Consider the following 138,785-nt stretch of genomic DNA (forward strand, 5'->3'; position numbering starts at 1 on the left):
AGTCGACACATTTCCGAAGGGATTAGGCGAATCCTCCTTCATACCTTCGCGATCCTCGGACACCGATATGTCCCCCGAACATTAAGGGACGCCTCGCTCTCTGACGAGTTGATGAGAGTAACCCGAACGAGTCGAATGAACGCCGGCTGAATGCTCCACACGCAATATCTACATTTCATGTCGACAACGGAATATCTGATCAACTCAAGGACGGCTCGGGGAGGTCAAGAGGCATGTTGGGAGAAAACAACCGCTCTTTGTGGGCTCCAATTTCTCTTCGGAATATGCATCCCCAGCGGCAATTATTCGGATCTCATCTCGATCGGAATGAGCATTCTCATAGACATGGCACCCGCTGGAGCTATGCCTTGACCGCACCATTTCTGTGAGCTCCTCTGCCTTCAACCCGCCCCTACTGTGAATTCCGTACGCCATGCAAGATATGAATCACGCGACAAGTAATGTAGGCTAGAATCATCAAATCCTCCGAGCTACTCAAACACTCCTCAGATCGTTTATTTGTCGGCCTGGAATCCACAATGTGTCGCGTGAACTCGCGTCCACCGCTGATCAAACATAAAATGACACTCTCACTGATGGGCCATGAAGCGACGTGTCGCCGCGACTCCAGTCTACCGTCATCCGCCGCCTATAGAGGACAAATTGTCAGTGTCTCGTGGTTAGCACCGGATCATGGCGAAATTCCCGTACAATCTCTGCCTGGGAGTATTGCTGCTATTTCTCGTCAAAGTGCAGTTCGCTCGAGGTATCCTTTTCGGAGCGGTAAGTCGAAGATTCTCAAGTCCCCATGAATTACCGGCAAGGAACTATCAGAGGAACTATTCATTGAGGAACTATCAGAGTACGCGGGCCAGAGACCCTGTCGATCGGCTCAGGAAGCTCAATATAGCGCTAGCTTTCTTTAATAATCGACCCCGGTACCAAACTCGTGGTCTCAGGGAGTGATCGATTCATCATAGAGAGTGTCTGGAATTAATGGAGGCGGAGATCCCCGCCCCGAATGAAGATAAACTGTATCAAAATGCCACTCTGAGTTTATTCATTGCATCGATTGTTGAGTATGACTTTGGCAGAATCTGTCCTCCATTTCGAAGAATTCCGTGAAATCGAAGCAATTCTGAGACTTGACTGAGGTAGAGTCAAGTTTTGGCTCATTGCACACGAAGCTCCGTTGAATTTCAAAATGGAATCGAGCGAGAAGCTCAAGTTATGACCGTCGGCTTGTCCCTCTTGAGATGGGTCTCTAGGGAGGAGATTTTCAAGGCCACATCCACCAGTGGCCTCAGAGTTTTGGCAGCGTCTTGCTTGCAACGCTCAAGCTCAGGTTCATAGGAGTCCAAGTACATACGTACCGTAGCACCAGTGCTCCCGGTCCCGGAAATGCGGAATACGATGCGCGAGCCATCCTTAAAGACAAAGCGGATGCCTTGCTTCTTGGCCACGCTCCCGTCAACTGGGTCCGAGTATTCGAAGTTATCCGTGAGGGCGATTCGATAGGATTTGCCTCCGGCTCTCCACTCGGACTTCAGCAAGGTCTCGTCGCCGATGAGGCTTTCCAGATGTTCGAAGAGTTTGTTGGCGTCTTCGCTTGAGCAGTTTTCGTAGTCGTACCTAGTGAATAAGTTCCGTCCATAAACGGCCCAGTGATCGTGGAGGAGGTCTTGTACGCTGCGCTTCGTCTTCGCGAGAATCGACAGCCACGCAAGAATCGCCCAAATTCCATCTTTCTCTCGGATGTGATCACTGCCCGTCCCGAAACTCTCTTCGCCGCAGAGCGATAAGAGACCGGCGTCCATCAAATTTCCGAAGTACTTCCAGCCGGTGGGAACTTCGTAAATGGGCTTCTGCTTTTTCTTCGCGACCAAGTCCACGGCACCCGCGGTGGGCATCGATCGAGCGAACCCTTTGATTCCAGACTTGAAGTACGGTACGCATTGCTCAGCCTTGTCGGCAATCACCGCCAGAGAATCGGACGGAGAGACAAAGAAGGCGTTCTTGCCTAATACCATGTTTCGATCGCCGTCCCCATCGAAAGCCGCTCCGAAGTCGTACGCCCCGGTGGCCATCGCGTCCACGAGCTCCTTGGCATAAACCAGATTAGGGTCCGGGTGAGCTCCACCGAAATCCTCGAGCGGAATGCAGTTCACGACGGAAGACGCCGGAGCTCCGAGCTCGTCGACGAAGATGCGGGTGGCGTACGGTCCAGTCACTCCGTTCAGACAGTTGATCAGTATTTTGAAGTCTCCACTCAGCAGCGTCTTGATCGCTCCGAAGTCGAAGATCCCTTTCATGAGGTCGAGATAAGCCGACACCGAATCGACGACCTCGACCACGAAGTCTCCGCAACCGTCGATTTTGAAAGTGGATTTACCTACGACAGCGACGTCGATCTTGAGGTCGTTCACGATTTTATATTCTGCAAGGCTTTTCGATATCTCGAAAATTTTCGTTGTGACTCCGTCCGGCGCCGGACCACCGTTGGCCGTGTTGAATTTGATTCCAAAGTCATTGTCTAGGCCACCCGGATTGTGACTGGCGGTCAGAATGATTCCTCCTAGTGCTTTCTCTTTCCGAATGATAGCCGAGACGCACGGTGTTGAGAAAATGCCGTTCTCACCGACAATCACTCTGGAAACTCCATTAGCCGCGCACATTCTGATGATATTTTCTGCAGCCTGCTTGACGAAATATCTCCCGTCACCTCCAACGACGAGCGTGGAACCTCGGAGTGCATCACCGCAAGAGAGCAGGATCGACTGCACGAAATTCTCGGTGTAATTCGGCTGCAAAAACGTCTTCGTCGGCTTCCGAAGCCCACTTGTTCCAGGTTTCTGATCGCCGAACGGCTGCGTTTTCACGCTTTGCGGAGACGGCATTTTCGCGACGACGATACACACGCGTTCGGTCGCCTGCTCGTTCGCGAGGTCAACCGGGCAGTCAACAAGCGACACGCACTACGTGACCGTAAGGGTAGATTATCAGGCGGGTGGAGAGATCACTAGAAATTTCAAGAGCCCACCCGCACCTCCGGAGAGATATCCATTGGCTTGAGGAATCATCGGCGACGCCCATCCGGAGAGACATACTCGATGAGCTCTCAATTCATGAATTAGTTTTTCCCTGTTTCTGATGCCGAGCAACTATTCGAAATAAGCAACCGAAGCTTCTATGATGGCAAGGTTAGACAGTTTCCATATCAGACCACAGAGGGCGCCCGCTGTTCAACGGCAAGGGCCCAAGGTCTTTTTTCTGACGGACCCGACGACGTTAGTGGCGGGTTGAGTGAGAGAAAATGCCTCTTCTATGATCCCCAAAGCAAACACACTGTGACGATTGTCCGTCCATTCTTTGCCCGAATCTCTTCGATTGTCCACAAGCAGGTTTGATAAGATGGGATAATTTCAAGCCGATAACCTCGCTTCAAAACATTTTGAGATCACACCGTCGCTTCGTTGCGACTCGAAGTCGAATCCGAAGAGACGTTCCCGAAGAAAAGAAGACGCCGTGATATATTCCCTGAGAGAACACTCACTATTTCTTTTGTGATTCGCCGCGGAAAACATTCGCTTCCCCGAACGCTCTCATTTGTTGTTGTCGGCGGCGGCGACGTCGCAGGCGAATCAGACGGAACGAGGAAAAGGAACCAGACTAATTTATTCACATCGGGAACTCCATCGGTAGAGTGAGATCACTTGATTAGAAGCGCGCCATCGCAGAACGACGATCCTGGCACGATTTATGAATTAAAGAAGGACACTCAGCAAGGAAACTTCCATAATTTCACCGCATATTCGGATGCTTTCGTCCAGAGACATTGCTCTGTTTCCTCGTCCCATACAGTCGTAGACCTTCCACCGGAGCTCGAGGCCAACAGTGGCGCCCAAGGATGAAAACTGATCCCGTTCGCAGCGCTGGATCGGGTTTTTCGTAGATCTGTATGTGGCAAGAAAATCAGATTCGGCTCGCACTTATTCTCTTCGTACATTTTGAGATTGCGGAGATCCCACAGGTAACAGCTTCCATCGGTGTTCCCTGTGCACAGATAATCCTCCTCGTAGCAGAGATCGAAGTGCATCCGCTGATTCGTCGTGCAGACCCTCGGAAACTCGTATAAAACTTCCTCGAACTTTCTCAAATCTCTACATTGGATGACGTTGTCCTTTCTCGCGCCAGAGTACAACAATCCACCGTCAGCGGACATACGGAGCTGGGTGATTCCGCCTTTATGACCGACAACCGGATCGTGAGATATCTTCCCAGTTCTGAGATCATAGAGTGCAACACTGTTGCAGTAGGTTCCGACAGCCATCAGACTGTCAGCGACTTCACTGGCGTCGATGGCTGAGACGATGCCGGCTTGATACTGTTTCCACGTGCTCACCTCCGTTGATCGTCCGCAGTACTCGACTTCGAAAATCCGCACAAATTTCTTGTAACCCGCGCAGACTTTCTCTCCGGACCTCAAGAACTGTACTGAGTACGCCGCGACGAGTTCATCCAGATGATTCTTCGCTACGTAACTACAGAGGAGTTTCCCCGTTGTTGCATCGTATAAATGCAAGGGCTGGGTGTTACAGGTGGTCACGAAGGAACTCCTATCGTGGGCCGGGTGCCACGCGAAGTCATTTATCGGTTGGGGTTCTCGGATCGTTGTCAAACGCTCCGTCAGAATTTTGTCCGGAACAAAATACCTGCCCAGGTCCTCCACGGTTTTCCAAGAATGGATCTGATTATCGTCAGTCACAACAGCGAAGTTCACGCCGTTGCTCGCCCACTTCACTCCTTTGGTGAAGTTTTCAAAAACGTCGGTGTACACTAGGGTTGGCGTCACGTCGAATCGCGGTGGGTTATAGGTCCCTACATCAGCTGATTGAGACGGAGGGCAGACTGCTTCGTCCGCGATGGGACACGTCTCCGGTGATTGCGAATCTCTAGCCTCGTTCATCACCTTAACTTCATCCGTCATGGACTCGTCTTCTACTCGGTCGGATTCTGGCTCCGTCTCCGGTCTAGCGTCCTCCGAGTCATCGATTTTGATCACAACCTCCGACACTGCTCGCGCTTCTAAACTTTGCTCCATACGTGAACGAATGAACAAACACAGAACGAAAATGATTCTCCTCGGACGCGCCGCGCACGCAGACTCAAGCGAAGTAGGTCAGGGACCTGTCGCGCTGCGAGGGGCTGGAGACGTCACGAGTACATCGCTCGAGGAAGCTATCCGAGGTGCTCCGAAGCTACGAGAAACGCTCCAAGTCAGAAGAAAACATTCTCCGATCATATGTTCCGCGCCGCCGTACACTGACGCACATGGGCTGTTGTTTACAGCTGAGCAGACGATTCTGACCCGCGTTCTTTCGAATACATTTCAGCGCTATCCGCCGATGACGATCTGCCTCAATGCGAACGGAACATCGACATGGCAGGTAAGTGATGCTGGGGAGAATCGAGTATCCCCGAGGGGGTTACCGCTTATGAAACAGTCATTGGTGTCTCTTCTCTTCAAGTCTGGATGCTTCACTTGCAACTACATGGCCTACCTCTCGATCGTAAGTTCCCCCAGGACGAGAAAGCTCTGCGCTCAAAGCTCACTTCCATGATGATACCCCTAGGAAATAATTACTCGACTCATACCAATCCTTTGTACAGATCAGCCGATGCTCCGCGACCGTGAGTTCCGATGATTTTCCGCGGGCTTTCAAGAATTAGTGTGTCCTGACTCTTCTGGAGTGGATAGATCTTTCGTACATCCGACCTCACAGCAATGAAGGCCCCATGAAAAAACATGCTCGGCTCACCAGATCATTCCACGTTTTCTGCCATTCCAGAGAACATTGAGAGACAACATGTCTTTGGATGAAGCCAACTGTATCCGCTCCAGTTGCATATCCAACTCAGTAAACAGTGTTTGAGTCACCTATTCCCTAATTTCCCTAATGATTGTAGTTCCCCCAGCAACCCACGACTCATTTTTCCTCATTGCCGATGATACATATATCTCCAGGGAGAGACTCGGCACTTGTTGCTGCGGAGAGAGGACTCATCGCTCCTGGTTCAGTTTCAGATCGGGAAATGATGGGTGCCGCCGCCACCGTCAGCTTCCTACGCTGAGCACGAATCATTTCGATCCTTCGGGCTGTGTACAGAGCTTGCATATAGTACGTCAATGATTTTTATAGATTCCTCTAACCCAATCGACACAGATAAAAGCTGGACGAAGAATCGTCGTGTTCCTCCAATAAAGCAATGTTCAACCTATTCTTGCTCGTGTGATGATTGACTGTTGATTCACTTCGGACGACAACACCCTGATAACCTGAACAACGCGAGAAGCACATATATAATTATCAATAATCATATGACTGCAGTAATTAGTGTGGTGGCGCCTAGCGTTCCGACAACCCCTGATTATTTTGTCACGTGTCAAATGGATGATTTCTTTACTTTCGAGCCCGACATGAAACAACTCAGTCGTGTCTCCTCTGCAACAGTTACTCGATATCCGATCCCTGAGCGCAACTGCATCTATTCATTTCAAAAATAATTCCATCGTCAGATTTTATTTCGAGCCGTTTGTCCGCGGACATCCCCCGAAATCGGAGGGTCGTTTCAATTGAGCCGGGAGTTAATCTCCACCTGTCGAAATACACTAAGATGAACACTGCTAGCCGTTATTTCAGTATCTCCGGAAGACTGGCGGTCCAGAAGGGAGAGTATTAAAAAGCGGCTTGAGATTAGCACGGCGTGGGGCGTCGCATTGCAGCCTCACAGATTTTCGTTGAAATCCGGAACGTCTCACGTATGAAATGGTCCATCCCCGCAAGCGGGCAAGCATTACACAAGCATCACAATCGCAACGATGTTCCCAGAGCTCGGGTAGCACAGTTTCACGGAGCTTGTTTTCCCACGGAAAAAACAGGGGAAAGCTTCAGAATGTCGTAGTTTTCCGGCCTCTCTTTGCCCCTAAAATTTACTCTGTATTCCATAGGTCCGCTGAAGATGATGAATCAGCTCCTTCTTCTCTTGTACGGGCAGGAAACAGCTGCGCGCCGCGTTAAAGTTCTGAGAATTTTCCACATCCGCTCGTTAGGAACAACTCCATCGCTGATATATGTATGCGTACATTCTTCCCCTGCCGGAAGACGGTTTACTTACGGCACGAACGATGTGAGCCTCGGTTAATCCCAACGACTGCAGGAACTTGTACTCGTCGTCGAGAGTGCTTCCGGTTATTGTAGTATCGTCTTTGCTGATGGAAAAGTTGGCGTTATCTTCGGCGAAATGCACGACAGCGTGTTTCGATGCCCAAGGCGGACAACCACCTGTCAAGACGGACGAAATGGGACACACTTCGAAATGCAGATTCTGCTTTCGAGCCTGGTTGTAACAGTTGCCAGACGGATCTTCGAAGACCCGATAACCATGTCCGACCCGTGTACAATGCAGAGTGTCCATCACCGCCTGAACCGAGTTCCAAGGTCCCGATTCCCCCGCGTGGGCAGTTCTATTGATGCCTTCTCTTTCCGCCAAGTGATAAACTTCAATTTCTGTCTTTGTAAAACCGGCGTGGATGGTTTCATTCTTGGCAATGTCGATCCCTCCTACAATGTCTCTGTACTTCTGGCACAACTGAACGATTTCCCTGGCCCAGTCGTCGTTTTCGAGCACGCAGGTCAAGATCTGCCTCGAGTTTACTCCGAACTGTTGTTTGCCTTCGTCCAAGCCTTTCTGAACGGCTTGAACGACATCGCTGCCCGAATACCGTGAACTCGCACTGAGCAACAGCTGTGGACCATGACGGACTTCGAAATAGGCGACTCCGTCCCGGGCCTGATCCTCACAGAGCTCGTAGGCGATACGGGTCCAGGCCTCGGGATCGTCGGCGAAGAGGGCCGAAACTGTACGGAAATCTTTCAAGAAGTCCGCTAGAGTTGTGGAGGTTGTTTTCTGGAGCCATCGACGTACGCCGTCTGCCGACTTGACACCGATATCGGCTTTCCGCTTCCTGAAAAATGTCAGCCAAGATTCGAACGTCGGAATGCCCTGCGTAACTCCCGCATAGATCGGGACGAGTCGAAGCACCAGCATACTCACGTCGCGTACTCCCATATTGTGCTGTATCGGATGGAACCATCCAGATGGAGGTGCAGCTCCACCTAGAAATTAATCGGCGGTGTTGGACTCAGCATTTTTTCCGCAGCGAGAATCCTGACGCGGCCCATTCACAGTGGTTTTCGCACTGAAGTAGGAGATGAAACCGTGTTCGAGCTCCGAAACGAGGGAGCGTGTTCCCCGACCACGAGTGAGTTTTCGAATGAGTCCTGGGCGATTCAATATCGGCGGCAAGGAACAGGAGAACACGCGTGCGTCTTCTGTTTTCCTTTCGCGTCGTAAACAACCCCGAGAGACACGCATCAGCTGATCAACGTCACTTCACAGCGGGGCATCGGGAAGTGACGATCGAACATGCAATTATAAATCCTCCGGCTGTTCCTGAATTCATGGCTTTGATCAGCTGATGGAGGGATGGTCCACCGCGTCGCGTGGGGTAGTGGGACTCTGTTCCGATGGATCAGGGATTCGACACCGGCTTTTTCTGAACGATTCGCTTACCCTTGAGAGTGGTCTCTTCGAATCGTCCGCTTCCCTGATGAAGCTCATTGTCGGTGTCTAGAACGAAATTGCACAGTTTGTAGATCGAGAAGCACGCGGCTCAAACGGCGGGCGAGAAACTCGATGTTTGGAACGCGGCGCTGTGGCCCTTGTTGTGGTGGAGATCGGGGGACAAGTCGGAAACCAAACACGACATCGACCAGCAGAGGGAGCCACGGGGCTGACTCCACGAGGCTGCTCGTACGAGAAAGCTCCTCCGGAGTTCGGCATGAGCCGGATATGCCCGGGGAAACGTAGAAAACTGAATGCTGGATGTATGAGCTGGGAAGTACAAAATCGGAATCGCCTCCTGAGAGAGCTCCAGACAGCGGAATCATTAGACGTTTAGCGCTCACAGAGGAGTTCACCAATGGAATGTCGCGACTCGCGACAGAAAATTGCATTGTGCCGCCGTTGCGGCTGTCGACTGAGATAAATAGTTTTAATTGTCGCGACTCTTTTCCCAGATGAACCTACTCATACTCAGAGACAATAGAGTGTCTGACAAACTGAGTGAGTGACAGACTTGTTCCACAAAATGAGTTGAATTCACAACAAGATTCGTTCGACTCACCATCGTATATACCAGAAAACCCACCAGTCAACGATACGGTCCGAAACTACTGATGTTCAAATTGGTTGCGCCGCAATCACCTCGACCACAATCGAGGACGGATCAAGAGTAAGCCCAATCCGCGACGGATTTCCTCCTCAATTGTTCTCTCTAGACCGCGCTCATGATTCAATATGGATCTACAGACGTCGCGCAGAACTAGATTGAAGAATGACGCGATCATCTCATGTGGGGTCCTCCATATTCTAGGCTTCCACGGAAAGAGCTCGAGCTCAGAGCAGGTGGACCGCATGATTGCAGTCGGATAAGAGACTCTACTACGGAAAAGGAATCTGGCGGTGGGAGAGGAGATTCTGAAGGAGATCCTGTTTTGATGGACGGATGTCTACTGATACGGACACGGGACGATTCACTGAATGTTATACTTACATGTCAAAGACACCGAGTGCCTGCGATATCCAGGCCTCTGTTTTGTGCCGCGGGAGCCGTCGCGGCCGCCGATGAAGCCGCTGCTATTCGTTCAGTGGGTCATTTCGGGGAGGCTTGAGCTCCCGACGAAACGGCGGGCGCGCAACGACCAGAATTTGCTCAAAACATTGTCAGAAAGGAACAGAGTTGTTGGCGCTGAAGGAAGCACCATTGAAATAGCGGCTGCCGGCGTCATCCCGCATGCGCCGGTCGTCTAGTCGAGTGAAAAGCTCCAGCCGCTGCGGCCGCAGCGGCAGCAATTAAAACATGAGCGAGCTCCGCAAGAAAGAAACCAGCCTGAGGTAAGTTGCCGGTGAGCAATTGCTGCAACGAGCGAGAAGGCAGAAAACCACCGAAAACTTAGTCTTCCAAAAAACTTCTCGCGAAGGAGCGGAGAATTTAAAAGAATATCATGGGTATCTCGCAGCGAATTCCGGAGCGAAAATTGATGATGAGCACGAAGTACTGAGTCAGATACTACAAAACGTTTTCGGAAAATAGGAGTGAAGGTGATGCCTTATTCACGATAATAATCTTCGCTCAGATGCTGGGGATTAGACTCGGCGATCGTTGGAGCGAATCCTTCCCGAAATGCTTCGAGCCTCGCAGAAGTGCTCTTTTCCGGGCTTGCGAGCGTCGTTTTCGTTGCTGCAGACTGTGATGATTTTCGTGGTGGAGGTTGGAGCTTATGCAGGTGGACTGTCTGGAAATGCGGAATCGCATCCCGGTCCGGCGGAGCGCGCAACGGTGGGGAGAGACCGCATCAAGAATCGAGGCATCGATATCTCAATCGGTACCGACGGCTCTGTCGCTCAGACGATGAGGACATTTCCAACATCCGTGTCTGCAAAAAACTGGAATCGTGCCAGGAGTCTAGGCGTGCTGCAGGGAGAGAGTTCCCTCCGTATTCTCATGTACGTGTTCTGACGGGTTGAGCCGACCACCGAAACATGAGCAGGCTTCTCCGAAATTATTTAGTCAATTTGTTCGTCGTTTTCCTGGTCGACCAGGCTCTTGTTTCTGTCACTGGATTCGGAAATTCCGCAGCACCATGATGTTTCATAGGAAATCTGATGATTCCGCAGCGAAGCTAGTGAGCTGATTTCTCCAGGCACCATATAGGGCCTCTTGTCCAAGGGCCATCCGTTCTTGATAATCAGGTTTCTCGTCTAGTGAGGTCTTCACATGTATGATTTGTAAGTTCTCCAAGGAAAGATGGGGTATCGGGATTCCGGGGGAAAATTTTTGATAGACGCTCGTTGTTAATGCCAAGAGAAGCTGCGACTGCATCCTTGATCTTTGACTCCCTTTGTGAAATTTTCTCCTTCAGAAGCCACAGCTGTCTTCAGGCGGGAAGGTGCTTCTTATTCCGTTCATTTTTCATATCTTCTTCAACATCGCGTACCCACCAGTGGAAAGAAGATTATTCATCTTGTAATAGAATATCGAAAGCTCGCGAAAGCGTGTCTATTCCCGGGCGTCCTTCCAAGCCTTCCCCCCGCAATCCCAACCTCGTTCATCGGATTTCGAGCTCTAAGCCGCGTTCACGGCTCTCACTCGTCCGTCTCTATCGGCACGGCGTGATTATCGATATCGATTTCAAAACGAGCCTCGGATGACGACAAGCCTCGAGTTGATTCTCCTTCTGCGGATGACGGGAGGAAAGTGAAGAGAAACTCGCCTTCGAATCGCCTGGAGAAGTTGCGAAATCGTCGTCGGTCGGAATGACCTCCATTGTCTTGCCGTCGAGAATGTGATATGCGTGTCTCGGTTAAACTAAGTTGATGGCACACGGTCAAAACTAGCAGTCATAAAACGTCAGCAGGGGGACTTCTTGGACATATTCGAAATACAATAGTAGCACCCGGACGGAGAATTTTTTCTTTGTTTTTACTCAAAATTCTTGTACTTACGTGATGAACGCAATCTGTCTCGGTTCATTGTTTTTCCTCATTTCGACATGTCGTTCGACGGCGAACATTCGACTGATTGTGAGTGACTCTCGTTCTGATGGCCATTAATCCCTTCAAGGGCTTTTCGGGGAGAAAAAACTTGACGACTCCTCTTAAGGACGAATACCGACGTTTGACAATCAGACGGGGTGATTCAGAAAAACAATGATAATGAATTTTACGAATAGGAGACAGTCAAGCGTCTCATCGACAGTTGTAGCTGCTGTCAAAGTCGAAGATATGTTACTACGGGGATCTCATTTTGAACAGCTGACATGCATCCTCCGTCCTGCAAGTCCTTTCAAACGAAAGAAACTCGCGGCTCCCCGATAGCAATTACGAGGCCACCCGCTTCTCACTTACCAGAAAAGAACGAGTGAGGCCTTTACGGCCGCCGCCGACACCAACGATAAATAATACAACTACAGCCGGCGAGGCATCGGATACACACGAATTATCAACTTCTGCGACAAATGTTCTCAAGTTTCCTCGGTGAATTCCTGGGAAAGCCAGGAACAAGGAACTTTATACTCGGACGGAGCGAGAAGTATCAATTCGAGAGTCACTTATTCCATCGGAATGGAGTATCGATCATTGGTCCGCTCTTTTTCCGTCGATCGTCTCCCCTTGAGGGAGCATCCCGGAGCCGTGGGGACTTCGCTTAATGATAATGCATGCGAGTTCATCGGCTCGACAACGTCTTTTTTGTCTTTGGGGACCTGAAACACAGTTTCGCTTCAATCGGTGGCTCCGTCGCGTGCATACGTCATACGCTGCGTATATGCCGTCGTAAATGGAAAATGAACGGTTGTTCCCGCCTCCAAGATCGTCGAGAAGCCCATTCGTTAGACGAAGCCGATGTTCTTCCGTCCGTGTCTCCGTTTTTTGGTCGGCCAGGCTACACTCGGTGGAGATGTCGTCTCAATTCTTGAAGCAGCTATTCCATGTCGTTCTCGCTCCAAAGTCATGATCGTTGTCGCCTCGAATACAGAGCAAGATTCGAAAATTGGGGTAATTCCGAACGATTTCGGAGAAAAAAAGCTGCGACTCCTCCGGGTTGTACGTCTCCGTTCGCTGCTGGATTGGTCGAGCTTGTCGGAATGGTAGGCGGGAATGGCTGTGTATGCATGCATGTAGGAATGCATGCATGCACGCATTGTTGAGCGGGAAGACATCACATCGAGGCTCTCGGCAGCTCGGATAGCCGGCGAACTCGGTCGCAAAATCACCCTAGTCGATACATGACGCTGGCCATTTCGAATACATGCAATTTCGAGCATTCTCGACTCGACGGTGACTCGTGCCGATTTTTCCGAGAGCCGTCGTCGCCGACCGAAGTGAAATGCCAGAATTCCGGCCATGGAGATTCCTCAACCGAAGAGTAGAGAGTTTCTTTATTGAGCTGGAAGCATGAAGCGTTCTACCTGCGTCGCGTCGTCGACGACGTGCGTCTGGGAGTCCTCTTTCCCCTTACATAATAATTGAGAAGAAAGATTTCGCGACAAAATTTGAAATTACCTCGGTTTATTTTCGCTTGCTCCTTCTCGTCTTCAAATCTGTCAATCACGTTGTGTTTCACTGTACTGTACTCTCTAATTCCCTTTACACTCTTCGCACATGTCTCGTTTGGGACGATACGGGGAACAATGTCTTTCTTTATATGTTCTCTCTCTCTTACGCAGAGGATATTTCATTTATACGCTCGACTCACAGTAGCTCTTGAGTGCGGAGCGATTCATCTCTTGTGGAATGCAGATGATCGATTCCGCTGCGGGCTCTGCGTTGCCATACCGACGCGGAATATTCTTTGTTGTTGTTGCTGTCTTCGACGTGAGACCGTCGTGGCGACGTATTACCCATATATCGTTTCCATAGTCTTGCTGCTCATTATGTCTCATCATTTTCCACATCATTATATTTTCACATCGTGTTTGACTAACTACCTAAGGCTTTCGCAGACGGTTTCGCGGTTTCGCGTCCCGTAGTCGCGGGACTACTTGGAAATAAATAACAGCGGACAAGAGCAGCATTTTTTTTCTCTTTTCCAGGCACGCGATCAATCGATCGCTGCCGACGATCGGACCGAAAGCTCGCGCAAAGGCAACTTGACGAGCAGTGATGCGAGTTACTGTATGTGTGTTTTTCTTCATTCATTGTTTGTATTTTCAAACAATTCGCGTTCCGTTAGTATTTCTATGGAAAGTTCTAGGTGAGCACCTGCTGGTTCGGGTCGCCACCCGCATGCCCATGGTACCATCCGGAGTACTGCGACATGTAGCTGTGTGGCATCATGGCTGGCGCCTTGGAGGGCATATCCCACGAATTGGGAGGAGGTGTTAACGAATTCGTGGGCGCATTGCCCAAACTGTGGTGACCCAAGGCGCCGCCGAGCGCCGATGGATGATAGGGGGTAGGCGGGGTTTGAGGCGACGGCGATGCATCACTAGGGGGGGTATCTGCACTGTTCGGCATATTCGGTGTACCTGGCGTCGTCGGACCACCGTTTGGCGTTACCGGCTGCGATAAACCGAGGGCTGCTGCCGCTGCCTGCGGGTTGTTTTGCGAAGCTTTCAACATCTTTTTACACTTGGATCTCCGATTTTGAAACCATATTTTCACCTGGAACAGAAGAACACCCGGTTAGACTTTGTCGATTCCTAGCCATTCCGATTGTGAGCTCGAGCTCCTTGACGTACGACCGTCACTACCGAGTCTGTTTCGAAATCAATCCATTTCGCCCGATGGTCCCCGATGCCCCGCTGAGGGAGTGGGGGCGTTTTTTGCGCCGGCTCTTTCGATTTTCATGCCGAATCGGATGAATCCATTCGATCGAATCCAAGCGGTGGGCGCTCAACTCCTAATAGATGTAACCAGTCGCATCCGGCCGCGCAATGTGTGCTCTTTCGCACGTGATGGGCATTGTAGTAGCCGGCAACCAGGTTTTGTTTGCTCATCGCTGTGCCCGCGATCCCCCCTCTCTCTCTCTCGCTCTGTACCCATGTGTTAGTCGGTCAGGCGGACCGGCTGCTTGAATCGTGCGTGTACGCGCTCGCCGAGTGTGTATGTGGTATAATTTCTCAATTAACATACAAAATACCGCGGGTGGTCAGCGAATTGCTATTCACCTCCCGCTCTCGTCCCCGTTCGCAACAAGAACGGGTACAGAGCTCACTGTGGAAGCTCGATTCGCATTCAAATGTATGTTGCGGTACAATTGTCGCAGTACTCAAAGTCTGGCGACCGAGCACCGAGCGTTACCGTCTCGCTAACCGAATACGCGCGGATACGGTTCGACCCAACAAGCCATCGCGAAGCCCTTGGACTCCCTCGTCCGCTCGGGAGTCGGTTATGCGTCGCGATATTCAGACGGCGGATTCACGAGCGGCCCACGGCAAAATGAACGAGGAAGATACGGAGCAGCGCAAACAGACGTTAGACTTCGCTGCAAACCGTGTTTGGGAGATCAGAATATAGCGAACTGTATCACCCAGCTGTCGCCAGCTTCCGAGCAACATACGTCGACAACGCCACCCGAATCAACAACGTTGGCGACGACGAAAAAGCGCGATGGCGGTTGAAACTGAAGCCGTCGACGCACCTGTCTCGAAGCCCGTTGACTAAGAGACTCGCTCGCTAGACGGGCAGGCGGTACGGTCGGCAAGGAACAAAATCGGGAGAAGATCTACCGATTCGCTGACCGACCGACCGACGGACAGACCTATTTCTGACAACTTGTACAAGAACTACAAGAACATGAAGAAGACGATGGCGGCGGCGGCGGAGGAGAAACCGCCTGCTCGGAGATCGCCGACTGCCACTCTGGCTGCCCTGATCATCGCCTTCATCATTATCATCACGCCCAGTCTGCTGTACCACCCCACGAACCCCAGACAACGACTTCGAGTAGGGCGAAGAGGAGGAGGAAGACGACGACGACCGTGAAGACGAAGGAGGACTGGTGAAGACGGGGAGAGAGCGACAAGAAGAGATGTTACGGAATACTTCGAAAGCAAGCTTGTTCAAGAAGTGATCATATAGATCGTTTCTCATCATCGTCATCAGCACCATCACCATCGCCGAGCTATCTCTGACGATCACCGTTCAGCACTCAGCGGTGCTTTCTCTTTCGGGTCACTACCGTTCGCGCAGCGGTCTCGAAACGCAACGCGCGAGCGTCGATCGACGGGATTCGAGGAGCGAAACTAGTTCGCGCTCGAACTCTCCACTCTGGCAGGAAAACGTGTCCTCCACTGCGGGGAAGTCCTTGTGTGATGTTCGACAGTCAGTCTGCGAATATCGAAGTGCAATCAAACTTTTGATGCCCTCGAGTCATCTGTATCTTTGAAAACTTCAACAGTTGATGTATGTCCGTCCGTCTATCTATCTATCTGTCCGTCTGTTTGTCCGTCAGTTTGTAAGTCGGTCGGTCGGTCGCTCGTTCGTTCGCTTGGTCGGCCGGTCTGTCCGTCCCTCCGTCGAGGCATCCGTCCTTCTATCAGTCCAACTTGCTGGCTTCTCGCTGACTGTTCGGTGTGTCTGTTTGGTTGACTGCCGTTGTTGCTTTTGCCGCTGCATCCCTTCCTCTTCCCAAAGCCAACGCGCGATGTCAATCCACCCCGCTGCCGCTACAGAGATCGGATCCTCCCCCTGCCACTCAAGTCTGGGAGCGATGTTGGCCGGCCGGCCGGCCGACCGCCCGTTCGAGCGGCAAGTCATCCGTCCAGCTAGCGGACCAGTCGAAGCTAGCTGGCCGGCAAGTCAGTCAGTCAGCTAGCCGGCCGGTCAATCTGCTGCCCGTAAGCTGGCGGGCTGGTATGCGAAGGTTGACAATGAGGAGGCAAGCCAATAAACAATCATCGACTATATCACGAGCAGACAATTGTTTTGGTAAGTGAAACACCTCCGCTCCTGTTTGTCTCCTCCGCTGTCAGAGTCGAATGGCCGCCCGCTGGAGGCTAAGCTTAAGATGCTTGGATGACTTTACAAAAACTGAGTGAGTCCGATAAAAGGAAGGAGTGAGCGTAAACAAACGAACGGCACACGACCAGCGAGATGGCTGGTCCCTTTGGAATCAGAGCACTCGAGAATTCGTTTCGTGATGACTACGTTCAAGCGATTCCAGTTTGAGCGGGAGCAGGGGATGGGACATCTCTCAAGTCTCCGCAGAGGAGTTCCCGAACAAGGGCCAAGAGCGATCGAAAACGTTCCGTCCGGAAGGGAGCGACTCGATGATGATAGCTTTGGATGGGATAATTGAGGACTTCCTCCTCTCTAGACCAGGCCTGGCAGAGAGCGTAGAGCCCGAGGTCCGTTCGTTCCCTCGCTGGGGAGCGGAGGCTCAACTCGGCATGAAAATGTACTCGACAACCATCGGATTTGTCCTGAGGGAACGCAGCACGGCCAATGCACCGACGGTTCCGTGGGGCTCGATCTACCGACACCAGCGTCCCCTTCGCTGGTCGCTTGACAACTCGCGCCATCGAGCAATGGTGCACCGCAAGATTCGCGGATAAAAAGACTGATTTTGAATTTTTTGACATTTCGGTTGTGTGAGACGAACACGATAGCGGAGCACGAGGCGGGAGCCTGTTCGGTTGTTTTCGTTTGCCCGGCAGTCTTCTCTGCTAGTCAACGTTGCCAAAAATGTCGACGACGGGACGTGGTCCAGGGCAGCGTCATGAGAGATCGACGAGGGAACTCTCGCTGAAGCTGTCAATACAAGAAATGGAAGAGGAGCCGAGGTAGGGACTGAACGTCGAGAAGACCGAAGGACGGACAGACTGACAGAAGTTGTCCGTCTTCGACCGGTATCTCGTGATCTTTTTGAACACTATGAGAGGGGCCTCAGACAAGAACAACAGCGCCCGCATCTTCTCACGATGGACAGCGCGAGCGACAACAGCGGCGGCGGCGGCGGCGGCATCAACAACGAATATGAGCTCTATTCTCCTTCATTATAAGGAACTTCGAGTAGGAGAATGACGAAATTGAATTCCTTCAGCTCACATCATGCCTTACTCGCGGGCGTCCGCCGCAAGGGCCTATCCTGGAGGTACGAGCGTTTCCTCTCTTCCGAAAACAAATATTTTCTGATGGATTCGATGGCTCTCTCCTATGCTGCCCGTTGTCCAATTCGCTTGCCAACGCTTCTGATCAGTTGGATTGTCTCGCCGGAGCCAAGACCGCTCACGGAAGCTGGGAGCCCAGCACGCAATTCGTCGGACTCGGTGCTGGCAAGGAATGAACTATGACCGCAGGAATATCTCATAATTCGCATGTATCGATTCTCGCGGCATCGGATCCTCTTTCGCATCGAAACTTTTCATGAGAGAAAGGTTTCCATGCGAAACGGGATCCGCGGCTCTAGTCCAAGACTTCTGACAGCGGCCATAGATAAGCGCTGTGGGCCGGAAAATTGTTTCAATGACGGGCACTCTTCGAGATCTGTCCCACGGAGCTCGTCTGGACCTCAACGTACGGTACGTTTCCGTGCATGAGCGCACGTCTCTGCCGTCGAATTTTTGCTTGTCTGCCGGTCGGTCGCCTGCCTGCCTGCTTGCTGCGTGTGTGTGTGTGTTCTTGATGTCATTGTTGTCGGTGTCTTCGACGCCCCATTGGACTTTGCGTCTGACGTGGTCCATCGCAAATTATAAAACACACGCGATTTGCTCATCATTTCTGCCCGCCGTCGCCAACGACGACAACAACAAGAACATGAAAAAGGAAAGAACACGCCGGTGACGATGAGAATAGAAACAGAACAACATTCTGGCCGATAGCAGGACAACCGGAGCAAAGAAGGGACATTGTCACCAGAAGTAGACTGATCTCTAGATACGTGCCGTTGCCGCGAAAATTCAGTCGCTCGATCGCAGTGCCCCTGTGACACCCCCTAATCACCAGCCTTTCTTTAGAGTACCGCCAAGTATGCTTCCACCTCGGAGAAATTCAATTCGGACCCTGGCATCCGCGAGGTGTTGAGAAAGTCGGTGGAGACGAGCCAAAAAAAAAGAGAAAGGAACGAGCGAAGAGAGTTGCGGGTCCACACTGCAACGCAGCAGAGACTTCGAGCCCGGAGCGGGCTTATTAAAACGAGACCATGATCGTGATGATCGATTGGCTGAAATTTCAACGAAACATGAGAAGCGCTCATCTTTTTTCCTTTTCTCGAACGAGATATTGAGAGAGAGAGAATGAAATGCGAAACTATCCAGATGGATACTTTCCCAATATGGAGCTAGGTATCCATAATCGGGTTCTCCTCAAAGGAGCTTCGCAACAAATTCCTCCGATGGTGGTATCAATCTCGTGGACACCTCGGATTCGCTCGCGTAGGATCGCTGGCGAATCCTGAGCTGCTCAAAAATCTGTCCGATAAAAACACGCGATGCAGCCTCGTGAGCTAACTCGACCGAAGTCTCGACCTTCGACGTCGATCCGAGGAACTACTTAGAGGAGAGTCCCCGCAGTCACATTAAACCCCTTGCCCGCGATCGGCATCGGTGCTACGCACTGCAGCGGGCCAGTGGAGAGTCTGATTTGCGATTTTCTGACTGACTGCATTGCAGTCGATCTCGGCTTCGAAATTCCCGCGCTGACCACAAGACGAGATCGCCTGGGTTGTGCTGCGGGACCTCAAACCCCTGAACGAAGTGGTCAGGGAAGTCCGCCGTATTCGTCATCGGCGTGCTCGGACCCGGATATGGGGTGGGGACGAAACAGGGAAAAGAGCAAAAATGAGGTGGAGATTTAAGCGTAGAGCCGTGCACTACTAAGCGCGAGTAGAGAAATGCATGATGAAGGGGCGTCCGACCAAGAGGACCACCTTCACATCCCCCTCCAGCTCAGAGGCGGCTGCTGCTACTACCTGCTCCGAAAGTACTGCGGGGTAGGAAGAGAAAGAGGAAAAAGATGAAATTTATGTCGGCCACGCACGCCATGCAATTTGAATGTCTTGCTTTACACTGGCCGTTCTGAGTTGTGGGATGGGGATAACGGTACCAGAAGGAAGGGGGAATGGGGAGAAGAGGGCTCGATGCGGGGAGCAGTCTGCGGCACTCGAATGTTGTGCGCCTGAAGCCCGGGTACTTGAGCGAAGGGCATCCTGAGCTTCATGTACGGGCACCCGCAGACTCCCGTACATCGGTAGCGAGGTGCTCGGATTCGAAGCAGGTTGAAGGAGTCCGCTAACGGTTTATTCGGCTCGCAGCAGAGTTTCAGCTGGTCGGGCTAATTTTTCGACCCGATGAGACTCTTGTGTAACGGACCCTCTGATCTGATCTACCGAGCGAGGGCCAAAAAACGCCGATTGATTCGAGCAAGAGAAGCGTTTGCTCAGGCACTTTTTGCCTTCGCTGATTCGCCTGAAGTCGAAACGCGTTCGGCGTAAAACGAGCTTCGACGCGTTTCGCCGAAGTTTTGTTTAGAGGTTTCAGCCACCGACGTCGGCGAACCGTGGTGCTAGTCTGGTCGATCGGGCAACCGTCTGATCGGCCAGTCAGTCAGCCAGGCAGGCAGCTAGGAAGTGAAGTCGAAGCGCGGGCAGCAGGTTCAACCATCAAAAGGGTTGGATCTCGTGAGACGGTTTGAGAAGTCCGCTCACGGTAGAAAAGTCTCCTGTTCCGCCAGCTCGTCGTCTCGTTTGGAGACTCTGCTGTTCGAGACTCTGTGTGCTCTTCAGGCCTGTCTGCTGCGGCCACAGCTACGGCGATCTTGTCTGAGACGTTTCCTGTTCTCCACCCACGGCGCCTTTCATTATACGAAGGTGTGAACTCTTGCGATTTCCAAGAGAGAGCTCGGGAGACCCGAGCCGAGGTTCCAGGTAAATATAATCTCTGCGAGATTCATCGAAAGCAATGGCGACAGCCAAAGCGACAACGATTAAAGAAAGCGACGGAATATCGTTCTTGGATGCTTCAGGCCATTCGAGTGATTCAAAATACGTCAGCTGGAAGACTACTCGGAACAAACACGAGCTGCACGAGAACCCGACTGATCAGCAATACTGAAGCAGAGCACGCAAGGCCGCCGGTGAAAAGACATGTCATTAAGACCGCGGTCGTCGTTCGGCTGCTCCCTTGTCGGTCTGCACGTCTTCGCTCTGTCTCTTGTCGACCACCACATGAGCAACTCCTCGCAGTCGCCAAGAGGAAGCCAATTCTAACCCGTCTGTCTGGTCGGCAGAGTTTCTGACGAGAGCAGAACCCATCATCGGGCTTCGGTGATTGGGGTCCTGAGATCGAGTCTATGTTCGAGTCTATACGAAACCATCCCGTGTTCAAGGGTCTCCCTGTTTGTACACAACTTTGTCCAAGATCCTTCTCAAGATCGACGCAGCTCAGATTTCCGTATCGTGGCGCACGAAATGACTGCACAATGAAGAACTACGCGACTTCACGCCGAAAATTGAGCTCATCTGGGCCGGGTCTACAATTTATCCCATCGGTCGGCATTCGAGAAACGTTAGAGGATCGAGAACGTGCGGAACTCCGGCGATTGAACTGTCTGACGGTCAATTTCACAAGTTCCTCGGGTCGAGGATCGGCGCTCGGAGAGGGCGACTGCGAAAATCCGAGATGCTCGCTTTCGGTGAGTACGTGATACCTCGATACCGTTGCTTCGCATGGCGGAAAGCTATGAGACCCAACGCTGTTGTTTTATTTTTTTGAAGCAGCTCGCTGTCCCCTCTGCCGCCGCATCTGGCCGTAGTGTAGCTGGCCGTCTATAAAAAAAAAGCGAAGCAGGAAAACAGTCGACGAAGTAGGCGCCTACTACGAAGAGGGTCCGTGCGCAGCCACCCGTAAACCTTTTCTCTCTTCTTTTAACATCAAGAATAATCTGCTTTTCTCTTGAGCGGAGAGCAGTGCGAGCTACTTGCGAAAACGGACCGCTTTCCTTACGAAATGAGGGAATGAAACGCGACCAGTATCCAACAAACGCCTGACCGACAGTGAATAAATGAGTGGATGTGCGAAGGAATTTTTCTGTCTTACCCGGTCGGAGATCGACACGTCGGGGACCGGTTAGAGAGGATTAGTACCCATTTAGCCGGCATGGGATCGACAGAAGAACTGCTGCTTGGCAAAAGCAAGTGTAGTAGCGCGCGGTCACATCCTCACCGGGATTGAATTCGTCGCCTGGACGTCTCACTCCCAGCAGGTGATATCGTCGCCTGACCAGTCAGGCTCCCTTATCGCGATTTTAGCAGCAAGCGAGCGCGCCGTCACGGCCGTAGAAACCCCGCTGATATTTCTACTCCACACTTGCTCGCTCGCTCTCTATCTATCGCTCACGCACGCGCGTATTCATTCATTCCTGTCTCCATTGAGCTAACGAGTCTCATCGCTCGCTCTCTCTCTCTCTCTCTCCTCGTGAGCTTGTTGTGGATGAAAAACAAAAGAACTCGATGGGGTGCTGCTTGGCTAGCAACTACCGGAGTTGACGCCTCCATAGCATCCGACGAGGTTGTCTCGACTTCACACCGATCGGAGCGATCTCCACGGTGAGCAAGCTACTTGAGAAGTCGTTTCTGTTCTGTCGACTGTTGTTTCTTGCTATCGTTTCAGTTTTAGCCCGCTCGGTGAGCCGTCGGTCGGTTGGTCGCTCGCTCGCTCGCGCGACTGGTCTGTCGCTCGGTCGATGCGAAGGACTACCTACCTTAAATTGAATCTCGGCGGTGCGAAACAGACGGACTCTATGACACGTCGTCCATCATGTCTCTTTTCTACTGCCGCCGCAGAATTGACGCTACCTCCGTCGCTCCCGCGCCATTGTTGCCGTTGTTGGCGTCGACCGCGTCCATGCGGATTCGTCATCAATTCATCCATCTACATTTCTATGCATTCATTCACTAGGTGGGACCGCGAGTTCAGCCTGTCACTCACTCAGTCACTCAGTCAGTCAGCCAGTCAAGCAGTATCAGTCATGGGTAGTGATGATAACGTTGATCATAATAAAGCAACCACGGCTCATGGAGGTGGCGGTGTCGGCGTATCCGTCGGTGACAACGACGGCAGCTTCCCAGTCGAAATGACGTCAATGACGGATAGGCTCGCACTGCATGTATGAGAGTAGTGCGAAAGATTTCGATTTGAGAAGTGTCCGGCGGGACGAAGAAGAGGAAAAAGTCAGCCAGGGCGATGTCCGTGCGTGTGTGTGTAATCACGCGCTGCTGCCGCTTCGTTAATTTATTTATTGCATTGAACGATGGGAAGATGCCGTGAAAGGTGACAGGGCGACAGCTCACCAGACGATGGACGGCTCGACGGACTCACGAGCGCGTCCGCTAGCGCAAAGGGGGAAAGTCTCTGATTTCTCTCTGGGTCCTCAGACCCACTATCTTTTATCGGACGCTGATTCCGCAGGCGTGAACGATTTCTCGATTCTTGAGCTCGGGATCGTCCGGACACGGAAGAAGAATCGAGATCAGGTTGAGGCTCGACCGGGGACGAGTGGTCCGACTCGCCACTGAGGGAGAATGAGAACCAACCAGCTCGTTTGTCACTCTCAGGTAGCTACGAGATCGCGAGGAAACTCCAGTCACTCATCCAGCGAGCGCAGCTGCCAGCGAGGCTGATAGACAGCACGCAAGTCGAGCAGCCGACCAGCGAGCGGGCGGCCGACCGACCGACCAGCTAGCCAAACCAGTCAGGATATCAGGATGGGAATTCCGAAGGAAACAGGAGCGGAGAATCTCTCTCTGTCAGACAGGACGAGCGAGAGCAACAAGTCGGTGGAATAACAGAAGAAATATGAATCATCATCCGAAGACATCCGACACTGCCGAGTGCTCAATCCGAGCCGTGAGCTAGCTAGGCAGGCAGACAGTCAGGCAGACAGGCTGCTTCTCGTTTCTCCTTTCGCCGTCTCAGGAGCGGTTCGAAGAAAAAGAAGACGGACTGAGCATATGGCTCATTAACATCGATAATTTGTCAGTCAAGAGATCGAACAAGAAATGATTTGCTTCACTTCTTGATTCGGGGGCAAAACCGACCATTCTGTGGGAAATGTTCTTCAGGTGTTTCTCTCCCTAGCTAAAATCCTCGAGTCTCCGAGGGAGACGAAACTCGGATAGAACCCCATTCGTCCGTCTCACTCCAGCGAATAGCTCGCGGCAGTATTCGGATTCTTCCCACCCTCGAACCGTTGCTGCGGGCAGGCAGGAGCTACCTGAGAGGCAAAAGGAAATCTCACTCGGAAATCCGCGCGATGAGTGGGGACCGACCGCTTCCGGTCCATTCGATTCTCTGCAGATGCTTTCCCTTCTTGACAACAGGGGACGGAATTCAAAATCTTCCTCCGCTTCAGAACGATTTCGGATGGAAAGAAGACGCTCATCTCTATATGTATATCGAGCACGTATGGCTCCGCCAGCAGCGTCCGCAAGACGACGGCGCGGAAACTCCTGACTAGAGGTCCCTACAGTCAGTGAATAAGTCAATCGATCGATACCTTGTTCAAGCTGCTGATATAATCAATGATCCTAATCTCTTAACGGCGGCGGCGACGACAACAAGAGCAGCAACAACAACAATATAATCGACGCGGACATCGCCTGGCGTCAAACTAATTTCTTTGTTCTTCTGCTTACTCCACTTGCGTTCCTATCCAATGAGGAATCCCCAATGAAGCAGCGAAAGCCCAGAAAAGCGTCGCCGTAACAGAAGAGTGGCAAGATCGCCTTACGCTGCTCCGGCGACGGATATAGATGGAACGAATGGGCCGAACAGCGTACGGAGGGCTACACGAGCGGAAGACACTCGAACAAGTGAACGAGCGGGCAGAAAACAGAATGCCAACGGATTTGATTGAGTTCCTCCGAATCGCTGATATTCGATCATTTCGCTCCAGGCCTAAAGGTCGTCCCGCGTGCGCGCGCGCGTTCCCTCGCTCGCCGCCCCACCTGCCTGCTCTTCCTACGGTCCTCGGCGAAGAGGCAGACACATGTACGGCCGTCATGATCCACGGAGTTCGGTCGTCATCCACATTCTTCTCCGACATTGACAGCGAAGATCATCGTCGACGTATTCGACGGGAGTGTTCCCGGAAAGTTGAGACGTCTCCAATTTTCAGAATATACTCTGCGAACGGTTTGCGCGACCGGATTCCGCGAGGGAATACAAATACTGGACACGAATTTTGAAACTTGGCTGGATGACGGTGACGACATCGAATGCAATAGCACGTCGGTTTGACTGGAAACATCCGTAGACCCACACACGCGCAGACCCCGAACGAGATGGGCCTTGACCTCTTCCAAGCCGATTTCTCCCCTCGTCAAATCTACATATCTTAGACGTCGCGTCGGATCAAAGTTCTTCACTTCGCGGAGAATGTCACGCTCACAATTATAGTAGACTGCATATGACTCCGGTTCGCTCGCTCGGGAGTTTGCGCTGGAGTAGTTTAAGCCCCCGATCGTCGATCGTCCACCGTCCTACGGGTCGCGGGGTCTAGATCGGCCCCTCAATGGAATCATCTCGCTACTGCACACGAGGCGGCTAGAATGTGTTGACATTGGCCGGCTCGGATCCACCGAACCGTCCCGGAATGTTCCGGGCGGTAACGCGATCCGAACAGTCTACCGCTACAGCCTCGACTAGTCCCTCCGACGAAAATCGGAGAAAGTCCTCGTGGGATCGAAAAAAAATCACAGCAGCCAGAAAATCCAATCGACCGTCAACCGGTACCGCGCTGTGAAGTAGTCGACGTCGCGATGCTGATGGTCAATCAAGAAGTGAGCCAAATCTGATAGTCAGCGGTATGTACAAGCAACCAGAGAATGACCTTTCTCTCGGTGGCGATTCTGGAGCGCGCTTCGATGCTGAACCATCGGAGATTGAGAAATCCGATGTCCCTCGCCTTCAGGTGTCGAGACGACGTTCGGGCTCCTCGACCGAAGCAGTCGAAATTTTTCCGAAAATATCGGAGACCGACACACGATCGATACATACATATGTATGCACATATCATGTACACGGCGGCTTGGACAACGTGTAGAGGGAAGAGACCGGGAGGGAAAGAAAAAAATAATTTTTCCCATACTTCCACCTGCTCGGCCGAGTACCAAGCCGAAGCATACGGACAGAAGGACCCACCGATCGGATATCAAGTTCATATTTTCGCCCTTTCTTTTTCTTGGCAGACTGTCAAACCGCCAGCAGAAAGACTTCACCCGGAGGGAATGCCACTTGTTTCTGAGGAAAGACCTGAGAACTGGCTTGAAACATTCGGGAATATGCTGATTTGAGCTGGTTGTCCGTTGTCCCCGTCGAGCTGCCTTCCCGAGCTCCAGAGTATAGCCGTGGAAAGACATTGAAGAAGGGGAGCTCGGTTACCCAGCAGATTGTCGGAACACAGGGGAAATTGCGCCATGAACCCTTCGCTGCTTCGCTCCGATCAGATGGTTGCTCTTCGCCTCCATCGTGTGACTGTTGTTCCGTTTATGGTTCCGACGGATTTCGGCGGACGACCTTGTACATAATGCATGATGAGTAATTAGGCTGTGTTGTCGCGGTTGATGACATGACTTTCGATGTCTCCAACTGTCCAATCCCGTTAATAGTCAATGTGCTACGCGTGCTCGGCCAGGCGTGAAAGACGCCTCCGATCTGTGACCGACCGACCGATCGAGCGCCAAGTCGACTATCAGACCGACGGAACGAGCAAACGACTGATTGACTCGCCGACGGAGACACTGCCGGTACCGCGTGATCCACGAATTCATTCCCAACTCCATTGTTGATTTCAGCGCAACAATCCTCGAATTCGTATCGCTGCTTTCGGAATTGGCCGCGCCGTCCGAAATTCACGAACCACTCTCGACCGACCGCTCGGTTTTTTTTTTGCGCGATCCCCGCCGATCCCAGGGGAGCCAGGAATCGTCTTGTTCCTACCTACTATCGAATACATTGAATCACGTACCTGAGTCTGGGTGAGTCCTAAAGACGCGGCAAGCTCAGCTCTCTCGGGGAGAGCTAAGTACTGAGTCCTTTGGAATCTCCGATTAAGTTGCTGTAGTTGTAGGCTGGAGTAGATTGTTCTAGGCTTTCGCATTTTCTTGCCTTTCGGGCCCGTCGTATTTCCCTGGGGAGTTTGGGCTCCGCCGGCCGAACCCCGCAGCGGGTCGTCCATCGACTTATCTGGAATGCCATCAGAAGAAAAAGATCAATCCCCACTCAGGTTCACGAAAACGAGACTATCGTATAAATCGAGGAACGAGTGTGAGCGAGCGAGCGGAAGTACGAGTAAGCTAGCGAGCAACGTCAGAGAAGAAGAGCTCCTTTCCCTCTGCTCATTATGTACTCCCACCCAAGGACCGACCCACTGTTTGCTACCAACCGAGCGAAATGGCGACCGAGCGGCCAACTGAATGACTCGACTGTTTGTCTGTTGTTCGTCTGTCCGTCTGTCTGTCCGTTCATTCATTCGAGTGTGTCGGTAAGTGTTTGCGAGTCTGTAACTGCTGAACCAACAGCAAATTGAATTTTACCTGCTTTACTGGCTTTCAATGAATCTTGCGGTCGCTTGTCTACGGCTTCTTACATGGATACCGCCATCGCTGTAGCCAGTGGTGCTCACGCACGCAATAAGAATCGCTCTGTTGGACAAGTAGCCATCTAGCAATCCATCCATTCCTCCATCAATCCATCCAAATAATCAAGCAACAGCCCGACAGCCACGCTTTCGTGCGTGATCGAACGACCAGGGTCGCAGCCAGTACGAGATTCTCGACGAAGGCTCCGTACAACCCCGTCGAGGCCGAGCGTACCGGGATTGCCGGTGAGGGAGGAATTCTGGTCGAGTCGGTAGCTGAGGAGACAACCGACTCATCCGACACCGTCATTACGTAATCAAGATCTACAGCCGAGGCTATAGAGCCCCAGAGATCATTTCTTTTGGACACCTATGATCTGGAATTTTTTCCAGAATTTCCCCTTCTCTCCACTATCTCCATCCTGAACGTTTATCCGACCGAGATGAGGACCTCTAACGACAGCTCGGGCTCGGAAGCTAGTTTGTCAGCCATCTAGTTCTCTCAAGCTGGAGAAGCATCGAAGCAAGCGAGTACGCTGCTGGGCGGGTGGCGGGCGGACGGGTGGGCAGGCATGCGAGCGAACGAAAGAACGCTTAGTGGTGAATTCTTGTGAGAGCGGAGAGTGGGGAAGGGGGGCAACGGGTACCGAGCAGCGAGCGCGTAATTGTAGCCTTCGAGTCGCTCCTCCGTCGGAAAAGAGTCGAACTAACGAACGGAAGAGAGCCACTCGGAGAGACCGCCAGCTAGCTGGCTTGCCAGCCAGCCATCCTGTTCGTCCGTCCTCCACGCAGCCAGGCAAGCACTTCGCCGCTGCCGTCGTGCCGAGTCCCCGGCTGAGGGAATCTCCAGGTGGTGTTTTAACTTTACTCTTTAGTACCACACCTTTTCTTCTTTCTCTTCGTGCTTTCGTTGCCCTCGCGTTTCGTTTCCCAATGCGGGTGTATGGCAGCTTGAATTTGTTTGTTCGTTGTACCCGAGGGAACATTTACCCGAGATTGACGCAGCGATGAGAAGAGTCCTCGGTGACTCTTTCGGAATATCCCGCCAGGCCGGGAAAAGGCAACGCATTGGAACCTGCTCGCAAATCCAGGCTCGAACTTTCGCTTTTTCCAGATGAGCCGAACGGGTACGGGCTGGACAGAGCTTCACAGCGAATGACACGCAGAGAAGGCAGCGCTCGTCGACCGTCGGACAGACGGACGGACCAGCCGATAGAGCGACCGAGGGAAGCTCACAGCCGGTAATTACAGTGAAGCGTCGTCCGTCCGTTGAAATGACGCCAGCTCGCTGGCTGGCTGCATTGTCTCCCCGGCTTCAACTTCAAGTCGTGCTCCCGGGCTGTCTGTCCGCCTGTTTGCTTGCTCGCTCGCTCGCCTAGACGAACGAACGGTTAGATAAACGAACGGAACGGGACGCGACAAGACGACAATCCTCGACCTTTGACAGCCCTCTGACGAACGGGTCCACTCGCGTCCAGCTACGATGACCGCATTAGAATGAAAGTTTCTGCAGAATTTGCCCGACTGCCAAGACCTTTACCCACCGGTCGCGGAAGAGCGACCGATCGACGGAGCGGCCGTCCGAGCGGGGTCCGAGCGGGCAAGCTCGATGTTACCTGGCGGCCTCACCACGAGCATGGGTGGTGGGTAGCCCGGTCATTCACAAAAATAAATAAGAGGAACAGGAAAATAGCAAGAGATGCACTGAATCGTTCCATGACAGTATACATTATATGAAAGAGTCCATAACAACAGCTGGCGTCAGACACAGGTCGCTGATCGCTTTGTCGTAAAGCTCACAGCACTTCGTTCCGAAACGAGGAACTGGACGCTCGGTCGAATCGCGCGCTAGGTCCGAAGTTCGGTCGCCAGCTCGCTCATTTGCTTAGTTGGTCAATTTCTAAATTTGTTCGCAGAATACATAAGGTATAAATATAATTTTATCATCTCATTTGTGGGAACGTGCGCAATCCGATAGGTTTGCGTCATATTCGGCGAATCTTGTGCAATCGGCACTATGCCGCGTTCGCGAATTTCATAATTCGGAAGTGCAGTACGAAGCTAACTTGGTCCCGTCCCGAGTCCCTGTCAGGATCGCCGAGGATGCTCTCCCTATATGACATCGATTTGCCGTGTCTGGCGTCATGATCGCTAACCAGATGCTGTGTGAATTTCTTTCTCTCCGCTTCTTGAGCAGAATTTCTCAACGTGTCGCCCGACACAACTCGTGCATTCGATAGCGCAGGCGGGCCGACGAGTAGGCAGGCATGATTTGGTTCCTTTCCACGCGAAGTGTGCATCATCGCCATAACCACGTAAGCTGATGATGAGCCGTGTCATGCTATGGGGGTAACTTCAACAAACAGCTAGCGATCCTGTGTTCACTCAGTCATTCGCTCGCTCGCTCCTCCGCTCGCTCGATGAGCCCTTACACGATACTTGAGCTCTCCCTAGGTTCAGAATTGATTCCCATTCGGGTTTGTATGCATCGAAAACCATCGACAGCCTAGAGCTCGAGGTTAGACCCCGATACTTAGATAGGATTCTACGTTTCGGATTCGAGCGATCCAGGTTCGAGGACTTAGGCGGATCTCCTAATTTTCATAGACGAAACTCACCGTTAGCTGTGTAATCACTGACGATGTGGTTGCTCATTCTGCCGAGGTGATCGTCTTTCGCTTCGCTCTTGATGGGGAATCCTAGGCCCGGCGAATCTGCGGAATGAGGGTAGCCTGAAAGGAAAAGCGAGTTGAGCCGACGCTTTCTCTAGGTTTCGATCTTCCCCGAATTCTCCGCTTCCTCGAGATGATCAGGCTCGGAAAGTGGCAGGTACATCATTTCAAAAGCTCGGATGGATTCATTTTTTTTCAGCAATAAACGTAGGTCGCCTGCATATGCTTGCCCCGCTTGGTCATTCTTCATGCGTTGCCGCATCGCGAATAGCGGAACGCTTCGATCCATACTACGATTAGGGGATACGCGCTCCTTGGGAGCTTCCTGCGAGCTCAGAGTCCATCACGCCGGAGACATTAAAATCTCTGCTGGGCCCGAAGAAGGACCTGCCTAGTTCCTCCTCGTTCACTCGAGGCCATGAGGATTGGTCATGGCGATCAGAGACCAAGCTTTCGCCTTTTCGATAAAACAAAACTGAAAGCGAGTGGGCGGATTAAAGAAGAACTTGAATAGCAAAATATCTGCTGGCATTGACGACGGCCGCGGTCTGTTTTTAGTAAAAGACGCCGGCGACGACGACAGTCGGACGTATGGACGGACAGAAAATCGTGGTGACGTTTGACGAACGTCAAAGGGGCGTCGGTCCGTCGCTCGCTTGGCCGACCGCTCGGGTCTTCTAGTATTGTGTGGTCCACCCTCAAGCTACCTAGCCAGCCAGCCAGCCAGTGAGCCAGCGAGTAAGCCGACCAACCAGTCAGAGTAGAAGGTAAAAAACGCCTCCGCGCCAAAGCAAATCCACTCACAACTTCAGCGACAGCAGCGGCGGCGATGTTTACGGCATCGCCAGCAACAGCGAGCGGCGACGGCGGCTGATAGACGGAGGCAAGTGAGCGAGGCTCCATAAAAAACCAAATCAATTCTTAACGCCTTTTTAGCTTACGTAGTGGTCGCCGTTGTCGTGGTGGTACTTGTATTATATATAGTAGCCCGCGACTGCGCCGGCTCGTGCCCGGCTATTGGGAAAGACCTGAGCGAGCGCACAGTTCGGTTAGTCAGCGGAGCGTCGAGATCGGTCGCGTCAGTTCCGGCTTCCAGAAAATTCTGCAAAAACTACGCAGTCCTCGCTTCTGGAGTCAGGAGGAAGCTGAATGCTGATTTTTGCGAAAAGAAGGAATGAGCAAAAACCACGAGGAAGAAACGAAAAATATGAAATATATAGAAGCAGACCGAGAGGTCCGGCAAGGGAACCTAGTGACTTTCGGAACGAGCGAGTCACAAAGGGGCGGGGAGCGATAGGAAAGTATGTGCGTCACCAAAGCGTGCAAATATTCCCCGGTATTCCGAGACTGGTTTTCGAGGGAACAGGAAGACGAACTTATGAATCTCACTGCGGGGCGAGTGATCGGGCGTTCCATTTCCTATTGGCAGACGCAAACTCGATTTGAAGTGAGTGAGTCTCGATTTGATGAATACATCCTTCGGGTCCATCAATCGAGCTCGGGAACGTCCTTTCGATTCGCGGTCTGAGACCGCCGATCAGTAGATGGAAGCGGCTCGAGGATGGGAGGTTTGTTCCTCGCTATCGGACGCTGCGATCTCCCGTTGGAATTTTCTCCATAAATTAAAAGAAGACCAACAGGCAGTGACCGCAGGCAGCCATCGATGAGTTTCGAATTTACATTCGGATCGCGACGACGATGACGGGGAATACTTCGAGCAGCCGCAGATACACCATCGACGACGAGCAGCAAGAAAATCTCTGTGTCTGATGTTATCTGATCGCTAAGTACAGGTTCAGTCTTCACTAGACAGCGGCTGCCGTGGCAGCAGCATCAGCAACAACGGTGACCGCTATGACCATCATAGCCGAGCTTGTTCTTTGTCTCAGTCAGCGCTCGTCTGCCGAGCTCATTCGCCGCTTCGTTTGCTATCTCAGAAAAAATGAGGATTTTCTTAACATGGTCCGGTACCACAAATTCGGCAAGCATGGAGAAGAAACCCCCTGTCCAGGCTGACGGCTGCTGCGAGAGTTCTCTTAACTATGGAAGAGCTGCTAATGCACTAGTGCTCATGAGCGAACGAACAGGCGAGCGAGCGAGCCGGCAAGTGAATGAAAGCACTGGAGCAGCCAGAAACGCGCGTACTTTATCTGACTGGGAACGGAACAAAGCATTTAGTGCGTCATGATCTGGATAAAGAAAAATAGCGCCGCTACGACAAAGACGGAACGTCGGTCGACGTAAAACAACAGGAGCCCTCCAGCCAGAACTTTCGGAGATTTCACCCTTGCTCGTCGCAATGTTTTCAGAACTCTTCCTTACCCTGAATCATTTCCAGTCTCGGTGCTCTGTCCCGAATTCCGGCTAGGACCAGGTACCAAGATTTTCGTGGAAATGCCGAACATCCAGCGAAGATGGGTACGCCGAAGATTCGGCCTCCAACTCATTCCCGATCCGTCACCTCTAGAAGAGTCGAGCAATGGAACGATCCCTTCCACTCACGCCCTGTTGCCTCCTATCTTCGTCTTGCGTCAATGTCTTCGAGCCGAGCGATCGGAGCGTTTCACAAAAACCGGAGCGGAGCGCCGCGAGCAGACCAAGAAGTAATTTCGATCGGGTAGAATTACGCTCATGATCGAGATATGGATCAGTTCATTTAGTGAACTTATGTCTTGTTCAAGCCACAGCGCACGAGTTACATAAATGGCCGTAAGACAAGACGTGAAGAACCTCCGTCCGAGGAGAAAATACAGAGTCGTCAGAGGCGTTCCTCCCGACTACCGCAACGGCCACTGGGGAATCGTCGCGACGGAGATGTTTGTTCCTCAGAGGTATTTTAACGGAGTTTCGTCCGAGTTATTTGCTGCGGCGAAATTTGTTCTGACACCTTTCAGAGGGAGGGGGGTGGCACTTGAATACGAGCTCACGCTGGAGCCATGTGGGACAGCAACACGCTCGGAGGGCGACCACGGAAAAAGGCGAAAAGCAAGAGGTTTGCGTGTTTCACTCGTTCTCGTATAGATCCGCTCCCTACAGGTGCGTGCACTCCATTGTGCTTGCTTGTTGCCGACTATCCGACCATTGATTCGTGCCGTTCCGTTCGGCTGTACTAGCTTGGAGGGATGCATGGAGTTCGTTCCCAACTGAAGCCTCTTTCGCGTTTCTCTCAATGCGGCTGTGTGTCGGTCGGTCTGCCGACCTACCTCCCTGGCTGGCTGCCTGCTCGACCGACCGACCGCCCGCCTGCCGGTCTGTCTCCTAGGGTTTACTTTTCTCCAGCGTTCCCCGCCGCTCGGAGTTTGGTTCCGCCTCCACTTCAACATCTGCCAACTTTTCACTTTCCTTCCCCATCGCATCAAAGGTGCTCCCGGCTCCTTTCCCGCGCGAGGGAAAAACGGAGCGGTGGGCAACTACAGGAGCTTCTATTAAAAACAGAGAAGAAAAATAACAACAAGACCACTGGAACGAGCCGAAAGTAGACACCGCATCTCGCTTGATGAAGTATGAGCAACCATTTGTAGAGGATCTGATTTATTTCGCGTGAGATAAGTTGCTCGCTGTTCTTGTTCCCTGAAGAGGCGCGAGCCCCTGAGTAGCTCCCCCTCCAACCGCGAGAGATTCCCTCGGCTCGGAGTACGAGGCTCGTTAGGCTCGATGCCAAGTCCGATGGTATCTCGCCGATGGGATCAAGCGGTAATAGGGGTTTCCCACTCGGGGAGACCTGTAATTTGACTTCCACGGGAAACGGACTCTCCATCCGAGCCATCGAGCCTCTATCCCTTGGAATTCGCGCTCGAGCCGACCTACATAGGTACGACTAAGATCACGGCAGCAAAGGCGCAATCTTGAATTTAAGCATTTCCACCATCGATGTGGATAGTTTTCGCGCCTATGAAAATTCTCAATCGCGCCTCATCGGCTCTCTCGGGACGACTAGATATCCCAATCCCAAAAGTCTTTATATTCGGTTCCTAGCGACCCAATCAGCTTCATGATGTCGAAGGCAAGAACCGTCGTTCGGAAGACTGAACCAATGCAGCTTGGTGAGAGAAGCCCATGGATCGGTCGAGAAACGGAATAACCGCGTCCAACACACGAATAAACGCACGGCCGCGAGCGGGATAACGCAAGACGGCGGAATTCGCATCAAGACATGTTGGCCGCTTGCTCGCTCGCTCGCTCCCTTTGTACCGCTGCCAGCCGAGAGTTTGCCAGCAAGCGAACTTGCTCGTTTGGCGGACGATTGCTTCAGCCGAGGCGGGATTACACCACGGACAGACCTCCCAGCGACGCGACGTACACGATCGCTGCTTTGCCTGCTGCAGCACTTGCACTTGCCCACACCCAGCGCTTGTAGCAACCGCTTCGTATTCATTCGCTCACATACTTCCAGCACAGGATGGCGCGTATCGTCGCTGCCCTGCACGGCGGCAGTCTATAACGAGAGACGCGCGTCTTCCCCTTCGTGGACTCTTTGCGTTGAATTAATTTCGCACGCCCTCTCAATTGATTATTTCAGATGAATAGATGAATCGCGATCGTCGCGACTCGAATGAAAGACAGTCTCAGAAGGACTTTTTTCCTTCAGTCATAGGAGGTCCCGAAAATCGGGGATCTGTACACGAATCCCCACTTGGGAGCGAATCGTCTACACTCTGTTGAAGAACGAACGCATCGCTGCCGATGGTGGTGACGATCCAAAAAACATTCACCGTTAGTGAAAATGAGGCACGGCGGAGGGAACCTGGTTGCTTCTGACGTCAGACCGTCTGAAACTGAAGCTTTTCGTGCACACAATATCTTCGCCACCATCTCTTGCTGCTCTGTTGGATGATGACACGAAACGCGATTAGAGATTACTAATGAGATTCGCGCGTGATCACCCGATTGACAGTGACACAATGCCGCTCGCTCCCGATGGGAGAAGTGCGAACGCAGGCCTACACTTTTATCCAAGGTCTCGCATCGGGACGCGCACAAGAGAGCGGAACTATTCCCATGGATTGAATTTCGATTGGGCAAAATTTGGAATAATTGAATGAGATAGCATTAAGCGATGGATCGCGAAGGAAGCGAAAACTCTGGCTGAGAAATGAGCAACGATGCGTGCGGATCATGATTATGGAAGATCTCCGCTAGAGAGACGTGTCGTCTGTAGGCCCGGATCAGAATTTCTTCGGAACTCAGGGTTCTCCTTCGATTTACATCCTGATCCACCTAAAGGTCACGGGTTATGATCGAGAACGATGGTAACGGTCAGACGACTTCCCGAATCAGGTGGATTTCCAATTGACGAGACATTGCTCAAGCCGTCTACATATATGCGAATCGAATGTTCCAAGGCCGAAGGGACCATGACGTCCAAGGGAGATTGAGCCAAGTTCTGCTAAACAAGGCTCTGGAGGGACTGAACCGGTAGAACCGAGAGTAGGGAAGAAAGGAGGTTGGGAGAGCGACCGATAGCAGAGTACGCCACTACAGGCTTCTGCGGTGATGAAGAAATGGCGGCGGCGGCGGCGGCTTGACCGAGAGCACCGGCAGAGAGAGAGGAACGCGTTCTCCTGAAAAAAGTAACGCCCCCCACGAAGGAGAAGTGTCTTCTCCTTTATCCTCGGTGCTCTCATCGTCGTCGTTGTTGTGGACGTCGTCGACGAAGAAGAAGACGACGACGACGACAACCCTCTTCTCCCTAGCCGCTCGAGGGAGGAAAGACTCAAAATTATACACCACGAACGAACAGAAAGGGAAAGCGACCATCCTCCTGCTTGGATCTCGAACGTCGACTCGCTCAGACTTTCCCTCGTTGCCTGAGCGAGTCTCAAACTCCCTTTCTCTCCCTCTGCCTGCCGAGCCGCCGTCTATCCTGAGTTCTTCCGTTCTCTTCCCGTCAGTCGGTACGTCTTCGGCTTGCTTCTCGGCTGCTCGCTATTTGAGCGGAGAATAATTTGGAACCAGGGAAAAGATCGAGCTCGGTACCGAAAATCATTCCGAACAGAGTTCGAGTGTTCCCTGAGTCGAGTACGCTTCTATCGGATTCCCGAAAGCTGTCTGCCGTTGAGTGTGTTCAAACACGAACGGGACCGATGTCAGCATCGCGCACGTGATTGAAGCACGTGGTGTTCCCGGAGAACATCCTCGGGTGAAAACCTCGCCTGGATGCGGCGAGACCTTGGGCTCAAGCCCCGGTACTCTCATTCCGCAGTGTACAGGGAGCGTGATCCGACGCAATCGAGGGGGCTCGGGGGTCGGGAGAAGGCAGTCATACGACGCTCGTTCGGGAGCGAACTCCGACTGATCTTCGTCAGCGAGATAATCTCCACAGTGGCTCCGGGACTTGACCCAAGTGCGACTCTGCGCGATCTTCGGTCATCGTCGACGAGGCGCATCGGGTCACACTGCATAATCCAGGGACGATGCGTCGTTTAACACCAAGTGAGGGTCTCGTAAGCGTGCTGTTGATCGCTCCGGCCGGCTCGGCTATCGTTCCCAGAGCGAGTGTAGAGAGGTCGGGAACGAATGCACGCACTGGCATTCGCTCTTAATTGGATAGCTGCCCAAGCAAGCAATTGACTCCAATTTAACAGATCACCAGACTGACAGCGATAGTACTATTACCTCGAAAAGACATCGCTCACAAACGACTTAGCTGGGAGGGCAGCCCGATAACATTCGACAATGGCGACGCTATTTCCCTTACGCGATCTCGGAAGGTCTCTCTCGGACCGTATCGGGGAGCGTCTTCAGAATGTAGAAGAACGGACCGATGATATAGGGCCGGAGAGCACCCTATTGTATCGAATTGACTCATGAGCTTTACCTCTCGATTCCATCGAGCAAAGCTTCCCGTGTGCGGGGGTGCACGGGACGAGAATGGATGCGGCCCAAAGACCGCTCAAGGATCTGAGGAGTCGTTTCGCGTCGAGTCCTCCCAAGTTTCCGAACGAAAATCAAAAAGTGAATCAGCCAGATCATGAAGACATCGCGCACATGAGGATGCGCATCTTGAAAGTTCCTGGATTCCATATAGCAGGAATCTCCAGGCTATGCTCATCGGAATGGCGCTGCGGGTTGAGCCAGCGCAACTTCTCTGACGTCGTCAGCCCGACGACTCATTGAGCGACGACGAGCCAGAGGCCGATGCGAGTGCAGACCGAGCATTCCGGAACAGAGAAAGCCGGTGCGGAACACGGCGTTCGGTCGGTCGATCGAGCTCGCGCGCTCGCCAAATGATCTCGAATCTCGACCCGTTCCTCAAGATTATCAGAATGTGGGGTCGATGGATCTCAGATCCTCTCATGGTGTCAGTTTCGCTTTTAGTGAGAATTCGCGCTCTGCGACGAAAAGTAGTGTGTTCGGGGTTCCACGGCGAGGTGCGAAAGCTTGCTCCCATAAAGGATGAGCGCGGGCTTCGCCGAGGAATCCCGTACCGTTCGCTCAACATTCTCGGCTCAGATAGCTCGATTTTCACCCGTGACTCGGTTAACTCCCTGCTCGCAGGAAGACCTTTTGCGTCTTTTCTTCGGAATGCCCGGGGTAGCGTTATGACGGAGCTGCTGGCAGCATCTGACACTATCGCCAAATGTGGTACAGGCATTATCGGTACTGCTAGTGTATTCAGACTTGGAGAAGAGCGAAGGATTCGCGGCTGAGATCGCGCGTTCACCGTGTTGTTGCTTTGACAAAGTCTCGGACGAGACTCACTTTCTACCTAAACTCTTGATCTAATTTGAGAACTCACCATCGTTCTGAGGAGGTTGTCGCGAGTTCGGTGGTGAATGAGCCGGGGGACAGTGTGCCGGAGGATAACCACTGAAATAGTGCGCGGCATGACCAGGTGGAGCCCCATAAGGCGACTGAAGGTGTCCGTTGCCCATGGAGAACGGGTAGCCCATCCGCTGCGAGAAATCCTGCTGCGGTTGGTACCCTCCGACCATACCTTGCCCCCTCAGATATGGATTTAGGCTAGGGTTGAGGCCCGGGATGTCCATGAAAGACTGCTTGCCCTCCTCGTGCATCGGACCTGAATCTCCGGGGGTGTGCGCCATACCGTCGTAGTCGTCGGGGGTTCGACGATGGGGGTGATGATGTTGATGGTGATGATGATGTTGATGATGATTCTGTAGATGATGGGGATGGAAGTCTCTATGATGGGGATACGACGAAGATGATGGTGATGGAGCCGTTTGGCCCTGATGATGTTGCGGATTTCGTCCGACTGTGTCCGAGGAAGGCGGGCGTTCTCTTTTACCGAGCTCTGTCTGGTTCTCCAGCTTGTCGAGAGAAGTCGGCTCTGTTTCTTCCTTTGTATTACTCTCGCCGTTGTCGAAGTAGATGCGACTTATATTGCTCGAGCGTGAACGCTTCTCAGGGCTTGGAATTCACGCGGTAAAGTCTCTCCTACTGAAGATTTGACTTGGTCGTTGCTTGTGTTCGTCTCGGAACACCTCTCGAAAACAAATATACAGCTCGCTCGACGGGTTCTGAGCGACGACGGTTCACTGCTGCTGCAAGCCACTCCATCCGTGGGGTCTGCTACGACCCTTTGCACTAGTTTCACTCCTTGCGCGGGCACAAGAACACATTTTCGAAATAATCCAAAGCAGAAAGCAGAAGCTGTTCGATGTTCATATCAATGAGCGTCTCCAATGCGATTCAAGGGTCGGTGGGTGGTTGTTCTGTTGATCGGTGGGTAGATAGGTCTCTTGGTCAGTCTGCCACTTGGGTGACAATCGGTGTCGATGTCGAACACCCTGTCGATTGATTGATCAATCACTCCATTGAGCAATTAGCTTTTCGCCAGCTGCTGAGCCAGCTAGCCAGCGATCATCGGCTGGTAGTGATCTGCTCGGAGCAAAAACTAACCAGAGATTGCGCAAGACGATCGATCGGATCTACCCAATCAGTCAATTAATGGATCAACCAACCAACGAAGCAAGCAACCAACCAACCAACCGGCGAACCAACGAACGAACAAACTATTATCCAAAAAAAACAACAGCACACGGAGGACACAGAACTACACGCTCCCACAAGTCGGCAAGACTTCACTGACGAGTCGGTCGCTTCGAACGAAGCACCACCACCGGACGAGGTCCATGAGGGAGAGGGAGCCCGAAAGAAGCCACAGAGGCGGAGTCTCTAGCTCCGCCCACATTTTCTATTGGATGGCGCCAGACGCTTTATAATCATTTTTAGAGAAATACCAATTGAATAATACGTACGCGCTGTACACAGTTAGCTGGATAGCTAGCTAGCTGGCTGCGAGCCTCGTCGTTGCTGGACGCTTGCCAGCCTGGATGACGGCGAGGCTGCCCCGCGAATGAACGAAGTCTTTCTTTCTCCGCTTGTGTTTGTCTGTTTCCCTGTTGCGGGAGAAAACTGATGCGCCGCACCGTGTGCACGAGCGACCGGAGTGAGCAGCCGATAGAGGAATTCGAATTACCTGCTCACATTGAGTTGTTCCTCGATGAAGTCGCCGAGCACTGTAGAGATACCTGCCCCCAGACAACTCCTGAGCTTATCGCACCGACGTCGAAACGCATCCCCTCAGGAGAAAATGAAGCTTCAATAGATACCTATGATGCCGGCCCCTAACCATATGAGTCTTATGACGTCATTTTTTCGACCCTCCATCAGCTGGAGAAGGTCTTCTTGATTGTGGTCCCGTAGAGCGCAACCAACTCACAACCGACGCATCGATGAAACGGCTACCAGCACCGATCCCTGGGAACGTTCTGACAGAGCGGGCCTTCAATGATTCAAAACTAGGGATTGAGGACCGATCTCGCCTTCCCTCTTAAGTCCGATTATGCCAAATCCCGATTCATGTTATGCATTATTTGCTCGATATATAGATCGTGCAGTTATCGGCTGTGAGAGGTCGCGATTTTTTATGCTCAAAGCGGGTATTCTCTCATGATCAGCACTCTGTTCGAGCGGAATACACCCTCCAGACGATCGGAGTCGGCGACCATCACCACGATCGCGACGGAGCCGCTGACGGTGATGATGGCACCAGCAATGACGACACGCATCATGATGTTAGAAAAAGCACGAGTGAAAGCGGATGCCGACCGAATGAACAAATTCAACAAGCAGACAAAATGATCATCGGTAGCTATGGGTCTGCCTACAGAAGCAACATCACTCAATGCTTGTTCTTCAGATAGTGATGGTGGTGGTGGCGGCGGCGGCGGTGGTGGTAATTATATGTTGTCCGCGGACTGCCGCTGTTGAGTGGTTGAAAATTTAATACTAGGCCATCTCCGCCGTCGCTACCGACCGACTGTGATAAGAAAGGCGTCTTGCGGTACCTAACGACGAGAAGATCGCGTTCGACGCGCGCCGACAGTGTTATTTAAGGCTTCGGGAAGTTCACGCTACAACTAAACGGTACATGGGTGGCATCCGGCTTACTCGAGAAACCAAAATCTTCTACCTGGCTGAAATTCCAGAAACAAATCGAGGTCGCTTTCGGCAGGTGAAACCCGCATCTTTCTATTGGCTTGCGACCCTTAAGCCCCCAACTCCTCAATTTCGGAAAATCGAGTCGCACCGAATTTACTCTGGAATGCGAGCTCTGTGAAGAAGCGGAATGCGGAATCTAAGAGCCGAGATCCGCAAGCACTGAGCGACGGCACCGTGCAATACCATGAGCTCCCCGGAGCTCGTGTCCGACGCACAACGCTCAATTGATCATTCGCCGAGGAATGCTGGTTTCTATGACCGACCTCGAGATGCATACGAGCGTCACTTGATCCGCATTTCGTGATCTCTCTGCGAACCGTAAAAAGAGAACCCCATCTCTGCATTCCGGGTCAGGCTCCAGTTTTCGAGTGGCTCAGCTGGTGATGTTTACCTTCCAGGATCATAACCAGATCATGGAAGCTAAAGCTCTGGTTGTCATGCATCGCCAGTAGGGACACGCCATAAGGACGCTCTTCATTCCAAGAATGGAACGCGGCTGACACGAAGATTCCAGGAACGAACAGAGCAAAATATCATGAGACCATCTCAGTCGTGGTCACGGAAAAACTGAGCGTAGAGATAAGCTGGCAGAAGCTGAAGGAAAATACTATCCTACGCCGGATATCGCGACGCTTAATTGCGAGAACCATGTCTGAAGGGGAAAGTTTTTCGGAGAGGAAATTTTTTTTTTCAAATCAAATCGTCATCAGCCGAATTTATGGCGACGTTTCTGTTTATCACAAATGTCCCTTCACTCGGAGAGCCCCTCCACATACTCGCGCACGCGGCCAGCGACTCGCATCCGGAGAAGGAGAGAATATCTGGTATCGGTTCCTTCAGAACTTTTCCCTCTCATAAGGCGATACCAGAAGGAAAAGACCGCCGGCGTTTATTTCGCGCCGCATCGAACCGGTACCAATGTGTCAGCTCTCGGGCTCCGTGTGATTCCATCCCGCATCGTCGGTCAGCAGGGTATCTACATCCACGCAGGGGCGGTGATGAATGAAATTCAATGGATGAATTTCACAGAAGGAATCATGAGCCTACTTTGTCGTGGGTGATTCCCGGGCGATTCCCTGTCTGTCTTTCGAGTTTGCTCAAGTATCAATTTGCAGGCAGGCAGGCGGGCAGGCAGGCAGGCCGGTCGTCCGTGCGGCCAGCCTACATGAAGGCAGCACCCAGCGAGACACGTGAGCTCCTCTTGAAGCAATGTTCCGAGGGTGAGGCTAGGGTGGTGCACCTCACGCACTTTCACCATATTTTGAGAAGGAAAAGTTCATATGGAACTTTGCCAACACTCGTATGCTCCTTTACTGCCCACACTACCGCTGTTTGCGTGCGGTAAGTATTTTCCGTCGAGCAGACCCCTAGCCGCCGATCGATTTTTTCTGTCCCTGACATCCCGAACTCATTCGTTCTTCCAGCAGAAAATTTATTTCTAGTCGATCTCGGTCACTTATTGTTTTTTCCCAGATTGGGCGAAAAAGCAAACTCCATTCTCCCACCATTGATACGAACGCTGGCCGACTCGGGGGCGGTGTTGGTGAAGTGATTCTGGGAGGTGACAAGCACGTTCACCCTCTCATGTGTCGTATGCACGTGCGAGGAAGGCTTGTATTTGCTCGTCCGTTTCACCGCTCCTCTGCAGCGTTACAGAGCAACGAGATTTTGAGTGATACAAATCTGTCTGCGAATAGAGTCATTTAACCCTCGTGTGAGCCCCTCTACCATATATGCCCTGCCCTCGTCCCCATATGTACCTTCGTCGCATTTCCCGCCTCGCCTTTCTCCCGCTCACACAGTCGGACCGTTAGCTGGTGGCCAGTTGGCGGGTATCTATTTGCCTGACTCCCTTCTGCTCTCTATTCCGTTTCCTCGTTGCTCACTCCTCCGCTGATTCCGAGCGCGACGGGCTGGATGGTCCCTCAGTCGGTCGGTGGCTCGGTCGGATGGATGTACCATAGCGCTCGGGGTTCCTAGTGCGGCAGATAACTTCCACTAGAGCAGTTTTCACCCTCCGCGAACATTTCACGCTCCGCCACCGTCGAGAGATTCTACAAGACCATCGCCGCGCAATTAGCTGCCTACCCGGAGAAAGTCGAGCCTCGTTTCGACGCTCGTCTCCTCAGTATCCTGACTCGGAACCTGGAAGAAGGGTGGGCGCATTTGGAGGGAGACTTTTGAGCGTGGCGCGAGTCTCGGATCTGCTCTAGAAGGCGGCGGATGCCCTCGCACCAACCCGGGCCCCGAGAGCCCTTTGGGTAGACCCTGCATAGTACGATCATGAGTAGCCCCTAGATTCCGTCGGAGCCCTATCTCGGTCGGACTTCTACCCCCAGCGGCATCTCGTTGAAGACTCAACGCACCATCAGGTTCTCCTTCGGGTTTGCGAATCCTCGTTCCCCATGAGAAGATCCCGCTCGGTGAGCAATCGCTTTTGATGAAGTCTCGCTGGAGACTGCCCACGCCTCCTGCAGAGTGATGTCAGACGCGCCGTCGCGTAATATCAGCGACCCGTCAAATCTAGAGGTCCCGTTCGTGCCCCAATGAAGGCTGTGTATCACAAATCACAATTCGCTCGTGTTCTCTCATTACTGGTGAAGATTCCGTATGATTCAGGGGACGGGAACTCTTGAACCTCCAGGATGGCATGAGAGGATTCATCCTTCTCTGAGGAACGGCATGGGAGACTTAGTGTTTGCAATGAATAACGAGCCCAACTTAGATGAACGACGGGGGAAAACTTTCCGAGGAGCCTGCGACTCTTTCGACAGGTGTCCTTGTGGGCTAGCATTGACCGAACCGGCGGGCTCCGTCATCTGGAACATCAATTCATCATCAGTGCTCTAGCCTATGTCATTGAGCGTGGATAGGATTTTTCTAAGAGCGATTCCGAATGAAGTTTTCGATTCGAAGGACTGTCGTGCTTCTGTAGTTTTTTTCTACGAGAGACTGGCCTAGGGCCTCCATCAACAGCTGGCTTCGGAAATCTGATCGTTTCGACGGGGAATCGGTTTCAGACTTCGCTAGAGTTGATGAGCCTGCTCCAAGTTCGACTCCGTACCTACATATACCAGATCGCGTGATTCCGCGAAAACTTCACCGATACTAGTAGCGATACCAGTGGCGAGGACCGCTGCTTGGTAAATCTCGCAAGAGATTTTTCTCTTACGGGATGGGTCAGTTCTCCTGCTAGCCGCTTAGAGACCTGCTTTCTCGTCCGGTGAGCTAGCTAGCTAGCTGACTGACTGGTTGGTTGGTTGGTCGCTTGGCTGCTCGTTGGTGATCGAGTCTGTCACGACATCGAATTGAAGAGAGGTAAACCTTTCCTGCTGCGGCCGCTGCCATCGGAGTCCTTCCTCTCTTCCTGCTGCCTTCGGTACTCCCTTGACCATCGGTCGCCGGTTATGCTCACAAACCAGCGGACAGATAGACGAACGGACAAACTGAAAGACACACAAATGAACAGACACACGGTCGCACGACGGCCAGAAAGGCAATCAGACCAGCCGAGAGCAAATGTTTATTTTCATCATCAGCATGAGCATCACCGACATGATTCAAAAATGCGAGCACAGTGAAACGGAATGAAGGAATTCTGTCCGCGACTGCTCTTCTGATATTTCGTCGGGGCGCATTCGCTAATTCAATGGAAACTTGCTCAATCGTTTGCTCAGCCTTGACATCGGAAACTCCCATTCGAGCTCCCGTTCGGAAATTCAGTTCGTCGTCAGCTTCTCTCGAATCCCCGAGGTCCAGAGTGTCAACGCCTCGACGAAGAATCTCGCCAGTGGCTAGTTCCTCGGCCTAACTCAAAGGGGACGAGGCTACCCGGCTCAAGTCTCTCCTTGCGTCGGTATTCGGGAAAAAGTACTTTTCTAAGTTAATCTCGGAGAATGATTCATCTCACTCGGTTGAGCTGAATCAAAGCTGCTGTGAGATTCACTGGCGAAGATTCCATAACGTCAAACGACCCGACAATGCGACCAGCCCAGAGTAGAATCCATTCCGACATCGAGCATGGTGGCCGCAGCAGGATTCGTGTGCTGAGATCATCCATTGCGGGCCATCGGCTCTGTCATCCAGGTCGTGGGAGCTGACTGGGGGTCGGCATAGCGCTCAATACCCTATTGCGGAGCTCCCGAACATCGACTGAAGTGTGCTTCATCGCTAAGCCGATTAAAAAGTTACATTAGATCCCCCTGGCACGTGTACAAAAACGTGAGAACTCATCGGATTACCGAGGGCGCGATGACGATGTCATTTAGTGTAACATCCGAAGTGATGTTAGCAGTGAGTGTGATGGGAGCTCCGAAAGAATAGCCCGACAATTGGATGTCTTACATTTCGCATCGGATGCGTCAGTATGTCCAAGCGCAGCCGGATTCCTCAGCTCTCGGTCCCCAAGACGGGGACAACGCGGATGAAATGATCACCATCGAGATTCACAGAGTATTCCGTGTTCCTCTTGGCAGCCTGCGGTCGATGTTGGTAAAAAGGGGAACGCAGAAACTGCATCCATCAACTCTCATAGTCATGGCATCAAAAAAGGAGGCGAAGAGCGCGACTTTGAGACTTGAATAAGACTTGAATCCCGACTTTCCCTCCGACTCCGAACCCCCCCCCCCTACCGATGCGGAATGCTGAGAGACTTAGACTTCGCTCGTGATTCCATGTAGCCCTTCTGTTGTCCAATGTACGGACCTTTGTTCTGAGGTGAGTTGAGACGAAGCTCCTAGACTTGCAGTTGTTACCCTCATCATGAATCATGACATGAACATGAGCGGTAGATCATGCTTCACTCAAGTCGAGCGAGCTCACGATAATTCCTTCTAAGGACTTCTCATGGGGAGGAGTTGCGCAGCCCATTCACGGCTCCGGTGACACAGTTGTTTGTGGTATGGCATCGGATGCCCAGACGGCTCGGCTGAGCAAGCGTTTGTGATCATTGCGTTCGGGAAGGAACTCGGGAACTTCCGTGTTTCCTTGCGCAGGTTCCGAGGCTCTAGCCCTTTCCCTTGCGAGCGCACTCGCGGCTCCTAGCTCCTAGCAAGCCTTCAGGAAATCGAAGTGGAGGAGCCACTTTCCTATTCAAAAACTTCCAGCAGCGACGAAATAGACGCTGGCTGGAAAACCACGGACCCAAGCGCACAGGGATTTCTAGCGGGATATATAGGAGAGGAAGTCACGATGATAAAGATTATTCCACGGCATACCAAAGGTTAGCTCGTGTGATTTTTTCTTCTCTTTTCTTCTTTTCTTCATGGGAACGAGTTTCGTTTCACCAGCACTGCTCGGTCAATATTGGTCGACCACGACGGCAGAAACCACGGACCGCTCGGATTGCCGCGGAAGATCACTTTTTGTGACATCAACAAATATTTATCTCAAGCGGATGCAAGAATTTCTATTTCTCAAGATTCTCAGGCTTTCGAGACTCAATCTGGGAGCCTTCAATATCCGGAGCACCTTGATGGTCAGAGCTCAATCAAGCATGATGTGGACGAGCCTGATTTCATCTGTAAAGGAAGCCCCAATGGTCACGGAGGAATCATGGATCGCGAATTCTGAAAATCCTGGTTCCGAGCGCTCTCCAAGACTCTCCCCTCTGCGACGAAATCCCTTCCTTACTCACGGAGCCAGCTCGAAGCGTGCCAAAGAGACGGAAGTACCTAACTCCGAACGACGTGCATGTCACGTCAACCTCGGTCTTTCCTTCCCTCATTGTTGACGATGCCTTTCCCCGGAACTTCATTACTGTAAAAGAAATTTACGGGATCGGTTGACCAGAAGGCTCTTCTCAGCCAGTTCATATCGACGTGGATCCTCATGAGAGACTGGAAAATCTAGATAATAATCGAATGACGTAATTCTTGATCGAGACCGGAGACCGTGCCGACGATCGCGGCTGGTCTGCGGCCGCTAACGGCGACGGCTCGGCGAGAATATGCTCGGTCCGTAACTGCGCGGCATAGGAGGTACATACTACACACCCTTATACATTTGGTGTTTTGTCTTCCTCTTGGTCGGTCAGTCTCTCTGTCCGACGGGCGGTCAGTCCGTCCCTTCGCTCTTCGTCTCCGTTTCGCTTACTTTCTTCGACTGGTCTGTGGATGCTGCATCCATTCGTTCGTTCCCCCGTAGGTCGGTGCGTCCTGGCGTCTTTGGTCCCTATCCTTTATCTCTCATGCTGCTGCCGCTGCTGCTGCATTTAGACGTGGCGCGTTGTTGTTGTAATAATTCGAGCGATTTTCTTTTTGGGCGAGCAAGCCAGCTAGCGAGCGAAGTATCCTTTTTCTTCTTTCGGTGCTGCTGATGCCGCCGTCGTCGTTGCTGTTGCCGCCGTCGGACTTCGTGGGTAGAAGGTTTTTCTGCTCTCGGTGCGGCCTCTCTATTGGCGATGCGGACCGGGTGAAAAATCACGTCCATTTATCTTGTATTGTGCTTATGTCCGTCCGTCCGTCCGTCTATCCGTCGGTCTGTCTGTCCATCCGTCTGTCGGTTGGTCGGTCGGTCGGTCGCTGGGTCTGCATGTTGGTCTGTTTGTCTGTTCAAGCAAACGTTCTTCGTTGCGTCTTTTCGCTCCTCGTTCCCTGGTCCGTCACTCAGATAGCCGGTACGTCAGCCAGTCTGTCGGTCGTTCGGTCCGTCACTATGACCCGCTGACGCTTTATTTGCGCGTCGCAGTGCGCACAAGCCAGTGGCCCGTCGTGAAGAGGCGAATGTCAGCTCGGTCGGCGGATAATGCGCGCAAACATGTCCAGGGCTTCCTCGAATGGGTGCTTTTGTTTTGCGTCGCGTTCGGGAGCTCACATTGCCTGCTGTGGGAGATTTTCCCCGTAAGTCTCTGTCTCAATCACCGGCAACTTCAACGACTAGGTTAAGGATCACGAATGGGATCTACAACTCACTCACATCCTGATGCCCCCTCTTCCGCACGATCCTGTTCTCCGATGCAGGATCCCGTTCTCGAACAGCATACAGTCCCATTCCCGTTCGAAGAATTATAATTTCCCCCGATTTTCATGGGCTCGCTGGGAGTTCCGATTTGCCAGGATACATTCTGGGACAGAAGAAAATGTATAAGCTTGCAATTTGGCGGAGGTATCTGATAAACTGCACTTCCATAACGGAATTATCTCGATTTCTCTCTCAACGAGGGGCGATGACTTCCGGGCTCCGGTCTGAAGTTCCTGTTTCACCTCACTCGAGACATGGATTAGTGAGTTCGAATTCGCACTCTCGCCATCCCTCTCATCTGTTTATTCCTTCGCCTCTTCGTTGATGGTGATTATTATTCTAAAGTTAACGATGGCACAGGCGATGAACAACCGCAGGGGAGCTGAGCGGCGAGAGTCGATACGGAGATAGATGATGATGCTGAAGGAGAGAAAAAGTACAGATCACGAGAGAGAAGTCCGCGTGGATGGTTGGTTGGTGGCTTGGTTGGATCGCTGGCTGGCTCGCTTGCTCATTATCGGCGAGGAAGCGCGCCAATTTAAAATACCACACCTCCTCTTCTTTCAGTTGGTGTTTTCTTCTTCGCGTTGATCCTCCTTTTTGCTTCTTATTTTTCTCTTAAGGCGCGTCAAGCATGCTGCATTCACCCAACATCGAACATTATGCTATCTGAATTTGTGGGAGAAGTTAAGCGATGCTATTTTCTATTTCGAGCCATGGTACCGATCTGTTTCCTTCGGTTATGTTCGGATCGCATCTATGAATGGGAAACTAAGCTATCATAATATCAGCGGCCATCACCATGCTCAACGTCCGCGCGGCTTTGGCGATTCGTTCTCGGCTGCGTGACATGGCAGCCTTCTCCCATATTCTCCTTATGAATCTAAATGTGTGCGAGAAATTCTGCGATCTTCAGACCGCTCTTCGGAGTGAGACAGGAGAGCTCGGCAATTGTTTTTGAGTAATCGCTCCGACATCCGCCCGAAGAGTTCTGGGAACAGAGTCTCTCTCGCTCCCTGAGACAGAATCGAGCTCCAAACCTCTGGATCGGGACACCGTTAAACTCGCAATACAAATCTTCACGATACGAGGACCGCTCAGACACGCCGCCTCCCCAAATATTGCAACGCGTCCCGCTCTTTGACTCTCTGGTATGAATTAGATTGTCGTTGGGCGGGTGAAGTATGCTGAATTCTCTCTAAGCTAGCGGGAAGTGTGCTACAGTTCCTCCACGGCATTCAATAAGGAGAGTTTGAACTTTCGTCGATGGTTTTGTGGAGCTGTCGTGCGTTTTCCCATCGTGATTCTTGAAAAACAGACCGATTAGGAGGCTCTGCATTTCTCCTCCGTATCGCGATGAAGTGAAGGATTCCTGTTGCGCCTTCTTCCTCGGCTGAGAATTCGCCGTGCTTCTCTTCTCGTTTTATTAATCGTGATGGCGATGTTGAGGTCTGCGTGAGCTCCGGTCATGGGGCTTCGATACCCAAAACTGGCCCTTCGACTTGCTCTGATTTATCGAATGTCCGTTGACTCGGCGCTGCTTCAGTACCTGAGCCTGAAATCTCGTAAAGGAAAACACCTTCGAGGGTTGAAAATTCTACAATAGAATAATGCATAGAATAATAATCATCAAACTCTCGCCTGCTGCGTTCGCTGGAAAAATTCAAGAGGCGATTTCTCTTAAGGCCGGTTTTCCCAGGCCAGAGAACTCCAATTTCGGCCTTTCACTCGAGGTGTTCTATTGGATGACGATCCATTCACTCTCCCTGGTGATACATGAGGGCGGCTTACGCAAAGTGAACTGCACAAACTTCCGGCAATTTTGGGAAGCTCATGCGGGCGCTGCCCTCTTTCTCGCTCTTCCAGAAGAACACCCACCGACACCGGAGCACCTGATTGACCATGATGGCAGTTTTCGGACCTACTCAGGATCCGATGGAGGAAAATCACCAGGGTACTCCATTAGGATTTCGGAGGGGCTGTTCGTGGGCCGAAAAGCTCCGAGAGCCTTTGACGGAACGGAACCAAGGGATCTCCCAGATTTTGGGCCGCTTCCCGTAGCGTTCCCCATCGGACCCATCGATGAGTTCAGCTTCGTCGGATGTTTGGATCCCAATTCTGTGGAGCACCTTCCAAAAGCTATTCAGCAAGCGGTGACCTGAATATGTACAATTTCTGATACAAAAACGATGATCCTGAGAGGCATGGCGAGTCCGGCGATCCCCGCGTCATGATGCTCGACATGATGACCTAGGCAGGTACTCGAATTCTCCAATCAGATGTCACGGAGCTCACGTCCCGGGACCCTTCCGATGCGTCCAATCAACTGTCCTCCAGAATCGTGCTTGGTCCTGAGGGAGAGTTTTGAGTTTCGGAATGCTGAGATGTCTCGGCAGTTCTCTCTCATCCCAGAGTCAGAGAGTTCGAAACGTGTTCTTGGGGTTTCATTGGACAAGCAAAAGCGTAAATGTTTGCCAGGGATGCTTCAACGGTCAGGTTTTTCGTAAGCTTCCTCGCTAGTTTGCGTGGGTAGCTCAGAGCAGCTTCGTGGTCGTAATCAACGTCGCGCGTTCGTAGATAGTGTCGTTCGGAAGAGCGAGCGAGTTGGTGCGCGGAGATATTTCTGCTCGACGAGGCAGACAGACACGACGACAACGATGACAAAAGTCGAAAAACCTCGGGATTCCGCGGGCAATTCGAGCAAATCAACACGGAGCGGCATTTCGCGGGAGTGTTGCGGGCGGTGTTCTAGCTTTGTCCTAGATGACTGTTCTGCCAACCTCTTCGCCTGTTGACAAGCCGCAGAGACAATCGGTCGCTCGGTCAGCTTTCAGAACGGCGGACGCACGGTCGGTCGGACGGACGGACGAACGGATCGAGCGGTCGATCGTAAGCTGCCGGACTAGTCAGCTAGCTAGCACACAAGTTCGTACTTTCGTCTGGGAGTCATTTTGAATTTCAGCGTCACACGCTTGAAGACGAACCGCAATTTGGATTTGAGGCTTTCTAAAATTGCTTCGGTCATTGCAGGTGCGAGCGAGGAGTTCTTCCAGTGCAACGTTCAGATTACGTTGACTGGCCAGCTGGTTGGTTGGTTGACTGCTTGCTTGACTGGCACGCTCGATCTGTGAGCAATCTTCGATGACGAATAAGAATGCAGCTTAATCTTTAGGGCGGCCTGGAAGTCGACTCAGTCGATTCAGTCAGGGAACGCACGGTCGGCTGGACGAATCGATGGATAGATAGATGGACAGACGGACGGAGGGACTCGCAGACGGACGGACGGACCGACTGACCGCGCGACGATGGAAAGAACGTCGCAACGGACGAGGCAGCCAGGCAAGCGACGGAAGAATGGATAGATAGAGGGCTGGCTGGCTGGCTGACTGGATAGATCGACACGCGGACACACATACTCACGCGCGGACACACCGACCGACCGATGCACACCAGATTATAGGCCGCCGCTGCCGCGTCGTCGGCTCCCAATGTCCCCTCGACGGAGGGGGCGCCAAAAATGACGCCTTACCAAAGCAGGGACACCAAGCAAGCGACCAGCGAGCGTAGTATCGCTCCGTTGCTTCCAAATTGTGGCTTTTTTTCTAAAACACAGCTCACAGCAAGGCGTCGAAAACCCACGAAGAAGTGGGAGTTCGATGGGTGACAAGTCATCAGCGTGCTAGCTACCGAGCCAGCCAGCATCTAGGCAACAAGCGAGCAGGCGGACAACAGCGAGCCACTAGTCAGCCTGCATAACCGGCCAGGGTGCCAGCTAGCTCCTCGAGGAACTAAAAACTCATAAAAAAAAACGAGACGCACCAACGTCGATCCTCCCACTCGTACAGAATGTCGTCGACGGAGCTCGATGTGCCATCGACCAAGTTCGAGCTTGCCAGACGCCGTCCGTCGTATTTCGAGAGGTAGCGATTCCATTCCTCTGCTTTATACGTCCGGATCCGATTCACGTCTTTACCGTATTCATAATCCGAAAGCATAGGAAGTGCACGTTTCGTTTTTCGTGCGACTGTGACACGGGCCAGTCCTGCCAACACTGTCTTTGCGGGCACGAGTATTTATACCTTCAAGAGCTCAACCTTTAGTAGGAAAACTCCCAATGCTTCGTGCAACTGAATCACGGGGATGACTTCCGATTCCATAGAGACCAAATATATCTCCTCGGGATGGAACAGGGGAATGCGAGGAACGAGCGCCGAGGACGAATGATCCGAGTACATGCATCACAGAACTGAAAAATGACAGAGGATCCACTCTTTCCTCGGGAACGATAGTTCGAAGTGAAAATTCAGCGGAGTCAGTTCCGCGACTTGATGAAGCACCAGTGCTAAGCGGAATGAATCACTCGTCTAGATGAAACAAAAGGACCGGCCAACAAAAATTCAACGAACGACTTGTGATCGAAAACTCGGAAGGAGTAGTTCATGAACGGTTTAGAGAGGACGTTGCAACCTCTCGGAGGGTTTAGTTTCAGTTTAGAAGTGCTCCGAACCACTTGATCATCATCAAACACCACCACATAATAACGAGCTGTTTGGCCGAAATTTGTTCGTCTTCTTCGTTTGAAGAAAAGAAAGAAACTATCGAGAGGGGTGAGTGCGACTAGCCGGCGGTCTGGCTGTTCTGACTGGTCGCTCGTTGGGAGGGTGGAGGATTTTGAAGATCCTATTTCGCGAACCCGATCCTCCTCAAACAGATTGATTCAAACGAACGATCGGACGCACCGATGGAACGACGTACCGACGGACCGGCTAGGAGCACTCCAAAGTGGACGTTCCTCGTCTTCGTCTCAACGGAACTGATCCGAACGAGAGATCTATAATTACGGAACGGCTACAGGTAACGACGGATCTTACGGAGAATCGGAAAAAGGGCTAAGGACGACCTTTGTTTGCGGCCGATAGACCACGCAATCTTCCCCGAAAACTTCACTGAGCGGGACACAAAAAGAAAGCGCGCGTCCGATTTCGGCCATCAGGGACAGGATCTGAAGCCACTTTTTGCGTCTGATGATCTATCGTCACTTTCGATGACTCGGAATTCTCGATTCCGCTCCGAAGATCTCATTCGGTATTGCGACAGATCAACACTTCGAATGAGCCTCCTTCACCGAGTTTCCGAGCGGAGAAAATTTCGAGAATCCGAGGGCCGCGCCGTAACGGACTGCCAACGATTCTCAACTAGTGATAAAGGTTGGCTCCGTCATCAGGGTCCGCAATGGCGGGCGAATAAAAACTTTCTCTGATTTTCCGCCCGACCATGAGATGATTCTGAGGCGTTATTTTTGCTCCTATCCGTTGTTGCTGCGGCGACTACCACGTCCATGCACAGTGTTCTCCGGTTGTTCGCTCGATTTACCAACCAGCCCATAACAATTTGAACGCTTCTTCAAACAAAGCCCTACGCAAAAGATAGCTCTTTGCATCGTCTACTCATTCTCGAATCTATCCTTCCGTCGGGTTTCCTCGAAGGGATACGCCCTCTCGCCGGAATTCTCTTACATGTGTTGAACCCTCCGCGGACCAGCTCCCGCAAACGAGGTCGTTTGCGAAACATCCCCGAAATCTCCGTCGGCATGCAATCCAGGACACGCTGGATGCTGGATTCATCGACATCTCGAATCTCCCGCAGACATCGAGAATCCAGTTCGAAATAGATGTACATACGGCACAAGCTCACGATCAGTGGAGCTTGACGTAAGCACGGCGATGTATCGGACAGCGAGTAATGTTGAGCAGCGTTCGATCTCGATGTTGCGTGTCATCCTTATTCAAATTCAGTTTTTCTCACTTCGCATCCATCTCGATCACCTACTCAGAAGCGCAGTCAGGTATCGGGGAGTGGAGACGCTCACTCCTAGTGCTTCGGGTTCGTACTAGGAACCTTGGTAAAGCTCCGAAAGCTTAAATCGTAAGGGGGCCGAGCCCTAGTTCTCCATAAGCAATTCAGTCGTCATGGAGCGAACACCAGAAAGAATTCTATAGCTCAGCAACAGCAGCAGATGAGACAAATCGTTTCTCGGAATTCTACGTACTCGGCTCGGTCAAGTTCCCTAGTATACTGCTGTTACGGCTAAGGGGGGGAGCGACCAGTAACGACGGCAGATGAAAAAAATCGACCTACGTACGGATACAGGAGCTCCAAGGTCAGCTAATGGACTGACGAGAATTAGTAATGAAATTATTGCAATCGCCATATCTTCCGATCTAGGGAGGTAGTGAACCGTAAATCTTTTTGGCGCGAGATTAAATTATATCAAGAATAATCTTTGGAAAATTCCGAGCCGGTGGGCATTCGAAACGAAGTGATATCCGAGGTTCGAGATGGAAGTGACGGAATACGAAACGATCAAGTCTTGTGAGCTCGGAAGCCGGGCATAAGCTAATTGATGCGATGAGCTCGGAGAAGAATTACCAAGAATCGTCGGATTCGCGATCGCTCCCTTCAAACCTCTGCCGGGGGTTCGTCGCATCCCGCCTCATGTACGTGGAGACGCAAGGGTCATCTAATCAAACTTCCTTCGGCCCGGGAGGTGATCCCTGTCAGGGAAACTTCCCTGAGGAATGGATGCAGGAATGGATCCCCACGTGGAAGATCTTTCATGAATCAGATCGAGCAAAGCCCAGCTGTTGGATATTTGAAACACCCAGGGAGCCTCGATAGGTGGGATCGATCTGCTGGGCGGTAATTCAAAGTCTCAGATCCCGACATGCTTACACCGCCCCGATAAGCGTCGGAATCTCCGAGTTCATTATGAATCCAGCGATACTGTTGGACTCTTCTCCAAGATAAATCATCAAACCGCAAGGCGCTTTCCGTAACCTCACTGATAGATGCGCGATTCGGTGCGGAACTCCAACAATTGTTCCCGAATGGTAGCCTGGGCTGAAATAATCTCCTGATCGTAACCCGGGTGATGCCAATGGGAAGCAGAAATATGAGCACGACACCCAGAAAAGGAAGCTCAGGGAAAAGCCCTGGCCGGTGTTTGCGTGGGAACTGACGAAATATGCGGAAAACTGACTTATCTCGAGTGAATTTCTCACAGTATCGCAGCAGTTCACAAGGAAGATTGCGTTCGCAACTTGTTGTGGTTATCGCAGTATACTGACAGCGGTTGAGGCTCTGTTTACGGATGTTCTAGCTCTTGATGACCGTGACGTTATATCAGGCCGATGCAAAGAAAGATGGAGGGGAGGAGGACGAAGAAAATGAACTGAAGCGAGAGTGGGCTACGGAAGAAGAGAATCGCAACCTTTCGGACCGTCGAGTTACTTCGATTAAAGTTTATGCTTCATACGTGCGTCTTGTGTTTGTCCGCGTTTGTGACTTTCCTATCCGTGTACATCGTGCAGCATTCCTAATAAATCTCTCCCAACAGCTATTTGTCTGAACAATAGCAAGAGTATTTAGCGCGGCGTTGGTTTTTGTAACGTAGGTTTGTTCGGTGCATGCTCCAGTAATTGCAGCGGCACCATAATCGTCAATAATATATCACGATTCAAATAATTTCGTCGTTTTGAATGCGGCTCTGTGCGTCTACATCTGACCACCTTCGTAGTGAACCGTCGTTGTTGACGTCTTCGCTGTCTTCATACCGCTCTTGACATCTGCGCAAGTGGAGAATCTTATGACGGCCTCCGCGAAGGTTATCGACCATCAGTTAATTCCATAGCTCGTTTGACTCGCTTCGAATGCCTGGTCACAGACTAGGTACGCATCAAAATTTATGACGAGATTCCAATCCGTGTCGTGGAGTCTTTTCTTTTAGTCGAGCGCGGCCGCGGAAGAATTAGCGGGAGATCACCGCCACCAGAATATCTTAAGCTATAATTACGAAGTAATTGCTATTATATAACGGGCGAGTGAGAGTTCTTCTTCCGGTCGACCGCTCATCAAATCCACGAGCTCCGATTTTCTATAGAGTAAGACCGAGCCGGAAACCATCGCTTTCTTGGTGACCTTTCGTCAGCCTTTCATTATTGACACGCAACCTCTGCCTTCCATTCGAACCCTGCGTATGATCTGAAGCGATCAGGAATACCGCTGTACCGGTAGCGCCACCGATGGCCAGGATCTGAAACTCGAATGATCTGGCTTCAGAAATCTACCGACGGTGATGCCAGATGGCGCCACAATCCCCTGCGAGCGAGTTCAGATGCCAGTGAAGAAAAGGATTCATTTCTATCCGGAGTCTCCAGTCCAACTTGAGTGGACACTCAATCCCTTCAGTCTGATTGAGGAAATTCAGAGGTATCCCATCTTTAAGATTTCCTTGATTCTTCCATCGGTTATGATCGGCTGCGGCATCGCGGTTCGACTTAATCAGGATCGGCAGCGTATGGGTTTGAATCGCTCCTGCCTCCCCTTGAAAGAATGAATCAGCGAAAGACGCTCCTGGAGACCTGGGCACGAGCGACAACGAACATGAGCGCCTTTCATTATTGAATGAATTATTATCAGGGTTCCTTTCCCGACGCTGTTCTCCCCCGACATCCGGATGAGAATGAATCCAAGAGCAGCATTTCGACTTTTGGGTTGCCCGAGTGTGCTCTTGCGGCGGGAAAAGCTCAGGTAGACCGATTGCCTCGAAGATGTCGCAGTCGCTCTTCGCTCTCGCGGTTTAGACATAGGCTCATAGAATGTCCGATGTGCAGGAAATATAATTGCGATATCATATTGCCTGATCTCATTCTGATGAACTCATAGCGTCTTACGAAAGCTTGCGTAATGCGAATTCGATCCCTGCAGTTCTCCACAGACGCTTTCGTTTGCTCTGGCAGTCTCAGCGGCGTTCTCGACACTCATTCTCTGAATCATTTCTCATGCTCTTCTAGAAACATTAGTCATATCATTTTCATGCAAACTCCAAATCCTCAACTCTTGAGAAACAGCTCCCAAAAGCGATAAACGTCAATGAGAATTCGAATAGGCTAGGACGATGATGCTGACTTCACACCAGCCTCTTCTCCGAGAAGCAATGCTTCCCTCGATATTCGCATTCGTCAGCGGAAAGGTGTCGAGACTCCAAGAGTTTGGTTTCCTCGGTCTCTCGGGTTTTTTGCCGGATCCGTGGACTTCCGGGGAAGGGTAACCGAGGCATTCGCTGACTGAGAGACGCAACAGTTTCAATAGTTGAAGCTTGAGTGCGAGGGTACCGGAGTGTCGTGCTGGCCCTGTCATCACAGAAAATGGGAGAACGGCTGGCGGGGACATTTAGTCCGCACGGCCATTTGGAAAGACCGGCTTCTTGAGACGTTGACTCGCTTCCAGAGAACAAAATTGTGATTGCATTCCGAAATGGGTAGCAGGGGACGGTTGGATTAATTGTCCCATGGTTGGACACTGCTTTCATGAATGAAATTATCGACGATTCGATTCGTCGCGGGTTCCGAATCCAGTTGAAGATTTCCTAGAGAAAGACTCCGGGGGGAAAGGAGGGTTGGGGGGAAACGTGGACTCGGGTGGCCCGAGGCGCGCACGCCCTCTCCCGAAGTGATAGCATTCTCAAACTCAAGTTGACGGCAAAGGTAATAAACTCTCGGGTCCTCCTTGAACTTAGTCTGGAACGTGGTTGACAGAGTAAAGGTAAGTTCATTGAAACTGGCGGGTTCAGCCTTCGAAGACCGAATCCTGTTGGACAAGTCACCGCTCGGAACAGACTCAGCTCAGACTCCCTCCACCGCTCGCCTCGGTCCCGCTTTCAGTCATGAGGTGAAAACTGAACGAAACACGTCGTCGGATCCATTCGCACGAATCGTACGCGATGCATCGCTGAACGACAAGGCAACGTTCCGTCAATGAGTGATGCCCTCATGGGTAAGGTGGGCCTCATGGATTTGCTCCACGGTCGGTGGTTCGCTCCCACGATGAGAACCCGCTCACTTCCGTTCAATGAAAACGGACCGAAAATCGGCAGTTCTGTCGACGATTCCTGAGTTTATCCATCTAAACATACTTGCATATGTCCATAAGCAGCTCGTGAGATATCCTCCAAAGCGGTCGCGAATATTCTCTCAATTCCCTCCAGCCACTTGCAATGATCCAGCAGTAATATGACGGCTCCCGTGACTCCTCGATAGCACTGTGATCGATAGCGTCGAGTGAAGCCCACGCACTCACAGAGGCGCGCGCGAAGTCAGTGATCAAGTCCCGAAAAGATCGCCCCTCTATTCTGCTCCGAATCATGTAATAGTTGTTCACTAAATTCTCCGCCGCGTATCCGGCTGTTTGATTGTGAGGTCTCGAATAAGACGCGCCTTACCGTCGGCACGTCATGACTCATGAGGCCTCAATGAAGGCGCAGTACTTTCATTCATCGGCAGTCCTTTTCGGACTCAAAGCAATCTCATCCATGAGCAATGCTCAGAATTTCGGCATATTTCTGGAGTATCATCCGGAATCGGAGACTGAACCGGGAAATATCCTCCTCAACTCGTGCCGAACTCTTCCCAACCTCATGATTATGTCGAATTACGAATTGCGCAAGGAAATTGCGAGTAATCATCCGGCGGGTGATTTCCTGGGAAATTAGGAGATGACGTTTCTGCGCACAGAATACTCAGGCAAGAGCCAGGCGGTGGCGAAAGTAAAAAAACACAAGATTCCTCCGGGGCCTCAGCGGAATAGACACAGAGGCTAATACAAGCGAATGGGGGAAGATTTACAGCTCAGAAAAGTACCGATGTGGACGTCGTCAGGTCGTCAAAAATCAGTGAGAACCTGCGGAACAAGTCCCTCACTGATCGTGCACGGGAATAAGCCTCCGAAACTTTCCGATTCTGCTGGGATCACGCGCTGCCATTCTGCTGTGAGAAAGCATCGGCTAAAGATCGTCTCATCCGACCCTCCGATCCGAAATCGATTCCTGCTCGTGCGCCTCGCTCAAGTGGGGGAGTCCGTGATTCTAGTCGCTCATCATTTGTTTTGTTGTTCCATCAGTCAGACTGTGATACGAGAGCGGGCTCGAAGGACCTAGGGAATCTGCTATGCTCAATGGATTTACATAAAGCGTTCATTCAAGTGGGGATTCGATGATGTTCTGCCGAAGCTATCACGTTCGGATCTGTCATTAAGGATTTGCCTCAATTCGAATTGCTGTTCGGGAACCGACCGCGCTTCTGAGCTATTTATCTTTTCGACAACTTAGTGCGAGGGAAACGCTCCTTGTACCAGATCCAGGATACAGCACTCGCATCATTGGAGACGTTCCCCAAAGATTTTGGAATCGAAATGCCGAAGAATATTGAATGAGATTCTTTGACTCGAGCGGTGCTAGACCCGCAGCGCAAATATTTGAAGAATTTACGAGATCGATCATTAGCCATTTCCATTCATATTCATCCTTTTGGTGAAGTTCATTATTCCATTGAAAATCTCACTGAAGAGATTTCGGTCGATCAACTGGAGATGAGATGTATTATATTTTAAGATCGCCGGATCGAGCTGAACGAATTAGCAGTGATCCCGCCGGATCGGAGATCCATGGAAGAGATCCCGTCCCCGCCGGCTTGTCTAGGGAGTGGAAAAGGTTCCGACGGGCAGCTCCGGTCCTGAGCCGAACAATACCGTTTCACGGCCACGTTGGATACAGGATTTACGATAGTTAAAAAAAAAACGCTTATCCGAGGATTCACGGTATCTTCGAACCCTCTCCCCGTGACTTGTCTGGTGCATTGAAGAAGAGAACGCCAGCTCGAATACGATACAACTCGGCGATCGGAAGGTTTCTGCCGTCCGTCACAAGCCGTACATTACAGTCCGATAGACTCCTCTTGAGCCGTTTATTTGTTCTCACGGCACGAATGAGAACACGAATGATTGAGGGAATCGGGCCGCCGAAATCGTCTCAGCTGACGAAAAATTCCCTCGTGGGATTGATTTTGTCCGAATCAAACATTCTATGTAGCGTGAGCGATCCCCGCATGCTCCGATCTTCGACTCGATGGCAGAGCTAGAGTATTGTGGGTATTCGCTTGGATTGTCCCCGAAATTCGCCGAACCCACGTTGAGAGCACGAGCTAGTATTGAATACTCGTTGCGTTCAGCACAGGTGACCTTTACCTGCCGAATAGTCGGGCGGCGTCAGAAATTGTTGCCTGTTTCAGATGCCCCTCGGTCTTTGATGGCACCGAGGAATGCTGCGACTAACGAAAAGAGTACTCAACGTCTTACGCTCCTCTCTGGCACTCTGCCCTGCATCGGCATCAGCCCCGGCCGGAGCTCCTGTTCGGGAGGTGCCACCGGACACATCGTGGGTCGCGACGGAAATTCCGTCATCCGTACCCGAGGCTCTCGGCGAGCTTTGCCCGAATGGGTTTTTTCGTGGAACGAGTCGATGACTCGGTGTTCTGCAGCATACTCTTCAAGGCCGCCTGTCTTGTGTAAAGCGTCAACAAGATGCTGCTCTTAGCCGTAGAGGGCGCTCCGTTCGCCAAATAAACCGGCTTAGCCCGGCATCATCAGGTGCCCCCGGTGGTGGTTCGATCCTCCGTCCGTCGTCTACCTGATCAACGCCATCGTCATCGTACACGACGCTACGGAAAGCAGACGGGTGGACGCGACGTTTTCGCGCAGTTCCGATGGCGACTTCCAGTTCTGGGAAGTTTATCCACAGAACTTGTGAGAAATGACGATGCCTATCAACGGTGCTCGACTGAGTGGAAGCAGTGGAGGAAACTGACTGACTGAGAGAGACCGAGCCTCCTCTCTCCAGGCGCGCTTGTCTTTCGTTGGATATTTTATACATTTAGTGTTGGTTCCGAGTTTGAAACCGACCACAGTGAATGACCTCAGCAGTGTCTTCTTCTCGGAGCTATCGTGGTCGGAGCGGCGGCTGCGACAAGCAGTTTCTCTTCTCACCGTTTTAATGCTGCCACTGTCGTTGACGATGTGAGAAAATTTTCGTCGAGAAGATCATGGTGTCGCAGTGTTCTCACGGACGGCCAACTCTGAAGTGACTGCATGCATTCGCCGTCAGCTCAGAAATGTGTGTTTAGCCGAGGTGCCGCTGTTGTTGTTGTTGTTTCTGTTGTTGCCCCTCCTCACGTATACGCCGAATAACTCCTACGATGAATCTCGAGTTTCGTAAGAGTCTCCGACGGAAGAAGACTTCGACCGTCCCGCCGCCGACGGTCGAGCGTGATGTGAACGCCGAGATCAGTCTCAAGGGCTGGCTCTCCCGACTCGAAGGATCTCCTCTCAAGCATTGGAAGAAACGCTGGTGTGTTCTGGCGCAGTACGCTCTGTTCGTCTACAAGGACGAAGACGAGCAGAAGCTGTTGACTTCCGTCCTTCTGCCAGGATACAATGTGCGCGTATGCACGAGCCATGACAGAGTGTCGCATAAAAACGCGTTCGTGGCCGAACACAGCCAGATGAAGTCGTTCTATTTCGCTGCGGACTCGAACGCCGCCATGTGCCAGTGGAGGAACTCGATGGCGCAGGCGGCTACCGTGCAAATACCCCCGCCCGAGCACATCAGTCCGCCTCCGCAGGCCGTCTACGAAAGAGACTACGGTCGATATTTAGCCATGACGTGCGTGACGCGCTCGCCGATCTACGCGAACGCTCCGCCGAAACCCAAGAGACTCTCTCCGCCGAACAACAGACCGAGATCGGCGGATTTCCTAAATGAGCAAGATCCGCGTCGGCCAGAGCCACTGCGTCCCCATACGAGCATGAAAATGTTCGATCCCCATTGGGGAGCGCCAGCTCATCCGCGGAGGCCCAAGTCGTGTCTGGCCGAACCAATGTTCTCCGATTATCGCTCTTCCCCGACCGCGTCGTCGGCGAGGAGCAAGCGCATCGATAGCGCCCCTCAAGACATTTACGGGTCCTTGCAAGCCCAGCCCCAGATCCTGCATCCTGCGCCCATCCGACTATCCAACGGGAGGTTCAGTAGTCCTTCGACATCGGCGTCGTCCACGCCCCCTCCGTCATTCAACCGTCACGCCAACTTTCACAACAGCTCTGAGTGTTATACCCCGCCACAGGCTAACTTCAGTAGTCTAGCGCACTCGTTGAACTCTCTCAGTCGACCTTCAGGGCATCAACACATCCCGCAACAGCTGCAACATCCCCAGCAACCGCCATCTCATCAGTACCCCCAGACCCGGTTCCAACCGGCTCCGGACTTATCGCGAAGCACAAATAATGTCATCATGTCTCCCCGTAGTTCTCTCAGAATCGCATCTCCCCACAGGAAACCCCCGACAGGGAGAACGATTTCGTTTGCCAGTTCCATAAGCGGCCTCGATGAGATTCAACCCTCGAAATTAGAAATGTTCCGCCAGCTACCTCAGCCGAGCTATTCTACGAAGTCGCTGTACGATTCCAGAGACTTGAGTCTTCACTCGTCGCGTGATCTGCAATCTCTCCAGAGCTTAACCGATAGCCAGTACTCTACGGCTCCGCCGGAGTCGTCGCTGCCGTCTCTAGAAAGCAATTCCGACGTGATGATGGTCGTACCGTCTCCAGTGCAACATTTCACCAACGTTCCTCCGGCCCAGCTGCGGATGCAAGCCGCCTATTCCCCGAAGCCCGAAGTGAGATCTTCGCCGCCGAAATACAGCGAAGCTTGTTTGAGGTCGGAATTGGCTCAGAGGATAAACTCGATCTCTGAATCTGCGGCTTCGTCTAATTCTCCGCTGAAGAAACAGGAGTCCTCCTCACAAGGCCAGCATCGATGTTCGACGCCGACGCGGCCCGAAAATTCCAGCCGAAAGCTTTTGTTCGACAAGATCACGTGCTCTCCGGTCAAGACTCCGTTAGCTGAGAAGAATCGACCCGAAGAACCGTACGCTTACGGACGTGAAGACCTGTTGAAGGCCTCGCAAATTTTCTACAGTCAAAACGGCACTGCAGCCGTGCCGTCGGCGAAACTCGCTGCGCCAGCAGCACCCACAGCAGCAGCAGGAACAACAACGACCATGACAACAACAGGTCATAGTCAACCTGTTGGCACCGAGTCGAGGCATCTGAATTCGCTCGATATTTCGTTCCAGTCCAGCAGTCACAACTCGGTTTTCGAGCACGACAGAGAAGCCGCCCCCGCGCCGATGCTGCCGATCATGTCACAGATGGATCGCACCAACTATGCTATTCTCAAGCAGGAGATCGAAGGCTCCAAAGTTCTCGACACGAACAATAACACGAATTCACGTAACGGCTTTCGCTCAGCCAGCGAGAGCGTTTCGTCGAACAACTCCCAGAATTCGATTATCAAAAACCTTAGCCGTCCTTTGTCTCCTGAAAGTTCTCCCGTGAAAGAACTCTCCGACGCAGACATCGAAAAAGCTCCTCGACAAGGAACGGTTTCCGCGAAACTCGCTTTCTTCGAAGCGAAAACAAGCCCGGAACCCGCGCGTCCCAGATCGACTGTTTTGAACAGTAGTGCCAACATGAGCAAAGTTCCCGATCTCATCGACGAGCTCAGAGAGACTTCTGCCAAGAATCGCGTCCATGTCAATAATTACGTGACGACAGCCAGCTCCGAGGATATTCTGAAAACTATCACTGCCAACAAACACCAGCGAAGTTTATCGCTGCTCGAAGGACCGACTCCCGACGTTGTCCCCACGCAATCTCCTCCTTACTATTATTCGGATCTGAGTTTATCGGCGCGGAGCAATTCCAGAGACAGTCTGCGTGAGGTCGCAAAATCCTCAGCGAGTCGGAAGCAAGAGGCCAACAGCCAGGAGCCCGATCCGAAAAGTCCGAAGAGTCAATCTTGCGAGAATCTCCTCAAGAAACAGTCTTTGAAACTACCCGAGATCACTCAGTCCGCGTCTTGTCTGCTCGATTGCGAACCATTCTACGAGAATATCGGTTTTGGCTGCAAGTCGAGCGCGGTCAAAGGTCCAGAGCCGCAGAGTTCTCCGGCGAAAATTTCTTTTTTAGCGGCTAGCTCGACACAGGCGCAGAAGACAGCCTCTGTCGATGAGCTGAACACCGGATCCGAGTCTTCGCAAGAATCACTGCCATCGAAGTCTGCCGTCATCAGGCAATTCTGTGGTCTGTTTGAAAACTCGTCCCCTGTGAACAACAGCGATGAAAACGTCAACAACAACAATCTCTACAATAATAATTATCACCACCGATACGATGGCCGCTCGCTAGGCCCTCCAGATCTCGTTCAGTCGACGCTGAACTCCTCCGCCGACGCGGGAGAGCACGGCAACGAAATTTTCGCTCAAATCATCAACTCGATCAAGCGTCCGTCGAAAATCGAAATACCCGAGAGATACGTTTCGGAATCGGACTCTGAGGCGGATTTCACGGCGGTCGAGAGACTCGCTCGTTACCATAAGGCCGACACGATTCGCCGACGGATCGCCGGCCAATCGAGGGATCAGGCTCATAGACTCACAGTGAATCAAGTGATTGCGAAACAGGCAAAACACGTCAGTAAGATCGTAGCCGCCCAGCAATGAGAGGAATCCCTATGATTGAATTATAGGTATGAAATGCTTATACATAGTGCGAAATGACCGAAATAATAAAAAATTATAACGAATAAGAATACATGGATCCCCGCAATCATTCAGTTGAGGGACCGCTCGTTCAGAATCGCTGCTCATTGGTGTCTCCGTCGGTGCGCAGCAGCCGGAGTTAAGTGTGAACATTGCACGGAGACGAGCGAGACGAGCGAGAGTTTTTTCGAGAGGCCTGTAAATAATTTGTCGCTCAAAGCTCGAAGGAGAAGCGACATTGTCATCATCAGTCGGTGGTTCAATAGCAGCTTCGATCGGTGAATTCGCTTTTCGCGCGGATCCAGAGCTCTCGTGACCTAAATATCGACCTTCTCCGAGCCTCTCAATACGATCAGCACTTCTGAAGAACTTGTAGCTGTCAGCTGCTTCACAAGTTAGGTCAGCAACCGTGGAGATTCACACACTACTCAACGCATGCGGAGCCACGGCGGAACAGCGTGGAACCGCAATAATGAACCGTCGAACACACCCAGAAAATTGCTCTGCCGACATTGCTGGGCATGCTCATGTTTCGTCGGGAGGAAGGAGCCGACGAACGATTTTCCAACATTAGATACGGCCATTATCATGAGCATGGCCGAAATCATCGAACTCCTCACTATCGGTCCTTCTGATGCCGGAGCCACAAAATGACTGACTGAGTACGGTATCCGCTCTTAGATAAACTTCCAGGGACTGAGCCCGCAGCTGAATCCCCCTGGCTTCCGGTGTCGTTTGGTTCCGGCGAACACGAGAGGAAGTGTATCGACCGAGTAGCGAGTCGAGAAACGAGAGATCTCGGGATAAGCTTTTCCGTTCCATCCGCCTGCCACAACATGTGAGCATGTCAGATGAATTGGAGCTGAAACTTGAGTCTTCTCGGTGGAGCGCGACATTCCCCGTAATAAGGAGGATGGAACTGAGAATCCATCTCCTGAGCGAACGAGGACGCTATGCAGGAGGAAGGTGTCCAACTTCCCCGGATGCTCTCACGGCCCGATCCCTCGAGATCTCAACTTTCGAATGATTCTCTTCCACGTCCCTTCGGCCCCAGCCAGATCCCTATGATCTCATCTGATGTATTTAGACTGAGAAAGGCGACAACTGATTCCGACCAAATCTAGATCTGGAATTTCGCTTAAATCGAAAAAACTCGACTGCAAACGTACACAGACGATTTCTTGAACCAATTAGAGCTCAGCGTCGAACGGGGAACGAGCCTGGAAGACGCGGATCGCTTGTACAAATACTCAACATCGAGTTTCCCCTCTCCGGAACCGAGCCGGAACAGTCAGTTCCGAGAAAAGATGTAGATTCTAATTTTAGAAGCTACCCTTTGTGGGACAGCCAGCGGAGAGAAAATCCAAGATTCTACTCAACCTGAAAAGGACAATTCTAAAATAGGTACGGGGTCAGAACCCGGAACTCTTCTCCACATGCCGCGAGAGACGGGGCTCTTCTCAGTGCGTCGGGCTCGGGGATCGAGACGGCTTAGAGAGCATTGAACCACCGGCGCTGATCGTTCTCCTTTCCCAGAGCCGAGCCCGCCGGGGAGATCGCGGCGGAATCCGGTCCGATTCGTCTGTGGATATCAACACGTGATCGCTCATTCCTGCCGGAAATTCCCTGGAAGTTGGGAGATTGTCGATATGAGCTCTAAGGGTCAAGGCTCATCACAAAAACTGATTCTCGGAGCTCGGCGCTGATTTTCATAGGCGCAGCAATGTCCAGAAACGGTTCTAGCAACGACTCCGTCGCTTCTCTCCCACGCGCTTGAGGCTCGGAACGCCCCTCGGTCCACGACAAGCGCCGGCCGTAATGCAGGAAACTCAAAACTCGCCGAAGTCGAAACGTAGGATCTCGAAGCACCTAGAAGACTCGAGTCGAGCTTCATGACTGAACTCATACAGATCTAGATCAGCGGTTCCCGATTCCTTTCCAGCACAAGACCCCCTCTGAAGTCCCCGACTCTGCTCGGAACCCTTTGCGATGTCATTGCGAGAGGACGAGTCGGTGGCTTCGCCAAACAACAATTTTTTTCCTCATTCTTATCGTTGACCAGTATCGCTCACTCAGTATAAGGAGAGATTCTGACGTGTAATAGCTGGTCGATAATCTTGTAAGCTATGTCGCGTATGTATCGTATTTCCAAAGGATCGTGACATGATCTTTTTTCGTCGATCTCCGGGACCCCAAGAACGGCAGCCGGGAACCCCTAGGGGTCCGAGAGCACACTTCCGGGCATCCCTGGGTCTAGATGAAGAAACTGGACGATCGGCTGTTCGAGACTCGGACTTCAGGTGAATTTCCGAGGTCCTCACCTTCTATACCGAAGCGACCCTAGACCATTGCCGACTTGACTTGGATGGTCGAAATTCGTATCCGGACCTGCACAGCTACCGAGTCGCTCACGAACGAGTAGTGAAATTCTTTATTCTAGATCCTTCTAGTGAAAGCTTTGGCCACGAGTGTCATCAAGGCCACAAGCGAAGTTTTTGCTTCACTTTATGCTTCAACAGAAGGAGAGGTAACCGTGAGTTCCGTCGTTGAACTCCCGAATCGAAAATATTGAATTTGGCCCTCCGTATGCGTTCTAGGAAGTCTTGAAGACAGATCAGCGGCAGATACAGATCGTGGACGGCTCTCGGCAGCTTCTTCAGCTCCTTGGAAGCTTTCTCCACGTGTAAGTGAGCGTCGGCGGCAACCTCGAATAAGAGCTCCTCGAGACCTGCCTGCGGTGCTCTGAGGAGCCTCTCTTGCGACAGACCGTGCTTCGCCATCAGATCCATGGGCAGGTAACAATGGCCTTTAGACGCATGATATGGGACAGCTCTGCAAATAGATTTGGAACAGGATGATCAGGCATCGTCTGATCTGGAAGTTGCATTTTTAATTGAGCGCGAATCACGGTACGAACCGTATCATATTGGTCAGCCCTTGAGCTTTGCCGAGATGGCTCGCCGTGTGGTCACAGTCGATGCTCTTGAACCCCTGCGACTCGAGGATCAGGTAGTAGACGGGCGTAACGCTACTTTCGGCGTATGTCTCGGTCGCCGTCAACGATTCGAAAGCCGAGTTCTTCGCATTCGCTTCGCGGCTCTCTATCAATCTACGGATGGATTCTCGTTGGATTCATGCTATCATTCATGATCATTCTGACAGTGAGCTCCACCGACTGTGAATATCGGCTCAGGGACTGACCCCGGACCAATCCTAGATACCTTGAAAACCATTGCTTGTTGATGGTCGATTGTGCTGATGAAAGAACCCACAGGAGTTCCAGGGCCACTGGGTGCTGTGGTGAGACACCCCCGTATATCTGAGGACATAACGATCATTACTGTGATAAAATTCTCGGCCTCTGATGATAATCGTGCTGCTCTTCGATCGTCAATTGCAAGTTCTCTGATCTCAAAAGTTCTGGATCAACTCACTCTGTTTATTGTTTCCCTCCAAAAAACGAAACGACCCTGACTTGTCGTCACGTTGGTCACCTGATCTCGTATAGACGCTAATTCTGCGTTGAAAGCGCGAATCGCGAAAGCCGCCCGTCGAGTATCGCCTGAAAAGTTGCATGGTTCTCGGAAGTTGTAAAGACAGCCGCCCTGACATATGTCAGGAGCATTGTGAATTGACCACGGTGAATTAGCGAGAAGCGTCTTCGTCCCAGTAAATGACGGAAAGTGATTAGATACAGAACGAGCAAGTTCCGCTATCTTCGTCATATCATTCCGAGAACGTACGAGCATCAAATGAGGATCATACGAGCGGCCCGCTCACCTTTCAGCAGAAGGGTGCATAGATAATTTTCATAGTCGAGCTTCTTGACAAGGTCCGCACAGTACGCTGCCGGCGATTGAGACTTGCGCGATGAGTATTTCTTTGGGAACCCTGTCTGTATCACCAGTTTCGCGCTCCGTCGGAACATATCGTGTTTGCGGAAGCTATTGAGTCTTCCGCGCTCTCGTTAATCTATTTGTACTTATGTTGAACAAAGGAAATGTTCTCCTAGCGCGGTCTGGTCAGACGAGGACGCAGCATTCGGAGGTCTATCATCTCCATCACAACGAGAGGGATGGAGGCGTCACTGGGGATTGGAGCTCCTGTAGAACGTAGATCTGGAGCGCTCGGAGTCACTACACGAGTCCAAGATCGCGGTTCGCGAAGAAAAATATTCCTCTTTACTACTCGGTCAGAGAGAGAGCAAATGTGCTTCCGCCGATTAGTGTCCGTCTGACTATTCGACGGAAGCTCCGTGAGGTCTGTTTGCTTCAATTCAGAGTAAAATGGCGGTCGCCTTGCAGAAGCAGGTCTCTTTGCGAGACAATATGCTCGCCAATTTAGAGGCCACACTGAGTGCGAATGTGAAGTCGGGACGACAGAATACATCGCAAGAGACGGCAAAGCTCGTTTTGAGAAGTCTCACCGCCATCGTCAAAGACAAAGAATGGAAGAACGCCCAAGACTTGCTTCGAATCCTCAGAGACTTCGGGAAGAGATTGGTGAGTATATTTACTGATTTTAATTCATCAGCCTGTCTCGTATATTGGGAATACGATTCCTAAATCTCTCCCGACCAACGAATGCCGTCGACAATCTTCTTCTGGGCGATACCCGGCGTGTGCATGTTTGAGTCAGCCTGCAGCCCACCATCGATGCTCCGTAATTTCGTATTTGCCGGCATATTCGAACTTGTCTCCGATGTCGGAATAGAGACGGAAGATTCGCGCACTCCAGTGACGAAATCTTGACTTGGCTTTTCCGAATGACAGACACGCGGAAACGCGACTACATCTGAGTCATCCATTACTCCCGCTCATCTTCTCTGTGACCACCTCGGAGTGCACAGTAGATTCTTGGCGATATCAGTCGTTCATCGAGGCTTTCTTGTTGCAGATCGAAGTTGATCCGACGGAAACAGTGGTAGGCAACGTGGTGCGACGTGTCTTGAAGATCGTGCGAGACGATTACCTCCGGGTCCACCTGGGCCATTCGGCGGATCAGAAACTCTTGTTACCACACGCTGTGGATGATTACGCCACTGCGTACGTCGATTTGAAAGATCATGTCCTCGAATCGATCGATGAATTCGAGCAGGAAATTGACTACGCTCTGGACAACATCACCCAACAGGCAGATCGGCTGATCAATGATGGCGAAGTCATTCTTACCTATGGTGAGCTCGGCGACGCGGCGTTGGAAGAACTTCTCAACGATTTAATTCTCCGGGGTTCTCGCTCCTGTTTCAATTATGTTGAACGAGAGCACGGATAACGTAATTTTAATCACAGGTAAATCAAGAACGGTGGAAGCCTTCCTGAAAGCGGCGAAGGAGACCCGTTCGATAACGGTGGTCGTTGTGGAAGGAGCCCCGAAATACGACGGACATGAAATGGCCCGAAATTTGGGCAACGCCAACATCGCCACGACCCTCGTCCACGACTCAGCCGTGTTTGCTATCATGGGAAGAGTACACAAAGTGATCCTCGGTACCCATTCCGTTATGGCGGACGGTGGTTTGAAAGCTTACTCGGGCGCCTACTCCGTGGCCTGCGCTGCTAAACATTACTCGGTGCCTCTATTAGTGTGTACTCCTGTATATAAGCTCACCCCTCAATTCGTTACGTCGGAGGACCAGGTTGGATTCAATAAGCTGGAATCGCCCCAAGAGATCTATGATTTTGCGGACGGAGATTTCGACGAAGCAGAAATCCTGAATCCCACTTATGATTACGTGCCTCCCGACCTAGTGCCGCTGTTCATATTCAACGTTGGAGGGAACAGCCCTTCGTACGTTTATCGCCTCCTATCAGAGTTGTATCATCCTGACGACTACGACCTGAAAGGAGACGTCTGACGTCCTGTTGTCGGGTTGATCTTTCATGTAAATAAATTTCATCGTTGGACAGAATGCGCACGATTGAGCTCTGAGAGAACAGAGGACTCCTGGCGGCTTCCCGAACACAAGATCGAGGAGATGAGAGCGGAGCATATTTTTCCACAAATAAACAGTGTATTTGACACGACTCGTTCAAAAACCTTTCATCGTGTTTAGCGGATTCCATCAGCTTTGTATTGATTCTCACTCAGGCGTAGAGAGCACTTGAGCCTCGGAATACAAAACATACTCGTGACTCGAGACTAACTCTAGTGTCCCTCGACATATTTGCTACATGAAGCTCCAGATCGACAACATATGGTAGCAGCCTGGCTGCGGGGACGCGCTGATTCGATCACGACCAGCGGCAAAAAGCGTAAATTTATCACTAATCCTTGCTGCTCCTACGACACGATACGAGAACGACAGGCTTCGAAAGCAAGTGGCGGTCGGCCGTGCATCCGATGATTCCGCGATGACCGATCCCTCGGTTAATAACTCTGGTTTGGGAATCTCGGACAGAAATAGAGACTGGCGGTGATTGGTCGATAAGAATTGACCACAGATGGAGTTCGAAAATATCCAAGAGCGGGATAGGGCAGTTGAGCACAGAGGAGAGAATAGATGGTAGGAGAGGTACGATAGAATAGGGTCTGAGAGTGCGCGAGAAGAGCACGATGGGATAGCAACCCAGACGGCTCTGGGAGGAGGAGAGAAATTGACCCTGCGCTCCCTCCACGGGCCGGAAGGCAACTCGGGGATAACATCGAAGGAAGGTAAACAACGATTCGATGGCTGCCGTCAACTATCAGACTGACTCCAATGCTTTGCCGAACTTCCACATTGGAGATTTTTCCTATAGAGGTTCAGGTGTGAGGGATAGGATCGAAAGTATCCTTTGCACCTCGCAGGGCAGGACACACCGAAATTCGGCAAGATTCGGAATCACGGCCATGATGAACATAGTGCACCTCGTCTTGAACCGTCGAGCCTGATCACAGTGAGAAGAATGACAATGTCCCTTCCGTTCCTCTCGATATCTCATGAAACCTTCGGAAAAGTCCCGTAGGCCTCTCCTTCGTAAGTGAGTCTTGAAGGCAATCTGTGCTCCCAGTCCCAAACCCTTAGTTCTTGGCGAAGATCGAACTTCTCCGGGGTCTGGGACTGGGCTGCCATCAGGATTCGTAGAGCAAGCGTTCGTAGTGCGGGTAAACTTGAGAAATCGGCGTATGTAACGAAAACTCCATGGCTACCAGGACGCCGAATTCTGTGTCGACGAGGTCACGGCGATTCAAACGGAATCCCGATTCGATTTTCTCGATTAAGTTTTGGAGATCTTGCCCTTTGACATCATTGAGCTTAGCTGCCAGCATGAGACACGCGCCGGCGCACATTTTACGGTTTGGTTTGTTGATGAGGCATTTGAGTACGAGTTTCTCATAGAAAACATACGAATGCGCTACGGTGACAAGATCGACACCGCATTCAGTGTTGGCGATTTTGAGCATTTCTCGCTTCAGAGAACGCAGTTTGCTCAGGGTCAGTTTGATTTTCGGGAACTTCTCTCTGAATTTATCGTTCAGCTCTCTTTTGAGGTCCGACGGCTTCACGTAGTATATGATCGATGCGATATAAGATTGGAACGTCAATTGTGTCGAATGCCGGCCTACGACGAGTTCCGGAGAATCGAGAAGATGCGGATCGTACGCGTTGTCACAGACACAGAAGACGGACGTCAAGGAAGGCACGGAATCTTTCGAAAGAAAATCTGGCGACTCGGACGATTTCTGAGTATCTTTTTCTTCACTGCACACCGGACAGAATCGACTTTGTAACAAACCCGCGAAGGAAAGCTCCTGCTCTCCGTCTATGCTCCTCAAGCCTAGCGTCGAGAGTATGTCTCCCGAGTCTCCGTTGTCGGAAATCGTTGACAGCTGACGATTCGCGTTCTTCCGGGTCGATTCCAATCGCGACTGACCGCGACGGTTGTACGGAAGCGCCGAGAAAACGACGACAGGAGCCTTCTTCGATGACATGACATAGATGCGGTCGTCTCGGTGATGCGATCTCTGAGGCCTCAGCTCTAGGGAGCTCGAGTTATTTGAACAGTCCGAGAAACTACCGGAATACTGGCGCTGTCTCGATGTGCTTAAGCTTTCACAAGATCCATTCTTGGTGCTGTTGTGCTTGCGGCTCCTGAGTCCGGACGACAGTGAGCTCAAGCGGATCCTCGGCTCGATGAAGGAATGTACCCGACCCCGCTCGTCCGCCAGCGGGCTTTTTCCGAAGAGTTTCTCTTCACTGATCGTCTGATCTTTGTCACGCATCCCGAGTCGCCGGATGTCTCTGGGCATGCAGAGGGGGTGTGTTGATTCGACCTCGGGCAGAAAATGACCCAGGACGGTATCTTTGTGGGAGCCATCGAGAGATATATTGCGGAGGAAGACCAAAGCCTCAAGATGCCGCTGTCTGCAATCTTCCAGCGAGTGCGCTGACATCCTGTAAAGGGAACTTACGGTCAAAATCATCCAGCGTCATACGGAAACGCCGTGCGTCAATCTTCGGGAATCGGCGCTCACACCCGCAACGCACTCTGGGGGGAGCTAGCACCCGATTTCGGAGACCGCGATAGTCTGCCTGTCAACACCGAAGGAACAGGCTGTCCTCCGCAGAATTTGTTCCGATGGAACAGCTCGGGGAATTGGGGCCAAAACGGAATAAATTGATTGTCAAAACTCACCCAGAACTCAATGTATCGATTGCGATTTCATTTTGTGCGGCGAATGTGGGCTCTTCGGCATCCGATTGTCAACTCAACGCTGCGCTGTAGGTATACGTCTCAGATAAGCGGCGCAGAGTCAGCTGAGGCATCCGGACAGGAATTATTCTCGCGAGGCCAACTATTGACAGCTTCTCCGAGCTTGGAGTTCGCGAGCCCCCGGAGAAAATCAAAACTCTTCGGTCCGATCGTCGTTCCGACGGCGTCCCATGAGGGGCTCACGGATGCCCAGCTCAGAGGTCACCGGGGAGCGAACTGCTCTCCCGTCGAAGAGCGATTCCTCAACGCGAACAGGTTCCCTAGAAGGGCCCGCACTCGACGGCTCTGACAAGATCACGACGTCGCCTCTGGACTCGAATTCAGATTGCCCCACAAACGATCAGTGATTGGGAGGCTCGTCTGGGAACCCGGACGGGAAATTCTTGTGGCTTGGGATCGGATTCGATGTTGAGCCGGACGAGAAGGAAAGCGGTTTCGAAGTTTGGCGCGTAGCAGCCGCCCACGACCCAAACACTTCTCGAAAAGGCGTTCCGTTCGGACCATTCCTGGACAGTTCACGTTCATCTGGGAAAGTTTCAGCTTATCGGTAAGCTTCATCGACAAAGCTCAGTCTCATCGATTCTAAAGGATCTGCCAAGTTCGCCGAGTAGGAAACCTTTCCCGTGGTCGACTTTCGCATCGACGACGGGTCGACAACACCTAGGGTTGACATCGAAAGTGACTTAATTCATCGAGCAATTCGGTTCGCGAGGGCTTAACGTGAGGAACTCGGGCACTTTTTAGCTCGATTCTGATTTGGTTCCCGCGAGATTTACTCTCGACGAGTCTATGATGCAGATGTCATCGTTGTCAAGCATCGAGTTGTGAACGCTTCATTTCGGCTACGCTTTCGGGTGACCCGTACTCAGCTGCTGCATCAGTCCTCGATCACTTATTCTATGCGTTCTTGACAGGTCCGTGAAGAGAAAACGCTACGAAGAAAATGGAGGATATTTTCCATTGGTGTCGAGAAGGGAATGCCTTCCAGGTTCGCGTGTGGCTCGAAGACACCGAGCACGACATGAATCAAGGGTGAGTCATTTTGTAGAGTGGCCATACTCGATAAGTCCCTGCCGAACAGTGATGCCTCTCTTTAGGATTCATGGATGTCCAAGTCGAGCGCCAAAACGAGACCTAGAGAATCGCGTTCTTGACGCTCATGACATGCGCCTCACCCCCAAACTTCGGGCTCGGTTCGGTAGACTCACACTGGTAGTTTCGCGTTGCCGGGGTCGAAAGGAGAAACAAGATGTAGCTCTGTTTGGAAGGCATTCCGACACCGATCCATGCGCCGGTATCCTTCGGTATGAACTTTCTCCAAAGAGATAAGATGCTCCGGCTCAGATTCCGACTTCGCCCACTCCCTCCAGAATCTATCAACTTTTGGGCGTTGAATGCTCGATCACAGGTCCTTGGGAAAATCTAGGGTTTCTAGGTGTTCCTTGAATAGAAATCCAGTACAGTTCGCGGAGCCGTGCTTCACCGCTCAGGAGATTCGAATCTCGTTCTCAATACGCTGGAGAAACCAACTCCACACCTAATCACGTCCGATCTTCGTGCCGTTTCCTTGCCCGTCCAGCTGACGGATCGGACGCTGTAATGAAAGCTCACCGCATCCGATGTTCGAAAGGGTTGAACCCTGAACTCGGCTCTCAAGGTTGAATGTCAGAGCGTCACTATCGGCTTGGATTTTTTTATTTGTAGCAGAATTCTTCCCCCGGGGAAGTCCCCTGAACATTCGCGTTCGCCACGGGAGCGTACGATGACTACGATGAGCTTGTTCGCGTAAGGTTTTTAGCGTGTTCTGCCTCCGATGACTTGAGGATGCGATCTCAATGTCATCTTTCTGCGGTTCGCTCGATTCTTCGGTAATGATGGGCGACGGCGGATTGCGGCGTGGGGGAGTCGGCGGTCGGCATGAGGGTAGCCGCTCATTCGCTCATGATCTAGACTCGATGAGTTTCACCCCTCCCATGAGGGTTCCATGTCGGATGCATTGATATCTGAGTAGGCTGTGTGCTTTCAGGCGCGGAGCTGCTAATTAACATCGTGACCCCACTAACCACAACAAACATCAGTGAGCTTCGAGAAGCCTGATCGGGCGTCCGAGGACAATACTGTCGAAACATTATTTATCTGCTGCCCTCTGGTTCGGCGAACGTTAGATATCAGACTCGGCCGAGACCGTCTCTACTAGGAAAGAAGGAACCGCTGCCGAGGGCGCACCGTCGAGCCCTGCTGGAGAGGGAAATCGAGCGACCGACTCGGTTGGCTCGTCTATGAAAAGAGCAGTCGAGCTGGCTGACCACCGATGCGAGCCGTGAACGCGGAGCAGTGTTCAAGAGCGGAGACAAAGTGATCTCATGAGGACGTCAGTATGGTGCCCAAGCACATTCAGGACGACGAGTTGCCCGGCAAGGATGTCGCAAAGGAGTTCTACGCCCACTACGAGCCCAAGGAGATCCTGGGCCGCGGAGTGAGTTCTACGGTGCGGCGGTGTATCGAGAAGGACACGGGACGAGAGTTCGCAGCCAAAATCATCGATGTGTCCAGTACAGATTCGGCCAACGAGTCCACTTTTCTCGAAGCCACCCGTCGGGAGATTGTCATTCTACGCAAAGCCAGTGGTCACAACCACATCATCGAGCTCCACGATGTCTTCGAATCCACAACGTTCATCTTCCTAGTTCTTGAACTATGTCCACACGGGGAATTGTTCGACTATCTCACCTCGGTCGTCACCCTCTCGGAGAAGAAGACCCGTCACATAATGAAGCAAGTGCTGGAGGCAGTGGCCTTCATCCACGACCACGGAGTTGTTCACCGAGACATCAAGCCGGAGAACATTCTGCTCGACGAAAAGTTCAACGTGAAGATCACCGACTTCGGTTTCGCCGCCGAACTCGGTCCCACAGAGCCCAGATTGCGGGACCTCTTGGGAACGCCGGGTTACCTTGCACCCGAGCTTTTGAAAGCTTCGATGTACGAGAACGAACCCGGCTACGGCCACGAAGTCGACGTTTGGGCTTGCGGTGTAGTGATGTACACTCTGCTGGTCGGCTTCCCGCCCTTCTGGCACAGGAAACAGATGATCATGTTGAGAGCGATCATGGAGGGTCGCTACGAGTTCAAGAGTCCGGAATGGGATGACATAACCGAGACCGCGAAGGATCTCATCACGAAAATGCTCACGGTCGATCCCGCCAAACGGATTACGGCTCGTCAGGCGCTTCAGCACGCATTCTTCCACGGAGTGGGTCAGAGCAAGCAGAGTTTCAATGCGAGGAGGGCATTCCATCTCGCTTGCATAACTGTCAGGGCGATGATCCGAATTCAACGACTGCGCTTCACACCCGAAATGATCACCACCGACATCGTGATCAGGGAGCCCTACAGAATCAGGACCCTCCGGAAGGCCGTCGACGCGTGTGCCTTCCGAGTTTACAACCATTGGGTGAAGAGAGGCGAAGTACAGAACCGTGCGGCTCTATTCGAAAACCGAGCAAAATGTGATCTCATCCTTCAGAAAGAGATACGCAAGGAGCAACAGGCGTCGGCCTGAGCTCAATTCCCCGGAGCGACGTTCGAGACTCGTTGACACAATTCCAATTTATTGGACATGCGTGGACTTTCAAGAGCTAAGAATGTTGTGGGAGCGATGCTTCAGAAACTTTGTCGGTGTGGGGGCTTGATGAGCCTGATTCTCCCTCGGTCGATTGAAAGGGTCTGATCTCGGAAACGATGCAATGTCGGACGAGTGTAAAATGCTAATGACGTCCGAAGAAAACGTTGCGGTGGTCGAGCTCTGCATTTCCAATTTCTCTATTGTATATCTCGTGCTGTTCAACAGTTTGTATATATAGAATAACTTATGGGAGTTCCGTTCCCTTCAATAAAACTCATTAACTTAGCGCGGTACTACTCCATTCGAGCAACTCGCTTTGCCCTCCAAAGAAAGCCTCTTGCAGACTCTTTGTATCCGTATGTGACGTTTAATCCTATGCGCTTCGCTGTCTCCCATTTCGCTCTGGTGTGTCCTCTTCGCGCGTTCTTTTATCTCTCCTTCTGACAGGCACCCTTTCGATGCAAGGTCATCACGATATTCAAGCTGGATCGACTCATTCCGAGCTATTCTCGGAGTCAATAATTCGAAACAGAACACGGACGGTCGCTCTGAGCGCATTTCACGAGTATAAGTCATTTAATCATGTGATGAGGAACGAGATGACCATCGGCTGATTGAAATGCTACAAGGACGCAGGCCTTTGGGTGTTTGGCTTACGACCTCGTTTAAGGACGAGCGCGCTTCAACGAAGCTCGATCACCACCCCGTCCTATGCGTAGTCGAGGAATTCACTACAAAGCAACTCGGCACCGATCTTCGGGAGAATGTGGTGCCAACAGTCCTTCCGGTACGAGACGTCGATGCGCGTGGACCTCGAAAAATATTCGTCCGGAACATTCTCACCAATATTCGGTCGGGGGTGCTTTCCCCCCCCCGTAATCGATTTCGCTTCGATGTGGCCTTGAAGTCTGCGGTGAATTATTCATCGATTGCTAGAACTCGTTGGCGTCACCGAGAACCGAGAGTGACTCGCTTCCGCTTCCACGTATCTTATTGTAAGTATACGCTCGCTCGAGCAGGTGGTCGAGCCCGCGCTGAAATTAACATCTTGCAGCAGAACTTGATCATAGTTTCTTCTCCAAATAGCTCAAAGCAGGGGCTTGCCCAGACAGGCGGCCAGGGATCAAGCCTTTTCTCCTAAGTCACCTGGCCTTGGAAGCGTAATATCGGTCTAAGGGAGCCCCATCATCCCTCTGACCCAGTTTCCATCCTGAAACCCGAATTGTACCTGTCCGTTAAAAACAATCCTGAGGAACTCTGGGCCTTCTCGTGTCAGCGAGACCAATGCACACAGGGGGAATGCCTTGCGCTTGCTCCATCGACGAGAAGTCCAGCTCTGGTCCTCCGGCTTCTTTGCCGGATCGGAACTTTTTGCGATTGGTTTCGCTCAGTATCAGGACTTACAATGAATCGGATCTCTACAGAGTCATGATATGTGGACGTGACGCGTCTTGCTCGGGTTCGAAAACACCTCTCTACGCTGTACTTTTTTTAGGTCAGTCTTTTGACAATTTGACTTTCGACCCCAGTGCTGGTATCGCGAACCTCGTTCTCCGTTGCTGGCGTCTTTGAACTTTTCCAATCTAGATATGGAGCAGCTGGCACATTGTCGCCGTCGGGTCTGCGGGAGGCTTCTACCTCCAATGGAATTAGCTTCGTCTGGCCCTACGGACTTTGACTCGGTCCGGCTTCGAGGGAATGGTCAACTTTCGGCGTCCGAAGTCCATTTAGATCCAGTTCGCGGCGGGTACCACCATCGAGACGCTCGCTTCAGCAGCGGCTTATGCAGATATTTTCCTTGTCTTACGTAGAGAGCGGATTTCCCGCACTGTTGCATCGAGTCGACGTAAGACGACGGATAAGGTCTTGAAAAACACCAGGCTGTAAGAGAGACGGTCTCTCGCACCCTTTCCTTATCATCGATGCTCACGTTCTCTTCGGTGGAAACAGCTCCCGAGCCGGAAAGTCCGTCTTCGACGTTCTGGGGTGCAACCGACATTAACCATTCAATCTCCGCTGACTAATTGAGGCACATTCCGAGTCTGAGACCCATTTGAATTTCCAGGGACGATCACGGCTTCACCGCGCTCCATTGGGCGGCTAAGGAGGGACATGTGAACATTGTGGATCTCCTCATCAACCGGGGATGCAGAGTTAACGCATTTAATTTGGGAGACGATACGGCGCTCCATCTCGCAGCAGCCCACGGTCACCGAGAAGCCGTTCTAGTGGTCCGTAAAGCTCTTGGATAGCAAAACAGTCTCATACAGACGTTTTCGAGTTTCGGTTCCGGTTTCCCCGACTGTCCGTGACGGAGCCTTTATCAGGCCATTCACACGTATTTCTCTGATTTGAAGCTGCTGAATAACAAGGCGGACGTCAACGCCATCAACGAGCATGGCAACACTCCCCTGCATTATGCTTGTTTCTGGGGATATGGTCAAATCGCCGAGGACTTGATCAATGCCGGGGCTCACGCGGCCATCGCCAATAAGTACGGCGAGACTCCGTTGGACAAAAGCAAGGGTCTCGTGGCGGAGAAGCTCAGAGGTAAATTTCGGTCACAGTCGGCTGTTCTTCGCGCGATGCTACCATTATTTATATCATGCGAAGGGGCAATTTTTGAGAAGTATTCCGACGAAATATTTCCATCCAGATCTGGCGACGGAGAAAGGCCAAGACTTGTCTCCGATTGCGTACAAGGACTTCTCCTGGTCGGGCACGAAGACTCGCGCAAGAGATGCGACTCTGTCCCGTCATCGACACATACAATTGGAGCAGCTGAAGTTCTTGCAGAAGATTGCTGTCAGCCACACTGGGGAAACTTGGAAAGGAAATTTCCAAGGCAACGAAGTAATTTGCAAGATGTTGAAAGTCGGAAACGTGACTCGAAGGATCGAAAGCGATTTCAACGATCAATATCCGCGACTGAGGATTTTCTCCCACCCGAATATCCTTCCGGTAGGCTCCGTTGTGGGATCACCTTCTCTGTATACTCGATTCCTGTCTGTGTATTGCCTGATAAGGAAGCAGCGGATCCGATGCAGATTAGCAGAGTTATTGTTCAATGCAAATTCTAAATTGTGCAGGTCATCGGTTGCGTATCGCAGCCGCCTCATCTGATCGTGGTGCAACAGTACTTGAAGTACGGATCGCTGTACGACGTGTTGCATGGCAACCACCGCGAGAACGTCGTCGTCGACAATGCCCAAGCTCTGCGTTTTGCGCTGGACATCGCGAGGGGAATGGCTTTCCTCCACACTTTGGAGCCTATGATCCCGAATCTGTGCTTGAGTACGAAGCACGTCATGGTCGACGAGCTACTCAGCGCTTACGTTAGCATGGCCGACGCTCGATTCACTTTCGAGCAACCAGAGAAATGCTTCGAGCCAGCAAGCTACTCACCTGAAATTCTTCAGAAGAAACAGAGTGACATCAATTGGAAGGCGGCCGACATGTGGTCGTTCGCCATTGTTCTCTGGGAGTTGGCCACCCGCGAAATCCCCTTTTCGAATTTGCCACCAATGATAATGGGTTCGTATGCGATCTATTGCGCACAGCTTTTCGGATGTGCCGCGACTTCGGATCTCCCCTCAGATATTATCCCATAATTGATACGCTTATACTCTAACAGAAATGAATTTCTTGTTGCAGGAATGAAAATAGCGACTGAGAATCTGAGAGTTCCTATACCTCCTGGTATCTCGCCCCATATGGCTCGTTTGATAAGAATCTGCATGAACGAGGACCCTGGGAAAAGACCTACGTTCGAGCAGATCATACCGATATTGGAGAAAATGGTCGCGAAGTGATCCTCGCTGACCAGCATAATCGCCGAGACACGTCGAGACGAGGACATCTATTTCTTTAACTACGGAGACTAAATCCGCCTACTGACCCTCAAAAAATCAGTTCCTCCCCCTGTTGGAGTGCCTTAAATAACTGAAGTTTTCCGGAGATTCCGGAACTATTCCGCTCACCTCGGGCGGAGCATATAGACTTCGGAATGACTGACACCTTGTTGAGAATGCATTTATATCCTAACTGAGGACGTGAATCTGGGAGCATCGCCTACGGAAAGATTCGGGACCGGGAACGCGCCCCTTCGCGGATGGAGACTCCTTCTCCGCTATCAATGACTCATTGAACATTAATAAAATGACTTACATACATAAGAGTCTTTTCATGGGATCGGAGCGAGGAAATGCTTTCATATACCGTAATGATATTCGGGCATTGGTCTCTCAAGGCCGCTAAATATTCAAAAGCTCGACATATTCCTAGTACATCTTTTCCACAGCATACCCGACGGAATACGCGGGTTGGGATTTGGAGAAGGTTCTTCTTACCAACGACTTGCCGGATGAGAGAAGGCCGCAGCGATGCACGTCGACGAGCGCTCGATTATCCATGAGAATAACTCAGTCGATTACAAGAGATATCGTCGAGCAGGGTGCGCGGAGCCGCGCTGTACCTTTCGCTCACCCTTCAGGCCTCGAAAAAGACCCCACGGAAATCAAGGTTTCCCCTCTCGGAATAGGATCGCCTCCCGAGCAGGCGGACACGTCGCCCCCCCCCCCCACCTTGTCGCATGAAAGAGAATCGCTTGCTACTGGCTCCCTGTATGAATACGGGAGAGTCTCATGAAGGTTCAGTTCGTCCAACGATATCCGGCGATGACTTTTTTTTACTTAGCCGTTTGTGAGTGAATTATCTGGTCCGCCCACGGAGTCTCACCATCAGGATAGGATAACTCTACTCTGACCAATTCAACGCCCGATCATCAGTGAGCGACGCGTGAAGAGCGAATCGATCAGTACTTCCTTCCAAATTTTGATATTTCACTAATTTATTGTGGAAAACGCTGGTGCCGTCAGTCGGACTTGCTCGAGCCGTCCGCGGTCTCGCCCATGAGTATGGTTCTGAGCAAGATATCAACGACGGAGTAAGGATCACAGTTTGAGGCAGGTCTCCTGTCCTCAAGATAGCCATGACCGTCCGCATCTACCTGTCTCGGAATTCGGATGGAAGCGCCTCTGTTGGCAACTCCAGAGCTGAACTGGTCGATCCGCGCGGTCTCGTGCGCGCCGGTTAGTCGTCTGGCGTTGTCGACCCCTCCCGATGGATCGTATGCCTTGATGTGGGCCGCGTGGCGTTTGGAAAGCTTCTCGATGGCTTCGTTGATGGCCGTCATGCCGCCTGGATTGCGCATAGCTTCTGTCGAGAAGTTCATGTGAGCCCCTGCCCCGTTCCAGTCTCCTTTCATCGGTTTCGGATCGAACGACACGACTATTCCGAAACTTTCACCCATCCGCTGCAGTATGTATCTGCGGACACGGGAGCGAGCACGTAAGAGCTGTAACGATTCGGAGGAAATCCTATTTCGAAGCAGAGCGCTTCCATACCTGGAGATCCATAGCTGATCAGCAACATCGATTCCATCACACGTCCCGATCTGGTACTCCCACTGGGAGGGCATCACTTCAGCATTCGTGCCGCAAATGGAGAGGCCGCAGTAAAGGCACGCGCGATAATGGGCTTCGACGAGGTCGCGACCAAAGACTCTGTTAGCGCCAACTCCGCAGTAGTACGGACCCTGAGGACCCGGGAATCCTTGTTTCGGCCACATGTACGGATGACCGTCGGTGTCCAGGAGAGTGTATTCCTGCTCCACACCGAACCATGGCTTGTGCTCCCTGCAGGCATCGGAAGCCTTTTTGCACGAGTGACGTTTGTTCGAAGGATGAGGCTTTTTCTCCCAGGTATAGGTCTCACACATGACCAATTTGTTAGGGCCTCCCAAAAATGGGTCCTTGTAAATGGCGACTGGGTACAGGTAGACGTCGGAGTTCCTGCCCTGAGATTGTCCGCACGACGATCCATCGTAACTCCAAATCGAGAGATCTGTAGGCGCAAAGAGGCCGATAATCCATTTATATATTGTGCGAACACCTCAGACTTCGGCACGTAACGCTCTGCAGAAATTCATCCGGAGAGTTATTCGAAATACCTTCAGGTTTCGATGGCTCTTTCGAAACGGTTTTGGTCTTGCACCGGAGACCTTCACCACTGCCGTCGATCCAGATGTAGGTCACTTGGACCTTATCCTTCGGCTGGGGCAGTGCGAGGAAATTCCCGAGGCCTGGCCTTATGCTCTGCTTTTCGGGCATGCTTTCTTCTTCAGAGGACTCAACTGAAAGAGAAATGGACTTGAACTTTTCTCTAGTCCGAATTCTTAGCTTATGCCGTCCTGAGCTCAACTCACAGAGTTCAAACAGCCATCTCATCGTTGAAGACTCTACGCGGTTCGAGTTGGAGGCGGGAAATCTCCCCACCGAAAAACTTTTCTTTCCAAAACACAAACAAGCTACCTCAGCTGGGGCCCGAGAACTCTGTCGCGTCTACCTCCAGTACTCGGTGGAACCTTCAAATCAAAACCCACGGACAATGAGACACGGGGAAGGATATCGATCATGATCCTTCTCAGCGAAGCGAATCGCTTCAATGGTAGAACCCGTTTCCCTACAGTCATAGAAATTCCACGAAGCATGTGAGCAGCAGGGGATTACTGAGCTTGGCTCTCTTGTATTGAAAATCAGGGGGGGGGAGGAACAGCGGCGGGTAGTCGACAACCTCATCCTCCGGGAAGGTAGAGGGAGCTAAATCACGTCTGTTGGGGACCTCGCTCAGGCAGTTGACAATACGAACGGAACCGTACGAATGCTTAGACGATACACCGAGTCAGATAGACCCGGCCGAGAGTCGGGACCTCGAACGATGGGGCCGAATATGAACCTCATCGATCGTCCCCCAATAAATTTTCGGTCGAATCGGCGCGCGGGCTCAGAACTGCTCCTTCCAAAACGGATCAATCGCCGGCCCCCTCCCCGCCTTACCGAGAAAAATTCTGGATCCGCCTGTCTCGGGACTACCCGGTCGACTCTCGAGTCCGTGGAGGTTCCGATGACCTCATTGGAACGTCATTGCGTTCGCGAGCCAAGCGGACCCAAGTCATCACCCATCCGAGACCATGGAAGCTCGACGATGAAACGGTGGTCTACCCCACAGTCCGAATCGCTTTTTCCGCGCAGAACCAAGGAATTTCATCCGATCCAGTTCCTCCAGAAGAGATCGGATTGATTCTTGGCAGAGCTCCCGACAAGGAAAGACGCGAAGAATGGATCATCAATCGGAATCTCAACGCTTACGTACCTCGGATAGGCGCGGCTCGATGTCGCTTCTTTGTCTCCTCCGTCGAGCTCCGCTCCTTTAAGGAGACCCCGTCGGCTGCTCTGAACAACCCCTACTGTCTCGCGAATCCTGAGTGGGAGACACTCTACCGCTTGGTGAGTGCCAGACTCAAGAATTTAGACCTATCGATTTCGTTGTCTCCTTAGATCGGAGCGCGTTCTCATTGAGATAAATTCACTTTCCAGCATTTTTCCTGGTGATTTTCACTCGGCTCCGGAATAGTTCGGCCGAGCATCAAACGTTGTCAATAATTCGGCTTCTCTTCTTGCCTTGCTTGAGTCGTCAAGCTGTGGAATCCGGCAGAGTGTTCCCCAATGCGCTCGTTCTTCTTCCGAGACGGATGTCGTACCGAATCCCGACACCGGAGGTCGCGATTCCCGACACCGGAGGTCGCGATTCCGGTCCGTTATTTCCATACGCTTCGTTGGGCCCTAAGCTACGAGATATTCAGGAAATCTCAGAACTGTGGAGTACCGATAATTCAATTTTTTCTGGAGGCCATGTTCCGGATTCCGGAGATGCAGAAGTTTCGAAATTCGGTTATACCGCAATAACTCCACGTTCGATTCACGTCGGCGAGGCAAATATGACCTGAGCCTAATCACAGGTCGATTATCACCAATGTCTCCGCGTATAGTGTTGCAGGAGCTCGACACCGGGAGACTCTAAACCGATGGGCGCCATCGATACGGCGGATCGATGCACCGGAGAATCTTCATCTGTCTCCGCTGATACTCCAGAGACCCAGAACAAGAGGGAGGAATGAAGAGCTCATTTGAGAATCTCGTACGCGAGCTTCGGGGAAATTGGGGAAGTCAGCAAATTCCTTCTCCTCGCTTCCGCGAATCAGGCTCGATTTCGCGCCGGATCTCGACTCGGATCGAGAGGCTCTCGCGACAAGATCCGGAGGGAGGATGCCCTCCTCCTCCTCATTCTGACTCTGGCTGTTCCAATATGTTCGGTAGTCCGACATCGTCGATTTCGCTTTGGGAGGCCCTCTGTGATCCAGGGCCTTTGCATACGGTCCCCTTAGACACCCGATAGCTAGGGACGCTACATGTACGGACATTTACGCACATAAGATCCGCCTGATTATCTCATCACTGGCGCACAAGAACTAAAAAACGTTGCTATCTTGCAATAAGAATCGAGACGGGGATCGAATTCGAGAAAAGCTTCCAGCATCTCTGGTGAGCGGCATCGGTCGCCGTCTCGCCGAGCTGAGAACGCGGTCTGATTTGCGTCGCTCGATGGACTCTACCCCCCTCTCATGTCGATTTGAACCTCTGAAACCGGACAATCGCCCCGAAAAAGCCTGAAACAGCGGACATCTTCCACGTTACGGCCCAGAAGCGAATATATTCCCGCTGGTGGCTCAAGTTCCAAATCCCAAGAATGCCCCGGAGTCACGTATATTTTTCGGCCCGATGATTTCCTCGATGCGGATACGATGGTATCCCGACGGCATTGGAAATTATCAGGACAGTGTTCGCTTCTTCAGCTTACTGCTCAGAGTCAGTTCTCGGGGAAATGACTTCGATGTACAGCATCCTTGGCTTGGAGCGACCATCGAACCTCCGAACGAATAAGACGAGGCGCGCATTTGCGGAGAGTCCCAAAGAAGCCGCGGTCCTTGTTCGGAGAGTCCGTCGAGTTCTAGAGATGGCGTCAGATCTGGATCCACCGTTGTCTACAAATGTGGAAGCAGGGCTTGGAGAAGCAGCATCGGCTTCACTCCTCTATCACAAGGAGCTGTGGATCAGGGATGACTATACTCGATCAACATCGCCTCAACGTGAGGTGATCAGTGATCATACATTCTACGAGGTTGGTGACGAAACCGGGAAGCACGCGATCGACAAACTCAATGACCATGAGACCGAGGTCAGCTGATGCCTTTCATTCCGACAAATGACTTTTTCATTGAGAATGATGGGTTGCCCCTGCGCGTATCCCCGCATTGGCTGGAAATGAGTGTTTTACCCGCCCTGCCGGATCATCGGGGATGAAGGATTAATGAGTTCCAATGCGAGCAATTGGTTTCCAGCGAGACGACCGCGACTCTCGCAGTCCGTCGTTCCGTCTTGGAGGAATGAGCTCGAGTGCTGCTTCCAAGTACAGGGGAAAGGAGCGAACTTGAAGTTCTTGGAATCGAAAATGAGCGTGAGCATGCTTATCCGTCGCAGAACTCCAAGCATCAGAGTCGATGAGGCGGGGGCGGCGCGGGCTGGAGGGGTTGCTTTTTTCGGGACAGCATTCTTCCGGTTGACATTGGAGAATAATGCTAGGGCAGGATTCTGTGAGAACACAGAAATCTGATCACTGAGGCTGGGAATAATTCACGGCAATTTTCTCGAAAATTCTCGGCCATTTTCAGCCCCCATTGACTTCCTATGGAGAATCGCCGGAAAATACCGTGAAAATTCACGGCTTTTGGCGCGACCGCCCCATTGATCATTAATCTGCTCATTATATAGATTTGCAGACGTGGGACTTGGACGAGGGTTCCCACAGAACCCGGACGTTCATCTGCACTCGATCAAGAACGGTACTTGATTCCAGCAACAGACAACACTATTCATTGATCGCAGAAGTCTCTCCGCAGTTTGAGTGGCCCGCTCTACGGTGGTCCTTTAGATTTATTCTATCCAGTGAATGGAATCGTATTCCATTGCCGTGTGGACCTTCCGGGTGAGGGATCCCGAGATCGACTTCCTTCCCCGCTCCTCCGACGACTCAGTTGGGGCTCGGGTAATAATTTTCTCACCCGGACTCCGTGGCTTCCCCTCGACTATCACTGGCACAAGCCCCTTGAACCCGATTTGTCACAGGGAAGCAGCGCAAGAGGAACGTCACATGGATTGTTGTTTATTGAAATGATCCACAATTTCGAACAGTTTCAACATGTACGCGTCCGATGAAAGTCATCTCGTAACAAGGCGGTGATAAGCAAACAGTGCGCAGCGATCCCTCCGGATTCGCGAATGATTGACGTTGCCTCAGGAGCAGGGTCCTTGGAAAACGTCGACAGGTAGGAAGAAAGTAGTCATTCCGATTCAAAGGCCGATGATACAACTGTACATTTCCGCATCATTCACACCAGAAATAAATGTCGACTAAAGTTTGAATTTCCTCAGAGGGTATGTGTGCTTAATGTGCGAGAACCCTCAAATAGTAGCGCAGCTCTAAATCGAACATGCTGTCCTGAGCATGCCGACGCATTTCGGAGGAGCTTTATTCGTTCAGACAACATGTTCTGAGCATGATGTTGACGACGGAATACGGATCGCAATTCGATGAGGGCCTCCTGTCCTCGAGGTAACCACATTTGTCCTCATCGACCTGTCTCGGAATACGGATGGAGCAGCCTCTATGAGCAACCCCTGAACTGAATTGATCGATGCGAGCGGTCTCATGCGCTCCGGTCAGACGTCTGGCATTGTCCCGACCCTCGCTGGGATCGTACGCTTTGATGTGTTGTTCGTGACGTTTGGAAAGCTTCTCAACGGCCGCCATTATAGCCGAGATTCCACCCGGGTTCCTCATGCTCGCGGTGGAGAAATTCGTATGAGCCCCGGCACCGTTCCAATCGCCAGGCATCGGTTTCGGATCAAAACTCACGACGATACCGAAGTCTTCAGCCAATCGCTGCAGTATGTATCTGCGGAAGACATTTCGTAATGGAATCATATTGAAGAAAATTCCAGCCACGAGTTTTTATAAATTACTTTTGGAACCCGGATGAAACACCCATCCCCCCGTTTTTCCCAGCACGCGTGAATGAACGGAAGACGAAGGCATTACCTGGAGACCCAGAGCTGATCCGCGACGTCGATTCCCTCGCATGGTCCGACTTGATACTCCCATTGAGAAGGCATGACTTCTGCATTCGTCCCGGCGACGTTGATTCCAGCGTAAAGACAAGCTCGGTAATGAGCCTCGACGAGATCCCGACCAGACACTTTGTTGGCGCCGACACCGCAGTAGTACGGTCCTGTTGATGGGTTGAGTTTAAGCAACTATTTTCGGAGGGATCGATTTCCGCCACGTGAACCAAATTTATCGTCGATCATCCGGTTGGAATGACGACCTCGATCTGTCGACTATCATCCGTCGATACCACATTAGCTCTGTGGACAACCAAGGTCGTCAGAACGATTCGTCGAGTCGCTTGCGTGGAAGTATTCCCTTTTGTCTCTTTCTTCTGGCAACCAGACCCATTCATAATAGAGTAGACAACACCGTCTGAGATGCTCTGTACAGATGAGCAACTAGGATATCGAGTAGCGATCTTGATTTCCAAGACGAGTCTCACGGAGACGGACGGCAGTCGAGCAGATGTTTGAAAGAGCGGGAAATCTATGCAGCTTCATGCAAAACGTCGAGACAAAGGTCGGCCCCCACGCTCGAGTCGTGCTCCTAATTCGCGAGGACGCTCAATCGCGCCGAAGATTAGCCAACCGAGCCAAAAAACGTGAGGACAATCTTCCTTGATGCGGCAATAATTTGCCGTCATCAAGACCTGCGTGAATGTCAGAGTGGACACCGAAGACTCATGTACATGAAGAAATTCGCATGCCCCCAGAAAACGAGGATTGCGTGCGGTTTCTAATCCGACGAAAGAATAGTCTCGACGTTTGTCATTAGCCGGTGCCTCTTCAGCCGTTCGTTCCGGTGAGCCAGTGTGAGCGCAGGTTCCTTCTCAATCATCTTCTAGATGAGATTTGATAAAGACCGGTAGGACGGGAAATGTTGACGTTAGGCAAGGACCTGAGTGACCTTTGCTTGCGAACGGACAATTCGTAGGACTATATCGAACGAGAACTTTTCGAATTACGAACGACTCGACTGAGCTTCTCGAGATAAAGGCTCCACGCGCGACGGCAGATAAACCGCAAGACGGTCCACAGGGCGTATTGATAAAGCAAAGATCGAATCACATCATCGGGATGGAAACTCTTAATCGAATCGAAGACGGAGATTCCGAGCGAACATGTCCAGTCTATTGGCTCGGAATTTCCGAACCGCCGGATAATCTGGGGCGTCCTCCTCCGGAAGCTCTTTCCCTACCTTGAGGTCCCGGGAATCCTTGTTTCGGCCACATGTAGGGATGACCGTCGACGTCGAGGAGAGTGTATTCCTGCTCGATTCCGAACCAGGGTTTCTCCGCTTTGCATGCCTCTGCAGCTTCGGCACAGGGAGAGCGCTTATTGGTGGGATGTGGCAGCTTATCGAAAGTGTAAGTTTCGCACATGACCAATTTGTTCGGGCCACCTAGGAAGGGGTCTTTGTAAATGGCGACAGGGTACAGATAGACGTCGGAGTTCTTCCCGCTCGATTGTCCGGTTGATGATCCATCGAAATTCCAGATGGGCAGATCTGCTCCGAGAGAGAGGTACGAATTAGAGAGAAAAAAACACCGGGAAATTGCGCAGTCGCTCGGAAGAAGGCTGGCGAGCTGGTGCGGCTGCCTTCACGATCGAAATTACTTTGTGAGACTGCCAAGGAATTCTACCCTGAACTGAACGGCTCAATCAGTGTGGGACCGAGCGTCCAAAGGCTGAAAGTCACCAGAAAAGCCTCTGAAGCACCGGAGAGCTTCGAGTCGGGAGAATAGCGCATCCGAACGACAACGCGGCAAGCATCGAAATCTATCCTATCGATCTCGATAACGCCTGCGGCATCGCTCGCGCGCCTTCTCATTCTGTCAGTCGGACATCGTTTGCAATCGCAATGTTTGCGGTAAACAATCCCCGCGCGGGACAGTTTTTCATTTGGAGGAGAAAACAAACCTCTCGGTTTCGTTGGCTCTGCGTCGACGGTTCTCGTCTTGCAGCGGAGACCTTGGCCCGTACCATCGATCCAGATGTAAGTCACCTGAACTTTATCCTTGGGCTGGGGGAGCTCAAGGTAGGACTTGAGGGTCAACTTCGCTGCGTGGTTGACGGACATCGCACTGTCTTCAGCTGGAAAAAGCAAATGGAATCTACCATTACGGAAATTCCTGGCGGAGGCTTCTGCTTCAACCCACTGAGTTCCACGAGATAGCTCACATTAGCAAATGCATCGCTTCAGGATCTACGCAGTCCCAGCTGTTCGTTCACCATCGGCTCGAACTCGAAGCTCTCTCAAGAACGCTCTCTGTCAGCCGCACTTTCTCAAACGAGCCAAAGCTCGCCTCACCCGGTGAATTTCCGCTTCTACGTTTTCTACTCTAAGACTGCTGCTGGTGCTGCAGCGGATATCGATGACTACCGACGGCTCATGCGTTCAGAGCCTGCAGCGAAAACACGGCCGCATGCGAAAAACTCCCAGAACGCGCGGAAAAGTCTCGCACTGCTGCGTCCGGCAAGGACCGATAAGGGAAAGCCAGGAAAATCAACTTACAGCGTCAACGATATGGAGGAACATGGAGTATCCAGTCGATCGCGCGATATATAGCCGAGGCGATTCCGTGGATTGGGGAGAGAGAAATTCGGAAAGAAGGTGAATTTTGTTTGGAGTTTCTCCTGTCGCCAAGAGAGTGACCTTAAAGTGGGAGGCAGATCTTGAATTTCACTCAAATTGTTTCGCGTAAGCAGACGTGACACTCGAGCATTGTCGTTATCAAATAAAACAGCTCACTCGAGTTTTACGACGTGGTATCATATTGCTCGCTCCGAACCACAACTGCTCCCCCGATCGCGACTCGGTCGTGAGAATGCCGCGGCTAGAGTGTCGCGATGAAACCGTCGAGTCGAGATCGATAAATTTCCGTGCGCTGCTCAATTCCGGGGCATCGCTGGCCGCTGCGAACGTACCGCAGGTCTTCATCCATCGTCCCGGGGCGTGATCCTCAAGTTTTCCAAGCGGAAGCGCTCGAGCCGCGGCTTCGCAATTAAACGGAGCTCCTTCCGCGGAGGGGATGGACGGAAATCGCTCTCGGAATGCGCGTGACACTCCCGAGAGGCTCTTTTCTATCCCAAACAAAGTCAATTCCGAGCTGAGCTCGCGGTATGTATATCGACGGGCTGTGCGTTGTGCTCCATAGTGATTGAGACGAACACCGGGGAAATATCAAACAAAAAATCGACGAGGATCCGGAGATCGATTCAATTCGATTGCCCCGCGTCGAGAGCTGGCGTATGTTCGATGCAATGATTGCAATGTCCGCCTGTAATGATATTCCTTGATTCGATTACGGATGAGTTAATCTCATCCGCTCGAACGGAGGCTACCAGCCTATTAGGCCGATTCAGACTGTAAAACGCCAGCGGAGACAGGAGCATAATAAAATCGATTGCTTCTGCTCCCGAGTACCGTGAACGCCAATCAATGTAGTTTGCGATGAAGGAGGGAGGGCCGAGGTAACAGGAGATCTATTCATCAGCAATGCGGCATGTTTTCGATTATTCGAGGAATCCGTGAAGAAAAAACTCTACTAAACAGCCGACTCCTCGACACCAGGCGGGTCTGAACGAGCGTCTCGATAGCGCGACTTGGAATTCTCGATCTCAATCTATAGTCGGGATACCTCTTGAGAGTCGCGATGAATCCCTTGGATTTTTTTCGAAGTTCGTAGGCTATAACTGCTCTGGGTGCACGCAATGCGAGATCATTCGCTATCAACAGATCTGAGAGATCTCCATCCATGAATGAGACCATACGGAGAAGGCGAATCGGCAATTTTTAGACTTGGGTTTTACGACATGCACGGCAACACGGAGATTGTGCTGGTCGACATTTATGAGCGAGAATTGGCGATTTCTTCCCCCCGTTATCTGCAAAGCCCGAGAACACGCAAAGAGTTCCTTTTCCGGTTCAATCCTTTCATTGATTGCCAGCCATTGACCATGGAGAGTTCATCCAATGAAGCACCTTCATTGCGCAGCTCGAGAGAGCCCTGTGACGTCTGGCGGATTGCCCAGCTTCGCAAGTGAAAGGTGACGGCCACTCTATTGGTTTTGATGGGAATTGATTAGCGATTTCCTCAAATATTTCGCTTAGTTAGTTACGAGTGCGCAATACTTCGGCGGCAGTCGTCGTCGTCTTCGTCTGCGTTGTCGTCTGTGCCCAATTCCAGGGAGTTCATCTTGACTCATATGTGTTTGCCAGACGGCCGACCGCCAAGCGCCGACCTCTTGTTTAGATTATCTCCCTGATAGATAGCGCGAGCTACGTACTTTATCTACCGCATTCCTCCATTAAACAGATAAATGACGTGTTCTTCAGAGCCAGGACCCAAGACTGGGCACTACCTCGAATGAGTAGTTCCGTTTTCGTGAAACGGAACCGAAGTTGAGGTTTCGGCGGCTCCTTGATCGCTCCTGAACTTCCCAATCTCTTCACGAGCGTCCTGTCGAGCCTGGAACCCTGATGCAAACATTCGCGGTGCAACCACGGAATCGTGATGAATGGACCGGGCACGGTCCAGGTCCACGCGATCATTTGACGCTGTAGAAATTTCTATTCCAGAGCTACCAGCGTATCGGCGATGCCCTTCTCCGGTTCGAATCGGGGTTTGAATGAATAGATACTTCGTCTGACGATCCAGCTCCCGCTCGGTGTGAAACCGCAGCCAACACTTTTTATTGGAAATTGTCACTTGTGAAACTGAGGCACATACATATGTGTCGGATCGTTCATCAACAAACCTTGCGGAACCGGATGTCTGTTGGGGGAAACCTCCTCCAAAAAAGTTCCCAAAGCTCCCGTTTTGATCCCTTTCTCACAAAACTCTCAAAATATTTTTGTGAGTACAGACCGGCATCGAAGGATATTCCCGCTGTTCTGGAAAACAGAGTCCGCATGGAAAGCGAAGGAAGCCACTTCTCCCTCGACTCATCGGATCTTTTCCCGACGATAGATAACCGGTGACTGCGCACTTCGACGACGCATGCACACGAGGGAACGACTAACGAGAGGGCGAGAGGGGATGAATGTTTCGCCTCTACGGTTGGCGGTCAGGAGTGACGACAGTCTCAGCACAGTTGCCAGAAGCAACATCGCTTTCCGCGCACTGCGAGTCTGGTGAGGAGGTAACGAAGCCTGCAAGCGACCGCGTTAGCGATCGTGCCGGCGAGGTCAGCCCGTGCTGTATCCGCTGTGTCCGCCCTATAGAATGGACAAATGACAAGGTTTTGTGCTCGTTCCAGAACCGTGCGTGAGATACGCCGGCGAATAAATGACATTTTCATTGGATCTGATACGTTTCCTTCCACCAGAACTAAAGAGGGCCTATCGAATGGTTGAGTACCTCGGAGGATCTCCGCACATTGGCATCAAACTGAGACAAACAGATTTCTGTCGGTCATGTTTCCCACCGAATTCACATGAGCCAGTGCCGACAGAAGAAATGATGGCACTTCTGTCCTGAAGTGCACGCATCAGAACTCCCTCCCCCAAAATCGGAATCGGGAACGGGGCTCACTGGTCTCCGTCATGGGTTCAAAATCCAGATTCAAAAGTGAGGCCTGTTGCGGACATCACGGATGTATTATATCACTCAGTTTCGAATTGATCCGAATCGTGTCTCTCTGTGACGCGACAGGTTAGCCCTCCTGCAAGTCAATATTTACTCAGACAGTGATGATTCGACTGTATCGGCCCGGTTATTATCGACAGGTCATCGACCGGAGTCCGATGTTTAGATCCAAGTGATTTTTCTTAGAAGTTTCGCTCAATATTCGGTCTTCGATGGGAGGACAATTTATATCACTCATGACGAAGAGTAGTGTAACTTCACCGATATGGAATTTTCGTCCCTATGCTCGGATGATGAGGGCTCACTTGGAGGTACGAAAGAGAAATGGTCTTTTGTCTCCGCCATCAATTACACTGCCCGACAGCCAAAACCCAACAGAATAGGTGAGACCTAGGTTGGGGTAAATGGGGGCCGTACATTCCGAATCTGTGAACAGTTTTCTCGTATCAGGTCTAGTTTTTCCGTAAAATCAATTTTTCGGATTTTCGTGATTTTTTCCCTCAAAATTTTTTTTTCCCTGCTTCACGATGAGCAAGATCCACGAAAATTGGGGAACATTTAGGCCCATCCCAGGTCTATCTCTTGTTGAATTTTCGTGTGATTCGGAGCACCAGTCTCTGAGCATTTCGTGGCGCATGCTCTAAGACGAGGTCGCCTTCATCGACTCTTCCAGAATCGAGAGCGAGGTCCCAAATATCTGAGGATCTAAAATAATTCTCAGCGCTCCGCTTTTCCGGATTGAGCGAAGATTGGGGATTTGAAGTTCTCGCTGCCGGAGCCGATTTTTCCAACCGAGCCGTTGAGACGGGGCTCCATATACCGTTCCCGCAGTCTGGGTACGGATACGGGCGCCCTCCCGGATGCGTCCTAAGGAGCAGCTGCCGGCGCAAGTTTTCGGAAAGCGCCCGTTCAGAGGCGTTGGCTGCGAAGGGGTCGAAAAGATTAGAGATTCAAGCATATGCATCAAGGGTTTGGGCGTATCAGCATTTGACGGAGAAAAGCACTGACGACGGATTCGATTGGAATTCCGATTATCGATTCCGTTCACGATATCCTTCTTGTCATCCCATCTCTTGTATCATTTCATTCACACCCCTCCATCGTTTGTCAGCCTAAGACGATGGTTCCCATCGTCATGAGAGCAGATATCAACCCTCGACGCCGAAGCTCGCTTGCGATCAGTTTCCAACATCGATTATATTACTCTGAGGGAGCACGTGTGTGAGAGGCTCCCGCGGTCCTGAAATCCTTGAAATTGATTTTCCTTGATTATTATCATTTCATCATCTTGTGACGGTTGCCAGCTCCGGGAGGAGTTTTCGCATCGTTTGTGATACGGTGGGATACTCGGTCCGGGCCTTCGTTTTGCATTTGCGAGGCGGCCGAAAAATTTAGCCCTCCGTGAGTCAGAAAATCGTTCGGGATTATTATATTTCTCAACTCCACGACGAGTTTGATACCACAATTATGGCTCTCAACTCGAGATAAGAGAAGGGTGCGCTCCCGAGAACTTCCCACGGTCACGCCCGAGAGGCATGGATAAGCTTCGGGACCGGCTCCAGCCAGGATCGAACACGGCCGTCGCCGGGGATTCCCGACCTTCATAAACGGGTCTACATGGTTCGAATGATCGCTCCAGGGCCAGAGGATCCAGAGAATGAGATTGCGTGCCCTATGATGCGCACCGGTTCTAGCAGAGGCTTTCGTCGGCCTCTTGTCGTGGTGGAGCCTCGAGATGACTCCTCTGTCTAGAAATGGGGATGCGCAGTTCTCTCTCCCAGACACCCGATTCGATTAGCTGATTATCTGTCCGTTCGGCGACCGATCGATTGCGTGGAGCTCTCGAGGATCCATGTAGACGGGGAGTTTAGCGGAACACTCGCTGAAGCAGAAGGTTACGTCGATTCACTGATGTTCCTGCATGCGACGACCGGTGAAACTTCGAAGTCTCGAGAAGCTAGCTCGTAAGAGCTCATATCGACCACAAAAAGCTTTCTTCCCTGTTTCACTGCCAAGTTTCCCGGTTTGAGCTCTCGTTCTCCTGAGATTCCGTTCATTGCCCCATGCCTAGGGAGATCAAAAAGCCCGTCACTCCCAGCTCTCGATATGAATTAGATCACTATTAAAACTCTAATGGGGGCCTGCGTACACGCGTAGTCGGCAGCCCTAGAGCAGAGTTCTTGGGCGATTCGGCCTTGGGCCGAAGTTTTGAATGACTGAGCATCTCTGAAGTCATATCATACTAGGGTCTCTTACAATGACTATGCGTTCCATGAGCCTCATGGCCAGTCGCCGCGTGGAGACGTTCAGAACATTTAGGTCGCTAGCTATCGCTCATCATTGGGCTAGGGTCCGCGGATTCAGATCCTAATTCCGACTGTCCGGAGGAATTCCAAGCCAGCGCTGGTGAGGGTATACCGGTCATGGCCAAGATTCTCACGGAAACATTCAAAATTGACGTGCTAGATTACAGGAATGAGTCTGAGGAAATTCAAGTAAAAGGGTGTGCTCTGCAGAAATCCATTTGCTCTGACCGACACACTGGGAGAGACCAGTAGCTGCGTGAAAGGACTCGTGAACGTCCCGACTTGAGCTGTTGGAATTCCCTGCGTTCTTCCGAGAGGTAAAGCAATCTCTGGGAGGGGGCGGAAGGGGAGCTGCCTTGGAAGACCTCCCCGAGTTTGGACTTGGCATGCTCGGTTGCTATTTGGCTACGGACGACTCCGTAGGCAGACGGGAATCCACTTTTGCTCACGGTTATATACGTACGAAGAGACTAAGAGTATGAATACTCTTACAAGGTATATGAATGTCTATATAGAAAAACACGATGAAAAAAAAACTATATAAATATACATTGTATACATATACTCTGTATGAACACCAGGGAGAACTTGCGAAACATCACAACGGAGAAGACGTTCAATAGAAACGACGTAAATTTAATCTTTAGCAGAATGTCTTGAAAGTACAGTTGATGACAACCGTGCATGCAACGGCACAATATGTTTATTTTTACAGCGTATTCGAGAGAGACTAACTACTTTTCGAGACGAATCTTTCCACCGTGCTTTTTCCGTCAACGAATTTCGTGCGGAACAACACGTTCGCGTTACTGAACAGACCGTCTTTGAGAGACACTATGATGAACTGGGACGATTTAAAATGATTCTTGATCATCAGACCGATGTTCTGTGTATGAGCCAAGTCCAACGCGGCGTCCACCTCGTCCAGGATGTATATGGGCGCCGGTCTGAACAGAAGTAGGGCCAGGATGAGCGAGAGTGCAACTAAGGATCGCTGGCCCCCGCTGAGCTCCGATAGGGACTCCTTCCATACTCCTCCGAAAGACACCTTCACCTCGAGACCGTCGAGAAGGGTTTTCCCCGCAGGAGGAACAAGTTTAGCACTCGCACCTTCCAGCAGAGAGGTGAAGATATCGCCGAAGTCCTTGTTGACTTTATCGTAGGCGCCTCGGATCGTATCCTCCTTTTTCATGTCGAGTTCCCGCATCACATTCATGATGCTCTCCCGATCCTTCTCGACTTGTGCTCGCTTTTTCGTCAGATCTTTGTACTGGCTCTCGAGCTGGAAAATTATACGAAGTTGGATATTAACAAAAGTTGGTCTCAGATAGCCCGGCGGAATCGGGGAAAAGGGGGAAGTCTGAACATGATTCGGTCTTTCTTCAGAGTCGCTTTCTCGAATCGGAGGAAGGATGAAAATTTCGTCTATGGAACATTGCATTATCGTCGGGCGCGTGTCACTCCTTTGGCTGGAGACGGCTCCGCTGTCTCCATCCACGGAATACTCACATTATTGGCTTGGGTATGCGCCCGAGCGTTGACGGTTTTGGACATCTTTTCTTTTTGCGAGGAGAGTTCGGCAACTTTCTTCGAGACCTCATTCGGATCGGTCCGACTGAAATCGTAATCCGTGTTCGGTTCTCCGAAATGCGCCCTATCCTTCGATATCCACGGGTGCTCCGACGCCATGCGACGGAGTCGATGGTCGACATCCGACGATTCCTTCCGCTTTTCCTTCACGTCGTGCTCGGTCTGCTGGATCTCTAATTTCTTCGCATCTATCTGCTTCTGCTTACGGTCGATTTCCTTGTACCTGCGAATTTCGAGATTGTACATAGAATGGGGACACTCGGCACTAGTAGCTCGCTCGCCTCCAGCCAGAATGCGACCATACGGGTGAAAGAACCTACCTCGAGCCGATCTCAGACGATTGAGCTTTCATCTTGCTCTTATGGGCTTCAAGCATGGACTTCGCTTTGTCTCTTCCCTCTTTGATGCCCGAAAGCTTCTTCTCCTGAGCTTCGTATTGCTTTTTCAGTTCAACGACAACTTCATTGCAAGCAGAGATACTTTGCTGAGCCTCTGTAAGTAAATTGGGAGATGATCGCCGCGCTTTAGATTTTTCCGCTCTTGCCATTTAAGATTGTGGTTTAATTCTTTTTGTAACAAATCGAAACGCTCACCCTCTATTTCTTTCGTGAGCACATCTATATCTCCTTGGAGTTCCTGTAGTCGCCGTTCCTCGGCTCCGCACTTTTGAGTAGCAGCTTTGACGATTTTCTCGTACTTTTTCAAGCTCGCCTCGGCCTCTTTCTTTTCTTTGTCTTGCTGACCTTCCGTGTTCTTCATGCGCAGCTGCAGTTCCTTGATTCTCGCGTCGGCCGACGTTTTCGTCTCCGTCTTGGCTTTAAGCGTGACTTTTTTCTCCTCCAGCTCTGCTTTTGAGGATTCGACTTCTTTGCTGAGCTGAGCGTGCTTCGTGTTCGCGAGGCGGGCTTTGCACTGTTCCCATTCGTTGGTCCTGACCATCAATTCCTGGTGTATCTTGTTGTAGGTGTCCGCTTCGCCTTCCATCTGCTTCAGAGCCGTTACGATTCCATCGTAACGCTGTTGGAGCTGAGAGAGCTGTTCGACGTCTTCGCGTCTTTTCTGCAGCTTTTCCAGAACGCTGGGTCCGGGTGCCACCGAACCACCGCTGAGCATTCCGCTCGGATCGCAGGTTGAACCACAGATGGAGAGAGTTTTCGTGTTGACTCGTCGATCGTAGGCCGCTTTCTCGGCAATGTCCAGCGACGCAGCCACGAGGGTCTTGCCGAAGACGTACTTCATGCACGTCTCGTAGCGCTTGTCGTACTCGATCAGATCGACTGTTTTGTGGATGTTCTCGTCGCCGACGAGTTGCTTCGCGCTCCTGATAGTTTGATCGTCTACGAACGATCCTCGAACTTTGTTGAGGGCGATGATGGTGACTCGTCTCTGGAGTCTGCCGTTTTTCAGAAGATCCTTCGCCGTCTCATCGCTATCAACGATGACGTGGTAGAGTTTTCCACCGGCCGCGGCTTCAATTGCCCGGTCCCATTTCGGATCCCTGACTTTGAAAAGCTGGCACACGGGACCTATGACCTTCTTCCGGTCGAATCCGGGATACGGATCGGAGTAGTTGAAGACCAGGTTCTGGTTTCGAGCGTCGAAGTTATCAACGTTCTTCCGGAGCTCGAGGAGCTTCGGGGCCAGACTCTGCTTCTCGCAGTCGAGTTCGTCGAGGCGATCCCGATCGAAATGGAGAGCATTGATTCGATCCTGCAGCTTTTTCACGATTTTCTCTTTGTCGTTTATCTCGTTTGAGTCCTTTTTGAAGTGATTCTCGGTAGTGGTGAGCTCTTTCTGCGTCGCTTTCAACCTCCCCTCAAGATGCTGGATGGCGTGATTTAGCGCGCGGATGTCATCGGCGCAAGAAGCGGATTCAACTTCCGCCTGCCGTAGCTGTTCGGTGACAGTCGCCGCGACACCCTGCTCGTTGGTGGTCATGCCCATAGCGAGAGCCTCCAGGTGTTTCTCCGCCAGCTCCAAAGCTTTCTCCGCCTCTTCTTTCTCGCGAAGCGTACCGCCAACCGTGCTGTTGATTTTTTCAATCGCGGCCCGTTTGGCTTTTATTTGCGTCTCGGCATCTCTTGTGATTTTCTCGTTCTCCTTGAGAACTTTTTCTTCGCCTTGAATCTGTTCCCTGATATGTTTCAAGTCGGACTCGCACTTTGCATGCGATAATTCGACCGACTTCAACGCTTCTTCGAGACCCTGAAAGCGGATTCGTTACTCTCGACGAGAATGCGTACAACGGAATGGCATCATTAGCTTATTCGTTCCGAATTATTGGTGGCTATCGATTTTTGCATACCGAGAGTTTGGCTCCGCATTCCTGGTCTTGCGTCTTCTCCATCTCAGCGGCCTCGACTTTCGCTCTCTCGATGTCCGCTTTCAGCTCTTCTATTTTGAGTTTATAATCTTCGATATTCTGGAGGAGTTGGTTGGATTCTTTATTCAAAGAATCCAGTTTCTTCTCCGTGCGTACGTATTGATAGGCCGTGTGAACCTTCTGCAGCTGATCGAGTTGACGGCAGACCTGGAAAAACGAGATGATGTGCTCAGCAGATCGGAATGGTAAAGAACCTCGTGGATGGAACGGAGGACTGGAAAGCCCGATTGGATCGCCATTACCGCATTCGGATTCGAGTTTCGCCCCCCGAAGGATTTTTCAGAGAATCGTTCGATAAATCGAGGAGCTCTGTCGATTCGAACTGACCGTGTTGTACTTCACAAACGCTTGCCGCTCCTCAGCCAGCTTCTGCATCTGAGGCTCGAGATCCTCGCGGAGAACGGTGTCGATCTGCTCTAGCTTCGCGTCCTTCTTCTCGATAGTTCTCTGCGTGTCGCGTTTTTTGTCCTCGTACATTCGAGTCCCGGTCGCTTCCTCGAGCATCGAGAGGATTTCGGGTGGTTTCATGTTGAGCACCTTCGTGACCCGACCTGAAATCAGCTACGAATCAGTATCCGAGTCCTCTCGGACCTGATTTTCACTTCATCGAGCAAGGCATCCGCTGGGACGCGGATCCAAGCTCTCGGGATTACCTTGCATGATCAGAAAATGAGGGTTGTTCACGTTCAACGAGACGGAACCGAAGAAATCTTTGACTTTGTTCGATGGCACCACTGTTCCATTGATGAGGTATCGGTTCTTCCCTTGTTGTTTATAAACCTGAGAGGGAGTTCAAAATACTGTCATCAAATCAATCGAAAAACGTGCGAAGGAAGGTATTTGCCATTGAGGCAATCGAATCGATCGCAAGATTGAGGACTGATTCTCTTCCTGTGCCTACCTGACGGGTGATAGTTATTTCTCGGGACGATTCGTACCCAACGGGACTCTGACTTTGGTTGGAGTTATCGAAGACGATTGAAACGGTGGCCCTTTCTATGCCAGCTTGTCCACTTTTGTAGATAAGCTCCTGAAGATTATTCGCTCGGACGTGGGACAGGTTAGTGATTCCTGGAAGGGAAGTCAGCAGTGTGACAGATCCATCAGTATGAATATTTCCCTCATCGTCCAGGACGCGTATGCGATGCATGGGAATGACTCCGAAAGTCGACCGAAACGGCACCTCCCCCCTTCTGCCCCAGGGACCCGGAACTAGACACCAGCTGTATTCTGCGGGGAGGGCTGGTGGTTTTCAGGCTGGTGAGCCTGCGCGTAGCTTCAACGAGCAGCCCTCACGTCACAGGCGAAACGCGCGCCAAAATTTCCGTTGGGATGTCAGATCTTTTATCGCGAGACTTCTCATGTGAGCGGAAGTAAGATTCTGTCGCTGTCATCGTGAGCTCCAGAAATTCAATTGAAACTTCAGACTAACCTAGGACGAAGCAAATCGAATCCAATATGTTCGATTTCCCCGAGCCATTCAAACCAGTGATGGCGTTGAAGGAAGAATCGAAATCTGTGATTTCGGTTCGAGTCGCGTACGACTTGAAACCGTCGAGGATAATTTTCGTTATGTACATCCTTGCATAGAGGATGGGTTCTGCGTTATCGCACTCTGATGACACTCGCTCCGGACAGACAATTTGCCGTAAAAAAATACCGCCAAACAACTCATACACTAGCTAGCTCAGCCGCTAACTTCAAAACAACGAACCGTTCGGGCGGGCGCATGAGAGGAGGACTGGCGCCAAAATTTGAAATCGAGCGGTTTCGTCGGCCCACGAATGGAATGCTCCATCGAGAACGGGGAGCTGGCGGAGGAGTCGATAGAGTCGAAGTCGGGTCTCGTTCCCCGCGGATCGTTCCAGGCAGGGGAAGCTTCCATTCTTGTGGGGCTCTTCTTGACCTGGAGATTCGAACGAAGGCCTCGCTGCGTACCTATGTCTCCCGTGAAGCTTGAATCGGCTCTCGGGACATACGTTGTTATGCCGATTCGAGAGGGGCCCGACTAGGAATTCCGTCTCCTTGATAATATGATCGGGATCTTCCTCTCCTGAGTACTCTCGGATGCAGCGGTAAGTAGTCGGCAGGGCTAACTTTGATTCCTCTGATCGTTCGCGCATTGCAAGATGTTTCCTGCGATGTCATTTCTCGATATCCGACCTGCCTCAATATTTTCTTCATGACTCGTCGAGGATTCCGAGACCCGACCCAGATTCGCGGATACGAGGCCCCGCTCATAATTGGAGAGATCCTCCGATTTCGGAGCATCTGCCGTCGTGGGTCCATCCTGATCCGGAAAAACGACTTGACTTGTCAATCTCAACGACGACGGTGCGCTCATCGATGCCTCCTGGGGAAGTAAACTCCTCGCAGAATATCGCTGGAATCGCGACGTGTCGCGGTGAGAAAACTCGCGGAAAACCCCGAAATTCGATTCGAAGTCGAGGCAAAGGAGGAGCAAATATTCCTGAGAAGTAATATGCCTTGCAAGTTCGACCTTCGTGGCGAGTCTAGATCCGGCCTCGTCTCCGAGCTCGTGCCGGCCGGGTCCCACCGAGCCCTGTTCAGGTCCGGAACACCTCCGCTTCTCAGGGCCCAAGTCCACGATCCAGGAGGAGATTCCTTCAAGTTCCTTTATGAAAGTTCGATTTATTATCGAGGACGAACGAAATAAATACAATCCTGCTCATAGTCGTATCTACTCGGAAGACTCCCGATTCTAGGTGAATTCAGCGTAGGGGGAGAGGTAGAGGGCAAGCTATTACCTCTATCATGGATATCTCTTGATCAAGAAATTTCGAAGCCCTCTCTCACCTTCCAAATGCGATTACATGTATGTCATGTATGACGGGTAACGTGTCTAACTTCAAAGAGGATTGCTCTTCGACGAGCTCATCTGACAGGTTTCGGGTCAGTGCCCGCAGATGCTCGCTTGAAACCGACGAGTTGGTCTATGTCCTCAGTTCTACAGCTTGGCGCGTCCGGAGATGAGGGTGAATCCGTTTCAATTCATGACTCTATTTCCTCTGAAGGTCCGACCTTGGCCATAAACAAGAGAGGTCACGGCATTGACGAGACTTCGGAATCGGAGACCATTATCATCTGCTAGTAGGAATCAGACTCCAAAGCGATTCCCCGTCTTTCGCACCCGATTTCTCCCCACTGTTGGACAGGGGAGATGACCCGGGACAAAATCATTGGTCATAAATCATGAGTACTGGTCATGAGAAAGCAAGCTCTAGCCCGCACTCCCACGCGGACATGGCTAGCGCGTCTCCGCTCTGGGAGGAACGATTGCGCTGCTCCTAAGGAAGCCTTTTGTTCAGCAATACGAAACGTCCAGAGTCTAGAGAGCTCCGCCAGCTGGGGACGTTTCATAGTGAAATATGAATCTAGAACTCAAAGCTGTTTCCAAATGTCAAGGGAGCTCGTTGACTGTCTCGGAAATTCGTGTCTTGTGCTTTCACTAGTCCCGGTCTCGTTTCGCTGCGTCACGTTGACGGAGTTCGCTCAAGTGTATAAGCTCAGCCGGAAATCCTATGCCAGGATTTCAACGTCGGGAATGCGTTGGATTTGTCAGGACTCCAAAGCAGATCCCCCGCCGGTGAAACATTTCGAGCGAATGTCTGCTAGAGTTCTGGGACCCGCTTCTCTGGACCTAAAAAACTGCGTTCGCTTCTACATGTACGGTGGATCCCTCGACGCATTGATTATTCCGCCGCAGATGCCTCTCCGAATAAAGCCGACTACCGGGGAACGGGATTCTCTTAGGTATTACGTCCCACTCGACTCGGCCCACGTGGACACATGCGGACACCTGTCTTTCACAGCCGCTGTCGACGGCTCGTCATCCGAGGCGCTCATTCATAAATCTATGTCGCGACGCTAGTGGCACCTCAAGAGGGAATGGCTCGCCGAGAGGAAAATGATTTGCCAGACAATCGAGGCTTCCTAATGTCAGTGAGACTCGGGTGACGAACGAAGAGGGCAGCGGTTCTTACAACATTTTGGTGTGGGCTACGACGGGCCTTGGATTCATAACACTCTAAGCCGGACGACAAATGATGAATGAGTTCTCTCCGGCACCTCTCTCCGACAGTTCTGGAGCTCATTTTCTGACGGCGATTCTCTCCAAGCCTCATGTCGTCATTTGACGTACGAACGACAATTGGCACTGTCCCCAACTACTATGTATCAATACTACAGCGATATGAATCGAACATGCCTCAGCGCATCAGCTTCAAATGATCGCTGAGATTACTCAGAGGGCTTCCCCTCCGATTCCAACAGCCGTCAAACGCGAGACTCCGCTTGACATCTCGACCGTCAGCTTCCAAATTGAGTCGATCCATTCTCCCATACAGGGCACTCTGACTGGGAGATATTCGGGTGGACTAAAGTATGTACATGTCATTTCAATTTTCGAGCTCCATCATATTTTCCTCTTCAGAGGCATCCTGAGGTCTCCGAAAGAGGCATCCTGAGGTCTCCGAAAGAGTCCTCAGGCGCGCGACAAATGACTTCGCGCTCGCCCGGAGTGATTGTAGGAACAAGCGTTATCTGGGGGTTATACTTCTCGGGTCTGGTCCTGCCAGCCGTGGCCTGTGACACCCTTCATCCCAATCCATGTGTGACGGTCATAGGCCTTTCAATAACCCCGAGCTTGGAGCCGGAAGCTTCACCCCGTCGGGGATCTTTTCTTTCGGCACGTAGATGAGCACATCATCTCTTTCATAATCGCGACTGAAGACTCGTCATAACGCATATCCGAACTGCCTACGCTCCTGAGGAGCATGTATCGGGGGCGAGCTCAATAATAATCGCTGGTGAAGCTTCTGACGCACAATTACCCCGTGGAGATCGTCGGGGTAGAGAGAATCGTTCACATAGGCTGGCATTAGATGATCTCCATTGTGCTCGTGAATCGATTGTCAGAACAGAGCTACGCCATACGGACAGCGCTCGACTAAAAGCATCAGCTTATGCTCTTGAGGCGCTACTTATTCAACTCGTTAAGTCAACTTCTCCTAGATCAAGACTGAGAATCGTTCCACAAAGTTCAGCGGCAGCCTACTGAGCTGGAGCTTATCTCAGAAGAAGAACACGTGACTGGAAATCTTTTTGAGATCTCGTTCTGCTCCACTGACGGAGACTTATCCCGCTTTCGGTCCCCCATCAGCAGAAGAGATCAGAAAAAATAAGTCTTCGAAATGAAGAAGTCGCTCCCTCGCTCGGTGAGTAATTCGCATGCGCAGTTTCTATATTCCATGTCCGCGCGGGAGACGGTTCAAATGAACGAGTGGCAGAAAATCATAGGGAGATTTTTGCGTAAGGGAATCACGGACCAAAAGGGCAAGTGCAAATCGAGGATAGATGAGCCCTCGCGACACCGCTCCGTCTGCCGTTATTGAGCTTTTAGCGATGCCGCCACGACATGATGATCGATTCTGATGATGACACGAGACTCCGATTACGAGAGACACTTGAATCGAGCGACGCGTGATGATTTGCGTAAATTTCGTATTGGAGGGCAGAGTTCCGTATCCCGACTACTGGAAAGGCAGCGTGGGAGCGATGCTCGGGGCTGAATCGTGGCTGAAATCCCCGTGGGGTTTGGGGAGCCGTACTCGCTTCATTTGTTTCCGATCAAAGTCGGCTCCCGTATACAGTGTTGATCGAGTCCTAACCAGCCTTGAAATGAATCGAGGTGCGGCGGGAGCAGCGATGTGGCAACTCAATGAAGCGATTATTCCGAAATTCATTGGAGGTTGTCCGGGATTCTGCATCTGGCTGCTCGGCTCAGGGTCAAGAATTTTATCGGGTTGCGAACCTCGAATCTTCGGAAACCTCCCGTCCGGTGATCCATGATTGCAGCTCCATCGTCGGGTTGAGGCTCCGAGTTTTTGTACCAAGAGAGTCCTGAGGTCCGGCGAAGGACCTCGAGACGCGCTCATGAATAGGTCAGTAGCTCGAGAGCGAGTCAGGAGCTGAAGGGACGGGATTCAGGGAGATAGCTTGACCTTGATGCAAGGAAGATTTATTCAGGAGAGAGCTAGGAGCTGCTATCCTGAAACATCCTGCTTTGTAGAACGCTCTCCGACAGAAAGTGAAATCTCGTGGGGGATCTCCAAGCTCGCCCGGGACCCCGATTTAGGGATCAGAACCCCAGTGCAGTCCAATGGGAATCCAACAGGCAAACTCGGATACTACAAGGACCGTTTAGGAGTACAGACATGACGCTCCGGAGTCATCTTCTTATGCTCATGAACGCAATGGCGGCGTGTTCCTGACAGGCGACCGCATCTGATCTTGACATGACCGGAGAGGAGCGGGCATATTCGATGAACATTCCCCCAGACGCAAGGCACCAGACCTGCGGAATGGGTTGTGACTTGTGACCGACTGCCCGACGCGGTTCTGCCATGGAGGGAAGTGGTTGGCTCTCGGAGGAGTCCCACGCTGTACCGTATTCAGCGAGGCTCATCGCCGGCACCTCGAAGGCTCAAAACTTGCTCGGTCTTGGCTGCCACGTATTCAATCAGCTCCCCATCGGTGCGGAATATGTGCGAGAATACTGCCGCTAGCGATCAGCCAGAGGACGTGCTCACAATCCTTTTCGTCTGCAACTTCTCCATCACGAGCTTTTCGTGTTGAAATTTCGTAAGCCGTTAATGCATCCTTCTTGAACAAGCTAGAGTCCACATCCTTACCCGAGCCCTGGAAATATCTGAACACATTAGTGGTCAGGCAAACTTCTCTAAATGGAATTCGGAAGGATGGAAAGGATTCGTGCCTGAGATTTTCTTCCCCAGCGATCAATAATTCGAAATTCAGAACAAGCAGACCTGTCCTCTCACTAAGGAATCGGCGCACGAAAACGGACTTCGCAGGAGTCGTAGCTCGCTTGATCCCGGAACACGAGCGGCAACATGAGTGTCATCGAGAGGAGCGCTTCCTGAAAATCCCAGCAAACTTATGTTGGGAGCGGATCCTCCCGAGAGGAATCCTCCTGACGGAAACAGGACCCGACAGCAAGTGAAATCCTCGTCGTGTTCACGGCTTCGATTACAAACTCGGAAAAACAACTTTCCCCTAACTCGGAAGCGATATCACGAGTCTCCAATCAGGAATAATTATTCAGTTTCCTCTAATCAAAATCTGCTAGCTAAATCATCTCTTCAATTCAGCTCCTACTCCCGGTCGTATTCTCCAATACAACGACTCTATTTTTCATAGGATAATCACCGGCCGCAGGTTCGAGGCTCTCTTCCCCTCCACAGATTATGCAATTCCGTTTTCTACAATTCTGGAGCATGCAGCCTCCTCGTATTAAAAAGCTCCAGACTACAGTGATGTCACCGAAGACGGAGTGAGATTCCACGGTTTGTTCACTCGTTAGGGTAGTATCCTCCTTCCGGTTGTGCGTGGTGACTAGTCGCGGAGATAGCGACGACGAGGCCTCGATTCCCAGAGGTGTTTCAACCGATGATTGGTTTGTCTCCTGTGTCCTCTACCTACTTGGATTCATTCCCGAGAGCTAACGCTTCCTCTTCCGTGCCTAATCAGGCAAGCCAATGATTGGTCGATTCGGCATCGCACGGTTCCTTCGTATAATTCAATCGGACGAATGGCTGGCCGAACGGATCTTCTATTCATCCGAGTATTTCTCCTTTATCCATCGATGTCGAACTTTATATGCGTGCGTCCGCAAGGGTGTGAGATGTCAAAATCCCCCAAGGTGTGACGAGACTGCAATTACAGAAGTCCCATGATTCATGGTTTAGTTTGACTTTCCTGTTCGGTAGGCAGTCCGTCAACCGTCGACGGATGACATTCAATGATGTCCGTGGATCTCGAGTATACCTCCGAGACAACATGTTTACGACGTGCTGACTCAGACACGCTTCGGATACGCCGACAGGCTGCTCCAGGAAGCTAGAACTAATCCTCGACAACAAACCTAGTAATCATGAGAGCTAATCTTTCCGGTGGGGCTCTTGCCGTAATGAAGTTGCCGGCCAGTTAGGCGATTCGAAGTTCGAAACTTCAGCAAAACCCCCTGAAGTGATTCGTTCAAACCCCCCGCCCCGAGGAATGTGGAGAACCGGTAACTACGACAGACGATTACATGTGCGATATTGGAGTCGAATCCAAGGACACGGAATGATTTGGATTCGCGTCACCCCCTCAGACTTATTCAGGGTTTAGGTTCTGGTAGAGAGGCGTCCACTAGTGGGCCCCCTCTCCCGACCCTCTCTCCTCGGTTCCGTCAGCGGTATCCGGACGCGCCGTCAGTTGGTTTGATGTGTAGTTCGACAGATTAGCACGGACGTTCTACTAATCTCACGTGAAGTTCTGCGCAGCATTCTGGGAGCCCTCCCGATATATATGAGCTGTTTCGCTCTAGTTACAGTGTCTCTATTGGATATCGTGATTGATTTGTTGAGTGATTGATTCATCGGGCCACTCCAACGGTAAGTTCAGCTCTGAGCGTAAGCTTGACAGGTAGTTTGGAGACTGGGGCTCGACTCAGTTTCGCACTCCTGGAAAACCGTCGATAAAGTCCTCCGGTTTCCCTGCCGTTGAACGGAGCGTTATTGGATCACAAGAAGAAGGCTCCGAACATCGCGGAACGGCACGATCTCCCGCTGACCCAAATTTCTGGCCCGCAATCCTCGTTGGTTACCGATCATGTGATTCATTCGAGATGGAGCGGCAGGTGTAGACAAGCGTTTGCATGCGGTGTTCGATAAAAAGGCATCAGTGAAATGTCAGATGATGGCCTTCAGAACGAGGTCACTACGTAGCAGAAGCTCGTGTTTTTGTCGCCGTCATCTCACATGATAGGCTGGTGTGCAGAATTCTTGGCAGCAGCCCGACCTGGAATGGTCGCCGGAAAGCAAAAACAGGATTCCATTCGCGATCGGGACTCGAGACTACAATCGAATGAGCGACTCCCGCTGGCATGTTGTTTGCCGAGGGAGTCGGAAGCGCTTGGCGCGGACACTCTTGATTCTGAGAAAGATGCTATAACAATCGTTCTGCGTAGTCGGTTGGCCGCAAACGGCCTTCAGGGAAGCCGTTGTCTGTCGTACCGCCAAGAACAGCTGACTGTCAGAGAGCCTCTTGTACGCTGTTGGATACGGTGCCCGATTTTTGAGGGGAGTACGGTTCCTTCCGGAGGAGACTCGGTACGATGAAGAACCTCTGAGCCTTGAGCCTAAACTATCGGATAGTGTCGTTTTTTTGTCGAATTCGATGTCAGGGCTCAGAAAAGCGTTTCGTTTTCAGTCCCGTCCCGCAGATGTTCTCCATTTCCTGCCAATCAGTGGAATCGATCCACTGGATGACATTTTTTCAAAATTCTAAGGCGATTCATGGGATTCGCTTTTTCGGCGGACTCGTAGTTCGACTCTCAAGTGTCGATGATTGAGTCTTGCTCGGGATGTCGGTTACGAGAGAAGCGATCGAGCGAGTACCAGGCTCCATGCCTGATTTTGAAGCGTAGATGACAGACTGGAAGATAATGTGTCCATGTAATCGCCAAGCCGCAGTCCGTTCGACTAATTGGGCTGTTGACCTGTTTGAAAACGGAGCAGCGTAATCGGTATCATCGCCGTTTCTAGGTTTCTGGACTGCGGTGAGCCTTCGGCATTCAACCAGTTCCGTGCGTAAGCGAAAGGGTTTTCGTGACGCTCCGCCTCTGCGAGTGGTATCACACCTCGATACCGCTCACGGCTATTCGCCGGCCGTTAGTCACGAGTCCAGAACGCCATTTCCTAGTTGAACCGCGCACTGCATATCGGGGAACTCTCGTTCGATCCGAGAGAAATCTGTTCAATTGTTGCCAGATGGAGAGGGGGATCGACGATAAAGTGCAATCACTCCGGAGCGAGTTCGAATCAAATGAACGATTTCGAAACCCTCCTGTCTCGTCATGCAGAGCATAGATATTCACTTATCGGATAATTATCGCCAAAAATAGCTCGTTCCACGCGCAGTTCTGGAAAAAGAGTTTTTCTCCACGGGGGAGCACCGTCGCCGTCGGTCGTCGGCCGAGTCGGGCTACTTCTGGGTCAGATGGGAGCACGGAGCTCCGGAAGCTCCTTCTTATCGAAAATCCAGAGAATAATGGTGTGCGTATCGCAGGTCTTCTTTTTCTCCACGGGAGAGAAATCTGACCGCCATGCGGTAACGGCACCGCAATGAGGTTCAACGACCCGATGGGCGAACTTCACGAGACTGTAGTTCGAGTTCGCGTTGTTTCCATCTTCGCTCGTCTACCTGGGCGTCAGCGACGATATTTGTGCTGGCTCGGCCTCGACACAGAATCGTAAACAGAAAGACGAACCATCAGTGCACGAAAGGTTTTCTTTACTGACGAGAGGGGATGGATGAGAGGGCAGGAGCTGTGTGTTCCTATCCAGCAGGTGGACAGACCCACGGAGTGGATAGATGGGTAGATAGATGAAGGGACGACGCACGTGACGGATGGATCGGCGAGCGAACTGAGCGAGCCAAACGCGGTTGGTTAGTAGGCTGTTACAATGGTTACGTCTCAGTGCACTTCAGTAGTCTGGCTTCCTCCCAGAAACGACCGCGACATCAGTGGCGGATGTAATTTTCTGTATCTCAAGGCATTGCGAACGGGAGGAAACCCCTGCGCGTCGGGGGACCTGCCGCACTTCGCTCAGAATTTCGTGTGCGGGAAAAGCCGAATCGAAAGATCGGAGTCGAAACACCGACTCAGACAGTGGACAGGACAAAACTCCACGGATGTTTGCGGGTGCTAGGAAAAAAAATCGAATTGAAGATTGAAATTCGGAGGAGGGAGTTGATCACGGTCTCGATGCAATCGGGTGCACTCGGCAGCTGCGGAGAACGACTGAACCGAAAGCGTTCGTCGTAGACGGTTATCTCCGTATTCGCCACAGAAACTCCTTCCAGCTTCCAGTCGAATGGCGACAACAATAATAAAATCGGAGATAAGGGAGCGACTCCAGCCTGAAGCAAAGCTGGGCCAAATCTGAATCGGAGTGGCGATAGCATCCGCGTCCGAGAAGAGACACGTGCTCGCTGGCGTTGGAGTTCCTGCTGCGGTATCCGTCTCCCAATTCTCTGCGAGCAAGGCCGCGGGACACCGTCAAGCCGTCAATCACCACAGACATATTCGTTCTCCGAGCATGGATCTGTTGCTCCCACTATTCCGGTCGCGAGGGGTCCGTTCGGAGTCACGCGTCTGGATGATCCGTAGTCGCCGTCAGGTAGCGACGCTGGTTCCTAACTCTTGGAAAAAGGGAGCCTGTGTCCTGCGTGTCGGAGTCTCGCGGGAAACGGAAGTGGCGGAACATCAAGGGCTCCGATTAGTCTTGTATGAATTGCGGTTTCTGGAGATCTCCCGAACTTATCAGAGAAGCTTGAGATCATTTGAAAAGTTTTTCGATAAATCCTGCTGCGATTGCCAAGTTTAGAATATCGAGGCAGCTTCCACACCATCTCTCGGATTCCCCTCAGGGATTCATGGGAGCTCATTTCGACGGGACATGGCGTTGATTTTCTGGAGAGCAGGTACGTTCGTCATTCACGTCCTCTTCGGGAACTCGGGCACCAAGGTTCGGATCCGACGTCGCGGGGGAGATCCCCGCCGACCCTCAGCGGCAGAATGAGTTGCAGGAAGCCCGCTTTTAATTTTCGAGGACAGCGGGAACGACGTCCAGGCGTCAGAGACGAAAACCTGCGGAGATCGAATTTCGCAAAGCTCGAGACCATTCGAAGTCTCGGGCGCCTACGTTCGGAAAATCCGAATCGAGCTGTCCCCGGAGTCCCCGAGATTCTCCTGGAAGATTCTCGCGTGGAGATATTTATATCGTCAGTCCGCAGAAAACGATCCGCGAGCGTATCCGCGACCGGATCGCGATCATGTATTCCCTTCGAGAAATCGTTGGAAAGTCCTCTTCATCTCTAACCGGAGTATCACGGAAACTTCGAAGCGGTCTCCCCTCTCTGGAATGCGACGCTGTAATATGATTGGCGTCTCTTCGGGGCACGTCATCACTGGACAGCGACCTTGACGCATCTACTCAGATTCGCTTACCATTAGGAACTAGACGTTTACCGAGGAAGCCTACAAGGCTGGCGACTCGTTAATATTTTCTGGGATTCACTCCCTCGTTGGAAGGCAGGAAGTGCGCACATTGACGAGAGATTGACGCATCGTCAACACGGAAACACGGAGCTGATGCGAGTGGGATGCTCGCGACCGGCATCCGTCACAGTTTCGAGCGGATACGCATCCATGGTATTGTAAATATCGCGCCCGGAGAACCGCTCCTATCCGATCGTTCCGACGCGAAACCCCGGAGAGTTTGGGGAAAAGTTCCTCCTGAACATTCAGGATCAGTTTTACGACTGATCACCATAAATTCCGCATTCCATCACCATCGCTCTCGCGAAACTCAAAGAGAGTCCATCAAGGTGGCTGACGGCGAGGAGCGGAGAATCTCCTCTGAAGCCGAGACAACCTGAGCTTTTAGCTCCACTGCGAGAAGACGGCTTTCCCGAGCCGAGAAGCGGCTGTCGAGTACACCTGCACAGCCTCCGAGTCAGACGCGATGCTCCTGAGAGCTAATCCGCGTCTAGTGAGCTGTCGGAAGGATCATGTTCTGGATAACGGTCCTGATCCGACAGCGCTTTTGCTGTTGCCGCTGCGTTTGTTGATGTTGGCGCGATCGCTGCTGCTGCCGTCGTCGCCAGTCGCAGCGGCGGCCGCGGCAGCGGATTTCATTGTACAAGGACGTCCGCTACTTCTTTCTCAGACAGCAAACGGTGACGTCAGCCTCTGTGTCCGGAGTGATGACGATAATAAATCAAATTCTCGCCCGGTCAGTAGGTAATGAGTTCGTCGATCTAAGAAGAGGCGGGACAGAGGCGGAACCCTTTGTCAAACGAGTTGATTGACAGGGAGGATCCTCGCAGAATTCCCGACAAGATGCTTCTTGGACCCACTCAACCTGTCTCCTGACATTGCCGCAGATCCGAACAGAATTTCTGATCCAAGCGTCCGTTCCCCGTTCTCCGTGTTGACTTCGGGACTATGCGCCGTCAGGAAATTCGTAGCGCGGATATCGGAGTTCCCGGAATGGCCTTCCGACGAGCTCCGGCTTTACTCTGTACTCAGCGATGCGCTCCGAATCAGGCACGGCCAGACACTTCCGGATTCTCAAGATACGGATCGGCGAGAGCTGAGGATGCGTCGGGGACGGGTACGTATCGCTTCCAATTCCCGACGGCTGGAAGACCGTCTCTGTGCGCGGGAAAAGTCAGGCGAGGCCTTGATTCATAGAGCTTAGATTATTTACTTCGGAGCTCGGATCGCGGAAATGAATACCGGAAAGGGAAATATCCGGAGCGCGAGAATGACAGTTATTCTGACGAATATTAGTGTTTGTAGATTCCAGAGTGAAGAAAAATTCGTGATCAGCGATTCAACCAGTTCTTCATGTTGGAGCGAGCGTCGGCCATAAATCTTAGGGAATCGGTTCAGATCTTCTGGGCATGGGAAACTTCTTCGTCGTTCGTCTTCGCCGTGTCCGAACGTCGAAGGGTCCCAACTAGAAACTATTCAGATGAAAGATGTTCAGACAGCAATACGACATCGCTGACAAATCGATGTTGTGTGCGAATTGGGGTCTGGCATCTCGGCGTCCTGGAGGGAGCAGAAGTCGGTAGGAGCCGAAGCGTATCGATGTGTATCGCTCATTCAAGTTCCTTCCACTCAGCGGATATCAGTAGACTTCTGACGCTTTTAGACATTTTCTTCGTGTTGTTACTCGTGGGACTGTAATCGTGGATGTTGAAGCGGCGGCCGGCGACGCCAGCAGTTCTAGAGGCCTCATTCGCCAGCTTGGTCGCACTGATGTCTCACAAAAACTGCTCTGCGGCAACGTCGATGAAGCTGAGCATTGCAGAGTGAGTTTGTGTGGGTCCAACGGTGCTGCTACCACCGCTCGCGAGGCCATTGACCCCAAGCACAGTGTGAAAGTAGCCGGTAGAGGGCTCTACCGCACTTCCTCTCGAGAGTGTATAGGAATCGAGGGAGGGTGGGACGGCCTTTTTCGAAACCCCTACCTGACACAACTACCTCCGCATAGCAAACCGAATTGAGACATACGGATAGCGGTGAAGGTCGGCGCTCATCGCTACCGGCCGCCAGATTAGTGAAGAGACAGAATTAGTCTTTTGAATCACCCAGTGACAAGGAAGAATCGTAGAGAACTCGTATGCCATACGAGTAGAGTGATCTACGCGAGCAAGGACGAATGGTGCGATGAGCCCATGGGAACTCACAAGACAAGGGATGCGATAACTAATGAGCGGGAGGCCACCGAGAGCGTTCTCTCGAGCGCCCAACACGGCTCACATATGTTGTTGTGTCCATCGGGGTCAGGGCTCGAATTTCTTTTGTTCAACTAGAGTTCCTCTTCAAGTTCCCCTTTTTTCCCAAGAGCTGATAATTTGGTGGCCATATAATTGGTGGCCGATTCACAACGAAGCGCTTCTGCATCCTCGGCGAACGTCGGATACGAGTGGCTTATCGGGCCTCGATTAGATTTTTTATGATGGAGGCTTGTTTGTGTCATGAACTCGGGGAGAAGCGCCGACGACGCGATTATCCCATTCATTTGATCTTCCATCTTGATGTCCGACTGGTGATAAGTCACAAAACACTCGAATCGAGTCCCGATAAAATAGTTTTCTGCTTGTTGACCTGAATTTGCGGTGTTTTTTGACCATCGTCTCTCTGCCGCATCGGAATCCCTAATCCGATTGCCTTATAGCTCTGGTCAGATTTGCTCTCCGAGTGAGTCCGGCTGATCTCGATTCTTGTTGAGCGGATGCGATCGCTTTCTGCCTCTTCTCCGACGAGTGGAGGCGCATTTTCCGCTTTCTTCCCGAGTTCGCAGTGTTTGCTCCGACTCTATCCCATGGACGGCAACATCGCAGAGTGAATAATCATCGAGCTTTGAGACGATTGGTCCAGGTCGCTGTTCCGGATACTCGATGCCGAGGAGTTACTCTCGCGTTGAAGCCCGAGCTTTCAGACAGCGCGGCGAAGCTCCGGCCACGGCTCTCAGACTCTCCCAAACACAGTAAAGCAAAGTTCGATAACACTGAGAGAGTATTTACAGCATTCACTCATCGACGAAGATGTTCGGAAAAGGGTCAGGGCGATCGTGCAACGTGTTGCCCGAATATGAGTCACCCTTCACCGCTGAGTTTGTGGATGAATCTTGCCATATGATTCTCACTTCTCACGTACAGGCATCCCAGGCACGACGGTACATTTCGGAGTCAGATCAAGGAGTCCTATGAATTGTTGGGCTCCAGAACCTGGAAGTATTCCCGAGGGAGATCGCCACACAAACCTTCAGCTCGAATCAATGGAGTCACACGACGAAGCTCTGAAAATAATTGAGACGTTAAGACTGAGAATAGACTGGTTCCGCTAGAAGACCTTCTCTCATATCCGGTAGCATGTCGAATGAGCAGTTGCTCCTGAACGGAGGTCACGTGTCTGACTTCGTCGACGAGCATGCCATCGAGCGCGGAATCTCCGGCGCTTCGATAGTCCGCAAGGGATATGAGCCGATCCTCGATGTTGACGAACGCCGAAACAACACCTAAATCCGAGTGAAGCCTGACCTCCTAATCTGCGTGGATCCGATGTGGATTGAGGATTCGGTAGCTTACTTGTTGATGTTTCCTTTTGACCAACTTGAGCCTGAGACGAACACGGTACAGCAAAGCACCTGCTCGAGTCAATTTGCTCGTTCCTATATGCTGGACGAGGATTGAGGTTTTCAACTCGAGATTTACCTTTCGGAATGACGACCGTCTGACTCATCAGTCGGATCTTTCCGGATAGTGACTCAGGATACTATTGGATCTCAACCTGGAGCATTCTGAACGGAATGTGAGATGTGAGAAGAGTCTGGGTGAGGGTCAAGCCCCTCAGCACCATGTTCTTACACTTCCCCAGGCTCAGCTCCAGCGGGGAGTTCGAGCTTTGAGCGTAGCCATTCGTATGATTCCAATTTCTGACGATGATGGGCGTCTCCAGATTCGCGAAGCGCTCGAGTGGATATACTCGCTCACTGGTCGGAATCCAATGCTCGCCGTATCTCCAGCCTCCATCCGCTGAGAAAACTAATGAAACTCAGAGATTGGGGATATCTCTCAGAACAGATCGAAAATAGATTCATTCGACTCACTCGTACCAAGTAGGGAGGGATGGAGATGCGCCGTGACCTTGGAATTTATCGGAGAACCTCCTCGAGGGATTGCATTTGGAAATTCAGCAGCTGCCGACTTGTCGAGAACACAACTATGTAGGTAGTTATGATCCGCCCGTGACTTGAAGATGGAGAACGTTCTATCCCAAGGCGAACGGGCGGGAGTCCGTAGGGGAATAACTGGTCGGAGTCGGATTTCCTCCCAGCGGGAGGATTCAAGCCAATATCCTGGGGGATGGAGAATCATCTTAGAGTTGGATCTCGGATAAGAGGCGATTTAAAATGGACATTAACGTCAACCAGTCGACTACATTCGTTCAAGAATACGCATGGGAGTCGAAGAGGAAGAATGATTGATAGAACGCATACAGCTCAGAGACATGCGATGATTTTCAGCCGCTCCGGACGGAAGATGAATTACGATTGTGCGGTCGAATCCGTCTTGGAAAATGCCGCGCCGCATGACCATTATCCACTCGTTTCGCTCCGAGAACGGGGAAGGGGACCGAGCGGCCGATCGATCGGGTATGCAGGCGGCTGGAACGCGCCGTGTTTATAAACAATCATTTGAAGCATGAACACAATTTTCGTCTAATGGGAGCAAACTCAAATGGAATAATTCCTCCGTGATGGTCGTCAGGGCCAGATGATTTCTCCAACGTTCGCTCCCCGCCGCAATATCAGAGGGAGGGGAAACGACTCGGGAGCCGACGCGACGGAGACCACGTTTCAGGGATCGAGTCTCGAACCTCCCGTTAATATCACTCGAAAAGATAAGGCAGATCGACTAGGGAGCTAGTCGAGGGCCGTCGAGTAGGAAGTACTTAGCCTCACTCGGCTATGATTGTCTTCTGCTCCGCTCTTTCTTTTGTTTTGCTTTCACCTCGAGCTCAGTCTCGTGCTCGCGCCCGCCGCCGCGACCGCATATCGGCATCAATGCGGAATATAACTGAAGAAGACGACTATTTTTAGTGTCCCAGGTAGTCCGAATGAACGGCTAAGGCTACGAGGCGTAGAATAGAGTCTCTCCGGTGTACCTACCCTCATTTCTTCTCTCCTGTTTGCGGCGCCCTCTCCGCAATCCGGAGAGGGAGAGTCTCAATGGAGGGACAACGCTCATAGTCTCCTAGCCTGACTAGGACGGCTGGAGCAACGGTTTATCTAAGGACTTCAGTGTGTTTTCTGAATGCATTTAGCGAGAGGAAATCGCTACGCAAGTTCTGAGAGCGCGGAAACATGTGAGCGTGGTCGATTCAGTTGAGAGTAGCAACTCGTAACGAAACCACAATTCCCGAGCCCCTTCGGCTCGTGCAATTCTAACGGATACGATTGGAGTGACTCCTCAGCTGTCAGAAGATCACAGCCTCCGGACCACGAGCGATCGAGGGAACCCACTGCGCATATACATTCAGCACAATCTTGTGGTGAGTTCTCCTGCTCGTTATGAGCGAAATATCCGGCTGGATATTGGACGATGCTTATCGTGGAGAGCTCTTGTGATTTCGAACAAGGGCCGTGCCTCCCATGTGGGCTCGAGTCAGCTGATTGTGACGACGCAGCGAAACCCTGAGGGAGCGAATGCGGAGTTCTCACAGTGTTTTCTCAGTTAGAAACCCAGATCGTTCGTAGTAGGCGGATATCGGGAATCTGCGAATCGAGTTTTATCCTTATTGCGTCGGAAATACACATTCGTGCGGGACCGGAGCCCCCCTATCCCGCACCCCTTATTATTGACGCACTTTTTTTTCTTTCGGTACCGCCAAGCTCACCGTATACGGTGAGAATAAGGAACGATTGGTTTTAGTCCCTGGACGAGCGCTCGATAGCGACCAGCACTCGAAACGTTTATTAGTTTTCATTGTTCGCGCCATTGCTCACTGCGTGCTTCGAGCACTATTTCTACGTCGCAGCAGGGACATAAAGCCCGTGCGCCGTCTCTCTCGGTGACGTTACGACTTCAGCTGCTCGATCTTGATGCTTGCGACGCGGTGTTTTTCCTTGTGTTTACCGCTGATATATCAGCAGAGGTCCCGCATTCGTTTGCGAGTACGTTGTATCATCGGGTGTGAGGGCCGCGCACTCGCTGAGTCATGTGACAGGGAAATTCCGCTCTTGACCGACTTACTAAGCCGTTGTCTGAACGGAGGCACGTACATGCGCCGGAATTTCGGCGATCTCCTGGGACCCGGCTAAGAGACAACATGTTTCTAAGCGCTCGAGCGTGCGTCTCTCCGTTTGGTGGCGACCTCGAGCTGATTAAAAGATTCCGAGCCTCGCTGGCGGCGTCCACGGATAAGGAAGCATCTCCGGATGCTCGACCATTCAAGCGAGCAAAAGACCAGACGGTGAAGTGACCTGCATTTCGAAGATTGTGGAACAAAAATCTCTGCGTTTGCTTTGCTCCCTCTTATCTACACAGGTTCCCTGTCTATCTGGCAGGAGTGGCAATCTCTCCCGCTACCTGGAAAGCGGAAGTCCAGCCACCGAGAGGAAGACAAGCAGCGCTGACCGAGAGTGACTATGTCATTTTTCGCAGAATGACTGTTCGGTCTCCATCATCCATCTCGGTTTTAACTCGCCGTTGCCCGATGTTTTCATATGATTATGATGAGACCCTTTCCATGTACGACTGGGAGAAGTGGCGACAGATCTTGAGCCGAATAAATTTTCCGAAACCTTCCTACCGTTTTCCACGGCAGCGGCGCGGCGTCATTCGAGAAAGGCGTTCGAGATGCTGTACGCTGAAGGGAGCAGCAGCTTTCTGTTTCGGGTACAAAAAAAAAAGCTCGCTGCTAGATGGAGTCTGGCAGACGTTCCCAGTGATGTCGAACGGGATCCTTTGGGGTCACGTCCCTTTTCTATGCTGGTCGTCTTCGTTGCAACTCCGCTTGTACACACCGCGATGCTTGAACGATGTGTTTCGGTCGTATTAACGGCATTGCTCGTCGAGACCCGTCTCGATTGCACGGGTCATATCGTAAAGATAGGAAGAGAGCATGGAGCATAAAGGTGGAGCAGGACATTGGCCGCACGAGAGCGTATCCTGGCAATGGTCTTATCGCTGCGAGGCATCGGGCGGGAGACGCACTTTCACGACAAATTCCGGGAGGACGGATAATGAGAGGCCCGGAAAAAGCCTGGTTCCCGCAGGTCCTTCGGCGTTTTTTCCGGCACAATGACCCATGGTCAGTCGTCGACGCTGGTCGCGTGATGAAATGTGAGACCAGGAGGGCGAAACTCGAAAAACTCCCTGGGGGTTTCCGTTCGGGAGAAATTAGCATTCTGGAAAATCGGTTTCAACCCAAGTGAATTCGGAGGAAGATCCACTTCGATGTATGCGCAGATCAGGCGATCAAACACATGACGAGGAATGGAATCCTACGCCATCAAGGGTCAATACTTGCTCAGACTGATCCAAAGATCAAGCTCGGCACAGCTTGAGTAAATACGCCATGACCTGGTAAACAAGCGCGGTACGCAACTCTGTGTCTCAGGAACCATTGTCCTGGGCACTGAGGATCAGTGAAAATTCATCGTAAGCGATCCGACGCCGTGTGATCTGGAGGCCGGTGTTAGGTTTCTCTTGTGTCGGACAGCCGCCGGCCGGTGAATACGTGCTAAGGACGTGGCGAGAAACTTGATCGCGCGCGTGTTGAATCCTTAGGCCCTAGAGCTCACGCTACGGACGACCGTCGGCGGATTTTCAAGCTTTCGTGCTACCAGACGGCAGACTGTGACGTTTCTCCAATGGATACGATAGGTCACACTGCGCACGAGAGTTTCGTCAGCGGAACGTTCGGCAGGCGGCGGCGATTCGGTAGATCCATGTCGAAAGCCCGACGATCAGTCATCGGAAACGTTTCCGTCTGCGCGCGAGGGCGAGCCGGACTTCCATGAGAGATGGGGATGAAATTACGTCCAGAGGGAGATTATCCATCGAACGATCAGAAGGTCTTTGTTCGATCTCGAATCTCTCTGCAACGATAAAGCGTTCTCAATTGCCTTTCAAGAGCGGGTCGATGTCCTCTATTATGTGCAATCTTATCAGACGATGACTTTGGAAAGCTTGGAAAACGTTCATGACCGCAGGCATGCGGAGGAATCCTATTGATGCATTTCAGCGTTTTGCTGACCTCTACAAGCCGGTGCATCATGGGTCCAAAGTTTCGCGACGCTCTCCCAGTATCGATGTGTGGACGACTCATCAGGCGGAGAGACCGAATAAAATTATTATGGAGCCGGGTGCGGCCTCGATGATCCCATCGGTGAGAGGCATCTCCCAACGATTAGGGGGATCTTCATTAGCGGCTCGGGACATCGGTTGGAGACAGCCAACCCAGAAGTTCTCGGTGATTCCATTACCGACCTACAGCCCCAGGCTTGCCGACATCTTTGCCCACGGCAGCAATTGAATTACTCGACGCTGCAACTCTTCGGGAGTTTGTCGCGGAACCTATGCCAACATTAACAACGTGTTATGCCTTCCTCGAAAGGTGTCCTCAGCGCCCCTCACTCCCTCTACCGCTGTGTTTCATGCACGAGTTCTGGCTCCCGAACTTCGTGCCTTCGTTGGAATCCGACAGACGCTGACTGCCGTCAACGAGAATGAAAAACTTTTTTTTTGTACCGAGCAACAAGGCTGACGACCGCGGTGATCGGTCCGAATGAGGACGTTCGTCGCGTCGTGTCGTGGAGACAGCCGCCAAAGTCAGGCTTCATGGTCTCGAGACGATCGTCTTCATCGCACTGTGCTCAGGGAGAGATTGAAAAATCGTCCCGACGAACAGGAAGAAGACAGTGTACGCTTCGAGCGCATCTCGGCCGGAACATCCTCTTGTCGAAGGGCTGCGTGAAATACGAGGGTGTCACTGGTGAGGTCCGCTGGGCTGGATGTCTCTTGCTGGAACCTGCGTGGCACCATGCAAGACACGAGAGAATCGGTCATCAATCGCTGCTTGAAAACGAAACGGGCCGGTCATGCGGTCATTTCAGCTAGCGAGAACCGTTCCCTAAAATTTCACCCGGATACTATCGGCTTGCCAAAAAAAACTCCACGCTCCACTTCAGAGCGGGAAGAGGCCTTTCCAATGAGAAGATTCCTGTTCGGAAGAGCTCCTTTCGAACCAGAAGCTCCGCGCCCTTAGCAAAGACCCTCTCTCCACCGCGGATTACGAGCAGTCTAACGGCAGAAGGGGGGGAAGCTTTTCCAGCGTCTGGAAGAATCCGAGACAATTCACCCTTTAATTGCGGCACTCAGAGAAGTGAAAGGGCTTTCATGTACTCGATAATCTCGTGTAATTTCGCCGTTGGAAGTTGCTCCGAGAATTTAGCGACCGTGAAAACTCCATGGTGGGGAGATACAGAAAACGACGTCATTGTTCCGTGGTCTGCGGGAAAATAGAGTGAAACACACCAAGCAGCCGAACCGAAGGATTCCGCCGAATGGCTTAGGCGGGTTGCAGAGTTTCCATTGCATTAGAAGTATGTACATGGACGCGGGGAGAGAGGAACCAATTATTTTGTGAAGCCTCCCAGATTCTAGTTTGGCGTTTTCTTTTGATCTCCAAGGTCATGACAAGAAAATGGGGGTAGAGTGAATCTGTGCCCATTCTCGCTGAATGTGACCAGACCTTGGGCCTTGATTGCGAAAACTCCATGGCCTGGGCCAGACGCCGGCATATGAGTTTGCCACGTGGAGCGAGCACTCATAAAAAACTTACTAACACACATACGTATACCCGAGACCACGTGGATATCAAAACTAGCCTTCTGCGACTATGAATTCTGTGGATTCTTTTCCCTATTGTCGACATGTGTCAGGTGAAACCACATTCGTTGGCTCATTCATCTCTCGATTGGGGGAAACTCCCGCGACGCGTCACGACGTCAAGTGGCCACAAGCAGCTACAGTGGAATCGGAATGCAGCGCCCGCTTTCCTCTTCATGCTTGCGCCGCCGGGAGCTTATGCGTTTGAAAGCACTGCCAGATCAGCAAGCTTCGGTCGGAATCGATTGACGGAAACTCCAGGCGACAGCGAGGAGGTCATCGAATTCGATCCGATGCTGAAGTTCGAAGATTCTCGCGAGAACGCTTTCGCTCGGCGTAGACGCTCGCGACGACAAAGTTGACGACTATGTAAAACATATGTATACTCGAGGGAGCCTTCCGAGCGGAGTGTTTCCAAAATGAATGAACACTGCTTGTCCCACTAACCCACAATCCAAGGACAGTGGCTCATTTCGACTTGTGGTGTGCGACACGTTCGTGCGACTCGGATAAGCAAATGGAGAACGTTCGGTGCTGCTGAGAGTTTCCGCCAGATCGCCCAAGCAAAAAGCAATACGTTGAATGCGCTGACAAACAGCTGTGTTCGCAAAGCTGGCTTCCGACAAGACTTGGCTCGCACGAAAACCCGACATCTACCTACATGGGGGAATCACGATTGAAAATCTGAGCGCTTTCGAAACCCTTCGACACGGAACTCGATCGGAGATAGCAGAATTACTCGGCGCCCACGGTGGGAAGAATCAACCTTCCTTATACAACGCGGCGTCGATTTCAAGGGGTCTCGGGTTACTGACTTGGATTTACACGAAAGAGAGAGATTGGCACTTCTAGTTGAGTTTCGCCCTCGAGAGGAGGAATTAAGCAGCGGGAGCAAGCTCCGAAATTTCCGTCCACGCGACCTTGACATTGAGCAATGCGCAGCTTCTGGGATAGCTCAGAAGACTCGATTGGATCTCCGCGAAGAAATCGACTTGCCCCACATATTGTGGTTGGGAACTCATTGTGTGTTGTTTACCGATTCCGAGCTAATGGACTTGACTAGGTTGTCGTTCGCTTGGATGATTTGTCAGAGTGGCGTCGCGATCGACGTGACTTAGACGGCGCTCGTCTCGGCGGCTTGAAAGATTGTTCGAAATGCTCTCGATACGGCACCGAGAGCGTTTTCTTCTTTACTGCCTCCGTTAAGGATCACTGCGTTTCTATCGAGTTCATGGAATCAGGAAACCTCACCCTCTTGAGCTTATTGTTGTCGAGGAGAAAATGAGAAGAACAATCGATGGGCCTGTTTCCAATGACCTGGAAGCAGCCTATTGGAATCTATCCTTCCTAGCTACCGAATGCTGATATCCCCAAAGAGTACGTCCCTATGAGAAATCCCAATCCATCATTGATAATAATCATTATAATTGAAAATGTTTCGGCGAATGTTGCCTCTACTCGAGTTTTTCCGGCATCATCGTTCTATCCGGACCAGGAGGAGGGGATTTACCAGAGCTCGGCGTACTCGGGCCGGCTGTGCTGCCCACGGGTGTCCTTTCCCAGGCCCGCAGCGGGAGGGGGGAACTAGGCATGAACTTCCAGGCCTGAATAACGAAAATATTCATAATGATTCTGATGGTTCTGCCTACCGACCAATAATGATATGGGTGCCGATCGTACTCTGTTCGAGAAGAAAACCGGACATCCAAGGGGGTTTCATCAGAAAATGCTGCCGTTGTATGATAGTTAGCAGTTTGGCGAATGAGAGAATACTCCCGACACTCTGCCCGGTGTTCCCCCTTTTTGATGAGCGGGGCGCGTGGGGTCGCACCGGAAAAGAGAGACGAATCCTTCTGGTTCGTTTATCGACAACTTCGATTATCTACAACTGGAGCTCGCCAACGCTCAGCCGGAGTTGAGACCCGCGGAAAGCCAAGGCTGCCGCTACTGAGGTGTGATGGTCGACATAAGCTTGGTTAATTACAATTCTCGATGCGCACCAGACATGTGCGAGCATACAGCGATAATCCCCAACCGCGAGGATTTCCATGAAATTTCGACGCAACTCCGGTTGAAGTTGCTGTACGATGTTTCTCGGAGCTCCAAGGAGCCCGGGTCGAGACTTCGTCCCATTTCGCCATTTTTCCATTCCTTGTTTTCTTCGGGGGAAAACGCTGAGAGCTGCGGCCGGAGTCAATGCTCCAGACTCGAGGGAGACCCGAGACTGCGACGAATGTATGCCGGCAAACAAGTCCAAACAACGAGATAATAATCAAATGTTTTGTTTTCAGCATACGACCAGCACGTCATCGCATATTTCCTCCGGGAACCTCGCCATGATCTCGACGTGAGTTTCCGGCGAGCTTCATTGTGAGATGAAGTCCGATCGGTTCGTTGTTGGGGAGAGCCCACCCCACATACTGGAAGAGCGGATCTTTGGAAATGCGTAGAGGGATCGAGAGCATTTTGTGCTTGTCCGTCTGGGCAGCGGTGGCCGCAGCGGCTGCCGTAGTGCACGACCATCAAGATGGCGAGACGGTGAGTTGCATGGAAAATACGCTACGAGCAAATTCATTCACGCTATTGGCGTTTCATGATCCTCAGCGATTCATGAGCTTCTTGCGAAAGAGATGCCTGAATGATGCAGAGACGCATTTCGACCGCAATGGCTCGATTGGCGTCCTTCGTGGATCAATGATGTAGTGACCCATTTCCTCGGGTGGCTAAACTCGATGAGTTTGTTTACTGCCCTCGCTCCGGCGAAAATTCCTACGAGCTTTCGTGTTCCTGGCATCGGATGTCATTGAAACGGAGCTTTGATTGCGCCGCGACGACCCCGAGCTCTCAATTTTCCTCCGCATTTCGGCGGATACGTGTCTCACATACCTCGAGTTTCGAGTCGCACAATTTTTTTGGCGAATCTATTCTCTTGCCTTTTCCCCGAGTGTCTGGGGGAATCACGATGGAAGTTGGCCCCGGCGTATCCCGAAAAACGTCACCGCATGAAAATTACGCGGGGCAGGGGCGATTCGATCGGAGGTGCGTACGCCGGAATGCTTCCAAGTATTCATGCCCGGCGCGACCCTGAGTCTGGACGCGAGACCGAATTACGCTCGACGTAGAATCTCCTCTCGAGCATCATCCAAAGCGCGTCCTGCCAGTCCACACATGCGGAAGGAGGCGGTAATGCTTTCCGTCCGGGCGTGCTCGCTAAGCACGACAATCAATCCTGTTGAGTTTCCTAATACCCGCACGCGACGTGGTCTTAGGATAATTAGAATGTCCGTATCCACAGCTGCTCGTAAAGCTCGCGAGTATTCCCGATTAGGCTGTTCCCCAAGCTATTCGAGTTCTGCAAGACAATATCTATGAGACCACCGGAGCGAGCAGGCTTGTTGGGAGTAGGAGGGAATTCAATTTCGAGTAGATGCTCGTTGAGGTCAAGCCACCGGCGAGGAAATCAGGCTCCCGGACAGGCCGCGAGAAGAGCTCTGGTAGAGCTTCCAATAAGATCCCTTCGAAATTTCCATGAGGAACTCCGTCGGGGTTTTCAACAGGGGTTCCGTCAGGATTTCCGCAACGAAAGTCCAGCGTTTCACAATTTTCTACGAAATTGACTCCTCCATCGAGGAGTCACACGGACGTTCCCGATGTCTCTCGACTTTCATGTTTGCACGGATTTCTTGAGGGAATTCTCTCCGCCGTGGACGTTCGACGTCGTTTTTTCGGAGTCTCCACGGTGTTTATGCAGCAGGAGCTCGAAATCGTAGAAACGTGGGGCTCTGTTGAACGACGTCTCGGCGGTTTTTTCCATTGCCAGGGGAAAGCGTTCTTGGAATACAGCTTCATCTCCTCTGCTTCGGTCAATCGATGGGATGGTCATCGAGGTTCTCCGTTAGGGTTCTCGTCAGGTACCGCTTGATTCATCTTCAGGCTCCCGTGACTTATCCCTTAGATGCCGGTGATTCACGCGTGAGAGCCCCTGTGAGGGTGCTCCTCTGGAAATTCCTACCCCAACGGCAAACGAATCGGAGCAGACGAAGCTCAGGTACCGCCGAGAGCACCTACCCTCTGCTTGCGGTCACGGAAGCGATACATCGGTGATGTGTAGGATTCGAATTCAGCTGTACGATTCAGCGAGGGAAAATTATTGCACCCGCAACGAAGAACGATTTGTTACCAGGGAAACCTAGAGCGCTCCTACAGAACGGATCCAACATGTGCAAGTTCCCGTCAATCCCTCCGAGACTAGACGTGAAGGATCCGTATCAGCATCTGCTACAGTGTTAGGCCACATGTGAGGCTTGACAGCGGTTCCGGGAGACGCTGTCAAAAGATCAGCGAATGCCATGTCAGGAGGCCTCGCTCGGAATCGAGGCATATCAAGGTCAGGCTCGCGAAACTTGGAAGAAGACAACAATCCTCTGATCAAGCTCCAGAACCTCAGCCGGCATGTCGATCATAGGAGTCCCGTTTCCTTGCTCTTGAAACTTCCACCGATGCCATTATGTTGCATGAGCATTCTGCGTCAACGCGGAACAGTCGACTAAATGATCGCTTATCGTTGTACAGCAGCCGTTCCAGTCGCGGAACTCAGATAGTGTCGTTTCCGCTGTGAGACTGAGCTCGTTCTGTTTGTCGGTGCTCTCCCGCCACTTATTGTTAGATACAGATTGCAGACCACTGCCGTCCAGCTGTCATGAGCCGGAACATTGCCAGTCGCTCCAGTCGCAGAGACACCTGGTCGCCCATGATTACTCTGACCGAATGCAGGTCACGCCGATGTCCTGCGGCAAACCCAGAGATATTGTATGCTGCACATACATACATGCGTACGTACGTCCGTGCTTACATATATGTAGACGACCTTGGCCGAAGAGTTGACTAGACAGCGATTTTGCCTCGCTTTATGGATCTGCGGTGGCGCTCGTTCTGACGGTCGGGTCGTTCAGGGCGTTGAGCGCGGACAATTTTTCCTCTCAGACCATGTAGGTTCCGCGCACGTGGCGCAGCTAAATTCGAAAGCGCTCGATGACAGCGAAAGTGTAAGAGAGTATCGCGGAACCAATATCGAAATCGGTACACGACGACTGCCCCGGACGGGAGAACTTCACTTGTCGTTTCTTCTATCGATGGAAAAGGATCCATTGAATCGTGGGACTTTTTTCTCGGAATGGCTCATCCAATATCGTCTCGTGTACCGAAGGCGTGGCAGTCGACCTCGAGCTCGCGACAAGGGGATCCAAGTAGTTCCAAGAAGCTTTCTCCGCCTGTTAGTGAACTTCCAGGAAGGATACATTGAGTATAGCTCCGTCTGACGATATTCCTGACGTGATGAGAATCCCCTAGGGGTCCGCTTGCTCCTTTAGAATCAATTATGTAAAAACTGCGATTAGTAGATGAACAGGGAGAGGCTTCGAAATGAGTCGTCGCCGCAGTTTGCGTGTGGAGCTGCATCGTTGTGCGTGCGCGGCTGTCAGACAAACCGCCAAGTGATTGCGCAATAGTCTCTCAAAGCTTTGATAGTTTGTAGGACTATGTTTGCAAATGAGGTGGAGTCCTTGGCGTATTCAACAACCTGTCTGTACGGCTGCTCTATTAGATGCATCCCTCGGGGACCAGTTGTGAGTTTCCGTCGCCGAGGGATTCTCCAACGCCTGACGATAAGCTCGGAGGACGTTGGCCTGTATATGTACCCACAAATTAGGGATTCTCCGAGAGCGTGCCCCCGCCCCCTTCTTCCGTTTCGTGGAAACGCGTCCCATCCCACTCATATCCAGTGTTCCCGAGTAAATAGAGTGATCACTTGCTAAAAGTATCCCGTAACAATGTCTCATGGGAACGGAGGCTCGGTCTAGGGTGCTGAACTTCCTCTCGTTTCGGAACACGCAATCGTCCCCCTTGCGTAGGAGCTGAGATGTTTCTCGGAAATGAGAAAATCTGATCCCGTGTTCCCGTTTCCCGCGAGCGTCGACCCGATTATTTGTCATCGTTCAAATCAGGCTCAGAGTATAAATTGAATCTCTTTGTCTCCTGTCTCCGCTCGATTCGCAAGGCTTCCAACAGCGATCATGAAAATCTGGCTTCCTGCTTCTCTCGTCGACGAAGACTGTCGATAGAAACGAAATTCTTTTCTGTTGAGATCTATTTTCCGCACGATTGCGAGGCTTTCTCCTCTGGTGAAGCTATCATTGGCTCGCGAAGTCGGCGATAAATGCCCACGAGATACAGGGAGCACAAACAACCACAAGCCTACGAATGATGCCGTCATTGCACCCATTGAGTGGAGAGCATCTCGCTGTGATCGCCGCAAATACAACAGCGAAGTCCGTGGAGTGTGAGCCATCTCAAGAAGACGCAAATCTACTCGAGATAAGATTGAGATTGAGCGACGGCAATCGCGACAACAAGAGTAGGCTTCTTCCACGATAGCTTCCAAAGCGCGTCCCCAGGCTTGTGGACTCGTAATGTGATATTCAGCCAGATGTTTGTGCACATGATCCCTTGGGAGAATTCTCATTCGTCTGGCTGGCAGATCAGAGGCTTCCGAGGGAGACTCATGACGTCACCAGAATGATACGTCAAATTAGTGTACATGTGGTTGTCTGTGGATTCCGTATTGTCGATCGCTACACGCCCCATTCAGACCTGTACACCCATAATTGAAATCGAAACCGATTGTAGTCCTGGGGCCCTCTACTCATTCTTATCCTTTACCTTGATCCGCAGTCTGAGAGGAAAATTGAAGAATGGAAGCGAAATATTGTTTTAATGAATGCCTGGGTAGCGTTTTTGATCCGGAGCCCGTCCGACCATCGATGCTGCGGGATTTCCGAAACGATAATTACCCTCTGTGACGTTGAGCGCGTAGCGAAGGAATAAATGCTTCCCGAGCCATCGATCAAGACGCGCAGAAACGGACAACAGGCTGTGGTCAAGCAAGCGAACAAACGAGCAAGGAAACAGACAGCGAGTCCGAAGCGGTGTCTGTTCTTCCAAGGCCTGCTTTGTTTACGTGATCTTTGCGTCTATTTCCTGTAGAGGGGAAAAAACTATTCTCGGTCTGGAAAGGACTGCGCGAGAGTTTGTCACTGAAGTTTACGGTTGTTTACAACGGGCTTGACCCTCATCGCAGGTTGTTGTCGAGCGTTTCAGCTGCTGATGTTCTCTGTCGGCGACAACAAACTCCTCTAAGGCGGAACAGACTTTTTGAACTCTTCACGATTCGTAGAGAGCACACCCTGAATACAGGAAATGCGTGTGATGAAGAATGATTCACGACGACTTGAATTGCGTATCGCTTGCCTCGTTTTCCATGAGTGTCGGGGAAAATTATCAAATATCCGCATCAATCAGGAAAGAAATGTGGATTTTCCCTGAGGCCCTTGCAGCTGGACGAACTGTCTTTCCGATTGTCTCTCCGGAATCTCTATATCGTAGACACTGAGACAACGAAGTAAATCATTAAGGCTCCTGATAATGGGGCATGATAGAGCGAAAGGGATCAGTGCCGAATCTCCAAGAAAAATTGCAGGTGCCCTGCGTTTTCAGTTCTGACTGGAGAAGGAGACTCGTAGGACTGCGTCAGGGGCTTTTATTTATTCATGTATCTAGAGAAAATTTGGTTAGTGATAACTGAAATATGTGTGTACCATTAAAATTTCGTGTTTGTTGATTTTCCTAACGAACGTTAAATCGATGCCGCCGACGATTTGTCTGGCTTGGACGTCCTCATGTCTACCTCTCTGGAGACATCCGTCTGTTGCGAGCCTTTCACTAGTTGAAATAGTGCATCACACAGTGTATCACTTAAAATGATACAAACAAACCACAATAGGAGAGAGGGAGAAAAATACGCTACTAACCGATGCAGATTACCACCACAAGTATCAGAATCACCGATACGGCTCCTGCCGCCAAACGCGGCTTTGTGCGCGCAGACCGGCACCTTTCGGTGGCCGTTTCCAGACCCAGCGCTCGTCTTCGCCCTAAAGTTCCGCGTATAAGGAACCCTTGATTGCGGAGAAAAGTTCCGCGTATAACGAACCTCCCGTATAGCGGACCCCGCGTATAACGATCCTTCCGTATAACGGACCCCGCGTATAACGATCCTTCCGTATAACGAACCTTCCGTATTAAGAACCTTCCTTATAACGAACCTCCCGTATAAGGAACCTCGCCCATAACGAATCTCGCGGATGAGAAACCTTCTGTATGATGAGCCTCGCGTACAGCTTGCTATTTTATTCGGAGTGCGACCTTATCAGGTACCGGTTGACTCAAACGATTCCGACGGTATCGAAAGTTTCCCTTGGAGTTGGACCGATACAGAACAAGAGCTTCATCGCCGTGAATATTATGCGGGTACGTGTATCATCTGAGCCGGATAATGATAGGGTAGTGCTCGATCTCCTCAGAACCATGTTTATTCGACATCGATGCATTCAACGGGGCACTGGGATCAGTTCAAGTACAAATCTCCGAAAGAATCATTTTGTCCATTTTCGAAGTCCGAGTTGACTTCGTCGGAGTCATTGAAGTTCAAATGAGCATCATACAAGGGTTCATCTTCGCACCAGTCCTCCGACTGTCCTCGTGAATGCGCGCCACGGACTTCGGGGGTCAGCACGGACTCCTCTGGCACGCTCGAGTCGGGAGGCCCGTCGTTCGCGGGACTCAGCCCTTTCGTGAAACCATGGACTATAGCGTCGACTGAGACGGCTTCGAACGCTCGATCGATTACTTCTGCCATTTTGGAGTAGCTCATGCGCTGCCGATGTCCTCCTTTGGTGTAGGAAGCGTTTGCTTCTTCCGTCATCCAGTCCTCCCACAGCTTTCTGAGATTAGCCTTGAAGACCTTATTGACGCTGATGTCGAGAGGCTGGAGAAACTTGGTCAGTCCCCCTGGTATGACGGCGATTTTGGAATGACCTTCCAGTTCTTTCCGAACCCGCTCGGTGAGATGGCATCTTGCAGAGTCCATGATGAGCAAGGAGTTGCTCGGGTCGGAATCATGAAAGACTCGCTCTTTCCAAATCTCGTTCAGCCATTCAATCATCAGCGATTCGTTCATCCATCCTCGTTCATTCACTTTGACCACAACTCCGGGAGGGAATTTCTCCTTAGGTATCAGTTTCTTCTTGAAGATCAGCATTGGCGGCAGCTTCTCACCAGCGGCCGTGACGCACAGAACAACTGTCAGGTTGGTCTTTTCGTGACCAGTGGAGTCGATCTTGATATTGTCTGCGCCTTTAGGAGCCACAGAGCGTCCATATACAATGTCGAATGGTACTGGCACTTCGTCCATATTCCCGATGCTTGATGGATTGATATTGGAGCTGGCTGCGGCGTAGAACTCCCTGAAGGATGCGATCTTCTCAAGATGATCGGGTGGTAGTGGTTGACCGACACTAGTGGTCCTCCGTAGGCTGAAATTTTTCCGTTTCAGAAATTTCTGCGCCCAATGATTGGAAGCCTTGAAGTTCTCATCGCCATGACCTCTCATAACCGCGAGCGCCTTCCGCTGAACATCCCGAACTTGTATCGCTCGATTTTTCGATCTCAATCCGAGAATCCAATCGCTGACTTCATCTTCCATCTCTGAGCTGTACACTTGGCCGTGACGAAAAGCCCGTCGATTTCTGTCACCAGCTCTGAACTGGTCCTCTTTGTTCTTCCAGTCGTGTAGCATGCTCTTTGAAATGTTGAACTTCAACAGAGTAGCTGACTGACCATGGAGTTTGTCGAAGTCTATCGCTTCTAACTTGCGCTGGAGGGTGTAGGAAACTCTCGTTCTTCGCATTTTCGAGTCAGGACAGGCACACGAGTCGAACAACCGGAGGCAACTCACGTCAATCGATATCAGGATGGAAAACAAGACTGGTGGACGATTGCACTAACGGAGCCTCGCTGGCAGTCTGATCTCAACGGTCCCTAGCCTCTAGCACATCCAGCGAAGGCGACTTGATGTCGAAAGTCCAAACACATGATATTCGAAACACATCGCTAGCTTCTGGATTCTAGAGTGTATGAGAGCGGTGAAGCTCAGCCGACGAAGCCGATTGCTTGAATTATACTGACGATAGCCGCGCTCACTACCTCCCATTAATCGTCTCATAAGTTAGGGTTACCGTTAACGGTCAGCACTTCGTCGTCTTCTCCAGACAAAACAATTTTTGAATCCCTGACTCCTACTTATTTACGAGTTATTTACCGCTCAGACGATTCCCATGTAGGTACGTTGCTCGCTCCCTGTGCAAGTTGGAAGTCGCGTCCGCAGCGAAATTGCGGTCTGCATATGAGCACCTCGGCATATTTACTTTCCACTGTGCTCGGTGAAGCGCTTTCTAGGTCTCCGATATCTAGATTGCAAAGGCTGAAAATCGATGATCGAGGAAGTTTTCCTCTCGTTAGGGTCGTCATGATGAAGCGAGACTCATTGTTCGGATTCATTATGGGTGAGGTTCTTTATACGGAAGGTTCGTTATACGCGAGGTGCGTTATACGGAAGGTTCGTTATACGCGGGGTTCCTTATACGCGGGGTTCGTTATACGCGGGGTTCCTGATACGCGGGGTTCCTTATACGCGGGGTTCCTTATACGGAAGGTTCGTTATAGATGGGGTTCTTTATACTCGGAACTTTAGGGTAGTAGTATCAGAGGATATAAGGCGAGGATCGCCTCAGATCAATGTCCAAGTCACGACACCGAAGTGAATCGTGGGGTCCTCTGGACATCCGCCGCACTCCTCCCGAAGGTACTCCCCTCACGAAAGGAATAACCCCTCTCCACGTTTAATTCTGTATGAGATCATCCGTGCTCTAATCGATCGCGGATACGCTCCGCCAGAGTCGTTCCGATAGATCAATCGCGCATTGAAATAGGACGAAGAGATGGGAAGACACAAGCAGCGGAAGAGCGTTACCCAGGTAAGGAAGAGCAGTGCTTCTCCGGGCGCCGTAACTTGGAGGCTCCAAAAACGGATCCGCTTTACGAAAGACATGTTCAGCTTCCCCGCAGTGATTTCGGGTCACTCCATACATGTATCAGCTCTGGATTTCTCCCAACTTAGGAAGCTGGTTTGAACTATGACAAAGCCTGCGGGAGGGACAACCTTCGGGATTGTGGGGAGTGGCCTGTTAATACAAGCGTTCTAATTGAGTGAGTACCTATTCTAAGGAAAAGAAGAACCGATTCCACCGGTCCATAGGTAGGTCCGCGACTCTAGGTGGTCTCATAATGCGGGTGACTCGGGTTTCACTGAATATCGCTCGGTGAGGTCAGCCCAGTGATGAGTAACAGTTCGAGAGTGATACTGATTTGATTTCCATCGATCCCTACTCGAAATGCTTCGTCCAGAAGACGAGGGACGCTCGATGCTTCCTGCTGCGAACTCCGTTACCCTCGGGGTCCGAAGTCCGAATATAATCCCTGAAAACCGAAAAAATATGAGTAATGTGAGGGATCGCGATCCGGGAAGAGAGTTTCTTTTTCATGAGTCTAATGAGCTTCTATAGATGTATAGAATTATACAAAGGTACTATAGCCCTAGCATGGACTCATCCGATCATTTACTCTCATTTGCGGGAACTCGCCGAATCTCTGTGTTAGAACTCGTCTCTATTCTGGAGAGACAGGTTTCTATAAAAACCCAATATTGTCAGAGAGTTTCGCAGCAGCATTTGCCAAAAAGACGCGTATCCACCGAAGCTCGGATTTTTATCATCGTCGCTAACAATACGGGGTCGCTGGACCTGTGCGTGTTGACATGACAGAATAGATATGCGCGAGATGATCCGACTGAGGAGGAGAGGCAGAATCAATCCCGCTATCGAGAGCTGCAGGTAAGTCCCCGTGCACGGATCATTATCATATAACTCTCCGTGGTCACGTTCGTGCTTCGAAGGTATCAACATCATTATCAATCGGATTTTCCCGAAGCCGAGGCCGGGGATCCCAGCTGAGAAGCGGGGTACATGCGAGACGTACCTGCGCCCGCACAATGTCACTGCCAATGAGCTGTGAAATTTCGATATTTCGCATGTTGTGGGGAACTCTTAGTGGATACTGCTTCGGGAAGAACCGAGAAACACTTTTTTCACTTGAATCCTCCACTACGAGTTATTCACGGATGCCACACACTGACAAATCTCTACCATTCTTCCGTCATCTCCTCCTCCTCATCTCAATGTTTCTCCACGACGTGCATTCTGATCTACAACACCCAGTAGTTCCCCTGTTGTAGAGACAGATCCTGAACCGAAGCACCCATGGAATCTCGACCCTCGGAGTCCCGGTGTTCTCATTGGACCGGCTTGGAGTGAAGGCAAGCCGAATCAAGCTGTAAACACCCCAGTTCAAATAGATTGGATGTTTTACAGCGACGGAGCATTTGCCGGAGAAGCTAGAGGCAGCGAGGATTCTTGTGTATTCGAAAGAGCGACTGAGGCTCTAGCGGATCGGGATTCGCTTCCCCCCAAATCCGCATTGAGCGAATTCACTCACATCTGTATCGTCGGAGCTTGTTAGAATCGTCTGCTCCCGGTTTTCCACTCGAGGATTTCCCTCTCTGTTATCATTACTCGTCGCGGTCGAACGCTCAACCTGCATGCGGGAGAAGGCACACGGTCGCAAAAGGAGGCAGCGCGACAGCTCAGCTCGATCGATCCGGGGAGCAAGGCAGCACAGATAATTTCCCGCAGAAACTGATCAAGGACAGTTTTTTTCTGGCGGTATACGAAGCGTTCATTCCAGAAAAGACCGAGATTAGAGACTTGAGAGTAGAGGCGCTATCCAGGAACGGGGGCAGGGAAGGTATTTACAATTCCTCGGAGTTTCACATCGTACGAGAACGGTCGCTGGGAATAGTGGGGATCCCAGACTTTCGGGCACGACTCCGAGCTGCCCACCGCCTCTCTAATGCATCAGAATGGCGAGCGAAAATATCCCCCTCTGTGGGCGAGGGGAGCGATGATTTGTCCCTCCGATCAGTGGTAAGAAAAGTCGCTCGATGCTTTGAGCAGTCGGGTGATGCGTTCATATTTTCACTCAATGACTTCGATCGCTCGAGCCCCCTATTCGGCGATGGTCATCCAAAATAATCGCTTTGGGCCAAGGCTTGCACATTTATCGGATCGTCGGTGCTGCCTGTGCCCCCGAACGGAAAAGAGTCTCACGTAAGGAGCGCAGCTCCGGAATGAACTCTCTCGAAGTGACCGATAAGCTGCCAGTGCCTCAGCGAGCGCCGGCTCGAAAGCGTGGCTCTGTGTGCCGGTCGGTGTGTTAGTGGCAGTACGTTCCACGGCGAGTAATTAACGCAAACTTATGGAAGGAGACGTCGAGTCTTCTTTCTCTCTCTTCTTTTTGGGCCTCTCTCTGCTCAGCTGACTCTTTTCGCTGCTCCTCGGCCTCTCTCCTCGGCCCGATTCCTTTCCTTGTCTCGACCCTTCCACTGTCCAAACGCGTTTTCCGTCACGCTCATCTTACCGATTGTCCTGATTTTCGTTCCACTTGTTTCCCCATGGCACTACTCGGCGTCGCACTTATCACACTCAATACGGTGACCGGGAGGGTCATCGATTTGCTCTGCGGAAATCATTAGGGAAAAAATTTCCTGACGCAAGTATGTCTCTTGTCTCTGCCAGTATCGGCGACCATCGAGTGGCCCTCTGACGGAATGTGAACTTTGTTTTTGAAGGAGCGTTGCGAGGAGCTGGCTGACTGCGTTAAGCAAGCGAACGCACAATCCACTCAAAGTTGCCCGCGATGACGCTGATGCTGTAATGCAGGTCTTTCTCCCGTAACCCTATGGAAGGGGGCATCACAGGGTGAACGGGAAGGCGCATGAAAGGGCACACTGATAGCTCGAATCGCGCCGCTCGAGCGTCCGAAACCGCGAGGATAGAAATGCCTGCAAGATCGGAGATGCATTTACGCAGATCTCGAGCGCGCTCATGTGTTCCTTCCACCCTCCTGACGGCGGAATAATTAGAATCGGTCGAAACCCTTCCTGCCCTCGTTGATGATACTGGCATCGACTCGATTTCACGCTCCCGATATCTCCCTCTCTATTTCAAAAGAAAAATGATCTGCAACGCTCTCTGAATGAATCCAAAGCCTGCGAAACTTACGGACGGGAAAGACTGCTCCCGAACCCGCGAATTAGGCTGATAATTCCCAGCGGAGACTATAGCTCTGAGAATGAGACCGTGGCGTGGAACGACGGGAGCGTCCACTGGCCAGACGCTATCTACGTGAGGCGTGATATTCCCAAAAAGTAGGCAGCGTCTCTCGGAGCTGATTCAGGCCGTAAGTCCGACCAAGGGGCCGAGGGGCCGATCGGCGCCGCTGATCTGGTAATTCAAACCTCAAATTCTTTTTCACGCAATGTTTCGTATGAACAAGGGTGCACAATACGGACAGGTGCATCGATTGACTCAGTCCGTTTAATCAAGCTCGCGCGCTTTGCCTCGTCTGTGCCTGGCCGAGTCTTCTCCTTGTGAAAAATCGCTGAAAGTTCGGGAAAAGGTCGTTTGAAAACTACAAGCTGGCTCCAATGAGGTCGTTCCAAAGCCGACTCTGCCGTCCGATTTCTCGCTCAGCTCGAGACGAGACGCTTCATTTGTGAAGGAATCCCCTTTATTTTCGCGAGACCAGAATGTTGCCGCGGACAGCGAAGATTGCGAGCTCGCCTCCTCCTTGCCAGCGGACAGGATGACGCGTCGTCGACGACCGGTAGAGCCAATGGAAAGTGGCTCGCTTGTGATGGTCGACGACTTTCGTAATCATCATCACCTAGAGCGGCGCCTCATTTACGGGGCTTCCCGCCTGTTGGCTCCTGCCGTGGAGGATCGTTCATTTATCCATTCGGTGTCTGCGAGTCCTCGTTTGCGATATCTTTGAAAATTCCCACCGGGTGTAACTATTCTGCCGAGAGCCGAGAATCCCTTCGGGGTTGAAGATCGAGCCTGGCCGGATCTCTCGACGCGATATCTTGTGTTGGCGGACGATAGCACTCTGGTTGAAGTCTCTCTCTCTCCGCACAAAGTCACTCACGCGTCTGAGACTGTCTGACGGTCCCCCTGACGGATCCTCTATCTAGAATCTAGATCGAGAGCGCCGGATCGCGCTCGACCCTCGAAAGGAGCACCGAGGCTGAGTCAGTCAAATCAGTGATACTGATGACGATCATACGGCGATCGAGAGCCCCGGCACGAACTTCAATAAGCAAGAACTGGCACGAGCCGCGTCGAAGACCTACGCAGAGCCCTTCGCCGATCACCGAAATCTAGAAATGCGCCCCACGTGGCGAAGGGAGCTCTCGCATTCGTTCTCGGGCGTTCGAGTTTCGTAGTATTCCTTCGCTTTCTTCATCATTCATCCCAAAAAACGCCACTTCCATTCGCGGTTCCGTTGAAAATATCTACCAGCGGAGTGCGCGTGAGTCGGCAGAGTTTTCGGCGCGAGGGCGTAAGTGGGGCTCAGAGTGTTCAAAGTCGACGCGTAGGCGACAATATGGAGGTGGTGCGATGAGCGCTGGAGAATCCTAATTTCACTACGCAGAACTCCCACTCTCTGGAATTTCACTCAGGGGCCCGGACTCCGGCAGAGCTTCGTAGATTTGACGTGGGACCCGACTCATCTAATGGTTTCTTTGAGGGCACGTCCCGCTAGACTTCTAGGGGGGAGGAATCTGTTATTGGACTTGCAGCACATCTCCTCAACGGAAAATATGGACGACCCTTCTCAGAGAATGACTGCGAATCAAACATATTCGACCCCCTGGGCGCCATCCTGTCACAATCAGTCAGACGGTTCTGGCTCAGCATGAAACGGGAAGAGGACGTCCTCCGAGGAGAGATCTACCGCTTATGAGGAAGCGGTCTGCGCGAAACGGGTCGCTCGATTGGTCGGAACTCGGGTCGAGTGAACAATACGAACATCGGACTGAACAATTTTCTGAGGCCTCTCAATTTCTGCAACTCCACATCTTGCTCGAATCGTTGTTTGAAACCGTGAAGAGACCCTTAGAGGAACTATCCTTCTCGCTCCGAGAGCGAAGCAAGCGAAAAGAGTTCTCCTATCGACAGCGAGTGATGGAAGAATAAGACTCAGCATACTGGGACGGGAAGGAAGCGCCTCCCTCGATATGGAGCGATGGGTGCCGAGATGGGAATAGTGGGAGACAAACACCCTTCTGAGGAGACTTGATTCTGCGTCTTTCTCGCTTCGTCGCTAGCGAGTGACTTCGAAATGGCTGGTCTCTCCGCCGAAGGATTGTTTCTGTCGCGGTTCCATCTAGCTCGAGATCGTGACCTGATTCCCCCGGTGAATTTCGCGAGGTGCTGCAGAAGGGAACGGGAAGAAGCGCATACTGTTTCTGGCAGTTTCGGCTGGGTCTCGCGGCTTGTGGAGGGGCAGATTCGGATTTTTTATTTCGAGTTTAAGTGATCCAGAGCGGACTATTAAAAAAAATTGAAAAGTCCTCTTCGGAAGCGCGGCCTTGAGACCTGGAGACGGAACGAGGCGGGGTTTCGCGCCGCGACTCCTGCTTAGCCACCGAAAAATCGGGAGCCACGGCCTCAGTTTTCCAGCTCACATTTTGTTGTCCCTCCTGTGGGTTGAGCAATACTGCACATTGATTTAAGAAAGGAGCGACAGCTCTCCAACAATGGCTCGACTCTCTATCTGATGAAAGTGACTGCGAGCCGTTCGGCCCCTCGATGCTCCGACCGTCTGGCGAGCGCTCCTTCGTCCTTTTCCCTTTCGAAACGCCGAAAGAGAAGTCGGAATTGTGATTTCTCCAATTTGTTCGCTCAAACGTGTTCAGTCTCCGAGAGCGCCAAGACGTGCCTCCAGGATTGGGGATTAGCAGAAGTGAGGCGCTGCTACTCGTCCCAAGGGAGGACAAACGACTTGTGCATGCTCTGAAGACAGAGGAAAATGAATGCTCCCATCATGCCTTGCGTAGGGGGAAACATTCCACGGAATCCTGCCTCTCACCGAATCGCTCATTCCGATTAAGTTATACCGGAGCCGGAATTCCCTGATTTTCTGCGACGCGCGTTGATGCATCAGAACCCCGTCATTCTCTCCTTCGACAAAAAAGGAATTTTAAGGTCGAAGTGTCGAAGCGCCCCTGACACTCATGCCAAGCGGACGATGAGTCTTCCGCTTCAGCCGAATGCCATGACTTCGTACGACGCAACCTGATTAGAGAGCCTTTTTCAAATGCACTGTAAACATCGGCATCGCAAGGAGGAGACGTAAAAGTTTGACTGAGAATACCTTTGCGAGGAAAGTCGAATCGAAGAGGAGGATTTGAGGGTCGGAAACTCTATTGCGGAGAGGTCGAGCTATATTGCGAGGCGGGTCGGTTTCACTTCTGGGATTTATAACGGGAGCTCCCGATCCTCAACTTTTGAACTACATCTCGTCGCCATTTCTGTGTGCGGTATGAAAACGCGACGGTGGGGAGAGCAGTTGATGTTTAATTTGAGGAGGGATCGATCGATTAAACGATTGATTCTGGCTTCGATAGAACAAATCAGCCTCCATGGGCTGGATAGTCTGCAGTGGATTTTCTTTCGAGCTGTGCAACGATTGAAACGAATCCTCTCGGAA

General features: G+C 51.6%; 13 protein-coding genes across 13 annotated transcripts; 4 read left to right on the plus strand and 9 right to left on the minus strand.

Moving 5' to 3' along the window:
- Positions 1 to 1,033: 1,033 nt before the first annotated feature.
- Positions 1,034 to 2,954, minus strand: Pgm1 (phosphoglucose mutase 1). The gene has a single exon (XM_003741622.2). The coding sequence runs from the start codon at positions 2,895 to 2,897 to the stop codon at positions 1,224 to 1,226; it is 1,674 nt and encodes a 557-aa protein (XP_003741670.1). The 5' UTR covers positions 2,898 to 2,954; the 3' UTR covers positions 1,034 to 1,223.
- A 746-nt stretch (positions 2,955 to 3,700) lies between these two features.
- WDR79 (Telomerase Cajal body protein 1 homolog) lies at positions 3,701 to 5,273 on the minus strand. Its single transcript, XM_018638852.2, has one exon. The coding sequence runs from the start codon at positions 5,099 to 5,101 to the stop codon at positions 3,779 to 3,781; it is 1,323 nt and encodes a 440-aa protein (XP_018494368.1). The 5' UTR covers positions 5,102 to 5,273; the 3' UTR covers positions 3,701 to 3,778.
- Positions 5,274 to 6,578: 1,305 nt separating this feature from the next.
- LOC108864016 (adenosine deaminase-like protein) lies at positions 6,579 to 8,799 on the minus strand. Its single transcript, XM_018638860.1, has 5 exons — positions 8,635 to 8,799; positions 8,116 to 8,177; positions 7,177 to 8,026; positions 6,996 to 7,083; positions 6,579 to 6,657 (listed from the first exon to the last, which is right to left on the minus strand). The coding sequence occupies exons 1-5, from the start codon at positions 8,680 to 8,682 to the stop codon at positions 6,647 to 6,649; spliced, it is 1,059 nt and encodes a 352-aa protein (XP_018494376.1). The 5' UTR covers positions 8,683 to 8,799; the 3' UTR covers positions 6,579 to 6,646.
- Positions 8,800 to 13,585: 4,786 nt separating this feature from the next.
- LOC100905863 (homeobox protein DLX-1-like) lies at positions 13,586 to 37,918 on the minus strand. The gene is made up of 4 exons (XM_003741638.2): positions 37,612 to 37,918; positions 29,820 to 29,933; positions 26,590 to 26,807; positions 13,586 to 14,286 (listed from the first exon to the last, which is right to left on the minus strand). The coding sequence occupies exons 1-4, from the start codon at positions 37,916 to 37,918 to the stop codon at positions 13,873 to 13,875; spliced, it is 1,053 nt and encodes a 350-aa protein (XP_003741686.1). The 3' UTR covers positions 13,586 to 13,872.
- Positions 37,919 to 60,385: 22,467 nt separating this feature from the next.
- On the plus strand, positions 60,386 to 63,748 carry kmr (pleckstrin homology domain-containing family A member kramer). The gene is made up of 2 exons (XM_029110988.1): positions 60,386 to 62,171; positions 62,259 to 63,748. Exons 1-2 carry the CDS (start codon positions 60,386 to 60,388, stop codon positions 63,746 to 63,748), a joined length of 3,276 nt encoding a protein of 1,091 aa, XP_028966821.1.
- Positions 63,749 to 66,261: 2,513 nt separating this feature from the next.
- On the minus strand, positions 66,262 to 67,867 carry sicily (NADH dehydrogenase (ubiquinone) complex I, assembly factor 6 homolog sicily). Its single transcript, XM_003741623.2, has 5 exons — positions 67,568 to 67,867; positions 67,222 to 67,349; positions 67,009 to 67,106; positions 66,705 to 66,896; positions 66,262 to 66,619 (listed from the first exon to the last, which is right to left on the minus strand). The coding sequence occupies exons 1-5, from the start codon at positions 67,713 to 67,715 to the stop codon at positions 66,262 to 66,264; spliced, it is 924 nt and encodes a 307-aa protein (XP_003741671.1). The 5' UTR covers positions 67,716 to 67,867.
- Positions 67,868 to 68,071: 204 nt separating this feature from the next.
- eIF2Bbeta (eukaryotic translation initiation factor 2B subunit beta) lies at positions 68,072 to 69,817 on the plus strand. Its single transcript, XM_003741625.2, has 3 exons — positions 68,072 to 68,289; positions 68,684 to 68,963; positions 69,079 to 69,817. The coding sequence occupies exons 1-3, from the start codon at positions 68,074 to 68,076 to the stop codon at positions 69,642 to 69,644; spliced, it is 1,062 nt and encodes a 353-aa protein (XP_003741673.1). The 5' UTR covers positions 68,072 to 68,073; the 3' UTR covers positions 69,645 to 69,817.
- A 1,023-nt stretch (positions 69,818 to 70,840) lies between these two features.
- On the minus strand, positions 70,841 to 72,163 carry LOC100906157 (CDK5 and ABL1 enzyme substrate 1). Its single transcript, XM_003741640.1, has one exon. The coding sequence runs from the start codon at positions 72,161 to 72,163 to the stop codon at positions 70,841 to 70,843; it is 1,323 nt and encodes a 440-aa protein (XP_003741688.1).
- An 801-nt stretch (positions 72,164 to 72,964) lies between these two features.
- On the plus strand, positions 72,965 to 79,989 carry Ilk (integrin linked kinase). The gene is made up of 7 exons (XM_003741624.2): positions 72,965 to 73,030; positions 73,398 to 73,515; positions 78,174 to 78,339; positions 78,466 to 78,658; positions 78,765 to 79,069; positions 79,198 to 79,642; positions 79,763 to 79,989. Exons 2-7 carry the CDS (start codon positions 73,427 to 73,429, stop codon positions 79,918 to 79,920), a joined length of 1,356 nt encoding a protein of 451 aa, XP_003741672.1. The 5' UTR covers positions 72,965 to 73,030; positions 73,398 to 73,426; the 3' UTR covers positions 79,921 to 79,989.
- On the plus strand, positions 74,861 to 76,440 carry PhKgamma (phosphorylase kinase gamma). The gene has a single exon (XM_018638858.1). It carries the CDS (start codon positions 74,861 to 74,863, stop codon positions 76,043 to 76,045), a length of 1,185 nt encoding a protein of 394 aa, XP_018494374.1. The 3' UTR covers positions 76,046 to 76,440.
- Positions 79,990 to 80,981: 992 nt separating the features above from the next.
- Positions 80,982 to 83,499, minus strand: LOC100906301 (glutamine synthetase 2 cytoplasmic). Its single transcript, XM_003741641.1, has 4 exons — positions 83,321 to 83,499; positions 82,119 to 82,301; positions 81,514 to 82,012; positions 80,982 to 81,435 (listed from the first exon to the last, which is right to left on the minus strand). The coding sequence occupies exons 2-4, from the start codon at positions 82,276 to 82,278 to the stop codon at positions 80,982 to 80,984; spliced, it is 1,113 nt and encodes a 370-aa protein (XP_003741689.1). The 5' UTR covers positions 82,279 to 82,301; positions 83,321 to 83,499.
- Positions 83,500 to 86,213: 2,714 nt separating this feature from the next.
- Positions 86,214 to 89,770, minus strand: LOC100904127 (glutamine synthetase 2 cytoplasmic). The gene is made up of 5 exons (XM_029110991.1): positions 89,747 to 89,770; positions 89,152 to 89,325; positions 88,430 to 88,738; positions 87,164 to 87,353; positions 86,214 to 87,020 (listed from the first exon to the last, which is right to left on the minus strand). Exons 2-5 carry the CDS (start codon positions 89,309 to 89,311, stop codon positions 86,594 to 86,596), a joined length of 1,086 nt encoding a protein of 361 aa, XP_028966824.1. The 5' UTR covers positions 89,312 to 89,325; positions 89,747 to 89,770; the 3' UTR covers positions 86,214 to 86,593.
- Positions 89,771 to 95,659: 5,889 nt separating this feature from the next.
- SMC2 (structural maintenance of chromosomes 2) lies at positions 95,660 to 100,681 on the minus strand. Its single transcript, XM_018638853.1, has 9 exons — positions 100,534 to 100,681; positions 100,003 to 100,172; positions 99,755 to 99,881; positions 99,429 to 99,652; positions 99,024 to 99,248; positions 97,312 to 98,923; positions 97,039 to 97,210; positions 96,638 to 96,941; positions 95,660 to 96,410 (listed from the first exon to the last, which is right to left on the minus strand). The coding sequence occupies exons 1-9, from the start codon at positions 100,679 to 100,681 to the stop codon at positions 95,859 to 95,861; spliced, it is 3,534 nt and encodes a 1,177-aa protein (XP_018494369.1). The 3' UTR covers positions 95,660 to 95,858.
- Positions 100,682 to 138,785: the final 38,104 nt, after the last annotated feature.

Source organism: Galendromus occidentalis, unplaced genomic scaffold, assembly GCF_000255335.2.
Source record: "Galendromus occidentalis unplaced genomic scaffold, Mocc_1.1 scf7180000077190, whole genome shotgun sequence".
Classification (NCBI taxonomy): Eukaryota; Metazoa; Arthropoda; class Arachnida; order Mesostigmata; family Phytoseiidae; genus Galendromus; species Galendromus occidentalis.

What these genes read in the sequence shown, in the direction of transcription:
- Pgm1 (XM_003741622.2), bottom strand. Translation starts at nt 2,897, where the DNA reads ATGCCGTCTCCGCAAAGCGTGAAAACGCAGCCGTTCGGCGATCAGAAA.
- WDR79 (XM_018638852.2), bottom strand. Translation starts at nt 5,101, where the DNA reads ATGGAGCAAAGTTTAGAAGCGCGAGCAGTGTCGGAGGTTGTGATCAAA.
- LOC108864016 (XM_018638860.1), bottom strand. Translation starts at nt 8,682, where the DNA reads ATGAGCTTCATCAGGGAAGCGGACGATTCGAAGAGACCACTCTCAAGG. An exon ending in ACAATATGGGAGTACGCGAC is followed by an intron (nt 8,027 to 8,115) that starts GTGAGTATGCTG and finishes GACATTTTTCAG; the next exon opens with GAAGCGGAAAGCCGATATCG. An exon ending in AGGCTCACATCGTTCGTGCC is followed by an intron (nt 7,084 to 7,176) that starts GTAAGTAAACCG and finishes GAAAATTCTCAG; the next exon opens with AACTTTAACGCGGCGCGCAG.
- LOC100905863 (XM_003741638.2), bottom strand. Translation starts at nt 37,918, where the DNA reads ATGGCGCACACCCCCGGAGATTCAGGTCCGATGCACGAGGAGGGCAAG. An exon ending in ACAACCTCCTCAGAACGATG is followed by an intron (nt 29,934 to 37,611) that starts GTGAGTTCTCAA and finishes TTTTCCTTTCAG; the next exon opens with GCTACCCTCATTCCGCAGAT. An exon ending in CAGTGATTACACAGCTAACG is followed by an intron (nt 26,808 to 29,819) that starts GTGAGTTTCGTC and finishes ATGGCATTCCAG; the next exon opens with ATAAGTCGATGGACGACCCG.
- kmr (XM_029110988.1), top strand. Translation starts at nt 60,386, where the DNA reads ATGAATCTCGAGTTTCGTAAGAGTCTCCGACGGAAGAAGACTTCGACC. An exon ending in AATTTTCTACAGTCAAAACG is followed by an intron (nt 62,172 to 62,258) that starts GCACTGCAGCCG and finishes TGACAACAACAG; the next exon opens with GTCATAGTCAACCTGTTGGC.
- sicily (XM_003741623.2), bottom strand. Translation starts at nt 67,715, where the DNA reads ATGTTCCGACGGAGCGCGAAACTGGTGATACAGACAGGGTTCCCAAAG. An exon ending in GGAGGGAAACAATAAACAGA is followed by an intron (nt 67,107 to 67,221) that starts GTGAGTTGATCC and finishes TTATGTCCTCAG; the next exon opens with ATATACGGGGGTGTCTCACC. An exon ending in AACAAGCAATGGTTTTCAAG is followed by an intron (nt 66,897 to 67,008) that starts GTATCTAGGATT and finishes ATCCATCCGTAG; the next exon opens with ATTGATAGAGAGCCGCGAAG.
- eIF2Bbeta (XM_003741625.2), top strand. Translation starts at nt 68,074, where the DNA reads ATGGCGGTCGCCTTGCAGAAGCAGGTCTCTTTGCGAGACAATATGCTC. An exon ending in GAGACTTCGGGAAGAGATTG is followed by an intron (nt 68,290 to 68,683) that starts GTGAGTATATTT and finishes TTCTTGTTGCAG; the next exon opens with ATCGAAGTTGATCCGACGGA. An exon ending in CGAAGTCATTCTTACCTATG is followed by an intron (nt 68,964 to 69,078) that starts GTGAGCTCGGCG and finishes TTTTAATCACAG; the next exon opens with GTAAATCAAGAACGGTGGAA.
- LOC100906157 (XM_003741640.1), bottom strand. Translation starts at nt 72,163, where the DNA reads ATGTCAGCGCACTCGCTGGAAGATTGCAGACAGCGGCATCTTGAGGCT.
- Ilk (XM_003741624.2), top strand. Translation starts at nt 73,427, where the DNA reads ATGGAGGATATTTTCCATTGGTGTCGAGAAGGGAATGCCTTCCAGGTT. An exon ending in GAGCACGACATGAATCAAGG is followed by an intron (nt 73,516 to 78,173) that starts GTGAGTCATTTT and finishes TTGAATTTCCAG; the next exon opens with GGACGATCACGGCTTCACCG. An exon ending in ACCGAGAAGCCGTTCTAGTG is followed by an intron (nt 78,340 to 78,465) that starts GTCCGTAAAGCT and finishes TCTGATTTGAAG; the next exon opens with CTGCTGAATAACAAGGCGGA.
- PhKgamma (XM_018638858.1), top strand. Translation starts at nt 74,861, where the DNA reads ATGGTGCCCAAGCACATTCAGGACGACGAGTTGCCCGGCAAGGATGTC.
- LOC100906301 (XM_003741641.1), bottom strand. Translation starts at nt 82,278, where the DNA reads ATGCCCGAAAAGCAGAGCATAAGGCCAGGCCTCGGGAATTTCCTCGCA. An exon ending in AGAGCCATCGAAACCTGAAG is followed by an intron (nt 82,013 to 82,118) that starts GTATTTCGAATA and finishes TTGCGCCTACAG; the next exon opens with ATCTCTCGATTTGGAGTTAC. An exon ending in GATCAGCTATGGATCTCCAG is followed by an intron (nt 81,436 to 81,513) that starts GTATGGAAGCGC and finishes CCGTGTCCGCAG; the next exon opens with ATACATACTGCAGCGGATGG.
- LOC100904127 (XM_029110991.1), bottom strand. Translation starts at nt 89,311, where the DNA reads ATGTCCGTCAACCACGCAGCGAAGTTGACCCTCAAGTCCTACCTTGAG. An exon ending in AGAGCCAACGAAACCGAGAG is followed by an intron (nt 88,739 to 89,151) that starts GTTTGTTTTCTC and finishes CTCTCGGAGCAG; the next exon opens with ATCTGCCCATCTGGAATTTC. An exon ending in AGGATTCCCGGGACCTCAAG is followed by an intron (nt 87,354 to 88,429) that starts GTAGGGAAAGAG and finishes ACCCATCAACAG; the next exon opens with GACCGTACTACTGCGGTGTC.
- SMC2 (XM_018638853.1), bottom strand. Translation starts at nt 100,681, where the DNA reads ATGTACATAACGAAAATTATCCTCGACGGTTTCAAGTCGTACGCGACT. An exon ending in TCATTTTCTGATCATGCAAG is followed by an intron (nt 99,653 to 99,754) that starts GTAATCCCGAGA and finishes AGCTGATTTCAG; the next exon opens with GTCGGGTCACGAAGGTGCTC. An exon ending in AATGCGGAGCCAAACTCTCG is followed by an intron (nt 98,924 to 99,023) that starts GTATGCAAAAAT and finishes ATCCGCTTTCAG; the next exon opens with GGTCTCGAAGAAGCGTTGAA.